The following is a 140,843-nucleotide window of genomic DNA, read 5'->3' on the forward strand; positions in this document are numbered from 1 at the left end:
GGAGCTGGATATCAAGGATTGTTTCTTCTCCATCCCTTTACATGATGGGGAAAAAGAGCGGTTTGCATTCTCGGTTACCTCCCCAAACAGCCAGCGACCAAACTTGCGCTTCCAGTGGTGGGTATTGCCTCAGGGAATGGTCAACTCCCCAGACATTTGCCAGATCACCGTGGACCGAGCGCTAGCACCAGTCCGGCAGAGCGATTCCGCCGCAACTATCATTCAATACATGGATGACATCTTGATCACTGCGCCATCAACAAGCCAGGTAGACTGGCTAGTATCTGCGGTCTCAGAGGTCCTAAAAGTAAATGGGTTTGAAATCGCCAGCACAAAGATAAAAAGGGGACCATGCGTGACTTTTTTAGGAGTGGGAATTTCAAACCTCTACATAACCTCTCCCCAAATAAAAATTCACTGGAATATCAAAACACTTCACGACATGCAGCAGCTAGTGGGATCATTACAGTGGCTTCGCAACATCATTCTGATCCCTCCTGAGATCATGGATGCCTTGAATGACCTCTTAAAAGGGAAGAACCCATGGGAGAGTAAAGCACTGACGCCAAGGGCAGTGAGCTCACTTGACTTCTTCAAGCGTCAGATGTCAGCAACCACGCTCGCCAGGTGGAACTCGAACGTGCCGCTTGATCTGTTGTCCTGGTTTAGGACAAATTAGGGGAAATCTCCAAAAGGGCGTCCCCCCAAAAAAAACAAACCTCCAACCACCCCTCCCCCCAATACCGGGTTCGGGAAGGAATTTCTCGGAGGAGCAAAGTGGAAAACAAAACCTATTTATTGACAAATAACAAAAGAACACTCCCCAACACAAGAAAAGAAAAGAAACCAGTCAGTGTTGTGGAGGGCGCCGAGCTTCTCTCGCAGACTCCGGCGATCACAGACGTCTCAGGTCAGGTCCGGAGCCGGTCCAATATCTTCAGGGGAGGGTAGGAAAGAGAGGACAAAAGAAAAGGAAAAAAAAAAAAATAGCGTGGAAAGCAGAAAGCAGCAAAGGGGAAAAAAGGCAGCTATCAGCTAGGGCTAAGGCAGTAGCAAGCAAGCAAAGCGGCAAGCAAAAGCAAGCAGGCCAGCCAGCCAGCAAGCAAAAGCAGCAAGCCAAGCCAAACAGCCGAAAGTGACAGTGCCCCAGTCCCCCTCACTCCTCCCTCCCCGCCCCACCGTGGTAAGATGGCCAGGGGGGAGGGGGGGGGGGGGGAAGAGAGAGAGAGAGAGAGAGAGAAAAAACACAGCTGCCAGACACAACACACGATACTGGGATAAAGGCTGTCATCCCACGACATCTGTATGTCCATCTCACAAGGAGAGGGGGAGTAGTGGCACTAGCCCAGGGACCCCCTGATAAAGCCCGGCCAATACAATGGCTTGTGCTGGGAAAGCAATCGTGCACCTTCTCCCCAGGAGTTGAATGCCTTGGCAACCTCATCATGAAGGGTAGGAAGCTCACTCTGAGACACCTGGCCGCTGAAACCACCAGAGTATACCTACCCTTCCACAAACAGCTTCCTGCACACTCACCAATGATATCAGAATACCTTGCCATGGCCCTTGCTGGATGTGGGGGAGAGATTCGGTACGCGGCAAAACCCCCATGGACGCAGATGCTGGAGGTCATTGACATCGACCTACCACCCAAGGTAATCGACCGGCCACGTGAGGGACCCACAGTTTTCACCGACACATCTTCATTAACTTCCACTGCAGTGGTAGTGTGGCAGACAGAAGAGCGGTGGCGTTGCATTAAAACAACAGATCCTGCACTGTCAGTCCAACAACTCGAGGCAGCCCCCGTGGCACTGGCATGTGGACTGTTCCCGGAAGAACACCTCAATATTGTAACAGACTCCATATTCGTGGCCCGACTCTGTCTAACCATGACCCGAGCCAGTGTGGCAATGTCCGCAGTGGCAGCAATGCTGGAAGAAGCACTTTACTCGCGTAAGGGCACCGTCAACAGCCACAGTCCGGTCAAAGGATTCTTTCAAGTTGGTAACGACAAAGCAGATGCCGCTGCGAGAGGGCTGTGGACCCTGAGAGAAGCCCGCCGGCTGCATGAATCCCTGCATGTCGGAGCCAGAGCAGTCGCAAGAAAATGCAGGATCGCCGTCACTGATGCAAGGCACGTCGTCACCTCATGCCCCTACTGTCAGAGGTCAATAATATGGTCCAGTGGCGTCAATCCTAGGGGCACCAAGGCCGCTGATATATGGCAGACACATTTTACGTTATGCCAGATGCTGAGACCCTGAGCGTGGCTCACGGTAACAGTAGACACTTATAGTGGGATAATCGTGGCCACGCAACACCAAAGAGCTGATTCCAGAGCAACGGTCCATCACTGGTTAACAGCCATGGCATGGCTAGGCATCCCGAGGCAAATTAAAACAGATAATGGTCCGAGCTTCACCTCAAAATCAGTACAAGCATTTGAAACCATACATTACAATGAACAGTAGTTTTTGAGAAATAAAATTAAAAGACCTGAGAAATAAAAGAATTAGAAGACACTTTATCAAGGGAATCACAGAAGTTAATGAATAACCTAAAATACACTGATAGGGAGAACTTTGATTAGATAAGTTAATAAATAATCTAAAATACACTCACAGAAGGAACTTTGGAATTAGAATATTTGAAGAAGCGAAAGTGGAAGCCAAAAAGTTAAGGTGACCTGCCAAGCCATCAGAATCAAGCCAAGTGCAACAATGACTTCTGCCAAGTCATGGAAAAACGTGCCAAGGATAACAGGAAAATGCCCAAATTAGGAGAAGCTTAAAATTTAACTAAAGAAGACCAAGAGTTCCCGGAAAACTCCGCCTATACTCCTCCCTGCCTATGAATATGCATGTAATAAATGATGTAATCCTTGTTCAAAATTGTATAAAAACCTGCTTTTGCTGTACCTAATTCAGAAATCCATTTAGTGATTTCTCCAACGCGTTGTCAATAAATACCTCCTGCCTATAGACCTCAAATCTAGTCTCTGGGCAGTTTATTATCGCATTTTGGGGCAAAATTCGGCATCACATTCGCATCAAAATGGGATATAATGTTAGTCCACAGTAACCCCTATAACAACACTGGACAGGCCAGAGTCGAATGGGCCATCCAAACCCTAAAAAATAAACTGGAGGTGCTAGCAAAGGCAGAAGGCGTCACCTGTTCCATCCCACCAAGAGATCAAGCACGTATTCTAGCAACCACCCTACTAGCTTTAACTCAGTTCCCAAGGGGAGACGAAATCAAAAGTCCTGCCCAGAGGCACTGGGCCATCCGGGCGTTAGAGGAAAACCCGCAAGTAATAACCAAAAATGAGTTAGGAAAGTGGGAAGCGGGTTGGAGGCTGATACTCACGGGGCGAGGGTATGCAGCCGTAAAGAAAGATAGCGAAATTAAATGGTGCCCGCTCAAATCAATAAAACTAGACCTTCAGGGCAAGAACGAAATCTGAAAAGCTTCTTTTGCAGGACTGGACCCTCAGACACCCCCATGGCCCGCATACCCCACTCCCAGAAGCAGTGCTGAGTCATCAGGCAGCCCGATGTCAGACTACATCAGGGTCATGAAAAAAACCCAGTGAGAGGCTGGCACAAAAAGAGCTGGGGGAAAGAGAAAAAGAGCTCAGCACTTGTCCTGTTGGAAAAGAAATGAAATTTAGCAAAATGTTTAATCATAGTGAGTTGTGTGTGAATTGGTTTGTTAAAAGCAGTTTTGTAGCCGTTGAAAGTGTGTGTTGGGTTTTGTGTGTAACCTAGCAGGTAATCTTAGGGATATAATAAATATTTAAACTAGTGCAAGAAAGTAAGAACGCTAACCTGTCTGGAGGCAGCATACAATGCTCTTAGAATAAGACAAGCAGAAGATTAATGATCTTGTTTGTGAACCAAGGAATGTATCACAAGGGGTCTGTGACTAGGCAAGGGGAACTGTTTCTTGGAGACTTTGTTACGAATCGCATGTATAAGAGGGAAGCACCCATACGTGAAATTGGGGGCTCGGGCTTGGGACATTAGTCCACTGGCTTCCCGGGCCCTTAATAAAGCACCGCATAAAACTTGAAACATATCCGAGTTTTATGTCATTTATCAATCGGGCAACAGTCCTAAGTGGTATCCGTCAGGTGAAGTTGGAACTATGGCCAAGTTCTGACTCTACTTGGATAGAATACCAGTCAACCCAGAACTTTTCCTACGCCAAGGGGTCCAAAGGATGTTTTGGGGAGAACATGAGTCCGGACATGGGCTCTCCAAAATGCCCTGGTTTTAAAGCCAAACAGATCGCAGATTGTGGGAGGACAATTTGGTGCTGTGATGTCAACAGATAAGCTGAGAAAGTCCTGCAAGAATGCCCGAAGTCATGGTTCAGGCAGCCCCACGGCTGATCGCCCTGTATTTTAAATAAGTCCGTGTTGTTTTTTCTTAGAAAACCAGTTAGAGATAGTTAGTTTTTGGTGTGTGTTACATTGTTTAACTTTGTTAAATATCTACAGTCATAAGTTTGTTACAAGTTTGCTACAGTTGTTTGTTTTGCTACAGTTACAAGTTTGTTACTGTCCCACTAGGTAGTTTTAACCTTTACCGTTTCCTATGTTTTTAATAGGTCATGAAGAGGGAGGGGAAATGTGGGCTTAAGATATCGCGTTATCTAGGACATGTCGCAATATTACGCCTAACCCCTCTCCCTTCCCTGTTGCCCTGCCATTACCCCCTGTTATAAATTCCCCCTGTTGGCAGTTAATAAACGCCTTTTCACCATCCACCACATTGGTGTGAGCGTGTGTCTTGGTCCGTGTGGCAGGGGTGCTGCCACCGAGCCGTGCTCGACCCAGGACACCACACCCATAGCCCCCATAGCGGCGGCAACACTCCTCCTCCATAAAAGAATGCAAAACAATAAGGTAGTTACACAAAGTGGGTGAGAAAGTTTGTTACAAGAATGTAAACATCAAAAGGCTTAAAAAAACATAAAAAACCTGGGCCACAGAGCATTGTTTTTTCCTTATCTCCTGTGAATGGGCCCCTCAATCCCTTGCCCCATGACTCAGAGATAACTCCCTCCAGGAGCCATTTCTGTTTGATGGGCAATCAAGGACCAATCATGACTCAGAATGATATCAGCCCATTGGGAGATGCTCCACCCAGGGGGGAGGAGCTCAGCATCCCCACCTGGATATCATCTGGGCTTTGGGACAGAACAGGCAGCCCTTACCCACTGGTTTCCAGAGGACAAACGCTACCAGATCTTTTCTATGGGATCACCACTTCAACAAGACCATTTCGTCTGGACTGCTGCCACCACCATAACTAGCAGGTTGTCAGGTTGTATTCTGACTCTTTCAGTGGTTTTATTTCGTACTATTGCATGTCTTTTGGGGGTTTTTTCCCTTTTCCTAATAAATTGCATTTCTGACTTGAAGTCTCCTGTTCTGCTTTCAAACTAGAACGTTTTTTTGGCACCCAACGTGTGGCAAAAAGATTTTTGCTCAAGGATCTGGTTACACTTGGTGGGTAATGCAGAAGGATGGGGAAACCCCTTGTGCACCACAAAGAGACCTAATTTTAAGTGAGATCTGTAAGGTTTCAATCTGTATTTGATATATATCTATATCTATACATGTATATATCTTTTATATATGTTATTATGTACATTATACATTTATGTATCTTTTTCTTTTGTATTTCATGTATTTTGAGGTTTTTTCCTTTTCCTAATAAACGGTATTTCTGACTTGGAGCCTCTCACTGGTTTTGCTTTCAAACCAGAACAATTGGGCGCTGGCGATGGTTGTTTGGCTTGAGTGGCCAATTGGATCCACGTGTGTGTTGTGACTGTCTGGCAAGGGCCATGGGTTTTTCTTAGTAGTAAAGGATGGTATAACAAAGGGATTGATCAGCCTGCTGCAATCATGGAGTCAATGCTCATTATTCCCTGCTGGGGACCGCTCTACGAGAGAGACTGATGATTTTTCTTTCAGTGCTCGACAGTCCTTTTTCCAATGCTCCCATTTCTTACAGGATGCACTCTGAGCCTTCTCCGGAGGGGAAGCTTTCTTGGGTCACTTTCCCTGAGTTGCCTTCTTGCTAGGTTGGGATTAACTCTTTCAGCTGGGCCCCTGTCTCAAAACACCTTCCAGGCAACCTCCAGCAGTTTATCCATGCCTTGAACTCCCTTTATCTTTTCTTCTTATATCATTTGAAGCCTGACCCACACAAAACAAAACCAGATATGCTTTACCATGAGCTGATTCAGGATCTGCATCTTTATATTTGATGGCAGTTTCTCTTCACCTCTTTAAAATTCAGTGGGTGATTCATCATCATTTTGCCTCACTTGGTAAAGCTTTGACCAATTTATAGCTTTAGAGACCCCATGTTTTAACCCACATTCCACGAGGCTTTGATATCATTTTAATTTTGCCATCTGCTCACGTGTATTTGCATCCCACCCAGGGTTTTCAAAGGGAAATATCTCAGTGACAGCACCTTGAAGCAGCTCCCTGGCTGTGCTCCCCTCAAGGAACGTTGGGATGGATTTATTGAGCACTCATCTCTCAATGGGGTCAGTGATTTGTCTGACACAGAGTTTGACCACCCTAGTCTGATTTATAAAGAGGTCATTAATTAATTAATGAATTTATAGTGGTATGCTGCACACATGAACTGATAGATTATATTGCACCAACCAGCAGCTACAAGGAATCACCAATAATCAATATCACTATCAAACACCATATCAAATTGCTGGTTATCAATAAAATTGTGCAAAAGGCAATTATTAAGTTGTCATTTAAGGCCCAACTGAGCTGCAGGCACAGTGGAAAGCTGGAAGGTCTTGACGAGACTCATTCAGCCATGTCCCCTCTCCCTGAGTGTCTCTGAGTGTCCCCAGACTGTCCCGGCGTGCTGCTGAGATCCCCAGTGACATCACCCCAGGAATTCCCATCAGGATTTGGGACAGTATCATTGAAAATTCCCAGAAAATTCCCCAAATCTGTCTCAAATACATCAAGGGAAGGGCAGAGGTGACAGCAGCGATGTCCCTGATGATGTCACTGTCCCTACGTGAAACTTTCTTGCAGCAGCCTTGGGATGTTCTCGATGGCTTTTTGGCACCGCTCAGCCACCGTACAGCCACCGGCACTACTGGCCTCGACCCCGCTCCGCCGCCGATGGGCACCACCTGGACCACAATGCCCACAATGCCCCGCGGTTCTGCCGGAAGCGGCCGCCCGATGCCGCCGCGGGGGCGACTTCTGCCAGTACTTCTGTCAGGCACAGCTTCTGATTAATCCGCGCTGCACGACAGGGCCGCTGTGCCGCCATCTTTGTTGAGGGCAATTCTGTGGGCTCCTCAGAGCGCTCCGCGTTTTTTCATAAATCCAGCCGGGAACGGCGGAACCGGCCTGAAAATTGCGGGATGGAGCCTAAATCCCCTGGCATTCAACCAAAGGGCCCAAATCCACCCAGAAGTGTCTCCCAGGAGCGCTACCAAGCTCAACTAGCCCAAACTGCCCGTCTCTGGCGTGAGGCATCGCCGCCATTTTGCGTGAGGGCAGTTCCGCCCGGTCCTGGATATGCTCCCACAGGTGGGCAGAGCAACGGGGATTCCAAATTCCACTTAAATTCCCCAAATTCAGCCTAAATCCCCCCATAATTCCGCTTAAATCCCCCCAGACTCGGCCGAAAACCCTGCAGGACCCCTGGGGTCTCTAAAGAGAGCCAGGACAGCTCTTGCCCTTTTCATGAAGCAGCGCCGCCATCTTGTTGAGGGCAGTTCCGGCCGCTCCTCGGAGCGCTCCGCGATCCCTCATAAATCCCTCCGGGAACGGCGGAATCCGCCTGGAAATGCCTGGACGGAGCCTAAATCCACTGGGGATGGATCCTAAATCCCCTGGGATTGAGCCAAAGCGCGCAAATCCTCGAGCTTCCATGGAAAAGGGCGGTACTGGAAAGGGCGGGCGCCCGGCCCCTTTCCCATCCTTCCTGAGGCGGCTCCGCCTTTTCTCGGCGCCGTTCCCGGGACCGGTTCTGGGCCGGGACCAGAGTCCGTCCCGGGGCTCCTTTGCCACCGGAGCGTGCCCAACGTGTCCCCAGTGAGCATGGAGCCCAAAGAGGTGTGACCGGGGGGGCAGAGGAGGGGAAACGTGGGGTGGTGAAAAGGGGCAGTGAGCGAGGGGAGAGGATACGGGGGCTGGCGGGGGGGTGGCAGAGAGGACAGCAGAGGGTGGCAGAGGGGACAGCAGTGGGGGCAGGAGGGTGGCAGAGGCTACGAGGGAAGGGGCAGGGGTGGCAGCGGGAACAAGAGAGGGACAGACGGGTAGCAGAGCTCTCCACGGAGGGGCAAAAAGGTCCCCTCGGGGCAGGGGGCCACCCCAGGAGGCCGTAAGTGCCACCATGTCCCTGACACCTCCCCTGTCCCCTCCCCAGCTGTCCCCGGCCCTGCTGCAGCCACAGGTCACCGTGGTGGCCATCCTGGGTGAGCTGCTGGCCACCCTGCCCAGGGAGAACGACACTCTGCTCGGGTCCGCAGTGAGCTTGTACCGACACGTGGTGAAATTCACCAGGGAACTCCGGGCCACCCTGTACCGCACTGATGACGCCTGGCGGCGCCACAATGTCACCGTGGATGGTGATGACCCTGTCACCTCCCTGAGGCGGGCCCTGGCCGCCTACAAGAGCACCCCACGGACCACCTGGAAGTGTGTGACATGGGCAGCCCTGAAGTGGCAGTGGGCGGTGGCTGGGCCAGTGGACAGCTGGGCCCAGCTGGCCAGGAAAGCCACTGAGCTCCGCAACACGTGCAGAGGGGTGGCCAGTGAGGCAGCCGACATGGCTGTCGCTGCCGCTGCCCGGGCCAGGGAGCTGCAGGAAGCGGCTGCCCGTTATGGAACAGCTCAGGAAAACATGGGGGAGCTGAGTCAGGCCCTGGGAGGGGAGGAGGGGGCCGAGGTGGTGGCCGGGCATGGAGCCCAGTTGAGGAGAGATGCCAGGGTGGCTGCCAGCGAGGCAACAAGGGCCACCATGGTGAGACAGCGGGTGGAGGCGGCCCTGGGGCTGCTGGAGCGCTTGGTGGCTGCGTGTGTCGAAGCAACCGCGTTCCCCCGGGAGATGCAGCGCAGGGTTGGGCACATTGAGGCCGCCCTGAGGGGGACAAATGAGGCGTCCCCCGATGTCCCTGACGACTTGGTGGCCAAGGTGGCCGAGGCCGAGCGGATGTGGGAGGCCAACGCCCGCCTGGCCAAGGATCACCTGCTGGGGACACTTCCAGACATCATCAAGTTCTATTTCACTGGTGGTTCCACCAACCCCAGTGCCTGTGGGGTGGCCGAGCGGTGCCAAAGAGCCATCGATGACATCCCAAGGCTCCTTCGACCCCTGGAGCATCCCCAGAGCATCCCCACGGTGTCCCCAGAGGTGCGATGGGGGGAGGGCAGGGGTGGGAAAGGGTGTCGCAAAGGGGACAGGAGAGAGTGGCAGGAAGGGGGGAGGTGACGGGGGGGGAGGGGGCAATGGGAGATGGGGTGTACACGAGGGGGAGGGACACGGGGGCTGGCGGGGTGGGGTGGGGAGCAGGTGGTGGGAGGGGCTATGAGGGGAGAGGGAGGGGGTGGCCGAGGGAACAAGGGGCTGACAAAGGAATGGAGAGGACAAAGGGGACCTCTTGGGGGCAGGGGACCACCCCAGGAGCCGTAAGTGCCATCAGGTCCCTGACACCTCCTCTGTCCCCTCTCCAGCTGTCCCCGGCCCTGCTGCAGCCACAGGTCACCATGGTGGCCATCCTGGTTGAGCTGCTGGACACCCTGCACAGGCGGGATGAGGAGATGCTGATGGTGCTCGAGTCCCCAAGGTGCCTGTACAGTGAACTGGTGGATTTCACCGAGGAGTTCCACAACACCCTGTACTACACTGATGACACCTGGTACCACCGCAATAACTCCTCTTTTACTGACCCTCTCACCTCCCTGAGCCAGGCCTTGGCCGCCTACAAGAGCACCCCATGGACCACCTGGTTCAATGTGAAAATAGCAGCGAGCGAGTGGCAGGAGGCGGTGTCTCTGCTTGTGGACAGCTGGGCCAGGCTGCCCAGGAAGGCCACCAAGCTCCACAACGCCTGCAGGGAGGTGGCCGCTGAGGTGGCCGACAGGGCAGCCCCTGCCACCGCCCCAGCCAGGGAGCTGCAGGACGAGGCTGCGCATTATGGGACAGCTCAGGAAAACATGGTGGAGCTGGGTCAGGCCCTGGGCAGGGAGGAGGGGGATGAGGTGGTGGCCGGGCATGAAGCCAAGGTGAGGGAAGAGGCCATAGTGGCTGCCAGCAAGGCAAGAAGGGCCACCATGGTGAGACAGCGGGTGGAGGTGGCCCTGGGGCTGCTGGAACGCTTGGTGGCTGCGTGTGACGAAGCCACCGCGTTCACCCAGGAGCTGCAGCACAGGGTTGGGGACATCAAGACCAGCCTGAAGGGGAAAAATGAGGCATCATCCGATGTCCCTGAGGACTTGGTGGCCAGGGTGGCCGTGGCTGAGCGGCTGTGGGAGGCCAACAACCGCCTGGCCAATGATCACCTGGAGGAGACGCTTGACTACATCATCAAGTTCTATGTCGATGGTGAACCCGTCAGCCCCAGTGCCTTTGGGGTGGCGGAGCGGTGCCAAAGAGCCATCGAGGACATCCCAAGGCTCCTTCAACCCCGAGAGCGTCCCCAAGGTGTCCCCAACGTGTCTCCAGTGAGCATGGAGTGCCAAGAGGTGTGATGGGGGCGGAACGGGACAGAGGGAACACTGTGGGGGCGAGGGGAGGGGGTAATGGGGTATAGGGGGGACACGGGGGGTGTTGGGGGTGGCAGAGGGGACAGCAGAGGGGCAGGGGGTGGGAGAGGCTACAAGTGGAGAGGCAGAGTGAGGCAGCGGGAACAAGAGGCTGAAAAAGGGATAGAGGGGATAAAGGGGACCCCTCACGGGCAGGGGGCCACCCCAGAAAGCCACAAATGCCCCCAGGTCCCTGACACTTCCCCTGTCCCCTCCCCAGCTGTCCCCGGCCCTGCTGCAGCCACAGGTCACCGTGGTGGCCATCCTGGGTGAGCTGCTGGCCACCCTGCCCAGGCAGGACGAGGAGATGCTGCCCATGTCCACAGCGAGCCTGTACTGGGACCTGGTGGACTTCACTGAGAGCCTCTGGGTCACCCTGTGCTGCACTGAGGGCACCTGGTGGTGCCGCAATGTCAGCCACGATGATGGTGACCCTCTCACCTCCCTGAGCGGGGTCCTGGCTGCCTATGACAGGACCCCATGGACCACCCGGGATGATCTGACAATGGCAGCCAGGAAGTGGCAGCGGTCGGTGTCTGTGCTTGTGAAAAGCTGGGCCAAGCTGCCCAGGAAGGCCATCAAGCTCCACAACACCTGCAGAAATGTGGTCACTGAGGCGGCCGACAGGGCGGCCACTGCCACCGCCCAGGCCAGGGAGCTGCAGGATGAGGCTGCCCGTGATGGGACAGCTCAGGAAAACATGGTGGAACTGGGTCAGGCCCTGGGCAGGGAGGAGGGGGCCGAGGTGGTGGCTGGGCATGAATCCTGGGTGAGGGAAGAGGCCATAGTGGCTGCCAGCGAGGCAACAAGGGCCACCATGGTGAGACAGCGGCTGGAGGCGGCCCTGGGGCTGCTGGAGCGCTTGGTGGCCGCGTGTGACGAAGCCACCACGTTCCCCCGGGAGCTGCAGCACAGGGTTGGGGACATTGAGGCCGCCCTGATATGGACATATGAGGGATTCTTTGATATCCTCGAGGGCTGGGTGGCCAAGGCAGCCGAGGCCGAGCGGTTGTGGGAGGCCAACGCCCGCCTGGCCAAGGATCACCTGCTGGGGGCAGTTCCAGACACCATCCAGTTGTTCACTGGTGGTCCCACCAGCCTCAGTGCCTGTCGGGTGGCCGAGAGGTGCCAGTGAGCCATCAATGACATCCCAAGTCTTCTTCGACCCCCGGAGTGTCCCCAGTGAGCCTGGAGCTCCAAAAGGTGTGATTGGGGGCGAGAGAGATGGGGACAGAGGGAACACTGCAGGGGGAGGGGGCAATGGGGAATGGAGGGGATATGAGGGGTGGCAGGAGGGGAGAGGAGGTGACAGAGGCATGGAGGGGAAAGAGGGACAATGGGGCAGTGGGGGATGGGGATGACGGGGGGAGGGTGGACACGGGGGCTGGGGAGGCTGTGGCAGAAGGGACAGCGTGGGATGGCAGGGGCTACAGCTGTGGTGGTAGTGGGTGGCTGAGGAGACAGTGGGGAGGGTGGCAGTGGGTGGCAGAGGGGAGGAGTGCATGGCACTGGGACAGGGGACAGCAGAGCCCTCCAGGGAGGGGACAGAGGGGACACCAGGAGGGTACAGGCACCACTGAAAGAGGGTCACAAATGCCTCCAGGTCCCTGACACCTCCCCTGTCCCCTCCCCAGCTGTCCCCTCCCCAGCTGCTGGAGGCTCTGGTGTCTGTGGTGGCCACCCTGGGTGAGGTGGTGGCCACTGTGACTGGGCCACGCCGGGGCGTGAGGCGCTGTGTGCCCCCAAAGTTGCTGCACGGGGCCCTGAGGATCTTCACCTGGAGCCTCCATAAGGGCCTGGAACACCCCGGTGTCACCTCCCTGGGCCAGACCCTGGTGTCCCCTCCCTGGGCCAGGCCCTGGCCACCCCTGGGGCCACCTGGGCCGATGTGAGAGCCGCGGACAGCGCCTGGCAGGATTTGGTGGCTGCACTTGAGAAGAGCTGGGACCAGGTGGCCAGGGAGGCCACTGAGCTCCGTGACACCTGCAAGAACACAGCACCCGCCTGAGCCGGGGATCCGCAGGACAAGGCCACCCGCAGGGGGACAGCTGAGGACAACCTGGCAGCCACAGCCCAGCAGCTCATGGTGGCCCTGGACAGGGATGGGGAGGCCTCAGTGGAGGCCACACGCAATGCCCAGATGGCAGTGGCCCCCAACGAGGCCATGGAAGAGAATGTGGTGGCCACCAGGCGGAGAAGGGTGGCCATCAAGAGGAGACATTGGGCAGAGGTGGCCCTGGAGCCACTGCAGCACTTGGTGGCCACACATGACAGAGCCACGTTGTTCCTCTCGGAACTGCAGTGCGGGCTCGGGGAAGTCGAGGCTGCCCTAGAGGGGACAAATGACGCATCCCTCGATGTCCCCGATGCCTTGGTGGCTGCGGTGGCCAAGTTTGAGCAGCTGTGGCAGGCCAGCGCCCGCCTGTTCAAGCATCACCTGCTGGAGACACTTGGGAACATCCATGACCTCCTCTTGAGTCCCTATGATGGTCATGGTGGCCCCAATGAGCCCAGCAGCCACGTGGTGGCCGAGCAGTGCCAAAAAGCCATTGAGGACATCCCGAGGCTGCTGCAGAGACAGTGATGTCACTGCTGTGATGTCATCATGGCAGTGACGTCATTGGGGACATGGCTGCTGTCACCTGTGCCCTCCCTGTGCAGTATTTGAGATAAATCTGGGGAATTTTCTTTGAAATTACCCCAATCCTGATGGGAATTCCTGGATTGATGTCTCTGGGGACACTCAGGGGACAGTCTGGGGACACTGGGGACACTCAGAGCTACTCAGGGACACTCTGATGACACTCAGGGACAGGGGACAGGGGTGAATGAGTCCCCTCAGCAGCTTCCAGGTTTCCACTGTGCTTGCAGACCAGCCGGGTCATAAATGACAATTTATTTATTGCCTTTTGCATTTTTGATTGCCTTTTGCACATTGTTATTAATCACCAACAATTTGATACGGTATTTGATACTGATATTGATTATCAGTGATTCCTTATAGCTGCTGGTTGTTGCAGTACTATCTATCAGTTCATGTGTGCACCGTACAGCCTGTAAATTAATTAATTAACTAAATAATTAATAATATTCTCTATATAAATCAGACCAGGCTCATCTGAACTCTGTGTCAGACACATCACTGACCCCATTGACAGACGAGTGCTCAATAAATCCATCCCAATGTTCCTTGAGGGGAGCACAGCCAGGGAGCTGTTTCAAGGTGCTGTCACTGAGATATTTCCCCTTGAAAACCCTTGGTGGAATGGAAATACACCCGAGCAGATGGCAAAATTAAAATGCCATCACACCCTTGCGAAAGGGATCCAACAGCTGAGAGAAGTGGCAGTATTGGAGGTACTCTTTGGGAGGGATGGACAGCATGAAAATGACCTCGACAAGGTCAGGTGCACAGGGCAAATGTTGTGGAGTCTGGCAAATCTGGGGCCATCTCAATACACCACCTTCATTGGAATGACTGATGCTGATACCAACCGAGAGGCAGTGGGCTCTGTCACCAACAAGCTTAGAAATTGTGAAAAATGCGTATTTTATGATTGGCTTTTGGCAAATATTAAAATGAATATTATATGTGTTATGTTAGAACGTGATGCTGTATTAATTTTTTTAAGTAGTGTGCTAAATATTGTTTTAGATTATAACATAATGTTAAAATAGAAACTAGGCTACGTAAGATACTTTTTTCAAAAGGGACAAATAAGGTACTTCCACTGAGATAACAGCCTCAGGACACCTAAATCTTTCAGAAAAAAAGAATTTATTGCTCCCTTATCAGAAGAAACCAACTTCTTCCTGCCTCGCTCAGCCATGAAGCCAGGATTCAGAGAAAGTAGTTGGCACTGACCAGGCAGAATCCTTTGTTTGAATGGAATTTATGCATCACATAGGAGGTGTATGATTATACAACAGGCTATTGGTTTTAAGCTTTTAAGGATTAATCTTCTGTTACTGGGTGTCCCTTTTTTGGGCTTATTCTGCCCAGAAAGAGGTACCTGGACTCTTCATAACTCTTTATTTTTATTGTCTTGTATTGTCCTAATCCCAATGTTCCAAATTTTCATTACTCTTTTTTAATCCCAATTTTCAAATTTTTATTACCAATTGTATTACTATTTTTATAATAATTTTATTATTATTAAACTTTTAAAATTCTAAAAACAAGAAGTGATTGGTGTTTTTCACAGATATTATGAGAGTATGATCAATGGCCCCATGCAGGCTCATGTCCCTGCTGTGCTCAAGGAACTCAAAGAGGAGATGAGGGAGATGAGGGAGGAGGTGAGGAAGATCAATGCAGCACCCATGTGAGTCACAGGCCCCAAAGTCAGAGCCCAACATCCCCCAGCTCGACAGAGAGGGTGCACCCCACGGGCTGACCTGTGGTTCTGTCTGTGTGACCATGGGGAAGACATGGGAAGGTGGGATGGGAAACCCACTTCTGTTGGGAAGGATGAAAGTATGAGAAGAAAGTCTCACAAGTGTGTGTGCTGGACAGAAAAATTTTTCAATGTAGAATCTGGAGAAGGAATAGAGATGGAAGCAAGTTTTGATACAGAAGAAAAGAATTGCTGAGCCAGTCTTACTGGATAACCAAGGAGGCATAGGGTGTGTTCGTTAGAAGGGGTTTTTATGGCTTAGAGCAAAGGATAAACCCACCACAAACAAGAAGATGTTTTTACCAAGCAGAAAGATAGCACAGGCAAACAAGCCCACCGATGATGCAAATAGAAAAACAGTCTCAGAATTTTCCACTGCAAGAGAACTGAAAAATACCTTCTATCTTGAACTGTAATGTACTAACTTTTAGTGATTGGAGAATAGTAACATGAATATGATGATTATAGTAGTTATGATAGGCTATAGGTAAAGGTTAAGGTATAAATTGGTTCTGCTGTATTAAGATGCTCAGCAAAGAAAAGTATCTAATGCAATGTAACCAAAACCAAAGGGTCTGCAGGCCTGCCTGCAGCTGGCAGCTGACAGCTGTAGACACCGGATCTGTCACCCATGACCCTGGACTGCTGTAACACCTTGGATGTAATAAACTGCATTTTGAAGAGCTGCCTGGACTCCTGCATCTTTCAGTCTGGCTCTTACGGTGGCACCCAAGTGGGGCACCATTAGTAAGAGGGATTAGAAAGAGCCTGAATGAGAGCTGTGGTCACAGGCTCTGTCACCCATGACCCTGACCTGCTGTAACATCTTGGATGTAATAAACTGCATTTTGAAGAGCCACATGGAGTCCCACATCCCTCATTTAGGCTCCTACAGTGGCGCCCAATGTGGGGTGCCCTTAGTAAGAGCCTGATAAAGGGATGTGTGCCTCCAGGCCTGCCTGCAGCTGGACCTGACAGCTTGTCATGGTTTGACCCGGAAACAGGATTTCTGGGATGCTGTGGATGGGGCCAATGAGTGCTCAGATTTGAATATTGCCATCTGGCCCTAACCACTGGGCATTGGGATCCACCTCCGAGAACACAGGGTAAAAGCAGGGCTCTCCCCCTGGCAGTTCCTCTTTGGACTTCCGGCGGGACGGAGTTGAGTCTCTCCCCCCGGCCCAGTTGCTGGCTGGGCAGGGGGAGGGGAAAAGCCATGCGGCCCGGCCCGGGAGAGGTAGGCCTGCCCCCCCCCCCAAGGGTGGAAGAAAGAAGTAAAGAAATGCCGGGAAGCAATGGGCAGCCTGTCCCCATCCCCTTGGAGACAGACAGAGAGAGAGAGAGTGCAGCCTGTGTTTGTGTGCCGTTACCTTGAAATTCAGTAAACATGTGCCGGCAGCAGGCAGCCCGGCTGAGGAGATGTTGGGGGGGGGTGCAGCCAGGAGTCCAGCCGCTTGGAGGAGTTTTTAACCCTTTTTTTGGACAATGAAAACTTCACAGAACATTAACCCTTCCTAGACGAGTGATGAAGGTCTGGACCAGAGAGAGAGAGAGTGAGAGATGTTGGAAAGATGGAGAACATGGAGTGGCATTTTATGCTGGACTCTTTTGTGTAGCCATGGACAGAGCTATGTTTCCGTGTAATACAGAGACTGAGTCCAGGGGGAGAAATGTCCCAGAGCCAAAGAAGATTCAGTGTGGGTACCCCTTGGCCCCAGGGGGTATATAAAATATGGGGGGGACAGATGTCCCAAAGGTGAGATACTGTGCTTCTCTGGAACTGGATACAGCATCCTTAAAAAAAGACAACCCTGGAAGCAGCCCTGATTTTGGTTCGGTGGTGAGAGCACCGGAACAAGTACGGAAAAGGCCACCACGACACATGGAAGGACTCCCTCTCCTCTTGAGGAACTGAAAGTTGAGCATTCTAAAGGGTGGTGCTGGACCCAGAATTGATTTTGGATTGCATCGTATTGGGAATTTGGGGGGGAGGAGGAGGAGGAGAGTGTTTTTGTGAGGTTTTCATTTTCCTTGTGTTTTTTTCTTTCTTTTGTGTGTAGTTTAGTAATTGTTTGTGTAGTTTAGTTAATAAACTTTTCTTTTTTTTCAAGTGGGAGCCTGCTTTGTTTATTCCTGGTCAAAATCTCACAGCAGACACCAGAGTAGGTGTATTTTCATGGGGGGCATTTGGCATTGTGCCAGTGTCAAACCTTGACACAGCTGTAGGCACAGGCTCTGTCACCCATGACCCTGGACTGCTGTAACACCTTCGATACAATAAACTCCATTTTGAAGAGCCACATGGAGTCCCACATCTCTCATTTAGGCTCTTACAGTGGCGCCCAAAGTGGGGTGCCACCAATAGTAAAAGCCTCAGTGAGGGGTGTGGGTCTCCAGGCCTGCCTGCAGCTGGAGCTGACATGTAGGCACAGGATCTGTCACCCTTGACCCTGGACTGCTGTAATACCTTGGATGTACTAAACTGCATTATGAAGAGCTGCCTGGGGTCCCACATCCCTCATTTAGGCTCTTACACCCCCTCATCCACATCTGAGACAGAATGGATCCCCTGGGAACTCCGAGAGCTACAAAACCCAGAACTCCGTCAAGTCACGTCAAACTTTTTCCACTGCACCTGCAGTGATCCCACGTCTATCATGCCATCATCAAAAAGCGCTTGGCCTCCCATGAGAGACCATGCCTCCCCAGAGAATGCCTCTGCAGGGTTAGAAAAAAACCCATGCTCTCTGGCCCACAGAAATAATCTTTCAAAATCACTCCAGGAAACAGAAATCCATTTCCGCTCCCTGAGACCCTTCCAGAGGTCCAAAACCAGAGAATCCTCCATGAAACCCACAGGATTTGCCATTATCACAAGAGCTGCAGGCAAAGTGCCGAACGGCTCACAGTCACCACGCCAGAGCAAGGAGGGGAGTAAAACGATATGACCTCACCCGTGGCTGTTCGACACACGGCAGCCACCAGATGTCGCTACAGAACAGGAAATAACACAATGTGGACACACCATTGTCCCAAGGTAAAAAAGAGCACACTTAATTTCTGCCACCAACATTTACAGATTTCCAAAAGTGACAGTGGATTGCAGGGTGAAAGTGCTACCTCTCCAATGACACTGAAGAAACCAACAGTCCATCAAATTTCTTCTCCTCCTCCATAAAAGAAAGCAAAACAATAAGGTATTTACATAAACTGTGTGAGAAAGTACCTTACAAGAATGTAAACATCGGAAGGCTTAGACAAACTTAAAAAAACAGGGTGATATGACTTTGTTTTTTTCCTTATCTCCTATTAATGAGCCCATCAGTGCCTTGCTCCATGACTCCGAGATAACTCCCTCCAGGAGCCATTTCTGTTGGATGGGCAATCAAGGACCAATCGTGACTCAGAACAATATCAGCCTGTTGTGGTGTGTTTGTTTTACTCTCCCTTTGCTTGATTTGTTCTCCCTTTGTTTGAAGTTGGAATGCTCTGTTTCTCACCATGTTGAAACGGTTCTGCCCAGGTTCTCCCTCCTCTCTGTGGAGAGTTAGGGACATGCGTGCGGAAGAAATCGGGCTATACGGTCAGTCAGGATATCCCCCCTCCCCTGCAGTCAGACCTTTGCTCTGTGCCTGGCCGCACCCAGCCGGACGTGAGCAGAAGGAAATGACACTGACTGCCCAAGCTATAAAGGACCCCTGTGACCCCTCAATAAACGCCATTTGCTGTCCACCACGTTGGTGTCAGGAGCATATGGACCTAGTGATCCTGGGCATTGGGCCACTGTGCCGGACTAAGAACCAGGTCGCCACGCCTTGAAGGCAACACCTGTCCCAGTTAAATGTCAATCTTTCTGGTCCCCATGGCGCCAGATGTATCCAGTTCTACTCCTCCCTGGTTACCCTGACAACTCAATGTATCCTTTCCCCTACTCCTCCCCAGGGCCCTGCCAGTCACTCCCTGCTCACTCCCTTTTCTCCAGAAGCTTCTCTCCAGGGTTTGAAGTGATTGGGTCAGGGACTGGGGCCCCCCTTCCTAGCTGTACCCATTGGTCTCCTGTGTATGTCAATCCCTTGTACCCCTTTCCCGCCTGGATTCCCATTGGTCTCTGTGCTGGTTCCACCCTACCATCCACTCCCGTTATAACCACATGTATCAACTGTCAAATCCTCTTCGTTTTGTTGGCTCCCCTGGATATCATTAAAGCCGGACTTTGCCCCAAAAGGGAGAGCGCTCTTTATTCCTGTTCATCGCAGCGATTCTGGGTCTCGTCCACACCTGGCAGCGCCTACAGCCATAGCGCTGGGTGTCTGCTTGAGGCGCTCTCCCGAAGCCCAGCTATCGGGACAAGTGCCCCTCCGTGCTGTTAGCGGTTGCTAGCCGGCTAGCCTGGGCGATTGACACTAACACAACTGCCGCACCACTGCAATCAGCCCATGGGAGATGCTCTGCCCAGGGGGGAGGAGCTCAGCATCCCCACCTGGATATCATCTGGGCTTTGGGACTGAACAGGCAGCCCTTACCCACTGGTTTCCAGAGGACAAGAGCTGCCAGATCTTTTCTACGGGATCACCACTTCAACAAGACCATTTCATGTGGACTGCCACCACCATCCTAACTAGTAGGGTGTCAGGTTGCATTCTGACTCTATCAGTGGTTTCATTTTGTACTATTGCATGTATTTTTGGGGTTTTTCCCTTTTCCTAATAAATTTTATTTCTGGCCTGGAGTCTCTCACTGGTTTTGCTTTCTAACCAGAACATAATTTTGGCACTCAAAGTGGGGTAGCAAGGTTTTTTCTCAAGAACCTGGTTTCACTCATTGGGAAATGCAGAAGGATGGGGAAACCCCTTGTGTACCACCAGGAGACCTATATTTAAGTAAGAACTGTGTATAAAGTTTCATTTTGCATTATAGATATGTATAACTGTAACAGAATATTGGTTTGGGTATAGATGGCAATAGGATAAGGGATGGATTATGTCCTAGGTTAAAACATAAAGATTTATTCCATTCCCATCCTCAAGAGCTGTTCAGACCAGCAGAGGCATTGTTTTTTCCTTATCTCCTGTGAATGGGCCCCTCAATCCCTTGCCCCATGACTCAGAGATAACTCCCTCCAGGAGCCATTTCTGTTTGATGGGCAATCAAGGACCAATCATGACTCAGAATGATATCAGCCCATTGGGAGATGCTCCACCCAGGGGGGAGGAGCTCAGCATCCCCAACTGGAAATAATCCAGGCTTTGGGACAGAACAGGCAGCCCTTACCCACTGGTTTCCAGAGGACAAGAGCTGCCAGATCGTTTCTACAGGATCACCACTTCAACAAGACCATTTCATCTGGACTGCTACCAGTGCCCTAAGCAGCAGGGTGTCAGGATATATTCTGACTCTGTCAGTAGTTTTATTTTGTATTATTGCATGTGTTTTGGGGTTTTTTTCCCTTTTCCTAATAAATTGTATTTCTGACTTGGAGTCTCCCACTGGTTTTGCTTTCACACCAGAACATAATTTTGGCACCCAACGTAGGGCACCAACATTTTGCCTCAAGAACCTGGTTACTGTGGGTGGGTAATGCAGAAGGACAGGGAAACCCCTTGTGTACCACAAAGAGACCTAATTTGAAGTGAGAACTGTGTGTAAGTTTTCATTCTGTATTTTATATATATCTATATCCATATATCTATATATCTTTTATATACATTATTATGTGCATTATACATTTATATATATTTTTCTTTTGTGTTTCATGTATTTTGGAGTTTTTTCCCTTTGTGTAAAAACTTGTATTTCTGACTTGGAGTCTCTCACTGCTTTTGCTTTCAAACCAGAACAACTAGCCACTGGTGATTGTTGTTTGGCTTGATTGACTGGTTGCATCCACAAGTGTGTTGTGACTGTCTGGCAAGGGCCATGGGTTTTTCTTAGTAGTAAAGTATGGTATAACAAAGCGATTGATCAGCCTGCTGCAATCATGGAGTCAATGCTCATTATTCCCCACGGGGGACCCCTGCTACAAGAGGGACTGATGATTTTTCTTTCAGCACTGGACAGTCCTTTTTCCAATGCCCCCATTTCTTACAGCATGCTCTCTGGTCCTTCTCCACAGGGGAAGCTTTCTTGGGTGACTTTTCCCGAGTTGCCTTCTTGCTAGGTTGGGATTAACTCTTTCAGCTGGGCCCCTATCTCAAAACACCTTCCAGGCAACCTTCAGCAGTTTATCCATGTCTTCAACTCCCTTTATCTTTTCTTATGTCATTTGAAGCCTGACCCACACAAAACAAAAGCAGGTGTGCTTTACCATCAGCTGATTCATCAGTATACTTGATGGCAGTTTCTCTCCACTTGTTTAAAAAATCAGTGGGTGATTCATCATAATTTTGCCTCATTTGGTAAAGCTTTGACCAATTCACAGCTTTAGAGACCCCATGTTTTAACCCACATACCACAAGGCTTTGATATCATTTTAATTTTGCCATCTGCTTGGGTGTATTTGCCTCCCACCCAGGATTTTCAAGGGGAAATATCTCAGTGACAGCACCTTGAAGCAGCTCCCTGGCTGTGCTCCCCTCAGGGAACATGTAGGTGGATTTATTGAGCACTCATCTCTCGATGGGGTCAAGTGATGTGTCTGACACAGAGCTCAGATCAGCCCGGTCTGAATTATAAAGAGAATATTATTTTTTTATTTATTTATTTATTTATTTATAAGCTGCACAGTGCATACAGGAACTGATAGATTACATTGCACCAACCAGCAGCTACAAGGAATCACCGATAATATCAGTATCAAATACCATATCAAATTGCTGCAGATCAATAACAATGTGTAAAAGGCAATACAAAAGTGCAAAAGGCAATAAAAAAAGCGCAAAAAGGCAATACAAAACTGCAGAAGCCAATGCAGAATTGCAGAAGCCAATCATAAATTTGCAATTTATGACCTGGCTCTGCTGCACAGTGGAAAGCTGGAAGTTCTTGAGGGGACTCATTCAGCCATGTCCCGTCTCCCAGAGTGTCTCTGAGTGTCCCTGAGTGTCCCCAGTGACATCACTCCAGGAATTCCCAGCAGGATTTGGGACAGTATCACTGAAAATTCCCTGTAAAATTCCCCAAATCTGTCTCAAATTCTACACGGGGAGGGCACAGGTGACAGCAGCGATGTGTCCAATGATGTCATTGCCCCTATGTGAAACTTTCCTGCAGCAGCCTTGGGATGTCTTCCCAGGCTTTTTGGCACCGCTCGGCCACTGCGCGTCTGCCAGGGCCATCCAGGACAACATAGGGACTGAAGAAGATGTTGTCAATGACCTCAAGTGTCCCTAGAAGGTGTTCCTTGACCAGGTGCGTGCTGGCCTCCCACAGCTGCTCAAACTTGGCCACTGTGGCCATCAAGGCCTTAAGGACATCAGGGGATGTCTCGTTTGTCCCCTTCAGGATGGCCTCGATGTCCCTGAGCTGCCACTCCATGTTCCAGTTGAACAAGATGGCTCCGTCACACGTGGCCACCAAGCACTGCAGCGGCCCCAGGGCCATCTCTGCCCAACGTCCCCTCCTGGTGGCCACTCCAGCCTCTGCCCTGGCTTTATTGCCGGCTGCTGCCACCCGGGCACTGTGTGTGGCCATTCCCCAGGTCACCTCCTCCTTGTCCAGGGCCACCATCAGCTGCTGCTCCGCGATTACCTTCCTGTGGTTGTCACGGATCTTGGTGGCCTCCCTGGCCAGCCAGTCCCAGCTGTCCACGAGCTTGGCCACCAACTCCCGCCAGGTGCTGGCTGCAGCTCTCACATTGGCACGGGTGGTCCTGGGGGTGGTCCAGAGGGTGCCCAGGGCCTGTCTCAGGGAGGGGACACCAGGGTGGCCCAGGGAGGTGACATCACCTTGGTTCAGGATTGCACGGAGGCTCTGGGTGAATCTCTTCAGGTTCTTATACAGGGAGTCTGGGAACTTGCCCCAGTGTGGCCCCGTCACAGTGGCCACCACCTCGCCCAGGGTGGCCACCACGGCCACCAGCACCTGCAGCTGTGGAGTGGACACCTGGAGAGGTGACAGGGGAGGTGTCAGGGACCTGGTGGCACTTACGGCCTCTTGCAGTGGCCTCGTACCCCTGTGGGGTCCTCTTTGCCCCTTTGTCACCCTCTTGTCCACGCTGCCCCCCCCACCCTCCAGCCCCCGTGCCCCTTCCGTCCCCCATTGCGCCCTACCCACCCCCCCCAATCCCCTCGTCTCTCACCTTTTGGGGCTCCATGCTCATTGGGGACAAATTGGGGATGCTCTGGGGACACCCCGGGGGTCGAAGGAGCCTTGGGATGTCCTCAATGGCTCTTTGACACTGCTCAGCCACCCCACAGGCACCGGAGCTGACAGGATCACCATCGAACAAGAACTTGATGGTCTCAAGCATCCCCTCCAGGTGACCCTTGACCAGGCGGGCGTTGGCCTCACACAGCCGCTCGGCCTCGGCCACCTTGGCCACCAAGTCCTTGCGGACATTGTGGGACGCCTTATCTGTCCTCTCTAGGGCAGCCTTGATGACCTTCATCAGGCGCCGCAGGTCGCGGGGGAGCACGGTGGCTTCGTCACACGCGGCCACCAAGCGCTGCAGCAGCCCCAGGGCCGCCTCCACCCGCTGTCTCTCCATGGTGGCCTCGCTGGCAGCCTCCATGGCATGTTCCCTCCCCTGGGCTTCACGCCCGGCCACCACCTCAGCCTCCTCCTGCCTGCCCAGGGCCTGACCCAGCTCCCCCATGTTTTCCTGAGCTGTCCAATAACGGGCAGCCATGGCCTGCATGTCCCTGGCCCGGGTGTCAGTGCTGGCCACCCTGTCAGCCACTTTGGTGGCCAAATCCCTGCAGGTGTTGCGGAGCTTGGTGGCTGTCCCGGCCAGCTTGGCCCAGCTTTTCACAAGCAGAGACACCGACTCCTGCCACTTGTTGGCTGCCCCCATCACACAGAACTGGGTGGTCCCTGGGGTGCTCTCCCAGGCAGCCAGGGCCTGGCTTGGAGGGATGAGAGAGTCATCATCATCAGAGTTGACATGGCGGTACCACCAGGTGCCCTCAGTGCGGTGCAGGGTGACGTGAAAGTTCTCAATGAAATCCTTCAGGTCCCTGTACACGCAGTTTCCGAAGTCATTCAGCAGCAGAATCCCCTCCCATTTGGGCAGGAGGGCCACCAGCTCACCCACGGTGGCCATCACAGTGACCTGTGGCTGCAGCAGGGCTGGGGACAGCTGGGGAGGGGACAGCAAAGGTGTCAGGGACCTGGTGGCACCTGTGTTGTACTGAGGTGCCCCCTGCCCCTGAGACTTCCCCTTTGTCCCCCTCCCTGGAGGGCTCTGCTGCCCATCTGTCCCTCCCTTGTTCCCTCTGCCACTTCCCTCATAGCCTCTGCCACCGCCCTGCCCCCTCTGCTGTCCCCTCTGCTCTCGAGGGTCCAAGTCACTGTGACCCCCAGATACATGAAAAATCTCTTCCCAGCCCAGGCACTTAAAAGATATCAAGGTTTTTTATTGCATCTTATTTATAAAAATTTTTCTCCTCCCCTGCCGAAGCCCATCCAGCAGGACAGTTCCAGGCACACTGCCTGGCCCCGGGGCAGGGTTATGTCTTTATACTAAAAACTACGTGTACAATATTTACAATTTCTTTCCAATACCTATCACCTATGTTAGACAGTGAGCTCCTACTCTAAACCAATCTAAAAGTGCCCACATCACAGCAGAAGATGGAGGCAGAGAAGAAGGAGAAAGGCTGGACACGCTCAAATCCTTCCACCTTGCCTCCAAAACCCCCATTCTAGAAACCCCAAAAATCTATTTTTTCACCCTGTGATAATTTCACTATTATGCTACTTAAACTGCTGTGGCTTGCTGGTCTTCGTACAAGGCTGGTAATTTTCTCCACGGGTCATAATCAAACCCACAGGTGTTCTGGGCTCTGTGCCAGGGTTTCTGAGCCCCCTGGCCGGGCTCTTGGCCGTTCTGGACACCCAGAGGGATGTCCTGAGTTGCGATACTCTGCCACCCCCCTGCTGTCCCCTCTGCCACCCTCTCATAACCCCTGCCACCCCCGGTCCCCTCTGCTGTCCCCTGTGCCACCCTCCTGTCCCCTCTGCTGTCCCCTCTGCTGTCCCCTCTGCCACACCGAGCCAGTCCCCGGGTCCCCTCCCCCGCCATCTTCCCCTATTTACCCCTCCAATCGCACCTCTTTGGTCTCCATGGTTACTGGTGACACCTTGGGGACACCTTGGGGACGCTCCGGTGGCGAAGGAGCCCCGAGACCAGTGCCAATCCCGGCCCAGAACCGGCCCCGGGAACGGCGCCAAGCAAATAGCGGAGCCGCCTCAGGAAGGGCCGGAAAGGGGCTGGGCGCCCGCCCTTTCCAGTAGCGCCCTTATCCATGGAAGCTCCAGGATTTGGGCGCTTTGGCTCAATCCCAGGGGATTTAGGATCCATCCCCAGTTGATTTAGGCTCCATCCCGCCATTTCCAGACGGATTCCGCCATTCCTGGCGGGATTTATGAGGCAACGCGGAGCGCTCTGGGGGGCACACAGAATTGCCCTCAATAAAGATGGCGGCACAGGGGCCCTGTCGTGCAGCGCGGATCACTCAAAAGCCGCGCCCGGCAGAAGTACTGGCGGAAGTTTCCCCCGGGGCAGTGTCGGCGGCCGCTTCCGGCAGAACCGCGGTGCATTGTGGGCATTGTGGTCCCGGTGGGGCCCAGCGGCGGCGGAGCGGGGCTGAGGCCGCGGGGGAAGGGGGCGGGGCGGGAATTTGGGGGCGCCGAGGGAGCCCCGAGACCCCCCCCGGCAGCGCGAGATGGGCGACCCCCCCGCGGTCAGCACCGGGAGCGGGGGGCGGGAGCGATGAGGAGGGGGCTGGGAGGATTTTGAGGGAATTGCGGGCGTTGGGGGGGGTTGGGGGGTCCTGAGGGAGATTTGGGCTTCCTGAGGGGATTTGAGAGGATCTGATGTGATTTGGGCGGTCTTGAGGGGGTTTGGGGGTGTCGTGAGGGAGAATTGGGGTCCTCAAGGAGAACGGGTGGTCCTGAGGGGATCTGGGGAGTACTGTGGGGGCTTGGAGGGGGTTTGTGAGGGGACTGAGGGGATGTCAGGGGCCTTGGGGGTACTGAGGGGGAACTGAGGGGGTTTGGGGCGTCCTGAGGGGATGTGAGGGGTCATGAGAGGTTTTGGGGAATCCTGAGGGGATTTGGGGGGTCCTGAGTGAGAACTGGGGGTTCTGAGGGGAGCTTGGGCGGTTGTGAGGGGTGAACAGGGGGTCCTGAGGGGACATGTGGAGTCATCAGGGGGTTGGAAGGGTTGTGAGGGGATTTTGGGGGGTTAGAGGGAGAATTGAGGATCCTGAGGGGATTTGGGGGATCCTGAGAGTATCTGGAAGGTCCTGAGGGTCTTTGGGGGGTCCTGAGGGAGAACTGGGCAGGTTGTGAAGGGTTTTACGGTGGATTTTGGCAGGTTCTGAGAGAGAATTGAGGGTCCTGATGGGGTTTGGGGAGATCTGGGGGGGATCTTGAGGGGGTTTAGGGAATTTTGGGGGGTTGTGAAGGGATTGGCAGGTCCTGAGGGGATTTGGGGGCGTCATGAGGGAATCTGCATGGATTCTGAGATTTTTGAGGGTCCTGAGTAGTTTTGAGGGGGACACTGAGGGAGATCTGGGGGTCCTGAGGGGGTCCTGAGGTGGTGAGGGGACTTGGCAGCGTTCTGAGGAAGTTTTTGGTGGGGATTTTGGGGTGTCCTGAGGGATTTTGGTGGTCCTGAGGGGGTTTGAGGTATCTTGGGGGTTCCCGACTGGGTTTGGGGCATCCTGAGGGGATGTTGGGGGGCCCCTGAGTGGATTTTGTGGGTCCCTGACTGGATTTGGGGCAATTTTGCGGGAATTTGGGGTCATTTTGGGGTCCATGAACAGATTTGGGGGATTTTTGGGATCACTGACTAGATTTTGGGGTATTTCAGTGTAATTTTGGGGTTCCTGATGAGCTTTTGGGGTATTTTGGTGTAATTTTGTGGTAATTTGGTGCAATTTCAGGGTCCCTGATGGGATTTCAGCGTATTTCGGTGCAATTTTTAGGGTGATTTGGTGTAATTTTGTGGTGTGTTATGGTGTTTTGGTGGAATTTTGGGGTATTTTGGTGTATCTTGGTTTGAACAGACAGGTGTGTGCTGAGGAAGGCAGGAGACCCCCTAAATGGAAAATGTGAACCCCCTCCCTCTGAATTGTTATAAATTTGAAATTAAAAGGCTCTCAGGCAAAGATACGGGAGCAGGAATAACTGTTCTTAATTTGGGAAGGGAAATAAATAAAATAAAATATTAAAATTAAAAGAAGTAAAGAAACAAAAATAAGAATAAAAATAGCAATAAGAATAAAAATAAAGCCAGAAAAAAATGAGGTAAAAATAAAATAAAATATAAAAATAAAAGTAGTAAATAATAAAAGGATAAAAACAAAAATAAGAGAAAAATAAAACGAAGAATAAAAATAAAATAAAATATACAATAATAAAAGCAAAATGAAATAATAAAAATTAAAAAGATAGAAATAAAAATAAAACAAAGTAATGAATTATAAAGGATAGAAATAAAAATAAAAATTAGATAAAAATAAAATTAAAAAATTAAAATAAATTATCTAATGATAGAAATAAAAATATAAATAAGATAGAAATAAAATGAATGACAAAATAAAAAAGTAATAAAAATTAAAAATAATTTAAAACTATATAAAAACAAAGTAAAAATAAGAATAAAAATAATAAAGTCAAAAATAACAATAATAAAAAAAGACAAAAAAATAAAGTAAAAGTAAGAAGAAAGCTGCTCCTCTGGGAATTGCAGTGGCAAAGGCTGCTGTGGTGTTTCAACCTCAGATTCCATCCAGGTAGGAATGCTTGGCTCCTCTCCTTGGGCGGAGCATCTCCCAACGGGATGATGTAATCCCATCATCCATGCAGTGATACTGTATGGCCCATTAACAGCAGAGAATTTAGAATAATGGCCCATGAACAGCAGGTAATCAATAATTAATTACCCATTAGCAGCAGAGAATTATTAGTTAATGGCCCTGTCCTAGGTTCCAATATAGAATGTATTCTATTCCCATCCCCAAGAGCTTGCTGGCACCGGGAGGGGCATTGGTTTATGGTTTTTCCTGATCTCCTGTAATGAACCTGTTGTCATTATAGTGCAAGATTTCTATTGTCATTACATTGCAAAGGTTTCATATCGCTAGAGTTTCGTACCTCCTTGATGTCTCTTGTAGGCAGCTCCTCCAGGCACTGACTCTTCCTATTCCTCGCAGCAGCCAACTGATTCCAGTTCCCTCAGCCAACCAATACACTCTTTTATAACACTCTTCTTATGGGCTACTGTAGTGAAACCCACAAGTTTAGCCAGGAGAATCTGAATAATAGAAATGCTGACACAGCAGCAAAGAAGCTTCCTGACTCCAGGGACATCCGCCCTGTAACTTATCCCTAAAACCATGTAAGGCAATATCTTGTTAACCCTACTATTGGTCACTTATGATCACTCTAACCTTTGCCATTGGTCAAGACTGGAACTGGGCCAAGGCTATAAAAGTAGCATACCGTACCCCTACTAACTTGGAAGAAGAAGAGCTGAGACCCTTCACGGACCCCTCCAATAAAGCCATACTCGTGGAACAGCCGGCGTCTTCTCCTTCTCCTCTCTCTACCGTCTGCTGGAGCCTCAAGCCAAGGGCAAGCTACCTAGCAAGCAAAGCTGAAATCATAAGAGCTGGCTAATCACTATAAGAGCTGAATATTCCCCTGCTTGCTAGGGGCTGACCCGCAGCCTTGGTCTGAGCGAGCTGGCCTCTGGCACTCAGTCCCCTTGGGGGCTGAGCTCTGGAGCTGTCATAGCTTGCCCTAGGATAAGACCAATTAAGGCTCATTAAGCTATAGCTGTGGCCTGTTAAAATCAGGCCTTCTCCAAATCTCTAATAATTGGCTCAGCTGCAGCTCTTCAGGGGTAAGATTACTTTCTCCATTACCTTTATTTACTTATATTCTATCCCCCTACATGAATCCATCAATTCCATGCACTGAGCAGCAGCTCCCGATCAAAATCTCACTGATTGCTCCCAGCTTCCCCAACCTTCCAATCCGACACCAAAAAAGATGTTACTGTGAAATCTTTCCAGGTCACATAGAAATTGTAATTTCCTGTTTGACAGCTGGGAACAACTTACCTGCCATTGTTACTAGGTAAACACAATATTGCTTTTCAGAGAAAATCAGAGCAGGGAGCAAGTGAAGCAGGCAGGAAAGGAAAAAAATAATTGTCGAAACAGCATCAATATTTTCCAAAATAAAACTAAAATTGTCCAGCTCTTCTACTCACTAATTTTTTCAGAGACAGTTGCAAAGGAAGCTCACTATCTTAGTGAGGCTTAATTAATTGAAATCATGACTCAGAGATAACTCCCTCCAGGAGCCATTTCTGTTTGATGGGCAATCAAGGACCAATCATGACTCAGAAGAATATCAGCCCATTGGGAGATGCTCCACTCAGGGGGAAGGAGCTCAGCATCCCCACCTGGATATAATCTGGGCTTTGGGACAGAACAGGCAGCCCTTACCCACTGGTTTCCAGAGGACAAGCGCTATCAGATCTTTTCTACAGGATCACGACTTCAACAAGACCTTTCATCTGAACTGCTACCAGTGCCCTAAGCAGCAGGGTGTCAGGATATATTCTGACTCTGTCAGTAGTTTTATTTTGTATTATTGCATGTGTTTTGGGGTTTTTTTCCCTTTTCCTAATAAATTGTATTTCTGACTTGGAGTCTCCCACTGGTTTTGCTTTCACACCAGAACATAATTTTGGCGCCCAACGTAGGGCACCAACATTTTGCCTCAAGGACCTGGTTACTGTGGGTGGGTAATGCAGAAGGACGAGGAAACCCCTTGTGTACCACAAAGAGACCTAATTTTAATGAGATCTGTGTGTAAGGTTTCATTCTGTATTTTATATATATCTATATATATATCTATACATCTATATATCTTTTGTGTTCATTATTATGTGCATTATACATTTATATATTTTTTTCTTTTGTGGTTCATGTATTTTGGGGTTTTTTCCCTTTGTGTAAAAACTTGTATTTCTGACTTGGAGTCTCTCACTGGTTTTACTTTCAAACCAGAACAACTGGCCACTGGCAATGGTTGTTTGGCTTGATTGACCAATTGGATCTGCATGTGTGTTGTGACTGTCTGGCAAGGGCCATGGGTTTTTCTTAGTAGTAAAGGATGGTACAAAAAAGGGATTGATCAGCCTGCTGCAATCATGGAGTCAATGCTCATTATTCCCCACTGGGGACCCCTGCTACAACAGGGACTGATGATTTTTCTTTCAGCACTGGACAGTCGTTTTTCCAATGGCCCCATTTTTTACAGGATGCACTCTGAGCCTTCTCCATAGGGGAAGCTTTCTTGGGTGACTTTTCCGGAGTTGCCTTCTTGCTAGGCTGGGATTAACTCTTTCAGTTGGGCCTCTGTCTCAAAACACCTTCCAGGCAACCTCCAGGAGTTTATCCATGTCTTCAACTCCCTTTATCTTTTCTTCTTATATCATTTGAAGCCTGACCCACACAAAACAAAAGCAGGTGTGCTTTACCATCAGCTGATTCACTATATAGATCAGTATATTTGATGGCAGTCACCTGTTTTAAAAATCAGTGGGTGATTCATCATAATTTTGCCTCACTTGATAAAGCTTTTTCCAATTTACAACATTAGAGCCCCCAGTTTTAACCCACATTCCATGAGGCTTTGATATCATTTTAATTTTGCCATCTGCACAGATGTATTTCCATCCCACCCAGGGTTTTCAAGGGGAAATATCTCAGTGACAGCGTCCTGAAGCAGCTCCCTGGCTGTGCTCCCCTCAAGGAACATTGGGATGAATTTATTGACCACTCATCCCTCAATGGGGCCATGTACTTGGACTAAAACAGAGTTCAGATCAGCCCAGGCTGATTTATATAGAGGATATTTATTTGTTTATTTATTAATAGGCTGTACAGTGCACACATGAACTGATAGATAATATTGCACCAACCAGCAGCTACAAGGAATCATCAATAATCAATATCAGTATCAAATACTATATCAAATTTCTGGTGATCAATAACAATGTGTAAAAGGCAATACAAAAGTGCAAAAGGCAATACAAAAGTGCAGAAGCCAATGCAGAATTGCAGAAGCCAATTACTAGATTGTCATTTATACCCTGGCTCTGCTGCAGGCACAGTGGAAAGCTGGAAGCTCTTGAGGGGACACTTTCACCCCTGTCCCTGAGTGTCCCCAGTGATGTCACGCCAGGAATTCCCATCAGGATTTGGGGCAATTTCAATGAAAATTCCCAAAAACTTCCCCAGACTTGTCTCAATTACAGCACGGAGAGGGCACAGGTGACCGCAGCGATGTCCCCAATGACGTTACTGCCGCGATGACGTTGCAGTGATGATGTCACTGTCCTGAAGCAGCCTTGGGATGTCCTCGATGGCTTTTTGGCACCGCTCAGCCACCGCACGGCTGGCAGGGCCATTGGGGCCACCACGGCCACCATAGGGACTCAAGAGGAGGTCGTGGGTGTCCCCAAGTGTCCCCAGCAGGTGATGCTTGAACAGGCGGGTGCTGGCCTCCCACAGCTGCTCAGCCTTGGCCACTTTGGCCACCAAGTCCTCGGGGACATCGGGGGATGCCTCCTTTCTCCCCTCCAGGGCAGCCTCGATGTCCCCGAGCTGGCACTCCATGTAACTGATAAACTCAGTGGCTCTGTCACACACATCCACCAAGCGCTGCAGCGGCTCCAGGGCCACCTCTGCCCAATGTCTCCTCCTGATGGCCACCCTCACCGGCCTGGGGGCCACCACAGCCTCTCCCATGGCCTCATTGGTGGCCGCCACCACCTGGTCACTGCGCGTGGCCCCTGCCGAGGCCTCCTCATCCCTGTCCAGGGCCACCATCAGCTGCTGGGCTGTGGCTGCCAGGTTGTCCCCAGCTGTCCCCCTGCGGGTGGCCTTGTCCTGCTGGTCCCTGGCCCAGGCGAGGGCCGCGTCCTCGCAGGCATCACGGAGCTTGGTGATCTCCTCGACCAGCTGTTTCCATCTCTCCTCACATGCAGACACCAACTCCCGCCAGGCACTGCCCGCGGCTCTCACATCGGCCCAGGTGGCCCCAGGGGTGGCCCCGAGGGTGGCCAGGGCCTGGCCCAGGGAGGGGACACCAGGGTCATCCAGGGAGCTTACACCGGGGTGTTCCAGGGCCTTACGGAGGCTCCAGGTGAAGATCCTCAGGGCCCCATGCAGCAACTTTGGGGGCACACAGCGCCGTACGCCCCTGCGTGGCCCGGTCACAGTGGCTGTCACCTCACCCAGAGTGGCCACCACGGACACCAGAGCCTCCAGCAGCTGGGGAGGGGATGGCTAAGGAGGAGACAGGGGAAATGTCAGGGAGCTGGTGGCATTTGTCGCCTCCTGCAGTGGCCCCTGTGCCCTCCTGGGGTCCCCTTTGTCCCACCCTTGGAGAGTTCTGCAGTCCCCTCTGTCATCCCCTGTCCCCTCTGCCACCCCCAGCCCCAACTGCTGTCCCCTATGCCATCCCCTGCCACCACACTCACAGTCCCTGCCACCCCCTGCTGTTCCTTCTGCCATCCCTCCTGTCCTCATCCCCCGGTGTCCCCCCCATCCTCCACGCCCCATTAGCCCTCCCCCTCCCTGTCACCTCCTCCCCAGTGTCCCCTCTGTTCCCCTCTCCACCCCCTCCCCCCCACCGCACCTCATGGAGCTCCACGCTCACTGGGGACACACTGGGGACGCTGTGGGGATGCTGTGGGGGTCGAAGGAGCCTTGGGATGTCCTCGATGGCTCTTTGGCACCGCTCGGCCACCCCACAGGCACTGGGGCTGGCGGGACGACCAGTGAAATAGAACTTGCTGGTGCCTGGAACTGCCTCCAGCAGGTGATCCTTGGCCAGATGCCTCTTGGCCTCCCACAGCTGCTCGGCCATGGCCACCTTGGCCACCAAGTCCTCGGGGACATTGGGGGATGCTTCACTTGTCCCCTTCAGGGCGGCCTTGGTGTCCCAGAGCAGGTGCTGCAGCTCCCGGGGGAACGCGGTGGCTTCGTCACAAGCGGCCACCAAGCGCTCCAGCAGACCCAGGGCCGCCTCTGCCTGCTGTCTCTCCATGGTGGCCCTTGTTGCCTCTCTGGCAGCCACCCTGGCATCTCTCCTCACCTGGGTTTCATACCTGTCCTCCATCTCGGCCCCCTCCTCCCTGACCAGGGCCTGACTCAGCTCCACCATGTTTTCCTGAGCTGTCCCATCACGGGCAGCCAGGGCCTGCAAGTCCCTTGCCCAGGCAGTGGCAGAGGCCTCCCTGTCGGCCGCCTCAGTGACCACGTCCCTGCAGGCGTTGCGAAGCTTGGTGGCCTTCATGGCCAGCTCGGCCCAGCTGTTCACATGCACAGAAACCAACCACTGCCACTCGCTGGCCGCCTTTGTCACATTGTCCCAGGTGGTCCCTCGGGTGCTCTCACAGGCAGCCAGGGCCCGGCTGAGGGAGGTGACAGGGTCATCATCACCAGAGGTGACACTGTGGCGCCACCAGGTGTTATCAGTGCAGAACAGGGTGAAGCGAAGGTTGCTGGTGAAATTCTCCAGGTCCCAGTACAGGCACTTTGGGACGTGCAGATTCATCTCCTCAACCCGCCTAGGCAGACTGGCCAGCAGCTCACCCAGGATGGCCACGGCAGTGACCTCTGGCTGCAGCAGGGCCGGAGACAGCTTGGGAGGGGACAAGGAGGTGTCAGGGACCTGGTGGCACTAATGGCCTCCTGCGGTGGCCCCGGTTCTCTCCCAGGATCCCCCTTGTCCACTCCCTTAAGGGCTCTGCTGTCCCCACTGTCTATTTGTCACCCCCTTGTACCCTCTGCCACCCCCGATCACCACACTCATAGCACCTGCCTCCCTCTGTGGTTCCTTCTGCCACCCCCTGCCAGCTCCCATGTCTCCCCACCCCGTGTCCCCCTCATCCACAACTGCCCCCTCCCCACGCTTTGTCCTCTATCCCTCTGTCCCGTCCCCCTTTCCTGCCACTCCCCCCACCACCTTTGCGACCCCCTGTGCCCTCTTGCCACCCCCATGTCCCCTCCATTGCCCATTGCTCCCACCGCTCCGTGTCCCCGTCCCCTCCCCCTACAGTGTCCCCTCTGTCCCACCTCTTGAAGCTCCATGCTCACTGGGGACACCTTGGAGACACTCTGGGGATGCTCTGGGGGTCGAAGGAGCCTTGCGATGTACTCCATGGCTCTTTGGCATTGCTCAGCCACCCCACAGGCACTGGGGCTGGTGGGACCATCACCATTGAAATAGAAATCAATACTGCCTTGAAGTGTCCCCTCCAGGTGATCCTTGGCCAGGCGGGCGTTGGCCTCCCACAGCTGCTCGGCCACGGCCACCTTGGCCACCAAGTCCTCAGAGACTTTGGAGGACGCCTCATTTGTCCCCTTCAGGGCAGCCTTGATGGCCTTCAGCAGGCGCTGCACCTCCCGGGGGAACGCGGTGGCTTCGTCACATGCGGCCACCAAGCTCTCCAGCAGCCCCAGGGCCACCTCCAGCCGCTGTCTCACCATGGTGGCCCTTCTTGCCTCGCTGGCAGCCACCATGGCCTCTCTCCTCACCCAGGATTCGTGCCCGGCCACCACCTCAGCCCCCTCCTCCCCGCCCAGGGCCTGACTGAGCTCCACCATATTTTCCTGAGCTGTCCCATAATGAGCAGCCTCGTCCTGCAGCTCCCTGGCCCGGGCGGTGGCGGTGGCTGCTCTGTCGGCTGCCTTGGTGGCCAAATCCCTGCAGGCATTGGGGAGCTTGGTGGCTATCCTGGCCAGCTGGGCCCAGCTGTTCACAAGCGCATTTACCAACCCCTGCCAATTCCTGGCTGCCACTGTCGCACGCTTCTGGGACATCCCTGGGGTGCTCTCCCAGGCAGCCAGGGCCTGGCTAAGGGAGGTGACAGGGTCATCATCATCCCAGGTGACAGTGCAGTGCCTCCAGTCTTCAATGCAGTGCCGGGTGTCCCGGAGCTTCCAGGTGAGGACCTCCAGGTCCCTGTAAAAGTCACTTGGACACGTGAACAGCAGATTAATCTCATCCTCACTGGGCAGGGTGGCCAGCAGCTCACCCAGGATGGCCACGACAGTGACCTGTGGCTGCAGAAGGGCCGGGGACAGCTGGGCAGAGAACAGGGGAGGTGTCAGGGACCTCGTGGAATTTGCGGCCTCCTGGGGTGGCCCCATGCTCCTGAGTAGTCTCCTTTGTTCCCTCCATCCCTTTGTCAGCCTCTTGCTTCCTCTACCACCCACTGTCCCTCCCCTTGTAGTCCCTCCCGCCCCCCGCCCCTCTGCTGTCCCCTCTGCTGTCCCCTCTGCAACCCCCTGCCCCCACTGCCGTCCCCTCTGCAACCCCCTACCACCACACTCATAGCCCCTGCCACCCCCCACTGTCCCCTCTGCCACTGCCCGCCAGCCCCTGTGTCCCCACCACCCCATGTCCCCCCCATTTCCCACAGCCCCTTCTCTGCCAGTGTCCCCTCTCCTGTCACTGCCCACCTTCCTGCCACTCCCTCCTATACCCTCTGGGATCCCCTGTCCCCTCCCGCCACCCCTGTGACCTCCCCATCCCCAACTGCCCCCTCCCCCCCCAGTGTCCCCACTGTCCCCCCTCTCCAGCCCCCCCCCACCCCCCTGTTGCACCTCTTGGAGCTCCATGGTCACTGGGGACACCTTGGGGACACCTTGGGGACACTCCAGGGGTCGAAGGAGCCTTGGGATATCATCGATGGCTCTTTGGCACCGCTCAGCCACCTCACGGGCACTGAGGCTGGCGGGACCACCAGGGAACAAGAACTTGATGATGTCTCGAACTGTCTCTGCCAGGTGATCATTGGCCAGGCGGGCATTCGCCTCCCACAGCCGCTCGGCGTCGGCCACCTTGGCCACCAAGTCCTTGGGGACATCAGGAGACGCCTCATTTGTCTCCTTCAGGGTGCCCTCGATGTCCCTGAGCAGGCGCTGCAGCTCCCGGGGGAACGCGGTGGCTTCGTCACACGCGGCCGCCAAGCGCTCCAGCAGCCCCAGGGCCACCCCTGCCTGCTGCCTCTCCATGGTGGCCCTTGTTGCCTCGCTGGCAGACACCTTGACCTCCCTCCTCACCCAAGCTTCATGCCTGGCCACCACCTCAGCCCCCTCCTCCCTGCCCAGGGCCTGACCCAGCTCTACAATATTTTCCTGAGCTGTCCCATAACGGGCAGCCTCGTCCTGCAGGGCCCTGGCCCGGGCGGTGTAGAAGGCCACCCTGTCAGCCGCATCAGTGGCCACCTCCTTCCAGGTGTTGCACAGCTCGGTGGCCTTCATGGCCAGCTCGGTCCAGCTGTACATGAGCATAGACACCGACCGCTGCCACTTGCTGGCCACCATTGTCACATCATCCCAGGTAGTCCATGGTGTGCTCTTGTAGGCAGCCAGGGCCTGGCTCAGGGAGGTGAGACGGTCATCATCATTGGAGGTGACATTGCGGCAACACCAGGTGGCATCAGTGCGGTACAGGGTGACCCAGAGATCCGAGGTGAATTCCTCCAGTTGCCAGTACAGGCACCCTGGGGACACCAGCAGCATCTCCTCATTCAGATTGGGCAGGGTGGCCAGCAACTCGCCCATGATGGCCACCATGGTGACCTGTGGCTGCAGCAGGGCCGGGGACAGCTGGGGATGGGGCAGAGGAGGTGTCAGGGACCTCGTGGCACTTACGGCCTCCTGGAGTGGCCCCAGTGCCCTCCCAGGGTCCCCTTTGTCCCCTCCATCCCTTTGTCAGCCTCCTGTTCCCTCTGCCATCCTCTGCCCCTCCCCTCATAGTCCCTCCCACCCCCTGCCCCTACTGCTGTCCCCTCTGCCACCACCCTGCCCCCACTAGTGTCCCCTCTGTCACTCCCTGCCCCTATGCTGTCCCGTCTGCCACTCCCTACCACCACATTGTAGCCCCTGCCACCCCCCACTTTCCCCTCTGGCACCCCCTCTGTCCCTACCACGCCGCATCCCTCCCATCCCCCACTGTCCCCTCCACCCCCGTGCTCCCTCCACCTGTCCCCTCCCCACTTCCTGCCACTCTCTCCTGTCCCCTTTGTGACCCCCTGTCCCCTCCTGACACCCCCGTGACCCCCCCATCCTCCACTGCCCCCTCTGCTCCCCCCAGTGTTCCCTCTGTCCGACTCTCTATCCCCCCCATCCCCCCCTCGCACCTCTTGGGGCTCCATGCCCACTCGGGACACCCTGGGGACGCTCTGGGGACACTCTGGGGGTCGAAGGAGCCTTGGGATGTCCTTGATGACTCTTTGGCACCGCTCGGCCACCCCGCGGTAATGGGGGCTGTTGGGACCATAACCGTAATAGAACGCATTGATGTCATTAAGTGCCCCCTCCAGCTGATCCTTGACCAGGCGGGCGTTGGCCTCCCGCAGCCACTCGGCCACAGCCACCTTGGCCACCAAGTCCTCGGGGACATCGGGGGACGCCACATTTGTCCCCTTCAGGGCGGCCTCAATGGCCCCAACCCTGCGCTGCAGCTCCCGGGGGAACGCAGTGGCTTCGTCACACGCGGCCACCAAGCGCTCCAGCAGCCCCAGGGCCACCTCCAGCCACTGTCTCACCATGGTGGCCCTTGTTGCCTCTCTGGCAGCCACCCTGGCCTTTCTCCTCACCTGGGCTTCCTGCCCGGCCACCACCTCAGCCCCCTCCTCCCTGCCCAGGGCCTGACCCAGTTCCACCATGTTTTCCTGAGCTGTCCCATAACGAGCAGCCTCGTCCTGCAGCTCCCTGGCCTGGGCAGTGGCGGTGGCCACCCTGTCCGCCGCCTCGGTGGCCACCTCCCTCCAGGTGTTGTGGAGCTGGGTGGCTTTCCTGGCCAGCTGGGCCCAGCTGTCCACAAGCACAGCCACCGACTGCTGCCACTTGCTGGCTGCCATTGTCACACGGTTCTGAGGGGGCCATGGGGTGCTCCTGAAGGCGGCCAGGGCCTGGCTAAGGGAGGTGATAGGTCCATCATCATCAGAGGTGACAATGTTGTGCCACCAGGTGTCTTCAGTGCAGTGCAGGGTGGCCCGGAGATCCCTGGAGTATTCCTCCAGGTCCCAGTGCAGACACTGAAGGGACACGGGCACCTCCCAGTCCCACCTGGGCAGGTTGGCCAGCAGCTCACCCAGGATGGCCACGACAGTGACCTGTGGCTGCATCAGGGCCGGGAAAAGCTGAGGAGGAGACAGGGGAAGTGTCAGGGACCTCGTGGCACTTACGGCCTCCTGGGGTCCCCTTTGTTCCCCCCATCCTTTTGTCAGCCTCTTGTTCCCTCTGCCACCCCCTGCCCCTTCCCTCATAGCCCTTCCCGCCCTCTGCCCCTCTGCAGTCCCCTCTGCCACGCCCTACTACCACAGTCGCAGCCCCTGCCACCCCCCACTGTCCACTCTGCCACCCCCTGCCAGCACTCGTGTCCCCTCCCCCCTGTGACTCCCATCCCTCATTGGCCTCTACCCCTCCAGTGTCCACTCTGATTCCCTCTCCCTCCAACATCGCACCTCTTGGAGCTCCATAGTCATTGGGGACACCTTGGGGACACCTTGGGGATGATCCCGGTATCGAAGGAGCCTTGGGATGTCCTTGATGGCTCTTTGGCACCGCTCGGCCACCTGCTCAGCCACCTCATCGGCAAAGCTGAGAACACGAAAATGGCAATTGAAGGTGATGATGTCGTCAAGTGCCCCCACCAGGTGATCCTTGGCCAGGCGGGCGTTGGCCTCCCACAGCCGCTCAGCCACGGCCACCTTGGCCACCAAGTCTTTGGGGACATTGGAGGATGCTTCATTTATCCCCTTCAGGGCAGCCCTGATGTCCCCAACCCTGCGCTGCAGCTCTCTGAGGGACGTGGTGGCTTCGTCACACGCGGCCACCAAGCGCTCCAGCAGCCCCAGGGCCGCCTCCAGCCGCTCTCTCTCCATGGTGGCCCTTCTTGCCTTGCTGGCAGCCACCCTGGCCTCTCTCCTCACCCAGGATTCATGCCCGGCCACCACCTCCGTCCCCTCCTCCCTGCCCAGGGCCTGACCCAGCTCCACCATGTTTTCCTGAGCTGTCCCATAACGGGCAGCCATGGCCTGCAGCTCCGTGGCCCGGCTGGTGGCGGTGGCTGCCCTGTCGGCTGCCTTGGTGGCCATCTTCCTGCAGGCTTTGCGGAGCTTGGAGGCCTTCCTGGCCAGCTCGGCCCAGCTGTTCACAAGCACAGACACTGAGAATTGCCATTTACTGGCCTCCATTGTCACACGATTGCAGCGCGTCCATGGGGTGCTCTCATAGGCAGCCAGGGCCTGGCTGAGGGAGGTAGGGGGGTCATCACCATCATAGGTGTAAGAGTCATCATCATCATCATCATCATCATCATCATCATCGGAAGCGGGAGGGTCATCATAATCCCAGGTGACATCGCGGCGCCACCAGGTGTCATCAATATAGTACAACCTCTCCCGCAGCTCTCTGGTGAAATTTTTTAGGTCTGAGTACAGGCCCTCTGGGGACATGGGCAGCAGCATCTCCTCGTCCTGCCTGGGCAGGGTGGCCAGCAGCTCACACAGGGTGGCCACCACGGTGATCTGTGGCTGCAGCAAGGCAAGGGAGAGCTGGGGAGGGGACAGGGGAGGTGTCAGGGACCTCGTGGCACTTACGGCCTCCTGGGGTGGCCCCAGTGCCCTCCCAGGGTCCCCTTTGTCCCCTCCATCCCTTTGTCAGCATTTTGTTCCCTCTGCCACCCCCTGCCCCCACTGCTGTCCCCTCTGCCACCCATTGGCAGCCCCTGCGTCCTCTCTCCCCACACCATGTCCTCCCCATCCCCCACTGCCCCCTCCTCCCCTGTTTCCCCTCCCCCTCTCTGTCACCTCCCCCCTTCCTGCCACTCCCTCCTGTCTCCTTTGTTACCCTGTCCCCTCCTGCCATCCCCCCCTGATCCCTCCATTCCCCATTGCCCCCTCCACCCCAGGGTCCCCTCTCTCTCATTTCTTCTCTCCCCCCTCCCCCGGTCGCACCTCTTCAATCTCCATAGTCTCTGGGGACACCCTGGGGATGCTCTGGGGACGCTCCAGGGGTTGAAGGAGCCTTGGGATGTCCTCGATGGCTCTTTGGCACCGCTCGGCCACCTCACGGGCACTGCGGCTGGTGGGACCATCATGGAAATAAAACTTGATGATGTCTTGAAGTGTCCCCACCAGGTGATCCTTGGCCAGGCGGGTGTTGGCCTCCCACAGCCGCTCGGCCACGGCCACCTTGGCCACCAAGTCCTCAGACACTTTTGGGGGCGCCTCATATGTCCCCTCCAGGGCGGCCTTGACGTCCCTGAGCCGCCACTGCAGCTCCCGGGGGAACGCGGTGGCTTCGTCACATGCGGCCACCAAGCGCTCCAGCAGACCCAGGGCCACCTCCAGCCGCTGTCTCACCATGGTGGCCCTTCTTGCCTCGCTGGCAGCCACCATGGCCTCTCTCCTCACCTGGGCTTCATGCCTGACCACCACCTCAGCCCCCTCCTCCCCGCCCAGGGCCTGACGAAACTTCACCATGTTTTCCTGAGCTGTCCAATAACGGGCAGCCTCATCCTGCAGGGCCCTGGCCCGGGCGGTGGCGGCGGCGGTGGCCGCCCTGTCGGCCGCCTTGGTGGCCAAATCCCTGCAGGTGTTGCAGAGCTCGGTGGCCTCCCTGGCCAGCTGGACCCAGCTGTTCATGAGCATAGACAGTGACCGCTGCCACTTGCTGGTCGCCCGTCTTACATGGAAACAGGTGGTCCATCTGGTGCTCTTGTAGGCAGCCAGGGTCCGGCTCAGGGAGGTGGGAGGGTCATCGTCATTGAACCTGACACTGCGGCACCACCAGGCGGCATCAAAGCGATACAAGGTGGTCTGGAGCTCCCTGGTGAAGTCAATCAGGTCCCAGTACAGGCAGCTTGGAGACAGGAGCAGCATCATCATCGTGTCCAGACTGGGCAGGGTGGCCAGCAGCTCGCCCAGGATGGCCACCACAGTGACCTGTGGCTGCAGCAGGGCTGGGGACAGCTGGGGAGGGGACAGGAGAGGTGTCAGGGACAGGTGGCACATAGGCCTCCTGAGGCGGACCCCTGCCCCCGAGGGATCCCCTTTCTCCCTTCTGTCCGTCAACCTCTTGTTCCCTCTGCTACCCCCTGCCCCTCCCCTCTTAGCCTCTCCTGCCCCCTGCCCCTCTGCCACCCCCCTGCCCGCACTGTCACCACTCTGCCACCCTCTACCACCACACCAATAGCCCATGCCACCTCGCATGTCCCCATCCTCCCGTGTCCTCCCCATCCTCTACTGTCCCATTCCTCCGCGTGTCCTCTCCCCTTCTCTGTCACCTCCCCACTTCTTGCCACTCCCTCCTGTCCCCTTTGCAACCCCTGTCCCCTCCATCCTCCACTGTCCCCTCCACCCCCCCGTGCCTCCTCTCCCTGCCATGTGTCCCCTCTGTCCCTCTCTCCCCCGCCGTCGCACCTCTTGGGGCTCCATGCTCACTCGGTACACCTTGGAGACACCTTGGGGACCCTCTGGGGGTCGAAGGAGCCTTGGGATGTCCTCGATGGCTCTTTGGCACCACTCCGCCACCCCGCGGCAACGGGGGCTGTCAGGAGCACAACCATAATAGAAGTTGATCATGTCTTGAAGTGTCCCTCCCAGGTGATCCTTGGCCAGGCGGGTGTTGGCCTCCCACAGCCACTCGGCCACAGCCACCTTGGCAATCAAGGCATTGGGGACATCACAGGACACCTCATTTGTCCCCTTCAAGGCGGCCTCGATGTCCCCAACCCTGCGCTGCAGCTCCCGGGGGAACGCGGTGGCTTCGTCACATGCGGCCACCAAGCGCTCCAGCAGCCCCAGGGCCGCCTCCAGCCGCTGTCTCACCATGGTGGCCCTTGTTGCCTCGCCGGCAGCCACCATGGCCTCTCTCCTCACCCAGGATTCATGCCCGGCCACCACCTCCGTCCCCTCCTCCCTGCCCAGGGCCTGACCCAGCCCCACCATGTTTTCTTGAGCTGTCCAATAACAGGCAACCTCATCCTGCAGGGCCCTGGCCCGGGCGGCGGCCGCCTCAGTGACCACCTCCCTCCAGGTGTTGCGGAGCTCGGTGGCTTTCTGGGCCAGCTCGGCCCAGCTGTTCACAAGTGCAGCCACCAACCCCTGCCACTTCCTGGTTGCCATTGTCACACGGTTCTGGGAGATCCATGGCGTGCTCTTGTAGGCAGCCAGGGCCTGGCTCAGGGAGGTGACAGGGTCATCACCATTCACGGTGACATTCTGGTGCCTCCAGGTGTCATCAATACAGTGCAGGGTGGTCCAGAACTCATTGGTGAATTCCTCCAGGTGCCAGTACAGGTGCAATGGGGACACAGGCAGCATCTCCTCATCCTGTCTGGGCAGGGTGGCCAGAAGCTCGCCCAGGATGGCCACCACAGTGACCTGTGGCTGCAGCAGGGCTGGGGACAGCTGGGGAGGAGATAGGGAAGGTGTCAGGGACCTGGTGGCACTTAGGGCCTCCTGTGGTGTCCCCCTGCCCCCGAGGGGTCTCCTCTGTCACCTCCGTTCCTTTGTCAGCCTCTTGTCCCCTCTGCCACACCCCTGCTCCTCTCCGTGTAGCCCCTCTCGCCCCCTGTTCCTCTGCCCTCCCTTCTGCCACCCTCTACCCCCACAGCTGTCCCCTCTGCCACCTGCTGGCCCTCTGCTGTCCCCTCTTCTACCCCCCTCGCTCCCACTGCTGTCCCCTCTTCCACCCCCCACTAGCCCTCGTGTCCCCTCTCCCTCAAGTCCCTCCATGCCCCTATCCCCCCCCGTTTCCCATCCACCCCTCTATAACCTCCCCCCTTCCTGCCATTCCTTCCGGTCCCCTTTGTGACCCCCTGTATCCTCCTGCCAACCCCTGTGTCCCCTCCATCCCTCATTTCCCCCTCCCTCTCCAGTGTCCCATCCGTCCACCTCGCCTCCCACCCCCCTTTTGCACCTCTTGGAGCTCCATGCTCAATGGGGACACCTTGGGGACACCCTGGGGACACTCCGGGGGTCGAAGGAGCCTTGGGATGTCCTCAGTGGCCCTTTGGCACCGCTCAGCCATCCCACAGGCACTGGGGCTGTCAAGACCACCATTGAACAAGAATTCAATGACGTCTGGAAGTGTCTTCCCCAGGTGATCCTTGGTCAGGCGGGTGTTGGTCTTCCACAGCAGCCCGGCCACGGCCACCTTGGCCGCCAAGGCATTGGGGACATTGATGGACTGCTTCTTTGTCCTCTTCAGGGTGGCCTTGGTGTCCCTGAGCAGGCGCTGCAGCTCCCGGGGGAACGCGGTGGCTTCGTCACATGCGGCCACCAAGCGCTCCAGCAGCCCCAGGGCCGCCTCCAGCCGCTGTCTCACCATGGTGGCCCTTGTTGCCTTGCTGGCAGCCACCCTGGCCTCTCTCCTCACCCAGGCTCCATGCCCGGCCACCACCTCGGACCCCTCCTCCCTGCCCAGGGCCTGACCCAGCCCCACCATGTTTTCCTGAGCTGTCCCATCACGGGCAGCCGTGGCCTGCAGCTCCCTGGCCCGGGCGGTGGCAGTGGCAGCTCTGTAGCCTGCCTCAGTGACCGTCACCCTGCAGGTGTTGTGGAGCTTGGTGGCCTTCCTGGCCAGCTCGGCCCTCCTGCCCACAAGTACATCCACTGACCGAAGCCACTTCCTGACCTCCATTTCCACACGGAACGAGGTGGTCCATTGGGTGCTCTTGTAGGCGGCCAGGGCCTGGCTGAGGGAGACGGGAGGGTCATCATCATCCACAGGGACATCCTGGCGCCACCAGGTGCCATCAATGGGATACAGAGTGGCCCGGAGCTCCCTAGTGAAGTCCTCCAGGTCCCGGTACAGGCTCACTGTGGACATGAGCAGCAGCGTCATCTCATCCCGCCTGTGCAGGGTGGCCAGCAGCTCGCCCAGGATAGCCACCACGGTGACCTGTGGCTGCAGCAGAGCCAGGGACAGCTAGGGAGGGGACAGGAGAGGTGTCAGGGACCTGGTGGCACTTACGGCCTCCTGGGGTAGCCCCCTGCTCCCGAGGGTTCCCTTTGTCCCCTCCGTCCCTTTGTCAGCCTCTTGTTCCTTCTGCCACCCCCCCGTGCCCTACCCCGCTGTGCCCTCCATATCCCTCTGCCCCCTCCACCTTAAGTCCCCTTCCCTCTCTGTCACCTTCCCCTTTCCTGCCATCCTGCCACTGCCTCCTGTGCCCTTTGCGACCCCCTGTCCCATTCACCACCGTCTGTGTCACCTTCATCCCCAACTGCCCCCTGCCCCCTCCAGTGTCCCCTCCGTCCCTGTCTCTTCTCCCACCCCCTCACCCCTGTCGCACCTCTTGGGGCTCCATGCTCACTGGGGACACTTTGGGGACACTCTGGGGACACTCCGGGGATTGAAGGAGCCTTGGGATGTCCTCGATGGCTCTTTGGCACCGCTCGGCCACCTCACGGGCACTGCGGCTGGTGGGACCATCATGGAAATAAAACTTGATGATGTCTTGAAGTGTCCCCACCAGGTGATCCTTGGCCAGGCGGGTGTTGGCCTCCCACAGCCGCTCGGCCACGGCCACCTTGGCCACCAAGTCCTCAGACACTTTTGGGGGCGCCTCATATGTCCCCTCCAGGGCGGCCTTGATGTCCCTGAGCCGCCACTGCAGCTCCCGGGGGAACGCGGTGGCTTCGTCACATGCGGCCACCAAGCGCTCCAGCAGCCCCAGGGCCACCTCCAGCCGCTGTCTCACCATGGTGGCCCTTCTTGCCTCGCTGGCAGCCACCATGGCCTCTCTCCTCACCTGGGCTTCATGCCTGACCACCACCTCAGCCCCCTCCTCCCCGCCCAGGGCCTGACGAAACTTCACCATGTTTTCCTGAGCTGTCCAATAACGGGCAGCCACAGCCTGCAGCTCCCTGGCCCGGGCAGTGGCGGTGGCCGTCCTGTCGGCTGCCTTGGTGGCCAAATCCCTGCAGGCATTGGGGAGCTTGGTGGCCTTCCTGGCAAGCTCGGCCCACCTGTCCTTGAGTGCAGCCACTGACCGCGGCCACTTCCAGGCCTTCATTTGCACACAGATCCAGTGCGTGCATGGGCTGCTCTTGTGGGTGGCCAGGGCCTGGCTCAGGGAGGCGGGGGGGTCATCATCATCGGAGATGAAATTACGGTGCCTCCAGGTGTCATCAATGCGGTACAGGCTGTCGCGGAGCTCATTGGTGAAGTCCATCAGGTCCCAGTACAGGTGCAGTGGGGACACGAGCAGAGTCATCTCGTCCAGGCTGGGCAGGGTGTCCAGCAGCTCGCCCAGGATGGCCACCACGGTGACCTGTGGTTGCAGCAGGGCCGGGGACAGCTGGGGAGGGGACAGGGGAGGTGTCAGGGACGTGGTGGCACTTACGGCCTCCTGCGATGACCCCTGTGCCCTCCCGGGCTCCCCTTTGTGCCCTTCCTGGAGGGCTCTGCTGTCCGCTCTGTCCCTTTGTCACCCCCCCAAACCCATCTGCCACCCCGCACTTTCGCCCCGTGTGCCCCCGACCCCCCACTGCCCTCCCCTTCCTGTCGCACCTCTTGGGGCTCCATGCTCACTGGGGTCACCTTGGGATCACCCTGGGGACGCACCGGTGGCGAAGGAGCTCCGGGACCAGCTCCGGTCCGGCCCAGAACAGGCCCCGGGGTCGGTGCCGGGAAAAGTCGGAGCCGCCTCAGGAGTGACCGGAAAGGGGCGGGGCGATGTGGCGTCACCGTCCGCCCTTTCCAGTACCGCCCCTATCCATGGAAAGCTCCAGGATTTGGGCGCTTTGGTTAAATCCCAGACGATTTAGGCTCAGCAGAAGGGGATTTAGACTCCATCCCCAGGGGATTAAGTCTCCATCCCGCCATTTCCAGGCGGACTAATTCCGCTGTTCCCGGCTGGATTTATGAGGGAATGCGGAGCGCTCTGAGGGGCCCACAGAATTGCCCTCAACCAAGATGGCCGCGCTGCTTCTCTCACGACACCTCTGGCGAGAAGCGACAAATGCGGTGCAGACCAATCAGAAGCCGCATTTGCAGAAGTACTGGCGGAAGTTCCCCCTGCGGCGGCATTGATGGTCGCTTCCGGTAGAGACGCGGTGCATTGTGGGCATTGTGGTCCCGGTGGGGCCCAGCGGCGGCGGAGCGGGCCTGAGGCCGCGTGGGGGCGGGGCGGAAATTTGGGAGCGCCGAGAGAGCCCCGGGACCCCCCCCGGCAGCGCGGGATGGGCGACAGCGACCTCGGTTAGCACCGGGAGCGGGGGGGGGCGGTTAGGAGGGGGTTGGGGGATTATGAAGGGATTGGGAGGGGTCCTGAGGGGGTCTGGGGAGTCTTGAGGGAGAATTGGGGGTCCTGAGGGGACTGAGGGGATCTGATGGACAACTGGGAGGTCGTGAGGGAGAACTGGGGGTCCTGAGAGAATTTAGTGGGTCCTGAGGGACAATGGGGGGTCCTGAAGGGGTTTGGGAGGTTGTGAGAGGATGTGAGGGGGTTTGGGGGCTCTTGAGGTTGAACTGGGGGATCATGAAGGGGTTTGGGGTGAATTTTTTGGGGAGTCCTGAGGGAAAATTGGGAGTCCTGAGGGGATTTGGAGCGTTGTGAGGGGATGTGAGGCAGCTGAGGGGATGTGAGGGGCTTTGGAGGGTGCTGAGGGAGAACTGGGCGCTCGTGAAGGTTTTTGGGGAGCTTTTGGGGGGTCTCTATGGGGAATTGGGGTTGTGAGAGGATTTGAGGGGGGGTTTGGGGATTCCTGAGGGGATTTTATGGGGTCCTGAGGAGATCTGGGGGGGTCCTGCAGTAATTTGGGGGGAGATTCTGAGGGGTTCTCAGGGGATTTTACGAGGTCCTGAGGGGATTTGCGGGATCCTGACTGGATTTGGGGCAATTTTGGGGGGATTCGGTGTCATTTTGGGTTTCCTGACCAGATTTTGTGGGGATTTGGGGGATTTTGGTAACTCTGACTGGCTTCTGGGATATTTTTGGATAATTGTGTTGTCCCTGACTGGAGTTTTGTGGTATTTTGGGGCTTTTTTTAGGGTGTTTTGGGGTAATTTCATGGTCTCTGACTGGAGTTTGGGGGATTTGGGGTAATTTCAAGGTCCCTGACTGGAGATTTGGGGTATTTTTGGGGTATTTTGGGGTAATTTCATGGTCCCTGACCGGAGTTTGGGGATTTGGGGTGATTTTGGGGTCCCTGACCTGTTTTGGGGGGATTTGGGGTGATTTTGGGGTCCCTGCTGTTGCGGGGTGTTGCAGCTGGGCTCATCGTGCCCAGGGAGGGCGCAGCTGCCGGCGCCGGGCAGGGGAACAAACGAGAAGGGGCAGGATGGGGATGAAGGACCAGGCAAAGGCAGGGCAGGGGGTTTTTGTAGGGGATCCTGGGGGGAGTTGGGGTTCGGGGCGAGGGAGGAGTTCTCAGCAACACAAGGAGGGTGAGACCAAATTCCTGTCCCTTAGGAACAGGGGCACTCCACAACTCCCCAGTTTTTAAACTGATCAATGCATGCTGAATAACTTAAAATAAGGGGATTCTCGGGACTATGACTGAATAGTTTTACAAAACCAAAATGAATATTATTCAGCTAAATTAACAAGGAATAGAAAAGCATTTGAGACTTAATCACAAAGGATAAAGTAACAGAAATGATGATACTTGATTAAATGAATACATTTTTACCTTATGAGTTCACAGCTCAATCTCCTCAGGCTTTTGATCTCCTCACAGGAGGGGTGCAGTTCTTTGGTCTCCTCTTCACAAGGGGCACAGTCTTTAATGTTTGGTCTCAGCTTTGCCACTGGTGTCATGGGTGTTGTTATTGTGAAAAATGAGTATTATAAAATTGGCTTTTCGCAAACATTAAAATGAATATTATATGTGTTATGTTAGAAAGTTATGCTGTGTTAATCCTCTGAATTAGTGTGGTAAATATAGTTTTAGGCTATAGCATAATATTAAAATAGAAACTCTGCGATGTAAGATACTTTCCTAACTAGCTCAAGAAAGGGATGAGATGGTCAAGAAATTCTTTGCACAGAGCAAACAGCAACAAGACACTAAAACCCCAAAGAGAAGAATTATTCTTATAATAATAAGAATTATTATCCCTCCTTATCAGGAACAACCAGGCTCCTTCCACCTCCTTCTTTCAGACTCCATGGAGCCAAACCATGATTTACAGATGAAGGGGGTAAGGTGACAATAACCAGAAAAATCCCTAGTTTGAAGGGAATGTTTGCATCATGTATGAGATTTTTGAATATGCAGCAGGGTATTGCTTTTAAGGGTTAACCCTTTGTTAGCTGACATGCTTTTTTGAGAAAAGCATCCAAATGTCCATAATTCTTTGCTTTTTTATTGTCCTTTATTGTCCTAACTCTGATTGTCCAAACTCTTAGTGCTCTACTTTTTTATTAATATTTTAATAACTATTTTATTACTATTAAACATTTAAAATTTTAAAACAAGTGATTGGTTTTTCACAGGGTGGTGGTGAGGCCGGCTGACTCCTGCACAGGGCGAGCAGCCCCGTCACGCGGGCCCTGGGCAGGGCCAGCTGCAGCAGCGCGGCAGAAATGGGGGGGAGATGGCTAGGGGGGAAGGGGAGGTTTGGGTTCAGAGGAGAAGGAATTGGTAGGAAAAAGGGGAATCTCAAACAGCCTGGTCAGCGCTGTTTTTAGAAGGAGGGCCCAGGACGGCGCAGCCTGTCACAATCCACTTGTACAGGTGAGGTTTGATGGTTCATTAACTGATCTCTGAGTGCAAAACAACACAGAGGGCATTTCACTATTCATCAAAACAAATGCACCTTTATTGAGTGCCCACAGCAAATGTGATAGAAGGATTAGGAAGGAGATAAAGGATAGAGAGAAAAAGAGGGGAGGGAATAGCTACCAATGGAGAGATGAAATCCTCGTAGTCTGGCCAATAGATCTGTCTTGTCACGTTGGGAAAATCTCAAAATCTTTGGTTAACTCAGGGGTCCTCTATAGTCCTCTGCTGAGGGGGGAACAGTAAAAGACAATGGAGGATAAATGTATTGAAAACAGGTATGGACAGTCCATGTTCCAAAACAGGACAAGGCAATCTCAGCAGTGAGTGGGGCCCATTGCTTCAGGATTGGTGTCTATGAGAAACCAGTCTTGGTCCAGCGAACACACCTGCAGACAGCACTTGGCAAACATGCCACTTCAGTCAGGCCAGTGCCCCTGTGTTAGAATTTTAAGGGTCTCAGCCTCAGGCCTTGGGTAGGGGCTTCAGTCTCTGTCTTTGACAGTGGTCGTGAGGCAGATGAGGGATCTTCCGTGGGGGGATCACCAGAGTTAGCTCAGAAAGTTCATTTGGCCAAGAGTGGGGAAATTCATGGGCTGTTGTGGGGTGGTGAAGCGGGCGTGAGACCGTGGGGGCACAGCAAGCACAGCTGCACACGATCACTTGGTGAGCATCCACCTCAACCACGCAAGAACTGCAGCAAGGCTCCTCAGGGTCTGTCCTTGTGAGGCAAATGAGGGAAACTTCGGAGCATCTCTGATGCCACTGGCCATCACCATTCTGGGTAGGGAACAGGGGATGTGGAAAGACAGGAGGTGAAGGGGGACACAGGACGGTGAGAGGATGGCAGCGCTCACAAACTCCCTCCCAGTCACACCCAGCACCCCCAAACGCCCTCCCAGTGCCCACCAGCACCCCCTAAATCCCTTCCCAGCCCTCCCCAGCATCCCCCAAACCCCTTCCCAGACCTTGCCCAGCCCCCAGCCCCTCTCCCACTTCCAGCCCGGCTCTCTCCAGCTCCCTCCCAGTGGCTCCCAGCACAGCCCAGTGGCTCTGCCAGCGCCCCCAGGGGCTCCCCCGTACCCCAGTGCCGCCTCAGGGGCTGCTCCAGGCTGACGTGCTCCACCTGGCAGCTGTAGCTCAGCCCGCGCTGGGGCGGCGTTTCCAGCAGCACCAGCAGCTGGTAGGTCCAGTCCCCGTTGGGGACCACGTCGGTGGCCACCACGTGCTCCGAGAGCTCCTGCTGGCCCTGGAACCACCTCACCTGGATGGCAGCAGGGTAGAAATCCATCACGGAGCAGAGCAGGCGGCCGGGACCGGGCTGGGAGCTCGAGGGGGGAACCAGCGAGATGGACACGCTGGGGGACACTGGGAGAGAGAGAGAGAGAGAGCGGGGACACACTGGGATCAGCTGGGGGGCACTGGGAGAGAGAGGGGAGGGCTGGGCTGGGCTGGAGAGGGACTGGGAATGGACTGGCAGGGTCTGGGGACGGACTGGGATGGCAATGAGAGAGATGGGAGGGAATGAGTGGCACTGAGAGAAAGGCTAGAGGTCTGAGAGTGAACTGGAATGAAGTGAGAACAGACTGGGAATGGGCTGCGAGGGACTGGGAGGGACTGTGCTGGCACTGGAAGGAGCTGGGAATGGAGTGCGCAGCACTGCGAGGCCGAGTCCAGCGCGGGGCACTCGGCGCTGCGGGTCTGCCTGGCAACAGATGAGTCATCAAAGGGTCGCGTTCTGACTGGATGAGAAGCGTCAGCTTTACGCGTCGCTGAAATGGACGCTGAAATGGGCAATGAGAGGGACTGGGATGGACTGGGCGAGCCATGGTGGTCAGTGGCAGGGACAGGAGGCCCCGGGAATGGGCACAAGGAGGGCTGAGGGCTCTGGGCTGATTCCCAGGGAGATTTTGAGGGTCTCCAGGGTCATTGTCAGGGCCCGAGGGGACACGCTCTGCCCCGCGCTCACCTCGGCGCTCGGTGCTCAATGGGCCAACCCCCTTGTAGTTGTACGGGCAGACCATGTCCACCACAGACCGTTGCGTACTCCAGTGTGGCCGGGTTGCTGTTCCAGTCACTGGCCCACCCCTGCCCATAGGGGGTGAAGCCCACGTAGTGTAAAACATCACGAACTGCTCCCGATTGTAAATGTACCTCTGCGCGAACCTCATCTTCTCCGTGCCGTTTATGAAATAACACTCGGACATTGCCAAAAACTGGAACACTCCTGTGACAGCAGGACACAGCACAGGGAGTGCCCCCCAGCACCGCCCCCAGCAGCACCCCCAGAGCTCCGGGCCCACCCCGGATCCCCACTCCGCATCCCCTGTGCCCCACGGCCGCCATGGGACCCTCCTGCCCGCGCTGCCGCTTCCTCTTTGCCGCCCTTCCCCCATTTCCCCTTCCACATCCTCTCCCCTCCCCCCTCCGGCCGCTCCCCAAATCACTTTTGGGATCCTATTTCCCCATTTTCCCACAAATTATCCAATCCCCAGGCCCCTCCCGCTCAGATATGGTGTCCCACCTCCACTTTTGCCCCTTCCACACCCTCTCCCACCCCTCCCTCCCCCCACCCCTCAGCCCCTCCCGCTCTCCCTTTGGGGGGTCCCCTCCTCCTCCCCCTCCATTCCGGGCTCCCCCCTTCGCCCCCTTTTCCCCCTTCTCCCCCCCTGTCCCAGCGCCTCCCGCCCCCCGCTCACCCAAGAGCTCCGCACCCGCAGCCGGGGGGGCTCCCAGCACCACCAGTGCCACCAGCAGGGCCCCAGCTGCCGCCCCTCGCCCCATGGCCGGGGCCGGGCAGGGAGCAGCAGCCCCAAAGCAGCCGCGCTGCGCTGGGAGCGCCAGTCCGGAGCACGGCGGGCTCGGCAGCGCCGCGTGCTCTCATTGGCTGCCGCCGCTTCTGGGCAGCGAACGGCCACGGGCTCTGTCCGGCAACCGATGAGGCAATCCAACGCCCCGACCTCTCATTGGCTAAGCCTCCTCCTGCCTGCGCTGCCATTGGCTGAGGCCTTTCCGGGACGCTGCAGCCCCAGGCTCGGCGTTTTTTGGGCAGGGGGAACCTTGGGGCGCTGGGCAGGTGGGAGCTCAGGTGAGCCCAGCAATGCGTGCCCAGGTGCGCGGCATCTCAGGGCTGCCCGTGGCGAGCGGTGACGCTGGCCCGATGCCAGGCACCCCCAGAGCCGCTCTGTCCCTGCCCCCCGCAGCCACACAGGGACAGAAAATGGAACCGAGGGTTCCTGCGTGGGGACAAGGACCGGGAGAGATCCCTCAGCAAATCCCGCACGGGCACAACAGACTCGGCCTGGGCACAGGGAGGGAATTTATTACCAACCAAATCACAGCAGCACAAGGAGAAGGGAAAGAAATCTCTCCAACACCTTCCTCCTGCCCAACACGGATCACCCAGAACAGGGGTCACCAGGGCTCTGCCCAACGGGGGTCACTGGGGATCATCCAGGGCAGATTCTCCCATGGGGGATGGAGCTGGAGCAGCGCATGAAGCTCTTCCCACACTCGGGACACTCACAGGACCTCTAACTGGTGTGGAAGTGCTGGTGAGTGACGATCTCTCAATCCCACCTGAAGCTCTTCTGACATTCCCCACACTCCCAGGTCCTCTCCCCAGTGTGGATGTTCAGGTGTTCCTTCAGGGTGGAGCTGGAGCTGAAACCCTTCCCACATTCCAAGCACTTGTGGGGCTTCTCCCTGCCATGAGGCTCCACCAGCTCTGAGCTGTGGCTGCATCTCTGGCCGCCTTCCTGGCTCAGGGGGGCTCTTTCCTCCTCACCCCTCCCTGGGCTGGGTTTGCAGCCCCTCCTTGTGAGGGATCTCTGGGGCTTTTCCTCCTCCTCCATCCAGCCACAGCTTGGGAATGACAAACCCTGGTTTGGGGGAAACCAAGCTGGGAGTGCCTTGGAGTAGAGGCTCCTCCTGGCCAGGTCCATCTCTGGAACTCAGCAGGAGTCTTGTGTCCATGAAAATCTCCACATATCAAGATTCAGCCTGAAAAAGCTCTCCCAGGAGTTCCCTATTGCTCATCTCTCTACTTTTGGGGTTCCAGAAATTTCCTTTCCTCAGGATCATGGGGGTCCAATGGTTCCAGGGGTTCTCCATTCTCCAGCGTCCTGCTTAGGGATGATCCAGGGGCTTTTCGGGGTCCATGGGGGCCCTTCTCCCCTGATGCTCTGCTTTGAGATCCCAGGGATTCCAGGGGTCCCTCCTCTCCAGGCTCCCCTCCTTTCCAGTCTGCCGGGGTCCCGCTGCTCTGGGATCGCCCCTCTCTGCTCTCCCCACTCTGGGGGTCCCAGGGGTTCCCCTCCTCTGCTCTCCCGGGGGTCCCCAGGACCAATGTCCTCCCCTGCCCATACTGGGCAATGGCCACATGGGCCCCCAAAGATCCCTCAAGGGGCTCAGCTTTGGGCTCCTGCAAGATCCAAACCTACTCACACAGAGAAAAAAACCTCCCAGGGACACCAGACGATATTTGGGGTCAATTTCACAATCTGTGAGCTCCAAACACACCCCAATAAAAAACCCTCTCAGGGACGAGCTCCTCCTCCCCGCTCACCTGCAGGACGAGCTGGGGGCAATGGTCCCGTGGCTGCGGCCACAGGGGGCACTGGAACCTCCTGTTCCTGCTCCTGCTCCTCCTCTTCCTGCTCCTCCTTTTCCTCTCTCCCTCCTCCTCCTCCTCCTCTTTCCTAATCCCACCTCCTCCCCAGTTCCTGCCTTCTGTGTATTTAGACTGGAGAACCTTGCTTGTTTTTAGAACTAGAACAAAGATCCCAGAGGGAACAAGGCTTGCTGCTTTTAGTCAGAACTATCAGTGACTAAAGGTCACGTTTCCTTTGGTTCGGTGCCGTCCTTGTTCCTCCTCAGTGTTCAGGCTGGGCTGTGGGGTGTCCTTGTTTGATGCATTTTCCGAGTTCCTCTTGCACCCCTTGGGCCATAGGCTGTGCCCTGGGAGGGTTCTTTGTGCTCCTTTGTGACACAGGAGAACCTTCCAGGCGGTTTCTGCGTGAGCTGCTGCTGGGATGTCACAGGAACAGCGCCACGTCCCCATGGTGTTCCCGTTGCTGTGGGACACGGAGGCCTCAGTGCCCAGAGTGGCTCTGGGCTCGTTGCCAGAGGATCCTCCTGCCCGAGGCATTCTCAGCAGCCAGCCCAGCCCTGACAGGTGTCCTGTGCTTGCAGGGCTACAGGCTGCAGACTTGTGCAGCGCAGCCAAAGTGCTCCAGCAGGTGGCTGCTGCAGTTTGCACTCTGTACTCTGTGGCTTATTCGGGGTATTTTTTAACCCACTTGGCACGTAAGTCGAGGTTTTCCCTTGGTGCAGCATCTGTGGCTTTGGGCTTGCTGTGTGCTTTCTGTTCTTCCTCTGGAGCTGAGCTGACTTTGGAACCAAATTGCCATGAAGAACACCATTGCTCTGGGAGAGCTCTTGCCAGCAGCTGCAGCTGAAAAAGGGGGTGTCTGCAGCCAGCGGGGTGTGCACAGCATCTGCAATGAGCCCGGGGGGGGTTCTGTTCCCTCAAGCAGGGAGTCTGTGCCAGCAGAGCCTGGAACTCCCTCCCTTTGCTGCTCCAGCCAAGAACTGACCCAGCCCAGTATTTTGTGCTGTTCTCTTGCTCGCTGTGGGAAGGGACTGTGGCTCTTGGAGGGATGCTGTGAAAGCAAAATGCTCTCTTGGGGTTGCCTTGCTCCGTGGCATTTCCCACCACTGGCAGTTTTTCTCCTAACAGCATCTGGTTCATGTTCCCTCTCCCGTTTCAGGGCACCTCATGTCTGGATTCCAAGCAGCTCCTCCTTCGGTGAGTGGGAAAGGAACCTTTGGTGTTTGGAATTGTGCAGCAAGGTGTGAGCTCGGCATGTGGCAGCCGAGTGCCAGCCTGGGAGGCTGAAGGAAAGTTCCTGTCAGTGCCTGCAGCAGCAGCAGCAAAGGGATCCCCAGCAGTTTTTTCCTTTTCTGCTGAAGAGCTTTTGAAGGGGTGCAGGTCTGGTTTTGCAGGCAGAGGATTGCTTGCTGGCTTTAGCCATGGTGGAATATCGAATTCCCAACAATAAGTGGCAATGTCGACTTTAGCCCATTGTTAGTTGGAACAGCTCTGAACCCCATTTCTGCTTAGTGCAGCTGGATGTGCAGCTGAGGATAAATAAGGTGATAACTGAGATAGAACTTCCTGTCCCTCACGCTGCCATCACAGGTCACAAAAGCAGCACCAGCACCTCCTGGGGCTCCCTCTGCTTCCAAAGAGGAGGCCAAAGAGGAGGAAGACAGCAGTGAGCTTCCCGCTGCTCTGGGGGCCGATGCTGAACTTCCCTCAGTGCCGGGAGATGACAGTGAACTTCTCGCTGCTCTGGGAGACGAGGGCGAACATCCCGCGGTGTGGGAATGCAACGGCGAGGCTCCCATGGGGTGGGACAAGGACAGGGGACATCTCCCAGCGTGGGACGAGGACGGTGGATGTGCCCTGGTGTGGGACCAGAATGGCCAAGCTCCCACGGAGTGGGATGAGGATGGAGGACATCTCACAGTGTGGGATGAGGAAAACAGACATCTCCCGGTGCGGGAGGAGGATGGAGGACATCCTCTGTCTTGGGAAGAGGAGAGTGAACATCTCCCAGCATGGGAAGTGGACAGCGAACATCCCCTGACTTGGAAACATGATGGCGAACCTGCAGCATTTTGGGAAGAGGATGGAGAAGCTGCAGCATTTTGGGAAGAGGATGGAGAAGCTCTTTCTGCTTGGGAAGAGGACAATGAAGCTCCCTCCGCTGTGGGATCCTGGGCTGAACATTTGATTTGCTCTTCTCAGCTTTGCCTTGAACCGTTTGCCTGGAGCTTGTGTGCACTGCACTCCTGGCCTGTCACAGCAAAGCTGCTGCTGGCAGAATTCTGAACTGTCCTTTCTTGTGTGATATATTCCGACCATTGGTTTTTGCCCTCGTGTTTCTTGTTATGTTTGCCCAATTATCCCATCATAAAAAAACCAAAAAATAGTTGAGATAGCAGCAATTTTAATTGAATAGTTTAGAAAATATATATCGACAATATAATTTGATTAAAAATAAAGGATCATTTCGTTCAAATAATAGCGCATAAGGAAAAGATAACCACGGGGTACAGAGTGCAGGGCTCTTGGACCCTTGCCACCTCACGTACGAGCTTGCCAAGTGAAGATTCCCCCCTTATATGTCATGTGTCAATGTCATCTCCTCCCATTTTCAATTCATCACATTTTTACCTCCGCCCTCATCACCACCTTTACTGCTCATGCTCCACCACTCGGTTTGGTGGTCACACAAGTCTTTGGGGGTCATTTTGGATGAAGACCTCTCCTCTTCCTCTTTGTCCTTTAATTCAACTTTGGGTTACACATGCACACCAAGCCAGTATAATGTCAACCAAAACTAACATATTACTACATTTTAGCATCAAAGCAATAAATCTCTTATAGCGGGCATTTTCCTGGGACCCAACCAGATTTTCCCTTCTCTCTGTTAATTTGTAGTAACTGTTCTCTCTTGCTTTTTCCTCTTATCCTTGAACATCTGCCAGGAGCGGGGGTGGAGCTCCTCCTCTCCCTTTCTTCTTTGGCATTACAACTTTTAACTGTTTTATTATATCCAAATATTAATTACTGTATCAATATTGATGACTGTTTCAATTTTATCAGCATGAATCACACCTATTTACCACATTGTTCTCTCTCAGTGTCTGCAGGGCCTGGATTTCCTCCATTCCAAGCGGGTGATCCACAGGGATCTGAAGAGCTCCAACATCCTCCTGGGCACGGACGGCTCTGTCAGGGAATCAGTAAAACCCACTGCATGAAAGCTGAGGGTTTCTTGAAGGGTCCAGTTCCATCTTTCCTTGGCTACAGCCCTGAGGGCTTTTCCAGCTGACTTCACTACTGCACTCTCAGACTGAGACTGGGGAATCTTGGTGCTTGGTTTCCTCATTCCAGCTGCCTTTGACAGGGTTTGTTTCTGTCCTCAGCTGATTTTGGCCTCTGCGCTCAGCTCAGCCCTGAGCAGGACCAGCGCAGCTCCATGGTGGGCACTGCTCACTGGATGGCCCCAGAAGTTGTGACCAGATCTCCTTATGGCCCCAAGGTGGACATCTGGGCCTTTGGCACTGTGACCATCGAGATGGTGGAAGGAGAACCTCCTTACTTCAGGGAAACAGCGGCCATGGTAAGAGGCAAATTCTGCAGTGGCTGCAGAGGCCTGTGAGCACAGGGGGACCCTGCACTGGGAGCAGCAGCTGGAGGTTTCTGTACATGGGAAGGGAATTCCCAGAGGACTCCAGCCTCCACACAGGAGAATATTCTTCAGTCTCCAGCAACAATTTGCTTTCAGATTTATGTTGTTGCCGCTCATCTGGCTGTGGGGATGACCTGGAAATATGAAGCAAGTGCATCAGTTCTAGTATTACCTTGCAAGAAAACCACAAACCACTCCCAAATCCCACCCCCAAACACAACAATATTTCTGCAGGAGCTTCTAAAAGACATTTTGCAAGATGATCCCCCCCTGATTCTTCTCACTGGGAAACTTGTCTAAAACCTGAAGATGATTGTTTAACATCCTCATAGTGTAACATAATTTCTTTCCTAGTCCAAGCTACTTTCTCTGTGTCACCAAGCCTGAGCTTTCAGCAACACAAACCTCCTGTTTCTTGCCTGGCAGTTTCTGGGATGGGGCATCAGGAATGCATTTACTTGAGTGTCAGTGGCACTGCAGAGATGCACTTGATGTAAGAATCCTCTGAAATAACACAAGCAAACCACACTGACTCTGAAAAATGGCCTGTAAAGCTGGTGTCCCCATTTGGAGAAGCAAAATGTGCTATTTCTGATGGAGGTTCCTACTAACAAAGCCAGCCAGTGAAACTGGCTCTCGAGGCGAGATCATTTGGATGTTGCAGTGGCTGTGACAGCCCCAGGGTTTGGGTTTTTTGGCTGACATAGCAAAATGAGCTCTGAGCAGCATCTGTGGCAGGGAGGAAGGTGCCCCTGGAGCTGGGGCTGAGGCCCCGGGGTGGATGTGAGCCCGTGTGGGTGTGAAGGGAGCTGGCAGAGCGCTGAGTTTGCTTTCCCTGCAGGCTCGCGCTCTGATCCGGCAGAACGGGACCCCGCAGCTGCAGGAGCCCCGGCGCCTGTCGGCTCTGCTGCGGGACTGCCTCGAGTGCAGCCTGGAGCCGGACGAGGAGCGGCGCTGGGCTGCCCAGGAGCTGCTGCAGCTGAGGGCCAGGGGCTGCAGGGGAAGCAGCAGCGCCAGGGAGGGGTTTTCTTGTGGGGCCCCCTCCGACAGTCTCCAGTCTGGCTGCGTTCCACACGCAGAGCAAGCAGAATCCTCACGTGCTGTGGCTTGGCAGCTCCTTTAGAGCTCATCTGGGCCTGGTGCCCCACAGCGAGCAGGGACATCTTCAAGCAGCTCAGGGGGCTCAGAGCCCTGCCTGACCTGAGCTTGGATGTTTCCAGGGAGGAGGCACCTCCCACATCTCTGGGCACCTTCTGTCAGTGTTTCCCCACTCTGCTGGTTAAAAAATTCTTCCTTAGATCTAATCTGAGCCTGCTTCCCTCGAGTATCAAACCATTTCCCTTTGTCCTGTTGCAACAGAGCCTGTGAGGAACTTGACTCTGGAAAGTAACAGTTCATTTCTTTCCTTTTTGTCCTTTGGGCAGCACCCATTTTTATCATCAGCCAAGCCTCTCTCCAGCCTGACCCCTCTGATCACTGCAGCGAAGCAACTGAGGGAGCAGCGGAGGAGATGAAGCCCTTGAGGACAGCTTTCAGTTACAGTAGTCAGGACAACTAGTTAGTTATGGTAGTTAGCACTGGTAGTTAGTTATGACAGCCTGTTTGTTATGGCAGTTTTTTGAATAAAAACTCTCTTACACCTCAACTGCCTTGCCGTGTCCCTTCTTTCTCCCGCTGTGCCTCAGCTGCCCGGAGCAATGTGAGGGGAGAGCGGGCCCAGCCTGGCCCAGAGCTGAGCCCCGGCAGAGCCCTGGCAGAGCCCAGAGCAGCCTCGGCACCTGCAGAGTCAGCCTGGAAGGAGGCGCTTGGAGCCTTCTGGGCTGCACCCGGCTCTTGGTTACAAACTGGGTGTGCTGGAAAATGCCACCGGCTCTGCACGAGGGCAGAAGGGGCCCGGGGAAGGCCCAAGTGCTCCGTGCAAGGGAAAAACCTGCCCTGGGTTTGTTATAAATAACTGGGTAGTGTTGGCTTTTGCTATTATGTATTGACTTCTGCAAACTATTCTTAATCACACTGATTTTGATAGAGTACAGTTTCTAATCACTTTTAACTGTTTTTCGTATAGTGTAATTTGTCAGCTTTTTGTGGCCAATGTCCTGGCCCCTGTGTAGCTCATATCCTCAGCACATCATTTATAGATGATATTTTAGTCTGTGGACAGTGTGAAAAACATACATTATAGTTTTGGCTTTTGCAAAATATTAAAGTGGATGCCATGTGTTGTGCATTAGAATGTTAACTTCTGCAGAAGTAGCTGTAGTTGTGAAATAATAACTAATGTTTTTATTTTTGTAAATAACTGATAATAACACTTCAGAGATAGCTGTGAAATAGCTAATGTTCATTTCAAGTACTTGTGGAAATAGCTAAAACCCTGTGCATGGTCAGACAACATTAAAAAAGGGATGTGATGAGGAGCCCTGCCACTGACCCTTCCACTGTCAATAACTGTCACCTGCTGAAACCACAGAACAGGGGCCCTTGTGAGGGAGTGACACACAACCCTCAAAACAGCAATCCACGATTCCTGCACGTGCTCTAAAATGGCGAGTTGGCGGTCAAACCAACCTAAAGAATTTCTGGAACATGTAAACGAGTTCAAAGTAATGTTTGAATGTGTATAACCATTATGAATATGTATTTGAACAACACAATGGAGAAACTAGACAAGAAGAGTTGCTGTGGTTAACCGGTGTGCCTCTGGCCATCGCCAGGCACCCAGCGCTGTTACTGATTTGTCCCTTATTATTCCTTATTAAACTTTCAAAAATTCTAAAGAGTGAGGCTCCTTTCTCACAAAACCCAAGTTACTCGCCCCTTGTTCTTCCCCCACAGCCAGGATTTGTTAATCCCAAACTTTGTCTGGACGGAGGAGAAGGAGGCTGCGAGGAAAAGGAAGATGCACTGGTGTGGAGGCCCATGGGAGTCTCAATCTCCCACCCATGGAGGACTGGTCCCCAAGAAGAAGAATAGGTTATGGTGAGAAGCTTGCTTCTCCTATAGATCTTAGCTGGCACATGCTGATTTATGGAAAGTTATGTTACCCCATTGGCCCGTTGGCCTAATTACCCTAGTTAAACCCCTGTTACCCATCTCTGGTTAGTCTCTAGAATGTTCTCCCTCTCTGTCCCTCCATTGGCCCTAATTTACTGCATTCCTCTGCCCCTGTTTCCCTATTAGCTGACCCGACCCTTAACCCCTCCTTTGCACCATTTTCCCCCATATCCATGGGACCCTGACCCTCAGCTCCACCCTCACTACCCCATATAAAACCCCCTGTGCCCTCAGCTTGCGCCCTGTCTTTGTCCCTGGGCCCTGTTCAGCTCTGTGCCCTGTTCCTGTACCAATAAACCCAGTTTGCTGCAGATCATACCCAGACCCATCCTGCCGACTTTGGCAGCTTCATAAAGCAGCCGTGAGCTTCGGGCTCCAGAGTGCCGGACGCTCCAAGGGCCTTGGCAGGGCCAGGACGCTCCAGGCTGGGACAGCCAGGCAGGGCAGGAGGAATCACTGCCCCTTTCCCCTCTCTGCTGCTCCATCTCCCAGCCCAGCATCGCTGCAGGACAGCCTCACTGCCAACGCCATCCTGCCAGGGATGGACTGGGGGCATCTCCTTCCCCTTCCCTCTGGCATGAAGGCAAATCCCATCTTCTCCTTGTCTGCCCTCCTTCTTCTCCTCATTCGGTCCTTCATCCATCCATGTTCCTTTCCCATCTCCTTCCTCCCTTGCTCCTTCTTGTTCCTTCCTCTCCTCCTGCCTTTTCCTTTTCCCTTCTCCCTGTCACTTCCTCTCCTTGTCCTTCCTCCCCCAGGCACTGAGCTTGGGACAGAGACCAGGGAGAGCAAATCCCTGTGACAGAACCTCGTGGAAGAGGCCATTTGGAACGGCTCCACGGTGCAGGAATCCAACGGGGAGGAAAGGCCCCAGAGATCCCACACGAGGAGGGGCTGCAAACACATCCCGGGGAGCTGAGAGGAGGTGAAAGCCTCCCTGTGCTGGGAAGGGTTTGGGCAAAGTGAGAAGAGCTTCAGGCAGAGCTCAGCCTATTCCCGGTGCCTCCAAATATGCCAGTGCCAGATGCAGAGATTCATGGTGATAGAGAGATCCCCCTGCAGATCCATGGTGATGCAGAGATCCCCCTGCAGCCCCCGGAGCAGCCACGCTGGAGCACGGCGATGCCTGAGAGGAGGCTGTGACCCCGCGGCCAGAGGGCCCCGCTGGAGCAGCCTGTCCTGGCAGGACTGACCCCGGGGCACAGTGACCCACGCTGCAGCACTTGGAGGGGGCTGTGCGCCGTGGGATGGACTCAGCTCGGAGAAGTTCCTGGAGAAGTCTCCGGTGGGAGAGAGCCCAGGGTGCAGCAGGGGAACGACTCCTGTCCCTGAGCAGAGGGAGAAGCCCCGGGGCATGAACTGAGCCCGGCCCCATTCCCTGTCTGCGGCACTGCCGGGGTAGGAGGTGCAGCTGGAAGGAGGGAGGCGTGGGGGAAAGCTGCATTTAAGGCTTTTCACTTACTTCTCATTATCCTGCTCTGAGTTTTGGGAGTTTTTGCCAGAAATCTCTCCCCTCCCCCACTCATCCACAGGGGTTTGGGGCGGTTTTCCCTTTTAGGGGGAAATCAAAGCGATGCACTGATGTTCCTAATTAGAGGTAGGAGAAGTCAGGCTCCAGGGCTTCCCGCTGAGCTGGTGACACCGAAGCGACAGTGCTGGGAAAGCCGTGGCGGGAGGTGCGGAGAAGTTTGTTTGTGTTTTCAGCTCAATCCCGCTCGGGCCCGGGCCCGTTCCAGGGCTGTTCCTCAGCTCCGGCTCTGCCCTCACGCAGCCCGGGGGGCCCTGAGAGCGTGGGGCGGGGCTGTGCCGTGTGCAGAGCCCGGCCCTGGCTGGGATTGGGCGATGGTGCCGTCAGTCGTGGTCGTGGCGCGCTGATTGGTGGGAGCGGGGCGGAGCAGGGCCCCGGTGGCGGGCTGAGGGCGGCCGTGGCTGGGCAGCTGCGCCATTGTCCGAGCGTGTGTGCGGTCCCGTGCGCTGCGGCAGCGGCCGGAGCGCGGTGAGGCGGCGGCGGAGCTCGGAGGCGGTCGCAGCGCAGGTGGGAGCCGCGCTGGGTTGTGCGGGGGCTCGGGGCTGGCTGCGGGCCTCGGGGGCGGCAGGGGGCTCGGGCGGGTTCGTTGTGCCATGTCCGGCCCGTGTTGCCGCTGGCGTGAGGGCGCTGCGGGAGCGGCTGCCCGCGGTCTCCTTGCGGCCGCTGCCTCGGCAGGAGCCGCTGGCGGAGCAGCGCTGGCTCGGCCCGGTTGCTGTGGCTGGGACAGAGGGGGCTGCCCCGTGCCCGGGGCTGTGCGGGGAAATTGCCGTGGCCGGAGGTTTCTGTGCGCAGAGGAGACAGAGGAGTCCTGTAAAAGTCACTTTATTGCTGAGCAGAGGGAGAGGCCGTGGGGCATTTGTCGTGCGCTCTCTGCCATTGTTGTAGTTCGCAGCCTTCTTTTTGTTCTCATTTTCCCGGCTTCATCTCCCTCTCCCTTTGCCAACTGGCTGAAGTGCTTGGAAGGTTCAGATATCCCCATCTGCCAACTGCTTGTCCTCGTTAATGTGCACCCCCACTTTTGTATAACAGCCGATATTCATGGCTCTGTTAAGTTTTTATTCTTGTCGAAGTTCAGGAATTTAGCGGGTCTTTCTGTGCGCAGCAGTCCATATTCATTAGTAACATTTATTGAAGGTGGTGGTTTTGCCCGTTACTTCCTTATCTACGAGTCCCTGGCCCCTCGCTCACCTGCTGAATGAGCTGCACTCTCAAGGTGTGGAGCATGGTGAAAAGATGAGAGTTGCTGTAGCACATCAGAGGAGAAACAGCATTCGTTTAACCCATGGTCTGCCAGGGAGCCACAAAACCGTGTCCCATTCCCATCCTTTCCACGTTTGGAGCAATACATGAGCTGCTTTTTTGTTTCTGGTGGTGGTTTTTTTTTCACCACTTTTCCTTTGTCATCTATTTGCCAGCAGCAGTTTGAGTAATTTAATTTTCCACAAACTCCTCCTTTTTCTGCTAACAGATGATCTGATCCCATCCCATGGTTAAGTGTTGTGTTCGTCATTTCAGTGGATTGGTCGGCAGGAAGGTCAGGAGCTGGAGCTGTCTGGTTGGTTATTATTGCGAGGACCGCTTGTAATCTAATGATGCCATTGAAATGAGAAATGGGTTCTGTGGCTCCTGATATGAATTGGTTCGGGTTCCCAGGGGCTGGTCCATGGTGTTGTAGAATTTGTGCTGGTAGCCTTTCAGCTTTTTCCCACTTTTGGCCACTCTCTCCAGCCAGGGCTGCATCAATTGACTGCATTTGTCTAACTAAATCATCAAATCCTTGGATTCCCAACTGATTTCCTTGAATTTTTGGTAGCAAAAAATCCCCAGTGCTCTTATATACCCTATATAACACAGACAGTGACAGCACATGTTGGAGTGGGGAGAGGGATGATTCCCCCCATTTATTTAAAGTGAAGTTTTCCCAACGTTCTCCATTTGCTGTTTCCCTTTGCAGCTTCACCTGTTTCTGTTGCAGGGTCAGATATCCTCCCCCTGGGCTCTGTCTTGAGCTGTGCAAATTCCATCAGTGCAAGCAGGCAGAGCTTAGGGTGAGGGGCCCAGGGAATCAGCCCAATTCCTGCCCCGGGCAAGAGACCCAGGTGCATTGTCCACACTTTGCCCAGCAGTGTTCATTTGCATTTCTAAAGCTTCTCTGAAGGCTGCCTGGAATGAAGCTTCTCTTCCTGCTGCTGGCCAACGTTGACCTTTTGTTGCTGGCGTTATCTCTGTGGATATCTTTTGGGCTATTCCCAGTGTGTTCAGATGTTAAACTCATCTCCATTGAGCGGTGTAAAAGCCCTTTAAAAAAACCTTTAAAATTCCTTTCCCCAAGGCAAAGACAAACCAAGCCTGAGCAGAGAAATAAGATTTAAAAGGAAAAAATCGGTACATTTTGCAGCAGTGCAATGGCAGGCAGCCCAGAGTGTGGGTGTCAGTGAGCCCCAGAGTGGAATTGTGCCGTGGTGTTCCTCAGCAGCTGTGGCAGTGCAGGCCCAGCCAGCGCTGAAGCTGCAGCAGTGGCAGCAAGGCTTGGCCCCAGTGGCTGGAAATGGCAGAGGAGGGTGGCCAGGATTGCAGAGGATTCCAGGCGAGGATCTGTGGGCAGGCGCAGGGGCTTGGCCCGCTGTGGAGCCCTGGCTGCTGCTGCCTTGCCTTCAGGGCAGGCTCAGGGGCGGCCTCCCATCCTCCTGCTGCAGGCGGGAAGTGCAAATCTGCGGGGCTTCAGAGCCCTCGAGGCGGGCTGAGGGGTCCCCCCGTGTTGAGCTGTGCTGGCAGCTGTTTCTGGCCTCAGGGACACTTGGCATGGGCCCCTTGGCCACCAGTGGTGCTGCTTGGCACTCCTTAGGCAGGAGCCGATGTCCTGGCTGGGTGTTGGCAGCAGCAAAGTGCCAGGGCAGGCTCTGTGCAAGCCCAGCTTCCTGTGGGAGAATGTGCCTTGATATCTGCTCCAGTGGTTGCTGAAGCAGTGAGAATTGCTTTTGCCCCCCTGTTAGGTGCCGTGGTGTCAGCAGAAGATATTGAAGCCTTCCTGCTCAGGGCATTTCAGTGCCAGGCTGTCACAAGCACCCACAGCTGCGCGGGTTGAGCTGAGCATGAGGCGGTGACCTGCGCTGTGTCTGATTCCCCTTCCTTCCCTCCCCTGGAACAGGGTGTTGCTTTTAGACACCACTTGTCCTGGTTGCTTCAGAGAGACTCCATATCTAAATTTCCCTCTTTCCCTGGGGCTGCCAGAACTTCAGGGTACACTTCAGCATAGGCCTTGCCAGACATTTGCACAGAGGTACAACAGAACTGGCCTCGTTACCACCTTTTATAGTATTGTGTTCTGAGTTTAGTGATCAAATCCCTTCCCAGTAAATCATTATAGCAATTAGGAGTAAAGAAAAATTCATGCATTTCAAATCCATCTCTCGGATCTACTAATAGTGATTGAGTGAAACCATACATCTTTCCCACTTATCCCTTCAGCAATCAAACATATTTTTCGCATTTTTCCCCCTTCGGTCTAAGATTCAGAGTGGATTGAGAGGCCCCTGTGTCCATCAGGAAATGCCTCCTCTCCATGCAGACCCACCCTGAATGTTCTCAAGGGCTGCAGTGTGGAGGGTCCCTGGTGTGATGGGAGCTGTGACAGCCCTGGCAATCCATGTCCATCAAGGGGTGGACTTGCTGGTCCTGAGGGTGCTGCTGTCTGTGCTTGCAGTGTCCTTGTGCCCTGCAGCTGGAGCCCTGGTTCCTTGCCAGGGGCTGTTTGGGTGGGCTCTCCCCTGCCGAGGAGGGCAATGCCTCTGCCAGGTGCTTGTGGCCGAGCCCGTGCCCTGGGTGCTGGGACCCCCTTGGGCCCTGGGGTTGATCCCTCAGGGGCTGTAGGAACTGTGCCCTGGCCTTTGCCTTCAGCTTGGCCTTTTGCTGCTCCCTTCTTGCATTCACCTGCTGTGCCTTTGTGCCCAAGTGCTGCAGGGCCTTCTTGTGCCCCTCCTGCAGCCCCCCTCAGTGCCTGTGGGTGCTTGTCTTGCTTTACAAGAGAGGTGTCTGCTCGGGAAGGCAGAAAAAGCCTCTCTTGGAATGTAGAATGCAAACCCCCTCCGTCTTAATTTTCAGACTAGTGAAATCGAGGGGCTCTCAGGCAAAGATATGGGAATAGGAATACCAGTTCTTTACTAGTGTGTATAATAAAGCAAACAAACACCAACAGCTGAGGCACTGACAGCAAACAGAGCCCGGACCCAGTCCCGGCCTTTGGGCTGCGGCGCTTTGCCCTTGGGTGCAGTTCCGGGCACAGCCGGCAGGGGCGCTGGTGGCTCCCGCGGGGCGGGGCAGCGCATCCCTGCCATGGAAACCTCTCTGAACGGAAATAGAGCAATCCCTTCATCTAACTCTTTCACTTTTTTACCTTCTCTAGCCTTTCTCCCGTGTTTTGGGAAAGAATTTGGAGAGGGCTGCCTTTTAACTGAGCTCCTAGTTTTTCAATAAGGTGCTTCCTGCAGAGAGAGAAAGAGTTTCCCTGAAAAGCCGGAGCTGTGGTTACCAAGGGGCCGTAACTCAGAGCAGGACGGGGTCAGGGGAGGATATCCCGCCGAGGCTCGGTGGGAGTGTGGGCAGGGTCTGCTGCCGGAATCACCAGAGGGGGATCTTCCCGTGGAGCCCAAGGCGGAGCGTGGGTAGCCCCCACATGGCTGATGGCGGCTGATCCAGCAGCTGCCGGCAGAGCAAAGGCAGGTGGGAGAGCCCGGCAGCAGCGGCGGTGCCCAGCGCAGGTGGCACGGGCAGGGCAGCCGGGGATGGGATGGCTGGGACCCCCCCTGGGTGCGGTGGGCGCGGTGACCTCGGCGCAGGCGGCAGGACAGAGCAACCCCCATCTTGCCCAGCATGGCCGGCAGAGCGGCCGTGGGCCAGGCAGTGGGAGCAGGGCACACAAATTGAGCGACAGCGCCGGGGCAGGTGGAGCTGCCCTGGGCAGTGAGGCCGCACCTGGGATGGAAACCGGGGCAGGCGGAGCTGAGGCGGGCAGCAAGCCGGGACCCGGGACAGGCGCCTGGGCCGCGAACGGAGGGGGCAAGATCTGCAGAGGATCCCACTCTCTTTCTGATTTTTCCTCTTGTTCTCTTCCCTTTCATTTCCCTCTTTCTTTTCTTTTTTTTTCTCAGAGGTTTCTAATATTTTAAAGATTTTTTTCTTCTAAAATCTCCTGTCTAACATATGGCATATTCTCTTCTAGATTAAATGGGTTTTTTAACAAATAAATCCAGAGCCTAGCAAAGCTAAACTTCTGCTTGGATACTTTGAAATAGTCAATGAGCTAACTCACGACCTCCTAATGTTGTTTTTCCTATTACCTTTTTATTTATCCTTTGGCAAATTAAGCATCTTTCAGTTACTTGTTTGCAAATCCAAAAATCCCAATGCACCCATAGTTCCATAAAGCATGATCACACAAAGCTTGAGTGCCCCAGTGGGTTTTCTGATACCTGTCTTCTAATATTTTCTTAGAAGCACATTTTATTAAGTAATTTTCTTCCATCAAGAAGTTTCCATTTCCCTGATTTATCTTGTTCACTTCCTGTCTTCTTTAATTCTTTTTTCTCGGCTTCCCCAAACTTTGGATTTTCCAGTTTTTCCTGGTTTGGAGTTAATATTAACATAACTCTTTCAGCTCCATTTTCTGCTGCATCCTTAGCTTTGTGATCTGCCAAATTATTTCCTCTTCTTTCTGGGGTCTTTCCCTTTTGGAGTTCCATTATATGTACTATAGCTCTTTTAGTTGATTGTAATGCCTCTAAAATAAGTTCCTCATGTACTAATCCTTTTCTTCTTGAATTAAGTAATCTTTTTCCTTTCCAAATTTTTAAAGGTATGTACTACTCTAAAGGCATACCTTGAATCAGTATGTATAGTTCCTTTATTTTGTGTTAAATATTCTAGTGCTCTTTTCAAAGTATATAATTCACAAGTTTGAGCTTACTAGTTTAAGTTTCCATAGTTTGCACATTTTTCTCATCAACTTCTACATACCGTGTATTTTCTCCTTTTGCAAGGAGTTGTATCTCTGTTAGCTGACATAACTCCCAAACAACTATTTTTTTTTCTTTTTTTCCCCTGTATCCAACTTACTGGTTTTCTGTCTCATTTTTTCAAGATCTTATCTATTCATCTTCTGCCTCTGTTTTTCCCTTTCACTAACAACCTAAATACCACTTTTCTTTCAACTACACACACAAAAATAAAAAACTTTTTTCTCACGCTTTCAGTACAATACACCTTCCTCCAAGGAGATATATTGAAGCTTAAAATACACAATCCACATTACCTATACTTTCATTCATCTACATTCACTCACTTTTATTTCCCATTCTCTTCCACACCTTCTTTCCCGCCCTCAGGACACAGAGTGGATCCCTGTTGACAGAGAATCGCGGGTCCCTGTGGCCCCCCCTCACCTTGGGTTGGCCTCTGGGTCTCAGTATCTCTGGGCCTCCTGGGAGGGCCCTGACTCTGCTGCCTCCGGTGCCCGTTCACCTGTGAGGCTGATTTGTGTGTCACTCACACTCTTTAGCCACGGCCCCCTCACACGCCCTGGGGACAATGGCCAGTTTACAGGTCACCTGTACCTTATGCCACAGCCCCCACAAGCCCAGGAGAACAATGGCTTATTTGTGGGTCACACACTCCTCTTTCCACAGCCCCCTCTTCCCACCCGCCCGGGAAGGGCTGATTTTGTGTGTGACTCACTCTCACACACACAAGACAACAATAAGGTACCTTTTGTTATAAATCATCAAATCAAGAGCCAAACCTATTAGAAAATTTAGCAAAGATTTAATAATTTGTCTGTGAGACTGAAGTTCGGTTGTCAAAACCACCACAGCCAAGGGTCAGCGTCGAGCCCGGGTTTGGTGCTGGGTGAACACGGATCTGAGCTCCAAATGTCAGAGTCTCCCCATGTTCACAAATGCTGCCTGATGCAGCGAGTTCTTTTACAGTTTATTCTGCTCGAGGCAGAGATGACCGAATGTTCTTTGTGTCTCTTCCCATGCATAACCGTGTCTTTACCTGTGCAGAGGTGGACAAAGACTCAGTCTCGGTGTCTGATGTTGTCAGTAGACTCCGGGGAAGTCAGCATTCACATGCATCAGGGTGGGGCTGTGGATCATCTTGGTAGCTGTAGTCGACGAGGCGATAATCACTCTTGAGTGGACCTGGTGACCCAGGGAAGCCAGCGATTATCGCCCTGGAAGCTTCTATTCTTTCATTAAAAACCCCGATGTTTATCTCAACCAAGTCCAGGAACTAGATGTATATGAATAAGACACTGCTCCTGATAGGATGGTCAAAAGACATAATGTGGATTTTACAATATTTTATACATTAATAGCATGAATTATCTCTACCATATACTACACTGTCACATCGGCTATTACAAGTTTAGGTGTTTCTGGCCAGTCCTGGTGCTCTTGGATATCCCTCAACCCAGCTGTGCTGTCCAACCCCAGATGCTCTTGAGCATATCCTCAATCTGGCAGAATTTTGCTCAACCGTGGATGGTCTTGGAATGTTAATTTCTCAACCCAGCAGGTGTTAATTCTGGATGCTCTTGGGCTCTCTTATCCCTCAAACCAACAGCATTTTTAGGAGCCCCTTTTGTCCCATTTCCTAGTGGATTGGGCTTGGAAACTCCTCTGCTCCTTCCTCCGAGGGGTCCAGCCCCTCTCTGAGACCCAGTCCCAGTTACCCCGGGGGATTCTCTCACTCCTCTTATCACTCACTGTGTCTCTTTACTGGCTGCTTCCCTCGAGGAAAGTTGGAAACGCAGCGTGGGAGACTCCAGCACTCACTTGGCAGGTCTGGGACAACCAGCCCTTGTCTCATTCACAGCCCAAAGCAGAGAATGAGGGGAGAAGAGAGCTCGGGAGCCCAAAAAGCCCTGGTGAAATAAACAGGGCCAGAAGACTTCTTCTCCTTTTTAATGCCTTTATTAAAAGTGATCAGCTCAGGATTGGGCGGCTCGACAGGTCTGCAGCGTCCTGTCGTCTCCCACGGCGACTCAGAGGAGGAGGATATGCACAGCTCTGTCCACCAGGGGCAGAGCTGGGGGAATCTGGTCCTCGTGGGAGCCGTTTGGGCGTGGTGATCCCCGCCAGATGTTTCTCCTCCCACTCACTTGGCCCTCTCTCACCTCCGGGATCGAGTCCTACGGTCAGGGCGAGAGGCTCCGAAGGTGTTCCGCATCTCTGAAGGCTCAGCACTCGGCTCCTCACATCCAGACACCACTCCAGTCTCTCAACTCTTATTTGGCTCGTTGTTTTTGGGGTTTCTCTGTACAGCGGGGGACCAATGCTGCATTGTGGTCTTGGAGTCACTTTGCATAACCCCCCTCACCTTCTCAGGTCTCTTCACCCTTCTGGGAAAAGTACACCGTAGCCTCGGGCAAGGCTCTGCTAATACAAAAGGAGCGATTAGCCACAACGACCCGTGATTACAATAACAAAACACTCAGAACTCGGGCAGGGCCAGTGATCTGGCTGCCTTTTTGTAACTTTTTCTCACAAAAAAAATATTAACCGAATTTTTCTTCATAACACCTGGCATCCCGAAATGGGGAGAGCAAAGCAGGGGGAGCTTTTGGCATTGCTGGGACTGCCAGCAGCCTGGGCAGGGCGGCCAACGAGGAGAAGAGGGACCCCCAATCCAAGCGTGACCCCAGCAGCTGGGACAGGGGGGAACCCCCTGAACGCCAGAGGGGAGGGACCAGGGACGGGAAGTCCTGGGAGGCTTTTTCAGGGCTGAATCTTGGGTGTTTGGGAGGTTTTTCTGGAGCCGAGATGGCCAGTGACTTGTAGAGATGGACTTGGGCAGAGCGACCTTCAAACTCAATGTGTGTTGGGGAAGATGAAACAGGAAAACCTTATAAATACAATTGTCTGGCAAAAGATTTTGTGAACATAAAAAGTGTAAGGAAGATTAAAATGAAAGCAAGCTTTGAGATACCTCATTTAGTGAACAACTGGAAAACAATGGTGTGGCCAGCTGAAGCTAATCCCCTTTTGATGAAACAATTCCCTCTGCTTGCAGACAGATCCAAGGGTCAGAGCAGACCCCACTAGCTCAATAGAAGGGGTCCAAAGAGGAGTTTTTAGGGTTCAAAATGTAACACAGTATGGTGCTGTAATGATTTTTACAGGCTGTATGTAAATGCTATAGGATTTTTATCTTGTACTAGATTGGTTAGTGAGAAATAGGATATTCAACACAGAAGAAGATTGATTGTATTGTAACGGGAATGTTACTCTCTTATGCTCTTCCCCTCTTACTCTCTTACCCTCTCACCCTCTCTACCCCTCTCTTCTCTCGGGCCTGCTCCGAGCTGTGGCTGGCAGCTCCAAGCAGGGCCCTGCACCCAGGCCCTTTGCATAAACCGCAAGTTCCACGCCCTGGCTGCAGAGATCTCTCGTCTCCATCCGTCCCGACCGTCCTACCCCCCGACAGTCCTACAAACGCACTCATCCCTTGTTTTCCCCAAACCAGGATTTCCCATTGAAAGGCCTGGGAGGCTGCGAAGAAGAGGAAGATGCCCCGGGACACTGAGGCAGGTGAGGAGGAAGTCAGTGCCCCTTTCCCCTCTGTGCTGCTCCATCTCCCAGCCCAGCACGGCCCTGGCTGCAGCTCAGCCCTGGGGGGATCTCCTTGCCCTTGCCTGTGGCATGGAGGCAAATCCCATCCTGTCCTTGTCCTTCCTCCCCCAGAGCAGGAGCTGAGCATGGAGAGCAGGGAGGACAAATGCCCGCGGCAGAACCTGGTGGAAGAGGCCGTTTTGAGCGGCTCCACGGCGCAGGAAGCCAACGGGGAGGAAAAGGCCCGGAGATGCCGCACGAGGAGGGGCTGCAAACGCAGCCGGTGGGGATCTGAGGGGGAAAGAGCCAGCCTGGGCCGGGAAGGCGGCCGGAGATGGAGCCAGAGCTCGGAGCTGGAGCTCCATGAGCAGCTCCATGATGGGGAGAAGCCCCACACGTGCGTGGAGTGTGGGAAGAGCTTCAGGCAGAGCTCTCACCTGGTCAGGCACCAGAGGATCCACACTGGGGAGAAGCCCTATGAGTGTGGGGAGTGTGGGAAGAGCTTCAGGCAGCGCTCCCACCTCATCAGGCACCAGAGGAGCCACACTGGGGAGAGGCCCTATGAATGTTCCAAGTGTGGTAAGAGGTTTACGACCAGCTCCATTCTCCTCCAGCACTATCAGATTCACAGAGAGGAGAGGCCTTTCCAATGCTCCGACTGCGGGAAGGGATTCAGGGACAACTCCACTCTTGTCACCCACCGGCGCATCCACACTGGGGAGAGGCCCTACGAGTGTGATAAATGCTGGAATAGGTTTCAGACCAGCTCCTGTCTCCTCCGGCACTATCGGATTCACACAGAGGAGAGGCCCTTCCGCTGTCCCGACTGTGGGAAGGGATTCAAGCGCAACTTCACCCTCATCAGGCACCGGCGCATCCACACAGGGGAGAGGCCCTACGAGTGTCCCCAGTGTGGGAAGAGCTTCTCACAGAGCTCTCACTTGACCCAACACCAACGGAGGCACCACTAAGGGAAGCCCTGTGAGTGCCCCGAGTGCGGGCAGAGCTTCGTGCGCTGCTCCAGCTCCGTCCCCCACTGGAGGAGGCACTTTGGGCACAGCCCTGGTCACTCACATTCCCTGTGATCCATGTTGGCAACACACCTGGCTGCTTCGCCTTTTGGTTTGGCCTTAATTTTCCTCTGCTTCACCTTCATCCTTTAAAAACACCCAAAACTGGGTTAAATGAAGGAAATTGTTCGAATATATCTGAAGTTCCACAATTTCTCACTTGTTTTAGACGGAATTTAGGATTTCGGGATGCGTTCTGTGTGGAGTGCTGCTGTTGCTAAGAGGAAGGATTTTGATCTCACCCTTCTTGTGTTGCTTTGAACTCCTCCCCTGACCCAAACCCCAACTCCACCTTTGGGATGCCCTGTAAATATTCCATGGCCCTGCCTTTCACCTGCCTTTCGGGGTTAAGAAATGGATTCCCAAAGGATCAGCCCTATTCCCACTGTATTCCAAGAGGATTAACCTGTTTCACTGGATTCCCAGAGGATACTGACTCTATCACTTGGTTGTTTTTGGTTTGTAGTACTGCATTTGTATTTTTATTTCTTCCTAATAAAGAACTGTTATTTCTACTCCCATATCTTTGCCTGAGGGCTCCTTAATTTCAAAAGTATTTAATATTTTTAAATAATAATAATAATAATAATAATAATAATAATAATAGTAGAAATAATAGTAATCAAAGGGAGGGGGTTTACATTTTCTGTTTCAGTGGAGACTCCTGAAATAGGGAGACACCCCCAAGGCTGGGCCATGTAAAATAGTTCCTGAAAGATGTAAATTAAATTAGTTTATGGATATGGATAAGGGTCTATGAATATGCAACAGGCTGATGTAATTAAAACCAGATTAATTAAGAAGTGTCCCCGAAAATAACTGGAGGGTTCTTGGTGGCAATAACAACCTTTGCTCGAAGGTCCTTGTCTCCCATTACATCAGTCTGTTGCATATTCATCGCCTTGTTGTATATCCATAAACTACTTTACATATTCTGGCATCAAAAGTGGATTCATCCTGTTTCGGGGTCCAACCCCCTCCCAGCTCAATTTGGCGGGTCCATATCCTCCTCCCAGCTCAGTTTTTGGATCCCATACCCATCCCAGCTTAATTTGGGGGTCCCATTCCTCCCCCACCTCAATTTTGGGGTCCCATCCCCCTCCCACCTCAATTTTGGGGTCCCACACCCCTCTTTTTCCCACTCTCCCTCCCCTTTTCAATCATTCCCCCAATCCCCTCCCCCGTGTTTGGTTTTAGGGGCTTCAGGGTCCTCCTGGGGTCTCCAGGCCCCTTCTGGTCCGTTTTGGGGTCCCGACCCTGTTGTGGATTAATTTGGGGTCTCCAATCCATCCCCAGGGTCACCTTCCCCCCCCCCCCAAATTCCACTTCTGGCAACCGATGAGTCATCAGCGAGACACGCTCTGATTGGCTGGAAATTACCCCGCACGGTCTCTGAGTATTTACCACAGTGAGAGGTCTTGGTCTGTGGCTGGCAAGCGATGAGTCAGAGTCGGGTCGGGCACTGATTGGCTGAAAATCGCTGAGCCGGGCCAGTGCTCTGAGTTTGTGCCCAGCAAGTGGATCGTCCTCAGTGCCGTGCGTTCTGATTGGTCGGGATCTGTTTTGGGGTGGGGACGGGAGGAACTGGGGTTACTTGGGGTTTACTTGGGTTTCTATAGGGTTTGTTTGGGGTTTATTTGGGGTTATTGATGGACTATGTTGGGTTTATCTTGGGTTTTACTTGGTTTATTTCTGTTTATTTGGTGTTATTTGGAAGTATTTGGGTTTGTTTGGGCTTGTTTGGGTTTATTTGGGCTTATTTGGTATTATTTGGGGTTCTTGGGGTTAATGTTGGTGTGTATGGGGTTTTTTAGATGTAGTTGAAATCAATTGGGTTTTTTTGGGTTTAATTTTGGGGTTTATTTTGTTATTTTGGGGTTGTTTGGATTTGTTTTGGGTTATTTGGGGGACTTTTAGGTATTGTTTGGGTTTTTTTCGAGGTATTTGGGGTTTATTTTGAGTGTTTTGGGGTTATTTGGGTTATTTGTGGTCATGTGGGGTCAATAAATCCGGCAATGTTTCTCCTGCAAAATACGGGAATTTTTCCTTAAAAATCTGAGAGTTTTTCCCGAAAAAAACTGGAATGTCCCTTAAAAATCCCAGACTTTTCCCAACCAATAGCAGCGTTCCCTGCCCCAAACCATCCAATCACCGCGCTTCATCTCCCAAATTAACGAATCACGGCACGTACTGCCCCAAACCAACCAATCACTGCGTGTCTCCCATCAGGAACACCGGCCTCCCTGTACCCGATCCAACCAATCACCGCTCGCCTCCCCCGCCCATCTCCTGTCAATCACCATGCCCTCTACGAAACCAACCAATCACCAGGCATCTCCCCATAGCAACTCCCACCCTCCCCCCCCCCGCCGCTCTAGCCAATCAGAGCCGAGCTGGAAGCAGCGCCCCCTGACCCCGGGGCTGGGCAAGGAGCGGGCGGCCCCTCTTCCCCCCCCCCCCACCTCCGGGACCCCCTCAGGGACCCCCGGGAGCTGCCCCGGGCTCGGGCGGGTCCTGCAGGAGGCGCTGGAGAGAGCGGGGGAGGCGCTGGGAGAGGACGGGGGGCTCCGGGAGCTGCTGAGGAGGCGCAGGGACAGGTGAGGGGTCCTGGAGGGGTCATGAGGGGAATTTGGGGAGGGGTCTTGAGGAGGTTTGGGGGGGATTTGGGGAGGGTCTGTGGGGAACTTGAGGGGATTTTAGCAGGGCCTGGGGGTGCTGGGAGGGCTTTGGGGGGGAATTTGGGGAGGGGTCCTCGGGGGGTGTTACGATCCGTCGTCACGGACGGGTTTCGTGATGGTTCATGGATTTGATCTCAGGGTGCAAAAAGAACCGACCCTGTACAAGGGGGTTTGCAATGATAATCGAAACAAATGCACCTTTATTGAATGACCACAGCAAAACGTGATAGAGGGATTAAGGGAGAGAAAAAGATAGAGGAAGAGAGAGAGAAAAGAGAGAGAGAGAGAGAGAAAGAGGGGGATAGAGCTACCAAATGTAGAGACAAAGTCCTTTGGTCCAGTCCAGTCGAGGATCTGCCTGTTCCATCAGGGAGATCTCGAAGTCTCTCACTAACTCAGAGGTTTTTATTATAACTCTATTGGAAATTGCAAGGGAGGGGAAACAGATACAATAAGGAATAGATGTAACAGGTAGTCCATGCTCTCAGCAGTAAACGAGAGCCATTGTCTTCTTGGTCCAGCGGTCACAACCTGCAGGCAAACATCTCGCTTCGGTCAGTTTGCCTCCCCCACACACCTGCCCCGGGCTGGGGGTTTCAGTCCCAGTCCTTGGAAGGAGCAGAGGGGCCTTTTCACATGGGGCTTCCATGTCTCAGTCCTTGATGGAGAGGCTCCTTACATCTCAGTCTGTCTGTCACGGTGGTTGTAAAACAGGTGAGGGTCTTCTGTGGGAGAATCACCTGAAACTCAGGAGAAGTCCAGCCAGGCCGAGAGGTGGGACAGCTTCCAAGGCTGTTGTTGCAAAAAGGGCACGGTGCCCCTTCTTCTTCTCCTTGGGCTCAGTGCAGCATACAGAAAACAACACCTGTGAGAACAATGGCTTAGCAACGCTCTCAGTTCTCAGGCACATGACTTTCTCCCTTGGAGCCAGAGATTTCAGACAGGGGGGTCTTCTCTTCAGTGGTCCCCCAATGACGATTGTGAGGCAGATGAGGGAAAATTCGGACAGACTCTCACACGACCCCATGACTCGCGATTGTCTTGAGGGATCTTCATCAGCAGAACTCTGGAGCATCATTGATGAGTCTGCAGAACTTGCCGTACGTTGGTAGTATAACCCGGAAAAATAGGGACGATAGAAAGAGAGGAAAAAGAGAGTGATAGAAAGAAAAGAAAGGATAGGAGAAGGAGGGGGAAAGGGAAACAATAAACAAACATAATATTGATTATCATAACAATTTTCACAAATGGTTGATTAATTAAAACAATATTACTTTTAAAACAATATTTAAATGGTTAAAACCAGTCACAAATAATCAAAAGCAAAAGCAATCAACACATATTAATAGAAGCATTAACTTTAAAAAATTATTTTCTAAAACAATTCACTAAAAATCGAACGTAATTTCCACAAAATCATAAATGGAAATCAAGGATTATTCCAAAACACATAGGCTTCATTCATAATTGCCTTGTGTCAAATGTCATGGGGATGTCCACAGTGTAGAGGACATCAGCCAAGTTGTGTGCATTAACTATAAACATCAATCTTGTCAGCTATTCCATGCTCCAATTAATAATGAATAGGACTACTGATAAAACCAAACAGAATTAGTATCAAAAGGATAACAATGGGATGAGACTGTTCAGGACACCCGTGTGTGGGTGACGTTACGATGCTTGTATCCCCATTCATATGTTCTGTGCCTTTAAGACTGTCTCTGTAATGTGAAAGTTTTGTTTGGGTTTTTCTTATCAAGGACACGGAGACGGGGCAGTGCATAGTTCTGCTTTCGCCTTTTTGCTTTGCTCTCTCTATCTCTCTCTGGCTCTTACTTCTGCTTCACTTCTGCTTGCTTTTGCTCCTGCTCATTAACTAGTTTAGCTAAACAGTCCGAATTCCTTCCTGGCTTCCTGGACTGTTTCTCCTTTCCTTTTTTCAACCTTCTCAAACCTGCTCCAGACTGGGACCTGGGAACACCGAGAGTTTGCACCTTGTGGCTGCAGCAGCTGCCCCAGCGCCGGAGGGACTGAGAACAGAGCGACCACCCCCGAGAGAGACTTTCTGAATTTGTCACCTTTTTCAGAGCAGTGTCATGAGGTATTGTTCATTCTGTGTGCTGGGGGTCCTGTGCCTGTTAAATAAACAGGTTCTTTCCACTTCTCTCTGAGGAATTCTTCTCAAACCGGTTGGGGGGAGGGGCTGTGTGGGTTTGCTTTCTGGAGGGGCCCCCTTTGGAGATTCTCTACCAAATTTACCCTAAACCAGGACAAAATTTGGCACCCAACACGTGGGGCTCGAGAGAGAGTGGAAAAACCCTGTTTTGAGTGCATTTTGGTTGCCATTACTGTGTGTTTGTATAAAGCAGTTAATAGCCATGCTTTTTGAATTCATAATGTGTGTTGGGCTGAAGGCTTGCATGCATTTCTGGTCCCTAAGGTTTTTTGAGATTTTAATACCTCTATGGTCCCTAGGTTTATTTTCTTACGCAGAAATAGCTTTAATATTGTCCCTAATATGTAGTTTTTAGAGCAGAGGGGCAGTGACCAGAAGAGCTATCCTGCTGGGCTTGGTGGTAATGATGTGTAAAAAAGTTTATAAACATGCTGGGGTCTGCTCCAGGTATGAATGGTTCATGGCTATGGTTATGCAATCAGTTTGTTAGAGGAGGAGCAGCAGGGGATCAGGCATTTCAGCCTTTGCTTTCCTTCTTCTCCTAGGAATCCGTTGCATCAATATTGAAGGATGTTGAGTTTCCCCTGAACGTTAAAGAGACCATCTTTCTGGTATTCAATTTGGTAACCTTCCTCTATACAGCCTGCTGCTTCTCTAGGATGAGGGCTGAGATTTCTAGATGGGCTGATGAGACCCCTGACTCAGGAGTAGACCCCGGTGTGGAAAATCCTAAGTGGTGTGGGAAATGGGAGGATATGGGCCAAATCCTGAAGGAATTCTCTGACCCTATAGTCTGGGATTTTCCCCATGAGCAGATTCACAACCCAGCTGAGGTGGGGAAATATCTGAAAGAGAAGTACCAGGATGAGCCTAAGGAGAGGAAGGTCATTGCAGTCAGCTGGGCCCTGGCTTGTGCTCATCGCACGCTGCTAGATACTGTCGGGCAGCAGACAGAGGCAGGGGGGCAGGGAGATAAATCAGCAGCTATCCCGGTGACTCAGGCTGCAGCCAACAGCCCAGGCTCGAAGCCAGCAGCTAAACCAGATAGTGAGCCTAAGCCAGCAGCTAAACCAGAAAATAAGCCTCAACCAATGGCTGTTGCTGCCAGTACTAGAAGTGGGAAATGCATGGAAAAGACCAATCGCCCAGTGGATGATGAGGATGATGATGATGAAGGAGAAGGAACCTCAATGCCTCCTGACATAAAATCAGGAGTCAAAGCAGCAGGTGCAAGATCAGATGCAAATACTGACTCTTTTTCCCTGAAGGAGCTTTGTGGCTTACGGAAGGATTACATGTGGGGACGGCGTCTGTTTCTATTGCTGATGTGACAGGGGGATCACAGGATTTTACTTTGGTGGAATCTGAGGTGAGCCTGACTGGAAATGAGTGGAAGAAACACCCTATTGTGACTGGCCCAGAGGCCCCATGCATTTTAGGTATATACTTCCTCCGAAGTGGGTATTTCAAAGACCCAAAGGGACTCAGATGGACATTTGGGATAGCTGCTGTAGAGACAGAGGGTGTCAAGCAGTTGAACAGCTTACCTGGACTGACAGAAAACCCATCTGAAGTAGGACTTCTGAAGGGAGAAGAGCAACAGGTGCCAATTGCCACTTCCATAGTGCATCGACGACAGTATAGAACCACTCGAGATGCTGTGATCCCCATCCAAAAGATGATCCAAGAGCTGGAGAGCCAAGGTGTGGTCAGCAAGACCCACTCACCCTTCAACAAACCCATTTGGCCTATGCGAAAATCTGAAGGAGAATGGAGATTGACTGTGGACTACCGTGCATTGAATGAAGTGACTCCACCACTGAGCGCTGCCGTGCCAGACATATTAGAGCTCCAGTACGAGCTGGAGTCCAAGGCAGCAAAGTGCTTTGCCACTATAGACATTGCCAATGCATTTTTCTCCATTCCTCTGGCAGCAGAAGGCTGGCCTCAGTTTGCTTTCGCATGGAGGGGAGTGCAGTACACCTGGAACCGACTGCCCCAGGGGTGGAAGCACAGTCCCACCATCTTCCATGGACTGATCCAGGCTGCACTAGAAAGGGGTGAGGCTCCAGAACATCTGCAGTATATTGATGACATCATTGTGTGGGAGAACACAGCTGTGGAAGTGTTTGAGAAAGGGAAGGAAATCATCCAAATCCTCCTGGGAGCTGGTTTTGCCATTAAAAAGTCAAGGTAAAGGGACCAGCTCGTGAGATTCAGTTCCTGGCAGTGAAGTGGCAAGATGGACTGTAGTAAACCCCATACATTTAGCAAAAGCACCATGGAGAATCTAACAAAAGGAATGCTGACACAGCAGCAAGGAAGCTTCCTGACTCCATGGACATCTGCCCTATAAACTGTCTCTATAACCATGTGAGGCAATGCCATGGTAGCCTTTACCTATCGGTCATTTTATGGTCCCCCTAATCCCTTGCCATTGGTCAAGTTTGGATACTTGCCAAGCCTATAAGGTAGCATGCTGTACCCTACTAGCTCAGAAGAAGAAGAGCTGAGACCCTTCGCGGACCCCCAAATAAAGCCTTCTCTGTGGAACAGCTTCTGCCTTCTCCTTCTCCTCTCTCCGTCTGCTGCTGCCTCAAGCCCGGGGCTCCACTACCTAGCAAACAAAAAGCTGAGGTCCTAAGAGCTGCTAATCACTATAAAGCTGAATATCACCAGGCTTGCTAGAAAGGTAGCCCCGCGGCATTGGCCTGAGCTGGCTTCGGGCACCCGGTCCCTCCTCAGGGATTGAGATCCTGAGCACCAAGGCTCTGCTTCATGAAAAGGTTGATCGGAGGCCTTATTAATGGACAGCATCAGATTCCTACAGACATAATCAACAAGATCACAGCAATGTCTCCACCCACCAATAGGAAAGAAACACAAGCTTTCCTAGGTGCCATAGGCTTTTGGAGAATGCACATTCCTGAGTCTAGTCAGATCGTGAGCCCTCTTTACCTGGTCACCTGCAAGAAGAACGAGTTCCACTGGGGCCCTGAGCAGCAACAAGCCTTTGCACAGATCAAGCAGGAGATTGCTCATGCAGTTGCCCTTGGCCCAGTCAGGACAGGACCAGAGGTGAAGAACGTGCTCTACTCTGCAGCCGGGAACCATGGCTTGACCTGGAGCCTTTGGCAGAAGGTGCCTGGGGAGACTCGAGGCCGACCACTGGGATTTTGGAGTCGAAGCTACAGAGGGTGAGAAGCCAACTACACTCCCACAGAGAAGGAAACCTTGGCTGCCTATGAAGGAGTCCAGGCTGCCTCAGAGGTGATTGGCATGGAAGCACAACTCCTCCTGGCACCCCGACTACCGCTGCTGGGGTGGATGTTCAAAGGAAAGGTTCCCTCCCCCGACCACACCACTGACGCTACATGGAGTAAACGGATTGCTCTTATCACACAGTGCGCCCGTACTGGAAACCTGAATTGCCCTGGGATTTTGGAGATAATTACAAATTGGCCAGAAGGTGAGAACTTTGGTCTTACTGATGAAGAGGAACAAGAACCAGTGACACGGGCTGAAGAGGCTCCTCCCTATAACCAACTGCCCCCAGAGGAAACGCGCTACGCTCTTTTCACTGACGGTTCCTGTCGCCTCGCAGGGATGGACCAGAAGTGGAAAGCAGCCGTATGGAGCCCCACACGACAGGTTGCAGTGGCCGCTAAAGGAGAAGGTGGATCAAGTCAACTTACAGAATTCAAAGCCATTTAGCTGGCCCTGGACAATGCTAAGGGAGAGAAATGGCCAAAGCTCTACCTCTACACTGATTCATGGATGGTAGCCAATGCTCTGTGGGGATGGCTGGAGAGGTGGAAAAAGGCCAACTGGCAGTGTAGGTGTCATGGTTTGATGCTGGCACAATGCCAGCGTCCCCATGAAAATATATGCTCCCTGGTGTCTGCTGTGAGATGTGACCAGGAATAAGCAAAGCAGGCCCCCACCTTTAATAACTAAACTACAACTCTAAGTAACAAGAAACACACAGGGAAAATGAAAACTTTCCAAAAACATTTCCTCCCCCTCCCACCAGATTTCCAATACATCTATCCCCCAAATCACCAACTCTCGGTCCATCATCACCCTTTAGGTAATCAATTCTCAGTTCATCAAGGGGAGAGGAATCCTTCTTGTGCCATAGGCTTCCTCAGGAAACACCGCTGAAACCTCGTGTGTTTCCACGTCACTTGTGGCACTGCCTGGAGAACATCTGCCATCGTGACCTCTTCCTTCCATGTCCAGTGCTCTCACCACTGCACATGGACCAGAGCTGCTTCTAGGGTTGTCCTTTTAAGGATGCTTTGTCCCGTTCTAAAAAGGGCACAGTCTCACCTTTGGGACACTTGTGACCCCCAAATTTCACCCCCTGAGGCCGAGGGGTACCAACACTGAACCCTCTTGGCTCTGAGCCATTGCCTCCCCCTGGATGCAGTCTCTGTGTCACAGGAAACATGGTTCTGTCCATGGCCATAGAGGAAAAGTCCAGCTAAGGCCACTCCGTCATCTCTTCCCACCTAAGATTCTTCTCTACTCTCCCGACATCTTTCACTTGCCCAGACCTTCACACTTGCACATTTGCTTTTTCCATTTCATCTCTTATCTCTCTTCTAGGAAAGGTTAATGTTCTGCAAAGTTTTCCTTGTCTGAAAAAGGGTTAAAAGCTCGGGCTCTGCCCATCCAAAGCTCCCACAGCTGCCGGACCCCTTCTCGCTGCATCCCCCCGCCCTTCTCCGCCAGCCGGGCTGTGCTGCCAGCACAGGATATCAAATTTCACGGTGGCACAGGCGCTCTGTCTCTCTCTCTCTGTGTCCTGGGGCGGAGGTGTGGCTGCCCAATGCCTCTCGATGCTCTTCCACCCTTCCATCCTCGGGCCAGGCCTACCTCACCCAGCCCCAAACCAGCCAGGAGCTGGGCAGGGGAGGTCCGACCTGCTTCCCTCACTGGAACCCTAGAGAGCTTCCCCCAGGAGTGGTCTGCTTTTTAACCCCTGTGTTCTCAGAGGCGTATCCAATGTCCCCAGCAGCAAACCAGGTGCCAATATTCAAATATTGGCCTGACCACTTCATATCCCAGAAAACTAACTTCCTCTCAAGCCACGACATCTATATAATCTCAGTCCAGTTTATCCCAGTCTGTAGGAACCCAGTCCATTTGATCCCAATCCATATTTGATCCCAGTCCATATTTGATCCCTGTCCATAGCTTATCCTAGTCCATATTTGATCTCAGTCCATAAAATCTGTCATATTTAATCCCAGTCCAAAGTTGATCCCAGTCCTGATTTGATCCCAGTCCAGTTTATCCCAGTCCATAGTTGATTTTAGTCCATATTTGATCCCAGTCCATTTTTTATCCCAATTCATATTTGATCCCAGCCTGTATTTGATCTCAGTCTATATAAGCTCAGTCCAGTTTATCTCACACTGTAGGATTCCAATCAATAGTTGATCCCAGTCCATATTTGATCCCAGTGAATAGCTGATCCCAGTCTGTATTTGATCCCAGTCCATACTTGATCCCAGTCCATACTTGATCCAAGTCCATATTTGATCCCAGTCCATATTTGATCCCAGTCCCTGTTTGATCCTAGTCCATATTTGATCCCAACCCCTATTTGATCCTAGTCCATGTTTGATCCCAGTCTGTATTGCCCTGCACACATTCCAAAAGTCTGCAATTCCAGCTCCCATCCAGGAAATGATGTTCATGCCCTTGAAGGGAAAGGGAGCAAAATCCTATGGAGACATTTCCCTGCCAGCCTTCAGGACTTCAGCTCCTGGGACTGGGAATTAAAATAATAATTGGGAAATAAAATAATAAATAATCAGGGGAGGGTCTGTGGGGACAGAGGGGTCATCTAAATCAGGGCAGGGGTCAATTAAATCAGGGCAGGGTCAATTAAATCAGGGAAGGAGACAGCTAAATCAGGGCAGGGGACAATTAAATCAGGGCAGGGGTCAAATAAATCAAAGCAGGGTCAATTAAATCAGGGAAGGGAACAGATAAATCGGGCAGGGGTCAATTAAATCAGGGGAAGGGGAATTAAAGCAGGGAAAGGGTAAATCAAATCAGGGGAGGGGTCAGTTCAGGGGAGGGGTCAATTAAATCAGGGAAAGGTCAATTAAATCAGGGGAGGGTATTGGGTGGTCCCTGAGACAATTAAATATAGGGAGAGTCTCTGGTGGTGCCTGGGTCAATTAAATCAGGGCAGGGTCTCTGGTGGTCCGTGGGTCCAGGGAGGCACCGAGAGAGAAACAGAGCAGGCAAAGAGAGGCAGGAGAGAAAAGGGGACACCAAGACAATGAGCTGAGAAGGTGGCACTCTGCAAACAGAACTGCATCAGACTGAACATGAACAGGAGAGAAATCAGGAAGTCTCAGAGTTTTATTTGTTGTCAAATACATCCCACACACCCAGCCCCACACAATCACTATCCCACCACTCTAATTGAGATCCCATGACTCTAAATCATTACCCAACCTCATGTCAGCCTGATGGCTGCGGAATCGAGCAAGTTTGGCATGGGACTGAGTTTTTTGAGGTGGGTTTGAGCTCTTTTTGGGGTAAGATTGAGCTGTTTTCACTGGGATTTGAGTGGTTTGGAGGTGACAGATCTATTCCTCTTGGCTTTTGCAGTGCAAAGAGATGGAGAATAGAAAAAAATTAAGGTGAAATTAAAAGTAGAAGAAGCCAGGTGTGTTCTCAACATGGATCACAGGGAATGTGGCTCACCTGAGCTGTGCCCAAAGTGCCTCCTCCAGTGGGGGATGGAGCTGGAGCAGCGCATGAAGCTCTGCCCGCACTCGGGGCACTCGCAGGACTTCCCTTACTGGTGCCTCCGTTGGTGTTTGGTCAAGCTAGAGCTGTTGGAGAAGCTCTTCCCACACTGGGGACACTCGTAGGGCCTCTCCCCTGTGTGGATGCGCCGGTGAGTGATGAGGGTGGAGTTGTACTTGAATCTCTTCCCGCAGTCGGGGCATTGGAAGGGCCTCTCCTCTCTGTGAATCCGATAGTGCTGGAAGAGAATGGAGCTGTTCTGAAACCCCTTCCCACACTTGGAACACTCATGGGGCCTCTCCGTAGTGTGGGTCCTCTGGTGCGTGATCAGGCCAGAGCTCTGGCTGAAGCACATCCCACACTCGGAACACTTGTATGGCCTTTCTCCAGTGTGGGTCCTCTGGTGGTTGATCAGGTGGGAGCTCTGGCTGAAGCACTTCCCACACTCCCCACATTCATAGGGCTTCTCTCCAGTGTGGCTCCTCTGGTGCTGTTTTAGGTTGGACCTCTGGCTGAAGCTCTTCCCACACTCCCCACACTCGTAGGGCTGTTCCCCAGTGTGGGTCCTCTGGTGCTGGTTCAAGTGAGAGCTCCGGCTGAAGCTCTTCCCACACTTGGAACACTCATAGGACTTCTCTCCAGTGTGGGTTCTCTGGTGCCTGATCAGGTGGGAACTCCAGCTGAAGCTCTTCCCACACTCCCCACACTTGTAGGGCTTCTCCCCAGTGTGGCTCCTCTGGTGGCTTCATCAGGTTGGAGCTCAGGCTGAAGCTCTTCCCACACTCCCCACACTCGTAGGGCCGTTCCCCAGTGTGGATCCTCTGGTGCACAATCAGGTCGCAGCTCAACCTGAAGGTCTTCCCACACTCCACACATGTGTGGGGCTTCTCCCCATCATGGAGCTGCTCATGGAGCACCAGCTCCGAGCACTGGCTCCATCTCCGGCCGCCTTCCCAGCCCAGGCTGGCTCTTTCCCCCTCAGATCCCCGCCAGCTGCCTTTGCAGCCCCTCCTCGTGCAGCATCTCTGGGGCTTTTTCTCCCTGTTGGCTTCCTGTGCCGTGGAACCACTCAAAACGGCCTCTTCCACCAGGTTCTGCCGCGGGCATTTGTCCTCCCTGCTCTCCATGCTCAGCTCCTGCTCTGGGGGAGGAAGGACAAGGACAGGATGGGATTTGCCTCCATGCCACAGGCAAGGGCAAGGAGATCCCCCTTCAGCAAGGGCTGAGCGGCAGCCGGGGCCGTGCTGGGCTGGGAGATGGAGCAGCAGAGAGGGGAAAGGGGCACTGACTTCCTCCTCACCTGCCTCAGTGTCCCGGGGCATCTTCCTCTTCTTCGCAGCCTCCCTGGGGCTGGCAATGGGAAATCCTGGTTTGGGGAAAACAAGGGATGAGTGCGTTTGTAGGAGCATCGGGGAGTAGGACAGTCGGGACGGACGGAGACGAGAGATCTCTGCAGCCAGGTCGTGGAAGTTGTGGTTTATTGCAAAGGGCCTGGGTGCAGGGCCCTGCTTGGAGCTGCCAGCCACAGCTCAGAGCAGGCCCGAGAGAAGAGAGGGGTAGAGAGGGTGAGAGGGTAAGAGAGTAAGAGGAGAAGAGCGTAAGAGAGTAAGGGTCCCGTTACAATACAATCAATTTTCTTCTGTGTTGAATATTCTATTTCTCACTTACCAATCTACTACAAGAGACAAATCCTATAGCATTTACATACAGCCTGTAAAAATCATTACATCACCATACTGTGTTACATTTTAAACCCTAAAAACTCCTCCTTGGATCCCTTCTATTGAGCTAGTGGGGTCTGCTCTGACCCTTGGATCTGTCTGCAAGCAGAGGGAATTGTTTCATCAAAAGGGGATTACCTTCAGTTGGGCCACACCATTGTTTTCCAGTTGTTCACTAAATGAGGTATCTCAAAGCTTGCTTTCATTTCAATCTTCCTTATACTTTTTATGTTCACAAAATCTTTTGCCAGACAATCGTATTTATAAGGCTTACCTGTTTCATCTTCCCCAGAACACATTGAGTTTGAAGGTCCCTCTGCCCAAGTCCATCTCTGCAAGTCACCGGCCATCTGGGCTCCAGATAAACCTCCCAAACACCCAGATTCAGCCCTGAAAAAGCCTTCCAGGAGTTCCCCGTCACTGTTCCCTCTCCTCTGGTGATCGGAGGTTCTCCCCACGGAGACCCCGTGGCTTGGGGTCACACTTGGATTGGGGGTCCCCCTTCTCCTCGGTGCCCGCCCTGCCCAGGCTGCTGGCAGTCCCAGAAATGCCAAAAGCTCCCCCTGCTTTGCTCTCCCCATTTTGGGATGCCGGGGCTTTTTGGGCTCCTGGGCTCCCTTCTCCCCTCATTCCCTGCTTTGGGCTGTGAATGAGATGAGGGCTGGTTGTCCCAGACCTGCCAAGTGAGTGCTGGAATCTCCCACGCTGCGTTTCCAACTTTCCTCGAGGGAAGCAGCCAGTAAAGAGACACAGCGAGTGATAAGAGGAGTGAGAGAATCCCCCGGGGTAACTGGGACTGGGTCTCAGAGAGGGGCTGGACCCCTCGGAGGAAGGGAGCAGAGGAGTTTCCGAGCCCAATCCACTAGGAAATGGGACAAAAGGGGCTCCTAAAAATGCTGTTGGTTTGAGGGATAAGAGAGCCCAAGAGCATCCAGAATTAAAACCTGCTGGATTGAGGAATTAACATTCCAAGAGCATCCACGGTTGAGCAAAATTCTGCCGGATTGAGGATATGCTCAAGAGCATCTGGGGTTGGACAGCACAGCAGGGTTGAGGGATATCCAAGAGCACGGGGACTGGCAAGAAACACCTAAACTTGTAATAGGTGATGTGAAAGTGTAGTATATGGTACAGATAATTCATGCTATTAATGTATAAAATATTGTAAAATCCACATTATGTCTTTTGACCATCCTAGCAGGAGCAGTGTCTTATTCATATACATCTAGTTCCTGGACTTGGCTGAGATAAACATCGGGGTGTTTAATGTAAGAATAGAAGCTTCCAGGGCAATAATCGCTGACTTCCCCGGGTCACCAGGTCCAGCCAAGAGTGATTAACGCCTTGACGATTACAGCTACCACAATGATCCACAGCCCCACCCTGATGCATGTGAATGCTGACTTCCCCAGAGTCTACTGACAACATCAGACACCTGGACTGAGTCTTTGTCCACCTCTGCACATGTAAAGACACGGTTATGCATGGGAAGAGACACAAAGAACATTCGGTCATCTCTGCCTCGAGCAGAGTGAACTGTAAAAGAACTCACTGGGTCAGGCAGCATTTGTGAACAGGGGGAGACTCTGACATTTGGAGCTCAGATCCGTGTTCACCCAGCACCGAACCCGGGCTCAACGCTGACCCTTGGCTGTGGTAGTGTGGATGACCGAACTTCTGTCTTGCAGGAAAATTAATAAATCTTTGCTAAATTTTCTTATAAGTTTGGCTCTCGATTTGATCATTTATAACAAAAGGTACCTTATTGTTGTCTTGTTGTGTGTGAGAGTGGGTCACACACAAAATCTGCCCTTCCCTGGTGGGTGGGAAGGGGGGGCTGTGGCATAAGGTATAGGTGACCTGCAAACAGGCCATTGTCCCATGCGTGGGTGGGGGCTGAGGCTAAAGAGTGTGAGTGACACACAAATTAGCCTCATAGGTGAAGGAGGCAGCAGAGTCAGGGCCCTCCCAGGAGGCCAGGAGATACTGAGACCCAGAGGCCAACCCCAAGGTGAGGGGGGGGCCACAGGGACCCACGATTATCTGTCAACAGAGATCCACTCTGTGTCCTGAGGGTGTGAAAGAATGTGTGGAAATGAATGAGAAATAAAAGTGAGTGAATGTAGATGAATGAAAGTATAGGTAATGTAGATTGTGTATTTTAAGCTTCACTATATTTCCTTGAAGGGAGGTGTATTGTACTGAAAGTAGTATGAGAAAAAAGTTTTTTATTTTTGTGTGTATAGTTGAAAGAAAAGTGGTATTTAGGTTGTTAGTGAAAGTGAAATACAGAGGAAGAAGATTAATAGATAAGATCTTGAAAATGTTTGGTAGATAGGGACAGGCGATCGGAAGATCACGCACTATGACGGAAAGCGGCAGGATTCCTTTTCCCCTTATCCCCTGAGATAAGAGATCACCCTAGGAATGTACCTAGGAATGTAGCCCCCCTAACGATAGTAATGCCGGCAACTTTCCACTCCTTACTAACCATAGATGGTACTGCAGACCCCCTCTGACACAGAGAAGCCCCTTAGACTATAAAACCCCACAAGATGAGACAATAAAGGCCTTTGACCATCTACCACATTGGTGTCTGCATGCTCTTTGGCCCGAGCGACCCTGATGAGTTTGGGTCGCCGTGCTGCTCCTCAAAACCAGGTTGCTTTGCCTTATATCAGAAGGCAACAACTGGTGCTGACACCCGGGAGGGAGCTCGGGTAACGGGGATCGCCTGGACGAGAGACAGCGGCTGCAGCGGTGGGACCGTCTGCAGGGGGGTACGCCTCTGGACCAGCGTGGACCATGGAAGCCATAGCGAAGGTCGTACGTCAGCTACATGCACAATGGGGTATTGAGTGTAAGCTTAAAGACCTATGTCTTGCATTACCGAGACTGATTAAGCTTGGGGCCATAGAAAGCCCAATAGATATCCTCCATCCGGAGGCTTGGGATAATTGTACAAAGGCTCTGGCCGAGGAAGCCATGTCCTCAGGCTCAGGGAAAGCCCTAAAATCGTGGGGCAGAGTTATCCAGGCTCTACAAAAAGCTCGACAAGAGCAAGAAACGTGGAAAGCCACGCGAACTTGTTTATTAGCCACGCTGCAGCTGGGGGTGGGCGCGGCAACGCAGGCCACGGAGGATTTTGATCAGATTGGTGGCACGGAACCGCGAACGCCGGATTCCCCCGAGCAGACCGACTTACCATCGTGGCAGGGAACACGCATGGACGTTTTGGCAGGGGCTCATGGAGGAGGTGCAGAACGCGGCCGGATTGTCAGACTCCGTAGAGATTGGTAAAAATGCCCCCCAACCCTATGAGCTTGAAAATGGCGCCGAACCGCGTGTTCAGGGCGGAAAGGAGGACGCGGAGGGCAGAAATGCAGTCAGCCTGCTTAACAACGCATGCGCGGGCGAGCGGGGAGATGCGGCGGCCCCCGCGGAGGAGCGTAAGACCAATCAGAGTGCTCAGTTCACATTAGGTCCTTATAGGGCAAGGACCTCCCCCAGCAGGAGGCGGGGGGACCCCAGGGGGAGGGAACAGCCCAACCCCCGCAAGAAGGGGCGGGGTCGGAGCCTGAGAAAACGGCAGAGCAGCCCGGAAACGTCCAGCCAGTCGACTTCCGGCTTGGACTCTGACTCGAGCTCCGAGCTCGAGAGGGGATCGGGGAGTTCCAACTTGGATTCTGGTTTTAACAGAAAGAAAGCAGCGGCATGTAAGGTCACTAGTCACAGCGCTCTTGTGTGGGTTAAGGGGATATCAGAGAAAGATCGAACCCCGCTTACAGACTGGCGGAAAATAAAAATAGCGTGCGTGGAATGGGCTCCATCTGCCACACTGGTGTTCCTGGTCTGTGTAGGGGGAGCAGGCGGCAACCAAAGGAATTATTCCCTGGTAAACCCAAAAGACGTACAGGCAATTATTAAAGCGATTGCAGACGAGGGAATTAATTCTGCCATGGTTTCCACACTCATTGACAGCGTTTTTGGAGGGGACAATATGCTACCTTTTGATATTAAGCAGACTTGAAGGATGATTTTCGATGGGGCAGGGATGATCATTTTTAAACAGGAGTGGGAGGACAACTGTATAAAGCAGCTAGCTTTGGTAACCGGAGCTGACCATCCACTGCATGGCTCCAGCATACAGAGGCTAATGGGCACAGACCCCACTATGATCACCCCCCAGGTGCAGGCTGAGGGCCTGCGGGCCCATGAGGTTATGACAACAACCCGTGCTGCCCGAGAAGCCATCCGTGTTGCTTCCAAAGTAATAGCCAAACCCTCGCCATGGTCATGTATAAAACAGAGTGAGAATGAGAGCTTCACTCAGTTCGTGGACCGCCTTCAGGCAGCATTAGATTCCTCTGCATTACCCTCAGAGGCTAAGGGTCCTGTGCTGGCAGAGTGCCTACGCCAGCAATGCAACTTGGCCACCAAAGACATTTTAAGATCACTGCCGCAGGGGTCTAATATAGCTTCCATGATCAGACACGTTGCAAAGGAAGAATATCTAGCTCCCATCCAAGCCGCAGTTCACACTGCAATAACCAGTGTGATGGCATGCCTTAAGTGTGGCCAGGCAGGCCACTTGGCAGTAAACTGCCCCCAGCCAGGACGCCTACCAGCAGCTGCTCCACCACGCCAGGGGAGACTTAAGGGACCATGCTGGGCATGTGGAAGGAAGGGGCATTTAGCTAAGGAATGCAGATCCAGACCTCAGGGAAACGGGAGAGGGAGGGGGCAGCAGGGCCGTATCCAGCCTCCTCCCACCTGGAACATGCAGAGGCCCACCTACAGCAACCCCCAGTGGGGCAGGGGACCCTCATACCCCATGCCCCACAGGGAGCAGTCAGCTTTGCATCCCCGCCAGCAGCGCAATGGCAGAGTTGCGCAGCACTGCCAGCAGTACTTTCGCATTCTCCACCGCCACAAGCCATGCCGGTGCCACAGGGCCAGCAGGGGACGCCCCAGAGCGGGACCCCTCGGTGGCCCTGGCCATGACAATAGGGAAGGAACCCCTGATGGTGTGGGGGACGTGCCGCCTTTATGGCAGTCAGGATCCCTACGTCATAGGGTTTCAGTTTTGGGCGGACACGGGATCAGACTGCACGATTTTTTCCCAAGCGCATTGGCCCGGACATTGGCAATTCAAAGAAGTCCCTCCAGTGAACGGAGTGGGAGGGCAGTCCCGGGCGTGGAAAAGCACCCAGCTGGTGGCTATAACACTTCACACGAAAAAGAGACCAGAACAGACAGTAGCAATCTACCCCTACATTTTGCAAAATTCTCCACCCCTGATAGGAAGGGACGTCCTTGCTATGCTAGGAGTCAGGATCAAAAATTTATCATGAGGGCCACTGCCATACACCCTCTGCTGCCAATCAAATTGACTTGGAAATCATCAGACCCCGTATGGGTTGAGCAGTGGCCCCCGACAGAGCCTCGAGCGGCAGCCTTGCTGGAACTGGTCGACCGCGAACTGCAAAAGAGTCACATAGAGCCCTCCATCAGCCCATGGAACACCCCTGTATTTGTGATCCCCAAAAGGTCTGGAGAAGGTTATCGCCTCATCCACGACCTGAGAGAAGTGAACAAGACAATCCGACCCATGGGTCCAGTTCAGACACTGCTACCCACGAACTCAGCCATCACCGAAGGGCAGCCATGCGCAGTGCTGGACATCAAAGACTGCTACTTTTCGATACCCCTGCACACTGAGGACAGAGAACGATTTGCCTTTTCTGTTGTGTTCCCAAACAGCAAGCGGCCCAACCTCCGCTTCCAATGGAGAGTATAACCACAAGGTCTAGTAGACAGCCCGACCATATGCCAAATCACCGTGGACAGAGCACTGACGCCAGTATGACACTCCTACCGCACTGCAACCATCATTCAATACATGGATGACATCCTAGTCGCTGCACCATCGGCAAACCAAGTAGATCACCTGGTGTCCACAATCACGGAAACCCTCCAGGCCAACGGCTTCGAGATCGCGAGCGCGAAGATCAAGAGAGGACCCTGTGTGACCTTCCTGGGAGTAGGGATCACAAGCTCCTACGTGACCCCCCCAAGGTGAAGGTCCGTCGAGACATCAAGACGCTCCACAACATGCAACGGCTGGTAGGATCGCTGCAGTGGCTTCGCAACATCGTCCAGATTCCTCCCGAGGTCATGAACCCTGTATATGACCTCCTGAAAGGAAAGCATCCCTGGGAACCCAAGGAGCTGACACCGCAAGCAACGAGCTCCCTCAACTTCATCGAAAGCCAGATGTCCACTGGCACACTTGCCAGGTGGAACCCAGTCATGCCACTGGACCTAATACATCCACTTTACACCGAAGGGGGGACCGGGAGCACTGGCCCAAGGACCTTCCGAAAAGTCCCGACCAATCCAATGGGTGGTCCTCGGAAGACCTGCACGTGCATTTTCCCCGGGAATCGAATGCATCGCTAACCTCATCATGAAAGGCAGGAAACTCACCTTGAAACACCTAGGAACCGAGCCGACAAGAATCCACCTTCCTTTCCGCAAGCAGCCGACCACGGACGAGTCAACCACAATATCGGAGCACCTAGCCCTTGGTCTCACCGGCTTCGGAGGAGAAATTTCCTACTCCGCCAGATCACCCTGGACTCAGCTGCTGACCATTGTCGACATAGACATGCTGCCAAAGGTCGTGGACCGACCGCAGCCAGGACCAACGGTCTTCACAGACGCTTCCTCCACGACTTCAACTGCAACAGCAGTGTGGCAGGCAGGAGAACAATGGCATTGTGTCAAAGCATGTGACCCCACACTGTCAGCACAACAGCTGGAGGCAGCAGCAGTGGTCTTGGCGTGCGGACTCTTCCAAGATGAACACCTCAACATCATAACGGACTCCATATTCGTGGCAAGGCTCTGCCTAGCCATGGCAGGACCAGGTGTGTCAACATCTGCAGCAGCCCTAAAGCTGGAAGAAGCATTCTCCTCATGGCAGGGCACAGTGTCAGTCATTCACATCAACAGCCACAACCCAGTCAAAGGTTACTTCCAGACCGGCAATGACAAAGCGGATACCGCAGCAAAAGGCGTATGGACTTTGCAGGAAGCTCATCAACTGCACGAGTCACTCCACATCGGAGCCAAAGCACTGGCGAAGAGATGCGGAATCTCAACAGCGGATGCAAAACATGTGGTAGCCACCTGCCCTCATTGCCAGAAGTCACCCCTATGGACCTGTGGGGTCAACCCGAGAGGTCTCAAGCCTTCAGAGATCTGGAAGTCGGACTTCACCTTGTGTCAACTGCTGAAGCCCCAAGCATGGCTTGCAGTGACAGTGGACACTTATAGCGGAACAATCATAGCCACATAGCACCACAAAACTAACTTCAAGGCCACAATTCACCAGTGGCTGGCAGCCATGGCTTGGCTTGGTATCCCCAAGCAGATCAAAACTGACAATGGTTCCAATTTCACCTCCAAACCAGTGCAAGAATTCGCCTCAAAATGCGGCATCACATTGGTGCAAGGTATCCCGTATAACAGTACCGGGCAGGCCATAGTTGAGCGAGCAAATCAGACCCTGAAAACCAGGCTAGAAGTGTTGGCGAAAGCAGAGGGCTTTGACAATTCCATTCCCCCAGGAGATCAGGTGCGTATACTGGCAACCGCTTTGCTAGCACTGAATCAATTCCCTAGGGGAGATGAAACAAACAGTCCCGTTCAAAAACACTGGGCCACCCGAACGCTAGAGGAGGGCCCGCAGGTTGTAATTAGAAATGAGCTAGGCGAATGGGAACGGGGCTGGAGGCTGATGCTCACGGGGCGAGGGTATGCAGCTGTCAAAAAGGACGGCAAAATCAGGTTGTGTCCACTTAGGTCAATCAAGCCCTACCTTCACAATGAGCAGAATGAGACTGATGAGAGTTACAAGTTTCTGTTTACAGGACATGCTTGTGGGGCGTCCTCGTGACGCGTACATCCCCCTTCCAGAGGAAAGTGACAGACCACCAAGCCGCCAGGCAGCGCCCGAGAGACCCGCACGGGTGAGACCCAAGCATCAAAGGTGTTTCTGTGTGATTTTGCTGTTGGGGCTTGTCGCCAGAGGGCAAGCCAGCCCAGACCACTACCTCCATCGGCCATTCAGGTGGGTCATGTGACACCTTAGTAGTGACAAGGCGCTCAAAGAAATCACCACACCGAACACCCCATCCTTCATGCTCCGCATGACCGACCTGTTTCCAGGACAACCAAAGGTAGACCCCTATTCCCCACACGCCACACACATGTACCTATCCTACTGGTGCCCAGCTTCAAACCCAGGAAAAAGCTACTGCAATCACCCAGGGTGGGGATATTGTGGGCACTGGGGCTGTGAAACCATTGTTACAGATGCCAGACTGTCAGGGCCTGGGTGGGAGCCACAAGAACCTGACAAATTCTTACAGTTCACCTGGGCACCCACCGGCTGCAAAACACCCATCTTCCTCCAGGGAAGTTTCTATTGAAACTGCCATAAAATCCCTAAAATTCGGAAATGCACTGGCTATAACATGACGGTTTTGAGGCCAGATCACCCTAGTTGGGCCATAGGCAGAACGTGGACAGTAGTCCTTCAAGGGTCAAAAGAGAGGGGGAATGTGCGAATTATCAGGCTCCAACCATCGGCACCCTGAGCGGTTGGACCCAACAAAGTGATTAAAAGCACGCAGAAAGGGAGAAACGCGACCTACCCCAAAGCCTTGCCCACAAAGGTCACCAATATCCCGACCGGCCAGGCGGAAGCCTTTCAGATAGGCCGCTCAACCGGGTCAGACTCAGACCCAATCCTTCGCATGCTAGAAGCTACCTTTCAATCCCTGAACGAATCCAACCCTAACCTAACCGACTCCTGATGGAGTTACGATGTTAAACCCCCCTTTTATGAAGGAGTCGATTTAAACACTCCCTTCAGTTACTCCACAGCCGACGCCCCTCACCAGTGCAGATGGGATACCCCCCGCAAAGGAATCACCCTGAGTCAAGTCACAGGCCAGGGCAGATGCTTTGGCAATGCAACCCTAGCTAGGCGGAAAGGCAACGTCTGCACCAAAGTTGTCAAGCCCGACAGGAAAAACAATAAGTGGGTAGTCCCATCTGCATCTGGGATGTGGGTTTGCCAGCGATCTGGAGTGAGCCCCTGTGTGTTCCTTGCCAAATTCAATGACTCTAATGACTTTTGTGTCCAAGTTCTGATTGTTCCTAGGGTCCTGTACCACTCAGATGAAGAAGTGTACCACCTTTTTGAGGAACCTAGCCGGCTCCACAAAAGAGAAATAATAACAGGTATAACCATCGCAATGCTGCTCGGCCTAGGAGCAGCGAGAGCGGCAACGGGTGTCTCAGCCCTAGCGACCCAACACCAAGGACTGTCCCAACTGCAAATGACCATCGATGAGGACCTGCAAAGGATGGAGAAATCCATTTCCTTTCTAGAGAAGTCAGTCTCCTCACTCTCAGAAGTGGTCTTGCAGAACAGGCAAGGCCTGGACCTCCTGTTCATGCAGCAAGGAGGCCCATGCGCTGCCTTGAAAGAGGAGTGGTGCTTCTATGCGGACCACATGGGGGTCATCAGAGACTCCATGGCGGAACTCCGAAACAGACCGGCTCAGAGACAGAAAGACAGGGAAGCCCAACAGGGTTGATTCGAGTCGTGGTTCAACCAGTCTCCATGGCTCACCACCCTGATTTCTACCCTAATAGGCCCACTCACTATAATCTTACTAACCCTAATCTTTGGGCCTTGTATATTAAACAAACTGGTGCTATTCGTTAAAAGGCATTTAGAAACGGCTAACATTTTGTTTCTCGAGCGCCGACAATTACTTTAAGGCGTGCCTGTTACTAACACACTTGCAATTTTATACTAATTCTACTAACCCATGGAAATTTTGTAGCCTCTACATTTTTTAGCTTTGTAAGATTTTTACTAATCATGAAGGAGGGGGGAAATGTGGTAGATAGGGACAGGCGTTCGGAAGATCTCGCGATGTGACAGAAAGAGCAGGATTCCTTTTCCCCTAACCCCCTGAGATAAGAGATCACCCTAGGAATGTAACTAGGAATGTAGCCCCCCTAACAATAGTAATGCCAGTAACTTTCCACTCCTCACTAACCAGAGGTAGTACTCCAGACCCCCTCTGACGTAGAGAGACCCCTTAGACTATAAAACCCCACAAGATGAGACAATAAAGGCCTTTGACCATCCACCACATTGGTGTCTGCGTGCTCTGGCCCGAGCGACCCTGGTGGGTTTGGGTCGCCGTGCTGCACCTCGGAACCAGGTCGCTTTGCCTTCAGAAGGCAACATATAGCAAGCCTGACCAACTTCATAGCCTCCCAGCATTTCTCTTGCCCCAGCAAAGCTTGTGCCTCAGTACGAAGAAAAGGTCCCAGGCCCATAAACTCATTACAGTTATACCATGGAGAGGGTCTCCCAGCTGCCTCTGTACTGCCACACATTCGTTCACAAGCCCTTGCCAATGAGCATTAAATAACAACTGCTGATGTTGAGTAAAAATCAATTTAGCTATCCCACGACAATCATTCACTAAAAGAAGACTGGTATCAAAAATATAATCTAACATCTGTTTGGCTGGCTCACTTTTCACTCCAAATTGACTAACAGTAGACCTCAGCTGAGACAGCAATTTCCAATCAAGGGCTGTAATAGTAGCCTGCATGCCCCCTCCCTCCTGCAGATTGAATACAACAGGACAAGGCAGCTCGGTAGCAGCGCTGATAACTTCCTCATCCCCCTTTTCCATGGCTTCTCTTGCAAGCGCAGCCCACACCAACCTGCGCTCCCTTGCAATAGCCCCCGCTAGGTCGTTTTCCGCCCCAGGGATCAGCTCATTACTTTGCGGGAGCCTATCGGGTGGTCTTGGCCATGGCTCCTGTTGTTCAGGGAGTGCGGAAGCCTCAAAAGTGCACTGTATAGCCCGGCTTGCTGAAGCAGAGGAGGGTGGCGAAGCAGGTAAGAAAACCGTCCTCATTGCAGGAGCTAATGGTGTCCCTCTCTCCTGATCGCAATCTTTATTATGCCCATGAGCAGCTGTTGCCTGATCAGCAGCTTTCTTCTTGGCCTGAAACTGCGGTAATTCATTGTGAACGACCCTCCATAATTTCCCTAACTTCTTGGCAGTTTTATCATCCTCTAAAGTAGCCTCCCATAATAAATCACCGAATTTACGCCACTCCGTTAACTCGTGAACCGTATGGGGGTTAATAAAAATTCCCTTATCATAGCCATAAGTCAATAGCCCTGGTAAATCCTTTTTTAAATCTATTCCACTAACCTGCCGTTTTTGTAAAAAGGCAGTTAACAAATCATATGCTGCTTGCCTTTCCATACCTAAATCGTCAGCGCTGTTGCAGCCTCTTCAAGGTCCGGCAGCAGTATCGGTCGGGCTCGCCTTTACGATCACCCGAGGCACAGCGCATCTCAGCTTCTTTTTTCTCCTCTTTTTTTTTTTCTCCGCGCTTTTCTGCCGTCCCAGCTGCTTCTCAGGACCCGACCCGTGTCTTCACTCCTCCGTGGTGCGTCGGAGTATCACGATCGGGGTTCACCATTTGAGGAAAGTGAAGGGAGACTTGCACATCTTGATTGATGAGCATCGGTCTCAGATTTATTGATCCAGCTTACACACTTTTATAGTAGTGTTAATTAAGCTCATACATATTGCAAAACCTGAGCTCATCATTGGTTACAGATTACATGCCAACCCCTCCTTTGTTGCTAATACCTGTGGTTTCTTGTTGAGGCTAATACTTGTTTTTCTCATCCTGCTGTTGACTTGTTATTGAGCCCCTCAAGGACTCCATGTTTTCCACCATGTTTTTCTCATCACTTACCCAAGGACACGGTATTTACTGTTTAAGGAAAAAGCCTGAGAACTTGCTGCTTACAGCTGCCTTTTACTTTTTAACCAGCTATATATGATCATGGCCTTTTCTCCTTCAAGCCATGTCTGAATAGAATTCTCCAACAATGGGATAACTGGGCAAACATAACAACAAGAAACACAAGGGCAAAACCAATGGCCAGAATATATCACACAAGAAAGGACAGTTTAGAATTCTGCCAGCAGCAGCTTTGCTGTGACAGGCCACAAGTGCAGTGCTCACAAGCTCCAGGCAAATGGTTCAAGGCAAAGCTGAGAACAGCAAATCAAATCCTAATCAGACAGAGAGTACCACAACAGCTGGAGAGAGAACAAGAACAGAGTAGAAGTGCAGTGATGCTGGCAGGCCGTTCACTGCAGAGGCTCTTTCTTCTCCAGCTCATAAAAACAACACACAAACAAAGCCCTGAGCATGGAGCCACTCCTGTTCTCATGCCCTGTTTGGAAGGGCCATCGTGTCCCAGCCATGGGAGTGACAAGCACGATCCCTCACCTCCCGACTGACAGCAGCCATCTCTTCTTCAGCCATGCGTGTCTGTCTGACAACGTCCTGCGAAGTTCCTCCATCCATGTATTCCATCACCAGCCAGAGATCTCCATCAACAAGGAAGCTGGAAGAGGAAAGCAATGGCATGGAGATGAAAGTGCAGAGCTCAATTCCCCCATGGAAAAGCCTGGAGTGGAGTTTTGTTTCCAAGTCACTTGTCAGTGAGGACAGAACCAGATGGAAAGACATTCCTGCCAGGCTGCACAGCCCTTGGAATCTGCACAGTCTAAAGGAGAAGGAGACACCTGTGAGAAAGGAGAGGCCTTAGATGGCAAGCAGGTGAAAAATGCAGTTTAGCAACCGCCCAGATCAATGTGGAGCCACAACCCTTGGCCCCAGCTGGTTCAGCTTCTGAACTCGTCAGTTCCACCATTCCCTGCAGAACAAGGCAACACAACTGCCAGGGTTATCCAGGGGAGAAGGCCGTGCAGCACTTGGGACAAAAGCAGTCAGAAAACCTTTCAGAAAGTCCCTTCAGCAACAGGCAAGGCCAGTGAAAACTGGGCAAATGAGGCATTTCTGGACACAATAACATGATCTTCCTGGCATCTGTAGCAATGGAAAAGGGCTGGGAAGAAGAAGCCAAGGGAAATAATTTCTGCTGTGGTTCATCAGCACTTGTTGGAAGCTGGGGAGGAACTTGAAGGAAAAACCAAAGCAAAGCAACAAAGCACATGGAGGGAGTGAACTGCCAGGCTGTTGTTTTGGGAAGATGTGGCGGGGTCAGGCATTTTCCAAACAGGCTACAGACTCCGGATGCCAGGAAAGGTTAACGCAGGGCCTGGGCATGGGATAAGAGCTGAAGCACTCACCTGTCCAAAGAGTTGACAGTGTTGGAGTTCTTCTTGTCCTTCAAGAGCAGGATCTCATTCACAGCTCGTTCCCTGTTTTGCCCTCTGAGACTCATTTTCTTGATGGCCACCTGAAGGGACATTGCAGCCTTTAACTGCAGGAGTCTGTGGCAGGAGGCCACAGCAAACACGGAGCGAGTCTTTTTGGAGTGATGGAGCCGGGCTGTGCCCAACTGCCTTGGGATGGGACACCAGAGCTCAGCAAGGGCCATTCCCACAGCCCATTGCTCTGCCAGCTGGGGGCTGCTTACAGGACACATGGCCAGAGACATTTGGCCTTGCAAGCTCTGCAGAAATAATCCCTCAGCTGTCAGCCTCAAAGCTCTAACAACATTCTCTGCACCTACAGTCGTCTCTAATGGCCTCAACACTACAACTATTATTATTATTATTATTATTATTATTATTATTATTACTACTACTACTACTACTACTACTACTACTACTACTACTACTATTATCCTTCAAACACATTTTGCAAGCAGGAGGTAATTCTGGTTCTGTGAAAACAGAGCAAAACAGCCAGGAACCCTTTAGCAATTCTATGGGATTTGGTCATGATTTCAGATCCAGCTTCTCTGTTTGAGATTGCACAGCAAAGCAGACACACACACCCATTGCTCAGGTGGTCCCTGTCACAGGCTGTCACTGACACCAGACCCAAACACAACTGCAGGGTTTAGAAGAGAGCTTTGCTCTGGACATCCATCTTCTCATTTCTCTCACTCTCCCTCTGTGAACAGCTGAAGTAGGACTAAAACCCCAAGCTGAGCCCAAGCAGGATCTCTCCCTAATTAGGGCTTGAGGTTCCCTCTGAAGAGGAAAGGCAGGATGGAAATAATAGTGTTATAGTCTAGCTAATAAGAGCTAAATAATGTTCCTGTCTGAGGCTGGGATGAAGATTAATTTGGCCTCAGTCTCCAGCAGCTGATGCATTCACACTTTTAGATATGAAGACCAAGCCAGGGTGTCCTGCTCTCACAGAAACCGCTGCCCTCCTTGCATTCCTTTGGCACTTGAGAAGGACCAAGTCTGTCCCAGCTGTGCTCTGCAGGCTGACACTGCTCTGCCTTCAGAGGAGCAGCCTGGGCAGGAAAGCTCTGCTGGCCCCCAGAGTTGCAGCCACAGCTCCCAGCAGAGGGGAAAGCCCTGCAGAGCTGCCAGCCGTGCTGGGCGTGTTGGCACTGACCTCTCCTCCAGTGGCCCTGTCGAGTCCTTTAGAAACGGCTCCGAAAGCCCTGGAGACAAAAGAGCAGAGAAGAAAGAAGCAGCGCTTTAGGCCCTGGCAGTGAAAGCCAGGCCAGACAGGAGATCTCTGCTGCCTGCAGTGTTCACAAACACCTGGGTGCATCGACCCTTCCAACACCAGCACAGCAGCCACCAGCCCTCTGCTATGTGAGGTGTGCAAGAGAAAACTGAGACACAACACGAAGGAACTGGACTGGAACAATTCCCAAATGTCCACCCTGAATTGCTTTAGTTCAAAACCTGAGGTGAGAAAATGGTGTCTAAAGAACTGGAAAAGAATGCATTTTATCCTTTTCCATTTCCTGCCTAAGAACTGCAGGTTCCACAAGGGCCCTGCCATCAGGCAGGTGATGCTTTTTCCCCCAGAGTGCATCAGCTCTGTGTCTGTTACTGAATGTATGGGGTCTACTACCTGTGCTAGAGTAGAGCACTTATTAGTTCATCTCTGGTTTCTGTTTCTAAACCATTAGGTTGATAATCATGGCTGGTGGATATATTTTGAAGGAAAATATTTGAAAGAAATCTTCTTGAGAACTGTTTTCTGACAGTCACCACATGGTGAGTTGCTCTTTTAGTCAATCCAGTTCCAGGGACAGAAGATCTTCCAGGTCCTGCTCCTTGCTGCAGGCAGGACACTGCCAGCCTCAGGGGCCTTTGACGGCACCTTCTGACCACAGTTATCAATTCTGATCAGGACTGAGAGACAGCAGGATGGTAGCCCAGTGCCTGAAGGTGTTTGGAGCTCTCCTGACTCTCACTTGATCCTGCACCAGCACAACCCCCAGCCCTGCTTGTGCAGAAGCAGCTGCCGTGCACTTACCCTTGGCCAATCTGCTCCACCTCCAGGTATTTCTTGGCAGGCTCCGCCTTGCTCACGGTGTTCCCTGAAAGAAAAAATGTGGAAGACGCTCCCTGCCAGAGTGAGAGCGCGCCTTGCAGCAGAGCCAGAACCAGCCCCACTCCCTGGGGCTGTGAGCCCCTTGGTGTCAGCTGGGGAAGGACAATAAATGGCTCTGTGACATTCAGCTGCAGAGCAACCCTGGGTGCAGCTGATGCCCAGACACACACACAGCACCTGCTCGGGCACCCAGGAACAGAGCAGATGTACTCAGCTGCATCAGGCACCACTCCCCTCTCCCCTCTGGCTGCAGGGCTGTGCTGCTGTCAGAATGTTCAGCCCAGTATCCCACAGCAGAGGGATTTTCATTGTCCTCTTCCCAAGAAGACTGAGCTTCTCCATCCTCTTCCCAAAATGCTGTAGCTTCACCATCCTCTTCCCAAAATGCTGCAGCTTCTCCATCCTCTTCCCAAAATGCTGCAGGTTCGCCATCATCTTTCCAAGGCAGGGGATGTTCACTGTCAACTTCCCATGCTGCGAGATGTTCATCCTCCTCTTCGCAAGCCACAGGATATCCTCCATCCTCATCCCACACTGGGAGACATCCTCCATCCTCATCCCACACCAGGAAATGTCCTCCATCCTCATCCCACACTGGGAGACGTCCGCTGTCCTCATCCCACTCCGTGGGAGCTTGGCCATTCTGGTCCCACACCAGGGCACATCCACCGTCCTCGTCCCACACTGGGAGATGTCCCCTGTCCTTGTCCCACCCCGTGGGAGTCTCGCCATTGCATTCCCACACTGCGGCATGTTTGCCCTCGTCTCCCAGAGCAGCGGGAAGTTCACTGTCATCTCCCGGCACTGAGGGAAGTTCAGCATCGGCCCCCAGAGCAGCGGGAAGCTCACTGCTGTCTTCCTCCTCTTTGGCCTCCTCTTTGGAAGCAGAAGGAGCCCCAGGAGGTGCTGGTGCTGCTTTTGTGCCCTTGTGAGGACAGACGGCAGCATGAGGGACGGGAAGTTCTATCTCAGTTATCGCCTTATTTATCCTCAGCTGCACATCCAGCTTCACTAAGCAGAAATTGGGTTTGGAGTTGTTCCAACTAACAATGGGCTAAAGTCAAGATTGCCACTTATTGTTGGGAATTTGATATTCCACCATGGCTAAAGCCAGCAAGCAATCCTCTGCCTGCAAAACCAGACCTGCAGCTCTTCAAAAGCTCTTCAGCAGAAAAGGAGAAAACTGCAGGGGATCCCTTTGCTGCTGCTGCTGCTGCTGCAGGCACTGACAGGAACTTTCCTTCAGCCTCCCAGGCTGGCACTCGGCTGCCACATGCCGAGCTCACAACTTGCTGCACAATTCCAAACACCAAAGGTTCCTTTCCCACTCACCGAAGGAGGAGCTGCTCGGAATCCAGACATGAGATGCCCTGAAATGGGAGAGGGAACATGAACCAGATGCTGTTAGGAGAAAAACTGCCAGTGGTGGGAAATGCCACGGAGCAAGGCAACCCCGAGAGAGCATTTTGCTTTCACAGCATCCCTCCAGGAGCCACGGTCCCTTCCCACAGCAAGCAAGAGAACAGCACAAAATACTGGGCTGGGTCAGTTCTTGGCTGGAGCAGCAAAGGGAGGGAGTTCCAGGCTCTGCTGGCACAGACTCCCTGCTTGAGGGAACAGAACCCCCCAGAGCTCATTGCAGATGCTGTGCACGCCCCGCTGGCTGCAGACACCCCCTTTTTCAGCTGCAGCTGCTGGCAGGAGCTCTCCCAAAGCAATGGTGTCTTCATGGCAATTTGGTTCCAAAGCCACCTCAGCTCCAGAGGAAGAACAGAAAGCACACAGCAAGCCCAAAGCCACAGATGCAGCACCGAGGGAAAACCTCGACTTACGTGCCAAGTGGGTTAAAAAATACCCCGAATAAGCCACAGAGTACAGAGTGCAAACTGCAGCAGCCACGTGCTGCATCATTTTGGCTGCGCTGCACACGTCTGCAGCCTGTAGCCCTGCAAGCACAGAAGGACACTCGTCAGGGCTGGGCTGGCTGCTGAGAATGCCTTGGGCAGGAGGATCCTCCGGCAATGAGCCCAGAGCCACTCTGGGCACTGAGGCCTCCGTGTCCCACAGCAACGGGAACACCACGGGGACGTGGCGCTGTTCCTGTGACATCCCAGCAGCAGCTCACGCAGAAACCACCTGGAAGGTTCTCCTGTGTCACAAAGGAGCACAAAGAACCCTCCCAGGGCACAGCCTATGGCCCAAAGGCTGCAAGAGGAACTCGGAAAATGCAGCAAACAAGGACACCCCACAGCCCAGTCTGAACACTGAGGAGGAATAAGGACAGAACCAAACCAAAGGAAACGTGACCTTTAGTCACTGATAGTTCTGACTGAAAGCAGCAAGCCTTGTTCCATCTGGGATCTTTGTTCTAGTTCTAAAAATAAGCAAGGTTCTCCACTCTAAATACATAGAAGGCAGAACTGGGGAGGAGGCGGAATTAGGAAGGAGGAGGAGGAGGAAAGAGAGAGGAAAAGGAGGAGCAGGAAGAGGAGGAGCAGGAGCAGGAGGAACAGGAGGTTCCAGTGCCCCCTGTGACCGCAGCCGCGGGACCATCGCCCCCAGCTCGTCCTGCAGGTGAGCGGGGAGGGGGAGCTCGTCCCAAATCCATCGGAGGGTCCCTGAGAGGGTTTTTTATTGGGGTGTGTTTGGAGCTCGCAGATTGTGAAATTGACCCCAAATATCATCTGGTGTCTCTGGGAGGTTTTTTTCTCTGTGTGTGTATGTTTGGATCTCGCAGGACCCCAGAGCTGAGCCCCTTAGGGGATCTTTGGGGGCCCACGTGGCCATTGCCCAGTATGGGCAGGGGAGGACATTGGTCCTGGGGACCCCCGGGAGAGCAGAGCGTGGGGAGAGCAGAGAGGGGCAATCCCAGAGCTGGGGGACCCCAGCAGACTGGAAAGGGGGGGAGTCTGGAGAGGAGGGACCCCTGGGATCCCTGGGACCTCAAAGTAGAGCATCAGGGGAGAAGGGACCCCATGGACCCCCAAAAGCCCCTGGATCACCCTAAGCAGGACGCTGGAGAATGGAGAACCCCCTGGAACCATTGGACCCCCATGATCTCAAGGACAGGAAACCTCTGGAACCCCAGAAGTGGAGAGATCAGCAATAGGGAACTCGTGGGAGAGCTTTTTTGGGCTGAATCTTGACATTGTGGAGATTTTCATGGACACAAGACTCCTGCTGAGTTCCAGAGATGGACCTGGCCAGGAGGAGCCTCTACTCCAAGGCGCTCCCACCTTGGTTTCCCCCAAACCTGGGTTTGTCATTCCCAAACTGTGGCCAGATGGAGGAGGAGGAAAAGCCCCAGAGATCCCTTATGAGGAGGGGCTGCAAACCCAGCCCAGGGAGGTGTGAGGAGGAAAGAGCCCCTCTGAGGCAGGAAGGTGGCTGGAGATGCAGCCAGAGCTCAGAGCTGGTGGAGAAGCCTCATGGCAGGGAGAAGCCCCACAAGTGCTTGGAATGTGGGAAGGGTTTCAGCTCCAGCTCCACCCTGAAGGAACACCTGAACATCCACACTGGGGAGAGGCTCTGTGAGTGTGAGGAATGTGGGAAGCGCTTCAGTGGGATCTCCGACCTCAGGAAGCGCCACAAGATCCACAGTGGAAAATGGCCCTAGGAGTGCTTGGGATGTCAGGAGAGCTTCAGGTGGGATTGAGAGATCGTCACTCACCAGCACTTCCACACCAGGGAGAGGCCCTGCGAGTGTCCTGAGTGTGGGAAGAGCTTCATGCGCTGCTCCAGCTCCATCCCCCATGGGAGGATCTGCCCTGGATGATCCCCAGTGACCCCCGTTGGGCAGAGCCCTGGTGACCCCTGTTCTGGGTGATCCGTGTTGGGCAGGGGGAAGGTGTTGGAGAGATTTCTTTCCCTTCTCCTTGTGCTGCTGTGATTTGGTTGGTAATAAATTCCCTCCCTGTGCCCAGGCCGGGTCTGTTGTGCCCGTGCGGGATTTGCTGAGGGATCTCTCCCGGTCCTTGTCCCCACGCAGGAACCCTCGGTTCCATTTTCTGTCCCTGTGCGGCTGCGGGGGCAGGGACAGAGCAGCTCTGGGGGTGCCCGGCATCCGGCCAGCGTCACCGCTCGCCACGGGCAGCCCTGAGATGCCGCGCACCTGGGCACGCATTGCTGGGCTCACCTGCGCTCCCACCTGCCCAGCGCCCCAAGGTTCCCCCTTCCCAAAAAACCCCCAGCCCGGGGCTGCAGCGTCCCGGAAAGGTCTCAGCCAATGGCAGCGCAGGCAGGAGGAGGCTTAGCCAATGAGAGCTCGGGGCGTTGGATTGCCTCATCAGTTGCCGGGCAGAGCCCGTGGCCGATCGCTGTCCAGAAGCGGCGGCAGCCAATGAGAGCGCGCGGCGCTGCCGAGCCCGCCCTGCTCCGGACTGGCGCTCCCAGCGCAGCGCGGCTGCTTTGGGGCTGCTGCTCCCTGCCCGGGCCCGGCCATGGGGCGAAGGGCGGCAGCTGGGGCCCTACTGGTGGCACTGGTGGTGCTGGGAGCCCCCCCGGCTGCGGGCGCGGAGCTCTCGGGTGAGCGGGGGTGCGGGAGGCGCTGGGACAGGGGGGGAGAAGGGGGAAAAGGGGGCGAAAGGGGGAGCCCTGAATGGAGGGGGAGGAGGAGGGGACCCCCAAAGGAGAGCGGGAGGGACTGAGGTGTGGGGGGAGGAGAGGGAGTGGTGGGAGAGGGTGGGGAAGGGGGCAAAATCGGAGGTGGGACACCATATCTGAGCGGGAGGGGCCTGGGGATTGGGGAATTTGTGGGAAAATGGGGAAATGGGACCCCAAAAGTGATTTGGGAAGCGGCCGGAGGTGGGAGCGGAGAGGATGTGGAAGGAGAAATGGGGGAAGGGCGGCAAAGAGGAAGCGGCAGCGCGGGCAGGAGGGTCCCATGGCGGCCGTGGGGCACAGGGAGTGCGGAGTGGGGATCTGGGGTGGGCCCGGAGCTCTGGGGATGCTGGGAGGGGGTGCTGGGTTGGCACCCCCTGACCTGTGTCCTGCACACACAGGGGTGTTCCAGAGGATGACAAAGTCCGAGTGTTTCTTCATTAACGGCACGGAGAAGGTGAAGTACGTCCAGAGATCCATCTACAACCGGGATCAGTTCATAATGTTCGACAGCGACGTGGGGCACTTTGTGGGGTTCACCCCCTATGGGGAGAAGTTGGCCAAGCGCTGGAACAGCAACGCGGTATTCATGGAGGATAGACGGACTGCGGTGGACTGGTTCTGCCGGTGCTGGTACAAGAATTTTACCCCGTTCATCACGGAGCGCCGAGGTGAGCGCGAGGGAGAGCGTGTACCCTCGGAGCCTGCCCTGCCAGTGACCCTGGAGCCCCTCAAAATCTCCATGGGCATCGGCCCAGAGCCTTCAGCCCTCCTTGTGCCGACCCCCGGGGTCTCCAGATCCTCCCAGTCCCTCCCAGTGCCCCCCCGCGCGTCCATTTCAGCGACCCGTAAAGTTGCGCTTCGCAACCAATGAGATCGCATCCTGTTCATGACTCATCTGTTGCCAGGCAGACCCGCATCGCCGAGTGCCTCGCGCCGGACTCGACCTCCCAGTGGCGTGCACTTCATTCCCAGTTCCTCCCAGTTCATCCAAGATCCCTCCCAGTGCCATTCCAGTCCCTCCAAGACCATGCCCAGTTCCTCCCCAGTCTCTCCCAGTCCATTCCCAGTCTCTTCCCAGTTCATTCACCGTTCACTCTTAGACCTCCACCCTCTCTCCCAGTTCCCCCATTCCTTCCCATCTCTCTGTGTCACCCAACTCCCTCCCAGTCTCTCCCACTCCCTCCCAGCACATTCCCAATCCATCCGAGCCCATCCCCAGTCCCTCCCACCACATTCCCCAATCCATTCCCTGTCACTCCGAGTCCATTCCAGTCCATTCCCAGTCCCTCCCAATCCCTCAGCAGTCCTTCCCAGTCCATTCCCAGTCCCTCCCCAGCCCACCCCAGCCCTCCCCTCTCTCTCCCAGTGCCCCCCAGCTGATCCCACTGTGTCCCCGCTCTCTCTCCTCTCCCAGTGCCCCCCAGCGTGTCCATCTCGCTGGTGCACCTCTCGAGCTCCCAGCCCGGCCCCGGCCGCCTGCTCTGTTCCGTGATGGATTTCTACCCTGCTGCCATCCAGGTGAGGTGGTTCCAGGGCCAGCAGGAGCTCTCGGAGCACGTGGTGGCCACCGACGTGGTCCCCAACGGGGACTGGACCTACCAGCTGCTGGTGCTGCTGGAAACCCCCTCCTCGGCGCGGGCTGAGCTACAGCTGCCAGGTGGATCACGTCAGCCTGGAGCAGCCCCTGAGGCGGCACTGGGGTACGGGGGAGCCCCTGGGGGCGCTGGCAGAGCCACTGGGCTGTGCTGGGAGGCACTGGGAGGGAGCTGGAGAGAGCCGGGCTGGAAGTGGGAGAGGGGCTGGGGGCTGGGCAAGGGCTGGGAAGGGGTTTGGGGGATGCTGCGGAGGGTGAGATGGAGTTGAAGGGGTCCTGGTGGGCACTGGGAGGGAGTTTGGGGGCACTGGGTGTGACTGGGAGGGAGTTTGGGGGTGCTGGCTGTGACTGGGAGGGATCGCAGTGAGCCCGGAGGGGCTGGAAGGAGATCGGCGATGGCAAAGCGGGGCTCGCCATGAGCTCGGTTGTGCTGGGCACAGCCTGGGAGGGCTCTGGCTGAGTCCTGCTGGGGCTGCTAAGGGACTGCGAGAGATTTTGGGGGTCCTGGGGCCCTGGGGGCAACTGGGAGGGGGCTGTGGGATGCTGAGAGGGACGGGAGGGGCTTTGGTGGCTCCTGGCCAGGACAAAAAGGGATCGGGGGGAGGTTTCAGGGGGTCCTGGCTGCGCTGGAGGCCACAGGGAGGGCGCTGGGAGGGGCTGAGGGTATTGCTGAGAGATTTTGGGGGTGCTGAGCCCTGCGGATCCCCCAGAGATGCCGCCGGACGCCGCTCGCAGCAAGATGCTGACGGGCATCGGGGGCTTCGTCTTGGGCTTGGTCTTCCTGGCGCTGGGGCTCGGCTTCTCCCTGCGCAAGAAGGTCAGGGCGGGTGCCGGGGGTGGCTTCCCCCCCGTGGCGGAGCGTGTGCGCTCCCGCCGGGGCCCCCAGCCCAGTGTCACCCCCTTTTCTCTGCCCACAGAGCTCCTGAGCCGGCGGCGGCCGCAGCCCCTCCCCGTGGGCTCGGGCCCGGCCGGGACCCCCCGCTCCGTCCCCGCTCCGCTGATTCTGGGGGGGGTCCCGTGTCCCCCCCAGCCCCGCTGGCGCTCTGCCCCCGCCCAGTGCCTGCTCCCAGTGCTCCCAATAAAGCTTCCCAGTTGGGCCGGGGGCCATTTATTGGGGGGGCGGTGGGGAGGGGTTTGGGGGGGGCGATGGGACGGATTTGGGCAAAGGGAGGGGGACAAAGGGTGGGGGCTGGGCCCGAGGGGAGCGGGAGGAGGAGGAGGAGGAGGAGGAGGAAGGGGCGGGGGACGTGAGAGAGAAAAGGGGAAGGAGGCGGATGAGGAACCAGGAGCGGGAGGAGCGATTGAACCGGGGAAGGAGAGGCGGGAGGAAGAGGAGGGGGGCACATAAGGAGAGGACCAGAAACAAGAAAAGTAGCGGGGATGCTCCGGCCTTCATCATGGTGTCTACAGGGGGGGCGAGGAAGATGCGGAGCCCCCAGCCAGTTGTGTTCTCAAGCCGGGGGGCTTTCACCCTGGGGGCCGCCCGGGGTTATCCAGCGCGGATCCTCCCACGGGAGGTGGAGCTGGATCGGTGCACGGAGCTCCACCGGACAACCGCGTGTCCTTGTTCTGGAAGGAATGGTGGAAGGGGATGATTCTGATTCTGTCCTCACTGACAAGTGACTTGGAAACAAAACTCCACTCCAGGCTTTTCCATGGGGGAATTGAGCTCTGCACTTTCATCTCCATGCCATTGCTTTCCTCTTCCAGCTTCTTTGTTGATGGAGATCTCTGGCTGGTGATGGAATACATGGATGGAGGAACTTTGCGGGACGTTGTCAGACAGACACGCATGGCTGAAGGAGAGATGGCAGCTGTCAGTCGGGAGGTGAGGGATCCTGCTTGTCACTTCATGGCTGGGACACGATGGCCCTTCCAAACAGGGCATGAGAACAGGAGTGGCTCCATGCTCAGGGCTTTGTTTCAGTGTTGTTTTTGTGAGCTGGGGAAGAAAGAGCCTCTGCAATGAACGGCCTGCCAGCATCACTGCACTTCTGCTCTGTTCTTGTCCTCTCTCCTGCTGTTGTGGTACTCTCTGTCTGCTTTGGATTTGATTTGCTGTTCTCAGCTTTGCCTTGAACCGTTTGCCTGGAGCTTGTGAGCACTGCACTCCTGGCCTGTCACGGCAAAGCTGCTGCTGGCAGAATTCTGAACTGTCCTTTCTTGTGTGATATATTCCGGCCATTGGTTATTGCCCTGGTGTTTCTTGTTCTCTCTCAGTGTCTGCAGGGCCTGGATTTCCTCCATTCCAAGCAGGTGATCCACAGGGATCTGAAGAACTCCAACATCCTCCTGGGCATGGACGGCTCTGTCAGGGAATCAGTAAAAGCCACTGCATGAAAGCTGAGGGTTTCTTGAAGGGTCCAGTTCCATCTTTCCTTGGCTACAGCCCTGAGGACTTTTCCAGCTGACTTCACTACTGCACTCTCAGACTGAGACTGGGGAATCTTGGTGCTTGGTTTCCTCATTCCAGCTGCCTTTGACAGGATTTATTTCTGTCCTCAGCTGATTTTGGCCTCTGCGCTCAGCTCAGCCCTGAGCAGGACCAGCGCAGCTCCATGGTGGGCACTGCTCACTGGATGGCCCCAGAAGTTGTGACCAGATCTCCTTATGGCCCCAAGGTGGACATCTGGGCCTTTGGCATTGTGACCATCGAGATGGTGGAAGGAGAACCTCCTTACTTCAGGGAATCCAACGGCAGCCATGGTAAGAGGCAAATTCTGCAGGGGCGGCAGAGGCCTGTGAGCACAGGGGGACCCTGCACTGGGAGAGGCAGCTGGAGGTTTCTGCACATGGGAAGGGAATTCCCAGAGGACTCCAGCCTCACCACAGAAGAATATTCTTCAGTCTCCAGCAACAATTTGCTTTGCAATTTATGTTGTTGGAGCTCATCTGGCTGTCAGGATGACCTGGAAATGTGAAGCAAGTGCATCAGCTCTAATGTTATCTTGCAAGAAAACCCCAAACCACCCCCAAATCCCAGCCCCAAACACAACAAGGTTTCTGCAGGAGCTTCTAAAAGACATTTTGCAAGATGATCTGCCCCCTGATTCTTCTCACTGGGAAACTTGTTGAAAACATAAAGATGATTGTTTAACATCCTCATAGTCTAACATATTTCTTTCCTAGTCCAAGCTACTTTCTCTGTGTCACCAAGCCTGAGCTTTCAGCAACACAAACCTCCTGTTTCTTGCCTGGCAGTTTCTGGGATGGGGCATCAGGAATGCATTTACTTGAGTGTCAGTGGCACTGCAGAGATGCACTTGATGTAAGAATCCTCTGAAATAACACAGGCAGACCACACTGACTCTGGAAAATGGCCTGTAAAGCTGGTGTCCCCATTTGGAGAAGCAAAATGTGCTATTTCTGATGGAGGTTCCTACTGACAGAGTCAGTCAATGAAACTGGCTCTCAAGGCGAGATCATTTGGATGTTGCAGTGGCTGTGGCAGCCCCAGGGTTTGGGTTTTTTGGCTGGCATAGCAAAATGAGCTCTGAGCAGCATCTGTGGCAGGGAGGAAAGTGTCCCTGGAGCTGGGGCTGAGGCCCCGGGGTGGATGTGAGCCCGTGTGGGTGTGAAGGGAGCTGGCAGAGCGCTGAGTTTGCTTTCCCTGCAGGCTCGCGCTCTGATCCGGCAGAACGGGACCCCACAGCTGCAGGAGCCCCGGCGCCTGTCGGCTCTGCTGCGGGACTGCCTCGAGTGCAGCCTGGAGCCGGACGAGGAGCGGCGCTGGGCTGCCCAGGAGCTGCTGCAGCTGAGGGCCAGGGGCTGCAGGGGAAGCAGCAGCGCCAGGGAGGGGTTTTCTTGTGGGGCCCCCTCCGACAGTCACCAGTCTGGCTGCGTTCTACACGCAGAGCAAGCAGAATCCTCACGTGCTGTGGCTTGGCAGGCCCCTTTGGAGCTCATCTGGGCCTGGTGCCCCACAGCGAGCGAGGATATCTTCAAGCAGCTCAGGGGGCCCAGAGCCCTGCCTGACCTGAGCTTGGATGTTTCCAGGGAGGAGGCACCTCCCACATCTCTGGGCACCTTCTGTCACTGTTTCCCCACACTCCTGTTTAAAAAATTCTTCCTTAGATCTAATCTGAGCCTGCTTCCCTCTCCTGAGTTTCAAACCATTTCCCTTTGTCCTGTTGCAACAGAGCCTGTGAGGAACTTGACTCTGGAAAGTAACAGTTCATTTCTTTCCTTTTTGTCCTTTGGGCAGCACCCATTTTTATCATCAGCCAAGCCTCTCTCCAGCCTGACCCCTCTGATCACTGCAGCAAAGCAACTGAGGGAGAAGTGGAGGAGATGAAGCCCTTGAGGACAGCTTTCAGTTACAGTAGTTAGGACAACTAGTTAGTTATGGTAGTTAGCAGTGGTAGTTGGTTAGGGTAGTTAGGATTGCCTGTGTGTTATGGTTTTTATGACAGCCTGTTTGTTATGGCAGTTTTTTGAATAAAAACTCTCTTAAACCTCAACTGTCTTGCCGTGTCCCTTCCTTCTCCCGCTGTGCCTCAGCTGCCCGGAGCAATGTGAGGGGAGAGCGGGCGCAGCCTGGCCCAGAGCTGAGCCCCAGCAGAGCCCTGGCAGAGCCCAGAGCAGCCTCGGCACCTGCAGAGTCAGCCTGGAAGGAGGCGCTTGGAGCCTTCTGGGCTGCACCTGGCTCTTGGTTACAAACTGGGTGTGCTGGAAAATGCCACCGGCTCTGCACGAGGGCAGTGTTTTGCGGAGAAAAGAAGAAACCTCACAACTTTATGAAAGTTGTAAAGCCCGGTATGCTTTTATTACGACGCACGCCGGACGCAAGTCCCCCAACAAGGCGCGCCGGATGCAAGTCCCCCAAAAAGGCATGCGTGCCTCTGAAGACCTCGGGTCTTCTTTTATCCCCCTTCCAAATGCATATGCATACAGTTTCACAATAAGTTCATACATATTCATTCCGCGTGACATTTAGCACCAGTTCTTCTTCATCAAAGGAATTTCTAAGTCGGGGGCAAATCGACCTTGTGGTCTTTTCTGTTTTTCTTTCTCTGTCTCCTTGCTGTCTCGGCATGCGAGTTTTTCCTTCAGCTTTGGCCTCACAGACTTTTCACCTTTCTTAGACACTTCACCTAATTCAGAATGGATCTTTACTCTGTCGCATTCCCCCCTTTCCTAGGAAATAAGTAAATTCTTTTACTTAATGAAAACCTTGACGACAGTAAGTGTCTTTTAGTGCTTCACCATGTACGTTTGACAAAGATGTTAGTACAGCTGTTCGTTGTAGCATTCTCCAGTTCCAAATTAACAATATAATAGATAATCCTAAGCTTATCGCAACTAATATTAATAAAACTACAATGGGGTGGCACAACTTATTAAAGATTCCATTTGCAGTTGGTGACCACCCAAAGATCACATCCCACCAGTGATGATCCATATTTTGTTTTATTCTTTGTAGAACTCTGGTTATCTCCTTTGTATCATGTTGGACAGTAATTAAGGTTTTTTTTCCTCTTTTTTGGATTTCTCTCAAGCCTTCCAATAGGTCTTGGTGCTTAATTAATTGGTTCGCTAATGTAAGGTTCATCTCAATAAGGGTAGGTGGTAGTCTGTGATACATTGTGTAATTGGCTTTAATCAGCTGGTGGGATGTTACTGGTACCAAATACGAAAAATCACACCCAATAATCTTAACAAAATTACAAATACAGAAATTAGAATGGTTTCTACTAGACAGAATAACATCATTGCTATCAATTTGTACAGCAGCATAAGCAGTTCTCAAGCATACACCCTTTTCCAGTATATACGAGCACAGTTTTCTGGTCAGTGACTGGATGAATTTCAAAGTGGCAAATACTCTGTTCAGTGTCCAAACACACATCTTGGGCATCTTAGGTATGGTAAGCACAAAGGCAGTGGCCATATTAGAAACAGGATCATAGGTGAAATTCACCATAGTCCACCAGGATTGAAACTTCCTTTCAATATCAATTGCATTATCCCACACAATTTCTTGAATTTCAGCTGGAAAATTACCTTCACCCCTTTCCCATATGATCAGAGCTGCTGTTGCTTGTATCCATAACTGTGCTTGTATACAACTGAAAGCTAAAGACACATTATCTTGACCTATACTAAGTGCTTCTACTATGAACTTGTGGTCTTGGTCCCCGGCTTTTTCATACTTCCTTACTTTGGCAGTACTTTTGAAATCTGTCACTGGCTAGTTTCTAATGCCAATAGAGATTACTATAAAGGCTGCTTCAATTTTGTTAGGCTACCTGCTGCAGTGGCCAGTTTATTCACCAGTATTTCTGAATCAATTCCATTTAAAACTCCTAATCTTGTCCCTAATATGCCAGTTAGATGTTTGTTATGGGGAACAGGAACTGCTTTCTGTCCATGACCATCCCTCCCTGCCAGAGGGATGTGCTGGGCTCACACTGCAAATTCAGACACACTTCACAAGTGTATCTGACAGAGGTTTAGGTCACATTTGAGGCAGATGTTTGTTCTGAAATGTAGAGACCTCAGGGAATCTCCTTCCCCCTCCAAAGCACCTGATTTCCCAGATGTGTGGCAAGCAGGAATGTCTCTCCTGGTCTACAAAACTTCACCCACCTTGCCCCTAGCTAAGATCAAGCTGTGGACTGTGTTCAGGGCAGGTCCAAGCCTCAAGTAAATGATGAAGGGGAAATCTGAGAGAAGAGCCTAAATTCATTGCAGTGCCTCAGAAGAAACTGGGATCAGGTTTCTGCTACTTGAAACACTCAGCACGAAAGTGATGCTCAAAATCCTACAGCCTGCTGCTGAGGTCTGAGGGGGGGGCCTCTCTCTCTACCTCTTTTAAGCAGAATCCAACCGCCTCAGACTGGGACAATCACTGATCCAGATCTCAGTAGGAAAAGGGATAGCTATAAATAAAGAAAATCACCTTCCTTGCTTGGGTTAATTCACCACCTGCAGTTCAGCACCCTTTACCAGCCATTGCCTGAGTGTTCAGCCAACCAGCTTGGAAAAGACCTAAGGAAACTGATTTTTTGGTGTTCCTGGTTTTAGGCACCAGGAGAGCTGGCTCCTTCCTTTCTTTTCTGCTCCTGAGATATGCCTGTTTTTGTAACCATGTTGTCCAGTCCTCAAAGGAAGTTTTTAGGAAGGAGGAGCAGGCTGGTTGGATTTTTGAGATGTTAATTTGCATTATCAACTCCACACATTTGAGAGACCATTCTGGATTGAATAATAGCTGTTGTTCAGTCACATTCTTTACTACGTTAGGTTCAAGTTTGGAGTTTGGGTAGAGTCTGAACTAGTATGGGGTGTATAAGGCCCTGCTGTGGTAAAAAGTGCAGTGTAATTCGAGCTCAAAGGCAGGTCACTTCTACAGGCTGTATCAAGGTGAAATTACACCAACAGTCTGACTCACTTAGGTTATCACAGACTTCCTGGTGTTCATATACACCAGGGGAGGTTCAGACACTAATTACATCTGGTCTCTCATAAGCCCTCCTATTGATGACCTGGCACCCTACTTTGATTTCTTCTCCTCTGATTCCTTGAAGTGTCTACAGTTCCTGTTCCTGCCATTCTTGCTCCTCATATACCTGATTCTCGTGGATTACTACAGTAGATACGTTTAAATCTTTTATCTCAGAAGGTTTTCCTATGGATCCAGTATACTGATTAAATGCCAGGGACCAAGGCCATTCAGCATTACTTTGAATAGAGGTACTCTCAAGTTCTAAAACTTCAGTTATGATTACACACAAAACAATTCTACAAACTAAAATATGAGCTACTCCCGACCGCAATGTACTCATTTTGCCCGAGTAAGTTTTAATCTCAGTTCATTGTCTCCTGGTGTCACTCCTTAAGGGGTTTCTGGGCCTTCTTCACCCGAGAGTGATGAATCCAGGCGTCCTGCTCCTTGATTTTGATTGCAGTGAAGGTGGTGAGAAGTACTTGCAGTGGTCTCTCCCACTATGGTTCCGAAGTCTTCTCTGTAAGAGACTTAACGTATACATCATCCTCAGGCTATCCAACTCCCTGCTCTGAGTTCCAGCCACATGTACTCTGAGCTGTTTGCTTAATGCCACCATGTAGGTGGACATTCTGGACATTCCCTTTGTATTCTATATGGTCTTCTATAAGGCATTCCAACAGGACTCAGCATTCCTTTAGCTCAAGGTTTAGTTTGAATTTGCAATAGTGCTAGTGGAAGAGCTTGGGCTAGGGTAGATTAACTTCTTGCCCCAGTCTTATTCATTCTCCCCTGCCTGGCTCGCCATAATGTTTTGCGGAGAAAAGAAGAAACCTCACAACTTTATGAAAGTTGTAAAGCCCGGTATGCTTTTATTACGAAGCGTGCCGGACGCAAGTCCCCCAAAAAGGCATGCGTGCCTCTGAAGACCTCGGGTCTTCTTTTATCCCCCTTCCAAATGCATATGCATACAGTTTCACAATAAGTTCATACATATTCATTCCGCGTGACATTTAGCACCAGTTCTTCTTCATCAAAGGAATTTCTAAGTCGGGGGCAAATCGACCTTGTGGTCTTTTCTGTTTTTCTTTCTCTGTCTCCTTGCTGTCTCGGCATGCGAGTTTTTCCTTCAGCTTTGGCCTCACAGACTTTTCACCTTTCTTAGACACTTCACCTAATTCAGAATGGATCTTTACTCTGTCTCAGCAGAAGGGGCCCAGGGAAGGCCCAAGTGCTCCATGCAAGGGGAAAACTTGCCCTGGGTTTGGTATAAATAACTGGGTAGTGTTGGCTTTTGCTATTATGTATTGACTTCTGCAAACTATTCTTAATCACACTGATTTTGATAGAGTACAGTTTGTAATCACTTTTAACTGCTTTTGCTGTAGTGTAATTTGTCAGCTTTTTGTGGCCAATGCCCTGGCCCCTGTTTAGCTCATATCCTCAGCACATCATTTAGAAATGATATTTGAGTTTGTGGACAGTGTGAAAAACACCAATTATAGTTTTGGCTTTTGAAAAATATTAAAGTGTTTGCCATGTGTTGTGCATTAGAATGTTAACATCAGCAGAAGTAGCTGTAGTTGTGAAATAATAACTAATGCTTTTATTTTTGTAAATAACTGACAATAACACTTCAGAAATATTTGTGAAATATCTAATGTTCATTTAAAGTACTTCTGGAAATAGCTAAAACCGTCTGCATGGTCAGATAACATTTAAGGAAGGGATGTGATGAGGAGCCCTGCCACTGACCTTTCCACTGTCAATAACTGTCACCTGCTGAAACCACAGAACAGGGGCCCTTGTGAGGGAGTGACACACAACCCTCAAAACAGCAATCCACGATTCCTGCACGTGCTCTAAAACGGTGAGTTGGGGGTTAAACCAACTTAAAGAATTCCTGGAGCATGTAAACAAGTTGAAAGAAATGTTTGAATGTGTATAACCATTATGAATATGTATTTGAACAATACAATGGGAAAACTGGACAAGAAGAGTTGCTGTGGTTAACCAGTGTGCCTCTGGCCATCGCCGAACACCCAGCCCTGTTACTGATTTGCCCCTTATTATTCCTTATTAAACTTTCAAAAATTCTAAAGAGTGAGGCTCATTTTTCACAAAACCCAAGGTGCTCACCCCTTGTTCTTCCCCCAAAGCCAGGATTTGTCAATCCTAAACTTTGTCTGGACGGAGGAGAAGGAGGCTGCGAGGAAAAGGAAGATGCATTGGTGTGGAGGCCCATGGGAGTCTCAATCTCCCACCTGTGGGGGACTGGTCCCCAATAAGAAGAATAGATTTCAAAGTTATGGTGACAAGCTTGCTTCTCCCATAGATCTCTGCAGGCACATGCTGATTTATGGAAAGTTATGTTACCCCATTGGCCCGTTGGCCTAATTACCCTAGTTCACCCCCTATTACCCATCCCTAGTTAGTCCCGAGAATGTTCTCCCTCTCTGTCCCTCCATTGGCCCAAATTTACTGCATTCCTCTGCCCGTTTCCCCATTAGCTGACCCAACCCTTAATCCCTCCTTTGCCCCATTTTCCCCCATATCCATTGGACCCTGACCCTCAGCTCCACCCTCACTACCCCATATAAAAACCCCCTGTGCCCTCAGCTTGCGCCCTGTCTTTGTCCCTGGGCCCTGTTCAGCTCTGTGCCCTGTTCGTGTACCAATAAACCCAGTTTGCTGCAGATCATACCCAGACCCATCCTGCCGATTTTGTCAGCTTTATAAAGCAGCCGTGAGCTTTGGGCTCCGGAGTGCCGGACGCTCCAAGGGCCTCGGCAGGGCCAGGACGCTCCAGGCTGGGACAGTCAGGCAGGGCAGGAGGAATCACTGCCCCTTTCCCCTCTCTGCTGCTCCATCTCCCAGCCCAGCATCGCTGCAGGATAGCCTCACTGCCAACGCCATCCTGCCAGGGATGGACTGGGGGATCTCCTTCCCCTTCCCACGGCCATGGAGGCAAATCCCATCTTCTCCTAGTCCACCCTCCTTCCTCTCCTCATTCTGTCCTTCATCCATCCATGTTCCTTTCCCATCTCCTTCCTCCCTTGTTCCTTCTTGTTCCTTCCTCTCCTCCTGCCTTTTCCTTTTCCCTTCTCCCTGTCTCTTCCTCTCCTTGTACTTCCTCCCTCAGGCACTGAGCTGCGGACAGAGACCGGGGAGAACAAATCCCTGTCACAGAACCTCGTGGAAGAGGCCATTTGGAACAGCTCCATGGCACAGGAATCCAACGGGGAGGAAAAGCCCCAGAGATCCCACACGAGGAAGGGCTGCAAACCCAGCCTGGGGAGCTGAGAGGAGGTAAAAGGGTAAAAGCTTCCCTGTGCTGGGAAAGGCGTGGGCAATGTGAGAACAGCTTCAGGAAGAGCTCAGCCTATTCCTGGTGCCTCCAAAACCGGCGGTGCCAGATGCAGAGATCCATGGGGATGCAGAGATCCCCCTGCAGATCCATGGGGCTGCGAAGATCCCCCTGCAGATCCATGAGGATGCAGAGATCCCCCTGCAGCCCCCGGAGCAGCCACGCTGCAGCACGGCGATGCCTGAGAGGAGGCTGTGACCCCGTGGCCAGAGGGCCCCGCTGGAGCAGCCTGTCCTGGCAGGACTGACCCCGGGGCACAGTGACCCACGCTGCAGCACTTGGAGGGGGCTGTGCGCCGTGGGATGGACTCAGCTCGGAGAAGTTCCTGGAGAAGTCTCTGGTGGGAGAGAGCCCAGGGTGCAGCAGGGGAACGACTCCTGTCCCTGAGCAGAGGGAGAAGCCCCGGGGCATGAACTGAGCGCGGCCCCATTCCCTGTCTGCGGCACTGCCGGGGTAGGAGGCGCAGCTGGGAGGAGGGAGGCGTGGGGGAAAGCTCGATTTAAGGCTCTGCCCTTACTCCTCATTATCCTGCTCTGTTGGGATTTTAGCTGACTAGAGACTGGAAAAGTACTGGATCAGCCTAATTTGAGCTATTGCACCTGCAGGATAGCGTGTCCTTGGGCCTAGCTGGGTATGAGAACAAGTAAGCAGAGAGACGTGGGAAAAGGAAATGTAGGCCCAAAAGAACGAGGAAGAGTTGATGGTATAGTTTAACCAATAGATCGCTTGGCTTGCAGAATATTCATGAGCTTATTACTTGTGTGTATAAACGTTTGAATCTCTTGCTAAATAAACGGAACTTGCTGAAGATTCATATCAAGCCCCGAGTTTTCCCTGCACCAGACAAATAGCTAAAAAACCGCAACACTGCTCTGCGATTTTGGAGTTTTTCATCTAAAATCTCTACCCCCCCTCACGTCATCCACAGGGATTTGGGGCGTTTTTCACTTTTTGTGGGAAATCAAAGCGATGCCCTGATGCTCCTAATTAGGGGGTAGGAGAAGCGAGGCTCCAAGAATCCCGGCTGAGCTGGAGCCACCGGAGGCGCAGTGCCGGGAAAGCCGTGGCGGGAGGTGCGGAGAAGTTTGTTCGTGTTTTCAGCTCAATCCCCTTCAGGCCCGGGCCCGTTCCAGGGCTGCTCCTCAGCTCCGGCTCTGCCCTCACGCAGCCCGGGGCGCACTGAGAGCGCGGCTGTGCCGTGTGAAGAGCCCGCCCCTGGCTGGGATTGGGCGATGGTGCCGTCAGTCGTGGTTGTGGCGCGCTGATTGGTGGGAGCGGGGCGGTGCAGGGTCTCGGTGGCGGGCTGAGGGCGGCCGTGGCTGGGTAGCGGCGCCATTGTCGGAGTGTGTGTGCGGTCCCGTGAGTGGCGGCAGCGGCCGGAGCGCGGTGAGGCGGCGGCGGAGCTCGGAGGCGGCCGCAGCGCAGGTGGGAGCCGCGCTGGGTTGTGCGGGGTCTCGGGGCTGGCTGCGGGCCTCGGGGGCGGCAGGGGGCTCGGGCGGGTTCGTTGTGCCGTGTCCGGCCCGTGTTGCCGCTGGCGTGAGGGCGCTGCGGGAGCGGCTGCCCGCGGTCTCCTTGCGGCCGCTGCCTCGGCAGGAGCCGCTGGCGGAGCAGCGCTGGCTCGGCCCGGTTGCTGTGGCTGGGACAGAGGGGGCTGCCCCGTGCCCGGGGCTGTGCGGGGAAATTTCCGTGGCCGGAGGTTTCTGTGCGCAGAGGAGACAGAGGAGTCCTGTAAAAGTGACTTTATTGCTGAGCAGAGGGAGAGGCCGTGGGGCATTTGCCGTGCGCTCTCTGCCATTGTTGTAGTTCGCAGCCTCCTTTTTGTTCTCATTTTCCCGGCCTCACCTCCCTCTCCCTTTGCCCCCTGGTTGAGGTACTTGGAAGGTTCAGACCTCGCGGTCCGCCAACTGCATGTCCGTGTTAATGTGCATCCCCACTTTTGTATAACAGCCGGTATTCACGGCTCTGTTAAGTCTTTGTTCTTCTGGAAGTTCAGGAATTTAGTGGGACTTTCTGTGAGCAGCAATCCATGTTAATTAGTAACATTTATTGAAGGTGGTGGTTTCGCCCTTTGCTTCCTTATCTACAAGTCCCTGGCCCCTCCCTCAGCTGCTGAATGAGCTGCACTCTCAAGGTGTGGAGCATGGTAAAAAGATGAGAGTTGCTGCAGCACATCAGAGGAGAAACAGCATTCGTTTAACCCATGGTCTGCCAGGGAGCCACAAAACCGTGTCCCATTTCCATCCTTTCCACGTTTGGGCTGGAACATGAGGTGCTTTCTTACTTCCTTTGTTATCTGTTTCACCACTTTTTCTTTGTCATCTCTTTGCCAACAGCAGTTTGTGTCATTTAATTTTCCACAAACTCCCCTTTTTTCTGCTAAAACGTAATATGATCCCATCCCATGGTTAAATGGTGTGTTCCTCATTTCAGTGGATTGGTCAGCAGGAAGGTCAGGAGCTGGAGCTGTCTGGTTGGTTATTATTGCGAGAACAGCTTGTAATCTAATGATGCCATAGAAATGAGAAATGGGTTCTGTGGCTCCTGATATGAATTGGTTCGGGTTCCCAGGGGCTGGTCCATGGTGTTGTAGAATTTGTTCTACTGGTGGTTCATCTTTTCCCTCTTTTTGGGCGCTCTCTCCAGCCAGGGCTGCATCAATTGACTGCTTTTCTCTAATTAAATCATCAAATCCTTGGATTCCCAGCTTATTTCCCTGAATATTTGGTAGCAAAAAAACCCCAGTGCTCTAATATACCCTATATAACACAGAGAGTGACAGCACATGTTGGAGTGGGTAGAGGGATGATTCCCCCCCATTTATTTATAATGAAGTTTTCCCAACATTCTCCATTTGCTGTTTCCTTTTGCAGCTTCACCCGTTTCTGTTGCAGGGTCAGATATCCTCCCCCTGGGCTCTGCCTTGAGCTGTGCAAATTCCATCAGTGCAAGCAGGCAGAGCTTGGGGTGAGGGGCAGAGGGAATCAGCCCAATTCCTGCCCCAGGCAAGAGACCCAGGTACATTGTCCACACTTTGCCCAGCAGTGTTCATTTGCATTTCTAAAGCTCCTCTGCAGGCTGCCTGGAATGAAGCTTCTCTTCCGGGGCAGCCATCTGGTGAGTCACATGTGGCCCCCCCAAAAATCTGCTGTGTTTTAAAAAAAAGTATTAACTATTTACAAGTTCAAAGTATTACGGTTAAAGCTCTTCAGTTCTACAAATGCCCCATAAAGGAGAACTTGGAAAAACCCGGACCAAAAATTGATTCTCACACTTCTGTCCCAAACCCACCTGACAATATAAAGTGGGAGTTATTATAAAAAATTATTATCATGTTGTTATCTTATCACTGGAACTGCAGGGAAAACAAAAACTGCAAGAATCTCTTTAGTGTTAGAGAGTCAAGGCATTCCTTGGTTCTGGCCTGGATGTGCAACAGAAATAATTTCTTTCACAAATAGCCCGGCTGTGCAGAGAAAATCATTCCATGCCATGTGAGTTTTACTAGATTTTCCTAAACTTTATGCAGTCTGAACCAATCTAAATCCACTGCTTTAATGTTCATTGCTTTCAAGTTGTGCAAGTTTTTAGTATTTGGTTTCCTGTTGGACCCGGATTTCTTCCCCTCTGATGTGAATTCCGTCCACCCTCCTGGATTTCCTTCTCAACCTTTTCCAGCCCAGGTGTCTCCAGCTCTGCCGGGGGCAGTGTCTGGGGTAGCTGTTGGTTGCTGTTTGCTGCTGGGCAATGTTGATGTTTTGTTGCTGGTCGTTATCTCTGTGGGTGTCTTTTGGGCTATTCCCCGTCTGTTGGGATGTTAAACTCATCTCTATTGAGTGGTGTAACACCCCTTAAATAAAAGCTTTAAAATTCATTTCCCCAAGGCAAAGAAAACCAAGCCTGAGTAGAGAAAAAAGGTTTAAAAGAACCGAAATCGAAATCGGTACATTTTGCAGCACTGCGGTGACCTGCGCTGTGTCTGATTGCCCTTCCTTAATAACAGCCTGTCTTGTAGCTCTTTTCCCTTCTGCTGCCCTTGCAGAGCCATCCACAAACACATTTTGTCCCTCAGGCCAGGGAATGTCCCATCATCAATCTCTCCCAGCCTGGGTGTGGAGCTCTGTCCCTTGAGTGCAGTCCTGGGTTCCTTGCCAGCCCCTCTCCAGGCTGTTCAAACAGGAGGCTGGGTTAAACCCTTGCCCTGTCCTCAGTTCTAAATCCTCCTGTGCCATTGAACAAGTTTCATACTGTAATAACGGAGCCCTGCTCATCCATGCAGAGGCTCTTTTGGTTGTCAGACCTTTAACTTGATGCCAGACTTGAACTGTCGGAGATCCTATACAGGGTTAAATATTTTAGCGCAAGAATTCCTTAGTCAAGACCCTGTTTGTTATCCACCTATAATTCAAATTCTTTTACCCTGTCTGGAAGGGCCAGGCAAGCAGCCTCAGTTAATCTTCATTTTAACATTTGCAAATTCTGTGTTTCCTCCTGCTGTCCATCCATCCAGTTTGTTGACTGGCAGGATAGGAGTGTTGTAGGGAGACATCCCGGGCTCCAAAAGCCCTGCCTTTAACAGGGACTCAATACCAGGCTGTGAGCCCTTCCTTCCCTCTCTTGGAACAGGGTATTGCTTGTTCTGGTTGCTTTAAAGTAATTTTTAGAGGCTCCATTACTAATTTTCCCTCTTTCCCTGGGGCTGCCCACACTTCTGGGTTCACTTCAGCATGGGCCTTGTCAGATTTTGGCACAAAGGTAGAGCAGAACTGGCCTCTGTATCCCCTTTTAAAGTATTAAAATAGAGCTCTCAAATTCCTTCCTAGTTAATTACAATCACAGGAGGAAGAAAATGCAATTCATTTATTTCAAACCTATCCCCCACAGCTTCTAATAGTGGTTGAACAAATCATACCTGGTCATCTTTCCCACTCATTCCCTTAAAAATTAAAACATTCCTTTACTATTTTCCCCCTTCGGTCTAATATTCAGAGTGGATTGAGAGGCCCCTGTGTCCATCAGGAAATGCCTCCTCTCAATGCAGACCCACCCTGAATGTTCTCAAGGGCTCCAGTGTGGAGGGTCCCTGGTGTGATGGGAGCTGTGACAGCCCTGGCAATCCATGTCCATCAAGGGGTGGACTTGCTGGTCCTGAGGGTGCTGCTGTCTGTGCTTGCAGTGTCCTTGTGCCCTGCAGCTGGAGCCCTGGTTCCTTGCCAGGGCCTGTTTGGGTGGGCTCTCCCCTGCCGAGGAGGGCAATGCCTCTGCCAGGTGCTTGTGGCCGAGCCCGTGCCCTGGGTGCTGGGGCCCCCTTGGGCCCTGGGGTTGATCCCTCAGGGGCTGTAGGAACTGTGCCCTGGCCTTTGCCTTCAGCTTGGCCTTTTGCTGCTCCCTTCTTGCATTCACCTGCTGTGCCTTTGTGCCCAAGTGCTACAGGGCCTTCTTGTGCCCCTCCTGCAGCCCCCTCAGTGCCTGTGGGTGCTTGTCTTGCTTTACAAGAGAGGTGTCTGCTCGGGAAGGCAGAAAAAGCCTCTGTTGGAATGGAGAATGCAAACCCCCTCTCTCTTAATTTTTAGACTAGTGAAATGAAGGGGCTCTCAGGCAAAGATATGGGAATAGGAATACCAGTTCTTTACTATTGTGTATAGTAAAGCAAACAAACACCAACAGCTGCGGCACTGACAGCAAACAGAGCCCGGACCCAGTCCCGGCCTTTGGGCTGCGGTGCTTTCCCCTTGGGTGCAGTTCCGGGTACAGTCGGCAGGGGTGCTGGTGGCTCCCGCGGGGCGGGGCAGCGCATCCCTCCCATGGGAACCTCTCTGAACAGAAATAGAGCAATCCCTTCATCTAACTCTTTCACTTTTTTACCTTCTCTAGCCTTTCTCCCGTGGTTTGGGAAAGAATTTGGAGAGGGCTGTCTTTTAACTGAGCTCCTAGTGTTTCGGTGAAGTGCTTCCTGTAGAGGAGAGAGTTTCCCTGAACAGCCGGAGCTGTGGTTACCAAGGGGATGTAGCTCAGAGCAGGACGGGGTCAGGGGAGGATATCCCGCCGAGGCTCGGTGGGGGTGTGGGCAGGGTCTGCTGCCGGAATGGCCAAAGGTTGATCTTCCCATGGAGCCCGAGGCGGAGCGTGGGTAGCCCCCACATGGCTGGTGGCGGCTGATCCAGCAGCTGCCGGCAGAGCAAAGGCAGGTGGGAGAGCCCGGCAGCAGCGGCGGTGCCCAGCGCAGGTGGCACGGGCAGGGCAGCCGGGGACGGGATGGCTGGGATCCCCCCTGGGTGCGGTGGGCGCGGTGACCTCGGAGCATGCAGCAGGACTGAGCAACCCCCATCTTCCCCAGCATGGCCGGCAGAGCGGCCGCCGGCCAGGCAGTGGGAGCAGGGCACACAAATTGAGCGACAGCGCCGGGGCAGGTGGAGCTGCCCTGGGCAGTGAGGCTGCACCTGGGATGGAAACCGGGGCAGGCGGAGCTGAGGCGGGCAGCGAGCCGGGACCCGGGACAGGCGCCTCGGCCACGAACGGAGGGGGCAAGACCTGCAGAGGATCCCACTCTCTTTCTGATTTTTTCTCTTGTTCTCTTCCCTTTCATTTCCCCATTTTCTTTTCTTGTTTTTTTCTCGGGGCTTTCTGATACTTTAAAGTTTTTTATTCTCCTAAAATCTCCTGTCTCACATATGGCATATTCTCTTTCTTCTAGATTAAATGGGGTTTTTTTACAAATAAACCCAGAACCTAACAAATCCAAACTTCTGCTTCGATACTTGGAAATTGCCAACGAGCTAACTCAGGACCTCCTAATGTTGTTTTTCTCATCACCTTTTTATTTATCCTTTGGCAAATTAAGCATCTTTCAGTTACTTGCTTGGCTATTCCGAGAATCCCAGTGCACCTATAGTTCCTTAAAAAATGATCACACAAAGCTTGAGTACCCCAGCGGGTTTTCTGATGCAAGTCTTCTAATATTTTCCTAGAAGCACATTTTATTTAGAAATTGTCTTCTATCAAGAAGTTTCCATTTCCCTGATTTATCTTGGTCACTTCCTGTCTTGTTTAATTCTTTTTTCTCAGCTTCCCTAAGCTTTGGAATTTCCAGTTTTTCCTCGTTTGGAGTTAATGTTAACATCACTCTTTCAGCTCCATTTTCTGCTGCATCCTTAGCTTCATGATCCGCCAAATTATTTCCTCTTCTTTCTGGGGTCTTTCCCTTCTGGGGTTCCATAACATGTACTATAGCCATCTCTTTTAGGTAATTTTAATGCCTCTAAAACCTCTAAAATAATTTCCTCATGTACTAGTCCTTCTCTTCTTGAATTAAGTAATCTTTTTCCTTTCCAAATTTTTTAAAGGTATGTACTACTCTAAAGGCATACCTTGAATCAGTATATATAGTTCCTTTATTTTATGATAAATATTCTAGTACTCTTTTCAAAGTATATAATTCACAAGTTTGAGCTTACTAGTTTGAGGTTAATTTCCCTTTTTCCATAGTTTCCATGTTTTTCCCATCAACTTCGACATACCCTGTATTTTTTTCTTTTGCAAGGAGGTGTACCTCTGTTAGCTAAGATAACTCCCAAAGGACTATTTTTTTTCTTTTTTTTCCCTGTATCCAACTTACTGGTTTTCTGTCTCATTTTTCAAGATCTTATCTATTCATCTTCTGCCTCTTTTTCACATTCACTAACAACCTAAATACCACTTTTTATTCAACTACACACAGAAAAGTAAAAAACTGTTTTCTTACACTACTTTCAGTACAATACTCCTCCCTCCAAGGAGATATAGTGAAGCTTAAAATAGAGAATCTACATTACCTATACTTTCATTTGTCTACAGTCACTCACTTTTATTTCCCATTCACTTCCACACATTCTTTCACACCCTCAGGACACAGAGTGGATCCCTGTTGACAGAGAATCGCGGGTCCCTGTGGCCCCCCCTCACCTTGGGGTTGGCCTCTGGGTCTCAGTATCTCCGGGCCTCCTGGGAGGGTCCTGACTCTGCTGCCTCCGGTGCCGTTCACTTGTGAGGCTGATTTGTGTGTCACTCACACTCTTTAGCCACGGCCCCCTCACACGCCCTGGGGACAATGGCCCCTTTGCAGGTCACCTGTATCTTATGCCACAGCCCCCACAGACCTAGGAGAACAATGGCTTATTTGTGGGTCACACACTCCTCTTTCCACAGCCCCCCTTCCCACCCGCCCGGGAAGCTGAGGCTGATTTTGTGTGTGACTCACTCTCACACACAACAAGACAACAATAAGGTACCTTCTGTTATCAATGATCAAATCGAGAGCCAAACTTATAGGAAAATATAGTAGACAAATTTATTAATTTTTCTGCAAGACTGAAGTTCGGTCATCTACACTACCACAGCCAAGGGTCAGCGTTGAGCCCGGGTTCGGTGCTGGGTGAACACGGATCTGAGCTCCAAATGTCAGAGTCTCCCCCTGTTCACAAATGCTGCCTGACGCAGCGAGTTCTTTTACAGTTCACTCTGCTCAAGGCAGAGATGACCGAATGTTCTTTGTGTCTCTTCCCATGCATAACCTTGACTTTACATGTGCAGAGGTGGACAAAGATTCAATACAGGTGTTTGATGTTGCCAGTAGACTCCGAGGAAGTCAGCATTCACATGCATCAGGGTGGCGCTATGGATCATTGTGGTAGGTGTAATCGTCGAGGCGATAATCACTCTTGGCTGGACCTGGTGACCCGGGGAAGCCAGCGATTACCGCCCTGGAAGCTTCTATGCTTTCATTAAAAACCACGATGTTTATCTCAACCAAGTCCAGGAACTAGATGTATATGAATAAGACTGCTCCTGGCCAGGATGCTCAAAAGACATAGTGTGGATTTTACAATATTTTAGACATTAATCGCATGAATTATCTGTCCCATATACTACACTTTAAAATCACCTATTACAAATTTAGGTGTTTCTGGCCAGTCCTGGTGCTCTTGGATATCCCTCAACCCTTCTGTGTTGTCCAACCCCAGATGCTCTTGAGCATATCCTCAATCCGGCAGAATTTTGCTCAACCGTGGATGCTCTTGGAATGTTAATTCCTCAACCCAACAGGTTTTCCTTCTGGATGCTCTTGGGCTCTCTTACCCCTCAAACCAACAGCATTTTTAGGAGCCCCTTTTGTCCCATTTCCTAGTGGATTGGGCTCGGAAACTCCTCTGCTCCCTTCCTCCGAGGGATCCAGCCCCTCACTGGGACCCAGTCCCAGTTACCCCGGGGGATTCTCTCCTCTTATCACTCGCTGTGTCTCTTTACTGGCTGCTTCCCTCGAGGAAAGTTGGAAACGCAGCGTGGGAGACTCCAGCACTCACTTGGCAAGTCTGCGACAACCAGCCCTTGTCTCATTCACAGCCCAAAGCAGAGAATGAGGGGAGAAGAGAGCTCCGGAGCCCAAAAAGCCCCGGCATCCCGAAATGGGGAGAGCGAAGCAGGGGGAGCTTTTGGCATTGCTGGGATTGCCAGCAGCCTGGGCAGGGCAGGCACCGAGGAGAAGGGGGACCCCCAATCCAAGCGTTACTCCCAGCAGCTGGGACAGGGGGTAACCTCCAAACACCAGTGGGGAGGGACCAGGGACGCGGAACTCCTGGGAGGCTTTTTCAGGGCTGAATCTGGGTGTTTGGGAGGTTTTTCTGGAGCCCAGATGGCCAGTGACTTGTAGAGATGGACTCGGGCAGAGCAACCTTCAAACTCAATGTGTTTTGGGGAAGATGAAACAGGAAAGCCTAATAAATACGATTGTCTGGCAAAAGATTTTGTGAACATAACAAGTGTAAGGAAGATTGAAATGAAAGCAAGCTCTGAGATCCCTCAGTTAGTGAACAAATGGAAAACAATGGTGTGGCCCAACTGAAGGTAATCCCCTTTTGATGAAACAATTCCCTCTGCTTGCAGACAGATCCAAGGGTCAGAGCAGACCCCACTAGCTCAACAGAAGGCATCCAAAGAGGAGTTGTTAGGGTTTAAAATGTAACACAGTTCGGTGATGTAATGATTTTTATAGGCTGTTTGTAAAGGCTATAGGATTTATATCTTGTACTAGATTGGTTAGTGAGAAATAGAATATTCAACACAGAAGAAGATTGATTGTATTGTAACGGGACCCTTACTCTCTTACGCTCTTCCCCTCTTACTCTCTTACCCTCTCATCCTCTCTACCCCTCTCTTCTCTCGGGCCTGCTCCGACCTGTGCCTGGCAGCTCCAAGCAGGGCCCTACACCCAGGCCCTTTGCAATAAACCGCAAGTTCCATGCCCTGGCTGCAGAGGTCTCTCGTCTCCGTCCGTCCCGACCCTCCTACCCCCCAATGCTCCTACATGCGGGCTCATCCCTTGTTTTCCCCAAACCAGGATTTCCCATTGCCAAGGCCTGGGAGGCTGCGAGGAAGAGGAAGATGCCCCGGGACACTGAGGCAGGTGAGGAGGAAGTCAGTGCCCCTGTCCCCTCTGTGCTGCTCCATCTCCCAGCCCAGCACGGCCCCGGCTGCAGCTCAGCCTGGGGGGGGATCTCCTTGCCCTTGCCTTTGGCACGGAGGCAAATCCCATCCTGTCCTTGTCCTTCCTCCCCCAGAGCAGGAGCTGAGCATGGAGAGCAGGGAGGACAAATGCCCGCGGCAGAACCTGGTGGAAGAGGCTGTTTTGAGTGGCTCCACGGTGCAGGAATCCAACGGGGAGGAAAAGCCCCGGAGATGCCGCACGAGGAGGGGCTGCAAACGCAGCTGGCGGGGATCTGAGGGGGAAAGAGCCAGCCTGAGCCGGGAAGGCGGCCAGAGACGGAGCCAGAGCTCGGAGCTGGTGCTCCATGAGCAGCTCCATGATGGGGAGAAGCCGCACACATGCGTGGAGTGTGGGAAGAGCTTCAGGTGGAACTGCAACCTGATTGTGCACCAGAGGACCCACACTGAGGAACGGCCCTACGAGTGTGGGGAGTGTGGGAAGAGCTTCAGGTGGAACTCCAACCTGATCAGCCACCAGAGGATCCACACTGGAGAGAAGTCCTATGAGTGTTCCAAGTGTGAGAAGTGTTTCAGCCGGAGCTCTCACCTGAACCAGCACCAGAGGACCCACACTGGAGAGAAGCCCTATGAATGTGGAGAGTGTGGGAAGAGCTTCAGCGTGAGCTCCAACCTGATCAGCCACCAGAGGACCCACACTGGAGAAAGGCCGTACAAGTGTTCCGAGTGTGGGATGTGCTTCAGCCAGAGCTCCACCCTGGTCACGCACCAGAGGACCCACACTGGGGAGAGGCCCTACGAGTGTTCCAAGTGTGGGAAGAAGTTTAAGACCAGCTCCATTCTCCTCCAGCACTATCGGATTCACAGAGAGGAGAGGCCCTTCCAATGCCCCGACTGTGGGAAGGGATTCAGGTACAACTCCCACCTCATCACCCACCGGCGCATCCACACAGGGGAGAGGCCCTACGAGTGTGATAAATGCAAGAAGAGGTTTCCGACCAGCTCCAATCTCCTCCGGCACTATCGGATTCACACAGAGGAGAGGCCCTTCCGCTGCCCCGACTGCGGGAAGGGATTCAAGCGCAACTTCACCCTCATCACCCACCGGCGCATCCACACAGGGGAGAGGCCCTACGAGTGTCCCCAGTGTGGGAAGAGCTTCTCCACCAGTTCTGAGTTGACCAAACACCAACGGAGGCACTGGTAAGGGAAGCCTTGCGAGTGCCCCGAGTGCGGGCAGAGCTTCGTGCGCTGCTCCAGCTCCATTCCCCACTGGAGGAGGCACTTTGGGCACAGCCCTGGTCACTCACATTCCCTGTGATCCATGTTGAGAACACACCTGGCTTCTTCTACTTTTAATTTCACCTTAATTTTTTTCTATTCTCCATCTCTTTGCACTGCAAAAGCCAAGAGGAATAGATCTGTCACCTCCAAACCACTCAAATCCCAGTGAAAACAGCTCAATCTTACCCCAAAAAGAGCTCAAACCCACCTCAAAAAATTCAATCCCATGCCAAACTCACTCGATTCCGCAGCCATCAGGCTGAGATGAGGTTGGGAAGTGATTTAGAGTCGTGGGATCTCAATTAGAGTGGTGGGATGGAGATTGTGTGGTGCTGGGTGTGTGGGATGTATTTGACAGCAAATAAAACTCTGAGACTTACTGATTTCTCTCCTGTTCATGTTCAGTCTGTTGCAGTTCTGTTTGCAGAGTGCCGCCTTCTCAGCTCATTGTCTTGGTGTCCCCTTTTCTCTCCTGCCTCTCTTTGCCTTCTCTGTTTCTCTCTCAGTGTCTCCCTGGAGCCACGGACCACCAGAGACCCTGCCCTGATTTAATTGACCCAGGCACCACCAGAGACCCTCCCTATATTTAATTGCCCCAGTGACCACCAAAGACCCTCTCCTGATTTAATTCACCACCCCCATCAAAGACCCTCCCCTGATTTAACTGACCTTTCCCTGATTTAATTGAGCCCTGCCCTGATTTAGCTGTCCCCTTGCCTGATTTAATTGACCCCTGCCCTGATTTAGATGTCCCCACAGACCCTTGCCTGATTATTTATTATTTTATTCCTGATTATTTATTATTTTATTTCCCAATTGTTATTTTAATTCCCAGTCCCAGGAGCTGAAGTCCTGAAGGCTGGCAGGGAAATGTCTCTGTAGGATTTTGCTCCATTTCCCTTCAAGGGCAGGAACATCTTTTCCTGGCTGGGAGCTGGAATTGCAGACTTTTGGAATGTGTGCAGGGCAATACGGACTGGGATCAAATAGGGGTTGGGATCAAATAGGGACTGGGATCAAACAGGGACTGAGATCAAATAGGGACTGGGATCAAATATGGACTTGGATCAAATATGGACTAGGATCAAATAGGGACTGGGATCAACTATTGATTGGAATCCTACAGTGTCAGATAAACTGGACTGAGCTTATATAGACTGAGATCAAATACAGGATAGGATCAAGTATGAATTGGGATAAAAAATGAACTGGTATCAAATATAGACTAAAATCAACTATGGACTGGGATAAACTTCACGGGGATCAAATCAGGGCTGCGATCAACATTGGACTGGGAACAACTTTGGACTGGGATCAAATATGGCCTGCATCAAATATGACAGATTTTATGGACTGGGATCAAATGTGGTCTAGGATAAGCTATGGACAGGGATCAAATATGGACTGGGATCAAATGGACTGGGTTCCTACAGACTGGGATAAACTGGACTGAGATTATATAGATGTCGTGGTTTTAGAAGAAGTTAGTTTTCTGGGATATGAAGTGGTCAGGCCAATAGGTGCTCACATTTGAATACTGGCAGCTGATTTGGCCACTGGGGACATTGGATACGTCTCTGAGAACACAGGGGTTAAAAAGCAGAGCACTCCCGGGGGAAGCTCTCTTGGGTTCCAGCGAGGGAAGCAGGTCAGGCCTCCCCTGCCCAGCTCCTGGCTGGTTTGGGGCTGGGTGAGGTAGGCCTGGCCCGAGGATGGAAGGGTGGAAGAGCCCCGAGAGGCATCGGCAGCCACACCTCCCCCCCAGGAGAGAGAGAGAGACAGAGCGCCTGTGCCACCGTGAAATTTGATATCCTGTGCTGGCAGCACAGCCCGGCTGGCAGAGAAGGCGGGGGGGGGGGGGGGGGGGGGGGGGAAATGCAGCGAGAAGGGGTCCGGCCGTAGAGCCCGAGCTTTTAACCCTTTTTCGGACAAGGAAAACTTTGCAGAACATTAACCCTTCCTAGAAGAGAGATAAGAGATGAAATGGAAGAAGGAAATGTGCAAGTGTGAAGGTCTGGGCAAGTGAAAGATGTCGGGAGAGTAGAGAAGAATCTTAGGTGGGAAGAGATGATGAAGTGGCCTTAGCTGGACTTTTCCTGTATAGCCATGGACAGAACCATGTTTCCTGTGACACAGAGACTGCATCCAGGGGGAGGCAATGGCTCAGAGCCAAGAGGGTTCAGTGTTGGTACCCCTCAGCCCCAAGGGATGAAATATGGGGGGGGATAAGTGTCCCCAAGGTGAGACTGTGCCCTTTTTGGAACGGGACAAAGCATCCTTAAAAGGACAACCCTAGAAGCAGCTCTGGTCCATGTGCAGTGGTGAGAGCACTGGACATGGAAGGAAGATGTCACAACGGCAGATGTTCTCCGGGCAGTGCCACAAGTGACGTGGAAACACACGAGGTTTCAGCGGTGTTTCCTGGGGAAGCCTATGACACAAGAAGGATTCCTCTCCCCTTGATGAACTGAGAATTGATTACCTAAAGGGTGATGATGGACCGAGAGTTGGTGATTTGGGGGATAGATGTATTGGAAATCTGGTGGGAGGGGGAGGAAATGTTTTTGGAAAGTTTTCATTTTCCCTGTGTGCTTCTTGTTACTTAGAGTTGTAGTTTAGTTAATAAAGGTTTCTTTTCTTTATTTCCAAGTGGGGACCTGCTTTGCTTATTCCTGGTCACATCTCACAGCAGACACCAGGGAGCATATATTTTCATGGGGACACTGGCATTGTGCCAGCGTCAAACCATGACACCTACGCTGCCAGTTGGCTTTTTTCCATCTCTCCAGCCATCCCCACAGAGCATTGGCTACCATCCATGAATCAGTGTAGAGGTAGAGCTTTGGCCATTTCTCTCCCTTAGCATTGTCCAGGGCCAGCTGAACGGCTTTGAGTTCTGTAAGTTGACTTGATCCACCTTCTCCTTCAGCAGTCTCTGCCACCTGTCGTCTGGGGCTCCATACGGCTGCTTTCCACTTCTGGTCCATCCCTGCGATGCGACAGGAACCGTCAGTGAAAAGAGCGTAGCGCGTTTCCTCTGGGGGCAGTTGGTTATGGGGAGGAGCCTTTTCAGCCCATGTCACTGCTTCTTGTTGCTCTTCATCAGTAAGACCAAAGTTCTCACCTTCCAGCCAGTTTGTAATTATCTCCAAAATCCCAGGGCGATTCAGGTTTCCAGTACGGGCGCACTATGGGATAAGAGCAATCCGTTTACTCCATGTAGCGTCAGTGGTATGGTCAGGGGAGGGAAACTTTCCTTTGAACATCCACCCCAGCACCGGTAGTTGGGGTGCCAGGAGGAGTTGTGCTTCCGTGCCAATCACCTCTGAGGCAGCCTGGACTCCTTCATAGGCAGCCAAGATTTCCTTCTCTGTGGGAGTGTAGTTGGCTTCTCACCCTCTGTAGCTTCGACTCCAAAATCCCAGTGGTCGGCCTCGAGTCTCCCCAGGCACCTTCTGCCAAAGGCTCCAGGACAAGCCATGGTTCCCGGCTGCAGAGTAGAGCACGTTCTTCACCTCTGGTCCTGTCCTGACTGGGCCAAGGGCAACTGCATGAGCAATCTCCTGCTTGATCTGGGCAAAGGCTTGTTGCTGCTCAGGGCCCCAGTGGAACTCGTTCTTCTTGCAGGTGACCAGGTAAAGAGGGCTCACGATCTGACTGTACTCAGGAATGTGCATTCTCTAAAAGCCTATGGCACCTAGGAAAGCTTGTGTTTCTTTCCTATTGGTGGGTGGAGACATTGCTGTGATCTTGTTGATTACGTCTGTAGGAATCTGATGCCGTCCATTAATAAGGCCTCCGATCAGCCTTATCATGAAGCAGAGCCTTGGTGCTCAGGATCTCAGTCCCTGAGGAGGGACCGGGTGCCCGAAGCCAGCTCAGGGCAATGCCGCGGGGCTACCTTTCTAGCAAGCCTGGTGATTTTCAGCTCTATAGTGATTAGCAGCTCTTAGGACTTCAGCTCTTTGCTCGCTAGGTAGTGGAGCTCCGAGCAGCAGCAGACGGAGAGAGGAGAAGGAGAAGGCAAAAGCTGTTCCACAGAGAAGGCTTTATCTGGGGGTCTGCGAAGGGTCTCGGCTCTTCTTCTTCTGAGCTAGTAGGGTACAGCATGCTACTTTTATAGGCTTGGCAAGTATCCAAACTTGACCAATGGCAAGGCATTAGGGGGACCATAAAATGACCAATAGGTAAAGGCTACCATGGCATTTTCTCACATGGTTTTAGAGACAGTTTATAGGGCAGATGTCCATGGAGTCAGGAAGCTTCCTTGCTGCTGTGTCAGCATTCCTTTTGTTAGATTCTCCATGGTGCTTTTGCTAAATGTATGGGATTTACTACAGTCCATCTTGCCACTTCACTGCCAGGAACTGAATCTCACGAGCTGGTCCCTTTACCTTGACTTTTTCATGGCAAAACCAGCTCCCAGGAGGATTTGGATGATTTCCTTCCCTTTCTCAAACACTTCCACAGCTGTGTTTCCCCACACAATGATGTCATCAATATACTGCAGATGTTCTGGAGCCTCACCCCTTTCTAGTGCAGCCTGGATCAGTCCATGGCAGATGGTGGGGCTGTGCTTCCACCCCTGGGGCAGTCGGTTCCAGGTGTACTGCACTCCCCTCCATGTGAAAGCAAACTGAGGCCTGCATTCTGCTGCCAGAGGAATGGAAAAAAATGCATTGGCAATGTCTATAGTGGCAAAGCACTTTGCTGCCTTGGACTCCAGCTCGTACTGGAGCTCTGATTTGTCTGGCACAGCAGCACTCAGTGGTGGAGTCACTTCATTCAATGCATGGTAGTCCACAGTCAATCTCCATTCTCCTTCAGATTTTCGCACAGGCCAAATGGGGCTGTTGAAGGGTGAATAGGTCTTGCTGACCACCCCTTGGCTCTCCAGCTCTTGGATCATCTTTTGGATGGGGATCACAGCATCTCGTGTGGTTCTATACTGTCATCGATGCACTATGGAAGTGGCAATTGGCACTCGTTGCTCTTCTCCCGTCAGGCATCCTACGGCAGATGAATTCTCAGACAACCCAGGCAAGGTGTTCAATTGCTGGATGCCCTCTGTCTCTACAGCAGCTATTCCAAATGCCCATTTGAGTCCTTTTGAGTCTTTGAAGTACCCACTTCGAAGGTAGTCTATGCCCAAAATACATGGGGCCTCTGGGCCAGTCACAATAGGATGCTGCTTCCACTCATTTCCCGTTAGGCTCACATCAGCTTCCACCAAAGTGAAATCCTGGGATCCCCCTGTCACACCAGCAATAGAAACAGACTCTGTCCCCACATGTCTTGATGGGATTAATGTGCATTGCGCACCAGTATCGACCAAAGCTTTGTACTCTTGTGGTTCCGATGTGCCAGGCCAACGAATCCACACAGACCAAAAAACACGATTTTCCCAGGCCTCTATCTGGCTAGAGGCAGGGCCCCTCTAAGCCTGGTTATCCTTCTTTCCCTGGGCGTATATTTTGGATGTTCCTTCTTGGCGATCAGACATGTCATCATCATCATACCTGGCCGTTCGGCTACGGGCAACTGGAGCTGCTTTCCTCCTGGTGGCTTCCTTCAGTTCACGCACCCGTCGTGCCAGAACAGCAGTAGGTTTCCTATCCCACCTTCTCATGTTTTCCCCACAATCACGCAGGTAAAACCACAGCTCAGCTCGTGGGGTGTACCTTCTCTCACCATCTGGGAAACGTCTGCCTTGGATACCAGAACCTCAGATCTGTACTGCTGAAATTTGGAGAAGGTCTTCTTTAATCTCCTCTCTAAGCTTCTTATGGTTCTCCTCTATCTTATCCTCTAAGTTCTGCAGAAGTGTTTCTACCACTGCGATTCTGGCATGTGTCAGGCCATGTACAGCATCTGCATATGCTTGGAGCTTCCTTGCCATGTCAAGCACAGTCTCATCCCTCTCATCCCTCTTCATGATCACTAAGGCAGAAGCATATTCGTGTGGCCCAAGTCGTACGAGGTTTCGCAACAGCACAGACGTGCATGGTACTAAGTCTGGGTTCCTAGTTGTTACATCATCTGAGAAGATAATCTCTGCCACTGCCATTTCTCTCAGGCATTGGATCCCTTGCTCTATTGTCTTCCACTGAGTTTGGTGCATATAGAGATTGTCTTCACACAGGTATCTTTCTGCTATGCTTCTTAGGACTCGTTCCCAGAGGCTGTGAGGGTTAGCCCCCCTCATCATTCCTTGGTCTATGACAGGATCCTGTGACAGGGATTATTGAAGTGAAGGGGAGAAGCGACCATCCTGGTGATGCATCGAACTCCAATTTATTGATCAATCAGTCACTTTATATAACAGTGTTAATTAACTTCATGCATATTGCAAAATCCAAGCTCACGATAGGCTAACAGAGAAAACTCTAACCACTCCTTTTGTTTTACAATAACTACAATTGTTTATTAAAAACAGAACCAACGTTCCCACTGTGATATGAGAGTTTCCCAAAACTTCCATATCTGTTCCCAGGGAGCCAGCTTTTCCCAGACAGAGTGCTTTGCTTGTTATGGGAAGACTGTCTGAGAACCCTATTATTTATAAAATCAAGCCTGGGAACTGCTTTAGGAACTGCTTTACTTCTACCTTTTACTTTTCTATCAATTGTATGTCTTCATGGCCTTTTTCTTTAAGCCATGCTTGAACTAAACTCTCCAACAAGGGATCCCAAATGCCTGGCTTCAGTGCCATCCAGAATTGTAGCCTCGCCTGCAGCATCCCAGAGATGGACAAGCCAACTAATTATGGATTCATCAGACCTTCGAGTGTAGTCCTTCCGTAGGCCACGAAGGTCCTTCAGGGAAAAGGACTCAATATTTGCATCTGATCTTGCACCTGCTGCTTTGACTCCTGATTTTATGTCAGGAGGCACTGAGGTTCCTTCTCCTTCATCATCATCATCATCATCATCCCCTGGTCGATCGGTCTTGTCCGTGCATTTCCCACTTCTAGTACTGGTAGCAACAGCCATGGGTTTAGATGCTGGCTTTGAGCCTGGAGTGTTAGCTGCAGCCTGAGTCACTGGGATAGTTGCTGATTTATCTCCCTGCCCCCCTGCCTCTGTCTGCTGCCCGACAGTATCTAGCAGTGTGCGATGAGCACAAGCCAGGGCCCAGCTGACTGCAATGACCTTCCTCTCCTTAGGCTCATCCTGGGACTTCTCTTTCAGATATTTCCCCACCTCATCTGGGTTCTGAATTTGTTCATGGGGAAAATCCCAGACTATAGGGTCAGAGAATTCCTTCAGGATTTGGCCCATATCCTCCCATTTCCCACACCACTTAGGATTTTCCACACCGGGGTTTACTCCTGAGTCAGGGGTCTCATCAGCCCGTCTAGAAATCTCAGCCCTCATCCTAGAGAAGCAGCAGGCTGTAAAGAGGAAGGTTACCAGATTGAATACCAGGAAGATGGTTTCTTTAATATTGAGGGGAAACTAACATCCTTCACTAGTGATGCAACTGATTCATAGGAGAAGGAGGAAAGCAGAGGCTGAAAAACCTCATTCCCTCCTGCTAAAAACTGGATGCATAACCATAGCCATGAACCATTCCTACCTGGAGCAGACCCTAGCATGTTTATAAACTTCTTGCACATTATTGCCACCAAGCCCAGCAGGATAGCTACTCTGGTCACTGCCCCTCTGATGTAAAAACTGCGTATTAGGGGCAATACTAGAGCTCTTTCTGGATAAGAAAATAAACCTAGGGACCAGAGAGGTATTAAAATCTCAAAAAACCCTAGGGACCAGAAATGCATGCAAACCTTCACCCCAATAGACATTATGAATTCAAAAAGCATGGCTATTAACTGATTTAAATGAACACAGAGTAATAGCAACCAAAATGCACTCAAAACAGGGTTTTTCCACTCTCTCTCGAGCCCCACGTTGGGCGCCAAGATTTTGTCCTGGTTTAGGGCAAATTTGTTAAAGAATCTGCAAAGGAGGGCCCCTCCAGAAAGCAAAACCCACACGGCCCCTCCCCCCAACTGGTTCGGGAAAAAATTCCTTGGAGAGAGGTGAAAGAACCTGTTTATTTCAGGCACAGCACCCCCCAGCACACAAAATGAACAATACCCAATGACACTGCTCTGAGAAAGATGACAAAATCAGAAAGTCTCTTTCGGGGGTGGTTGCTCTGTTCTCAGTCCCTCTGGCGCTGGGCCAGCTGCTGCAGCCAAACGGTGTGAATCCTCGCTGTTCCCAGTCCCAGTCCAGAGCAGGTTCAGATGGTCACAGAAACAGGAGAGGAGCAACAGTCCGGGAAGGAATTTGGACTGTTTAGCTAGAACTAGCTAATAAGCAGAAGCAAAAGCAAGAGCAGAAGCAAGAGCAGAAAAGCAAGCAAGCAAAGCAGCAAGCTGAAAGAAAGAAGTGAAAAACAGCCCTATGTACTGCCTGTCTGTGTGTCCCTGATAAGAGAAACCCAAACAAAACTTCCACTCTTCAGAGTCGGTCTTAAAGGCGCAGAACAGATGAATGGGGATACAAGCATCATAACGTCACCCCAGGACACCCAGGGAGGAGAAAAAGCATACATATAAGGGAAAAAGGGGAGGAGGAATTACATAATCTAGAAGATTGACAATATAACTGGCAGGACTGTGGCGGGAAAACTGAGGAGGGCAGAACCATTTTACACAAAATGGGGGGGAGCAGATACATAAAATGGGGGAGGAATTAAATGAACTTAATGAACACACTACAACATTACTGATGAAGAGCAACAAGAACCAGTGACACGGGCTGAAGAGGCTCCTCCCTATAAACAACTGCCCCCAGAGGAAACACGCTACGCTCTTTTCACTGACGGTTCCTGTCACATCTCAGGGATGGACCAGAAGTGGAAAGCAGCTGTATGGAGCCCCACACGACAGGTGGCTGAGGCCACTGAAGGAGAAGGTGGATCAAGTCAACTTGCTGAACTCAAAGCTGTTCAGCTGGCCCTGGACATTGCTAAGGGAGAGAAATGGCCAAAGCTCTACCTCTACACTGATTCATGGATGGTAGCCAATGCTCTGTGGGGATGGCTGGAGAGATGGAAAAAAGCCAACTGGCAGCGTAGGTGTCATGGTTTGACGCTGGCACAATGCCAGTGTCCCCATGAAAATATATGCTCCCTGGTGTCTGCTGTGAGATGTGACCAGGAATAAGCAAAGCAGGCCCTCACTTAGAAATAAAGAAAAGAAACCTTTATTAACTAAACTACAACTGTAAATAGCAAGAAGCACACAGGGAAAATGAAAACTTTCCAAAAACATTTCCTCCCTCTCCCACCAAATTTCCAATACATCTATCCCCCAAATCACCAACTCTCGGTCCATCATCACCCTTTAGGTAATCAATTCTCAGTTCATCAAGGGGAGAGGAATCCTTCTTGTGTCATAGGCTTCCCCAGGAATGTTGGAGAATTTTGCTCAGACATGGCTTGAAGGAAAAAAAAAAGGCCATGAAAATATACAGCTGATGGAAAAGTAAAAGGCAGCTGTAAGCAGCAAATTCTCAAGCCTGATCCTGTAAACAACAAAATTCTCAGGCACGTTTCTGTAAACAGCAAGAGTTCTCAGGCTTGTCTTCAATAACAAGTAAATATCTTGTCCTTGGATGGTTATGGGAAAGCAGAGTGACAAACATGGAGGCCTTGAGAACCGTTCATAACAGGATGAGAAAAACAAGTCTTGGTCTCAATAACAAACCACAGGTATTGAAAACAAAAGGAGGGGTTGGTGTGTAATCTGTAACCAATGATGAGCTCGGGTTTTGCAATATGTATGAGCTTAATTACCACGGTTATAAAATGTGCATGTTGGATCAATAAATCGGAGTTCGATGCTGATCAAAGGATGGGTCGTCTCCCTTTTCTTTCTACAAATGGTGATACCCCGACGTGATACGGCAACGCACCACGGAGGAGTGAAGAAACAGGTCAGGTCCGAGCAGCCGGGACGGCAGTAAACGCAACAAAAAGAAAAGGGATAAAAAAGAAGCTGAGATGCGTCGTGCCTTGGGTGTCATACAGGCGAGCCCGACTGATACGTGCTGCACAGACCTTGAAGAGGCTGCAATCAGCGCTGACGATTTTAGGTATGGAAAGGCAAGCAGCATATGAACTATTTACTGCCTTTTTACAAAAAAGGCAGGTTAAGGGGATAGATTTGCAGAAGGATTTACCAGGGCTTTTGGCTGACAGCTATGCTAGGAGAGTTTTTATTAACCCCCATACGGTTCACGAGTTAACAGAGTGGCGTAAATTTGGTGCTTTATTATGGGAGGCTACTTTAGATGGTGATAAAACTGCCAAGATGTTAGGTAAATTATGGCGGGTCATTCGCAATGAATTACTGCAGTTTCAGGCCGAGAAACAGGCTGCCCAGCAGGCTAACGCCACTCATGTGTGTAATAAAGGATACGATCCAGACAGGGGATTACCATTAGCCCCTGCAATGAGGACGGTTTTTTTACCTGCTTCGCCGCCCTCTTCAGCAAGCCAGGCTACACAGAGCGCTTCTGAGGCTTCCACACCCCCTGAACAACAGCAGCCA

At 52.9% G+C, this 140,843-nt stretch overlaps 4 protein-coding genes and 1 pseudogene across 4 annotated transcripts; 2 read left to right on the plus strand and 3 right to left on the minus strand.

Moving 5' to 3' along the window:
* The first annotated feature begins 8,056 nt into the window (after positions 1–8,056).
* LOC128945546 (uncharacterized) lies at positions 8,057–10,768 on the plus strand. The gene is made up of 4 exons (XM_054289294.1): positions 8,057–8,131; positions 8,445–8,716; positions 9,752–10,354; positions 10,553–10,768. Exons 3-4 carry the CDS (start codon positions 9,785–9,787, stop codon positions 10,766–10,768), a joined length of 786 nt encoding a protein of 261 aa, XP_054145269.1. The 5' UTR covers positions 8,057–8,131; positions 8,445–8,716; positions 9,752–9,784.
* Positions 10,769–22,407: 11,639 nt separating this feature from the next.
* On the minus strand, positions 22,408–24,439 carry LOC128945547 (uncharacterized). Its single transcript, XM_054289295.1, has 2 exons — positions 23,456–24,439; positions 22,408–23,259 (listed from the first exon to the last, which is right to left on the minus strand). The coding sequence occupies exons 1-2, from the start codon at positions 24,416–24,418 to the stop codon at positions 22,408–22,410; spliced, it is 1,815 nt and encodes a 604-aa protein (XP_054145270.1). The 5' UTR covers positions 24,419–24,439.
* A 1,389-nt stretch (positions 24,440–25,828) lies between these two features.
* On the minus strand, positions 25,829–45,651 carry LOC128945549 (uncharacterized). The gene is made up of 16 exons (XM_054289296.1): positions 45,404–45,651; positions 43,980–44,289; positions 43,453–43,676; positions 42,377–42,767; positions 41,852–42,175; positions 40,844–41,401; positions 40,385–40,573; positions 39,455–39,982; positions 38,891–39,088; positions 37,562–38,566; positions 36,021–37,028; positions 35,059–35,498; positions 33,505–33,979; positions 32,540–32,693; positions 31,935–32,197; positions 25,829–26,101 (listed from the first exon to the last, which is right to left on the minus strand). The coding sequence occupies exons 1-16, from the start codon at positions 45,649–45,651 to the stop codon at positions 25,829–25,831; spliced, it is 6,588 nt and encodes a 2,195-aa protein (XP_054145271.1).
* Positions 45,652–49,175: 3,524 nt separating this feature from the next.
* Positions 49,176–51,388, minus strand: LOC128945525 (class II histocompatibility antigen, B-L beta chain-like). The gene is made up of 3 exons (XM_054289285.1): positions 51,132–51,388; positions 50,246–50,530; positions 49,176–49,942 (listed from the first exon to the last, which is right to left on the minus strand). The coding sequence occupies exons 1-3, from the start codon at positions 51,367–51,369 to the stop codon at positions 49,935–49,937; spliced, it is 531 nt and encodes a 176-aa protein (XP_054145260.1). The 5' UTR covers positions 51,370–51,388; the 3' UTR covers positions 49,176–49,934.
* Positions 51,389–105,954: 54,566 nt separating this feature from the next.
* Positions 105,955–108,522, plus strand: LOC128945518 (class II histocompatibility antigen, B-L beta chain-like; annotated as a pseudogene).
* Positions 108,523–140,843: the final 32,321 nt, after the last annotated feature.

The sequence above is a fragment of the Melozone crissalis genome, unplaced genomic scaffold, assembly GCF_028551555.1.
Source record: "Melozone crissalis strain CALT ecotype California unplaced genomic scaffold, PUWL_Pcris_2 ptg000066l_1, whole genome shotgun sequence".
Lineage (NCBI taxonomy): Eukaryota > Metazoa > Chordata > Aves > Passeriformes > Passerellidae > Melozone > Melozone crissalis.

What these genes read in the sequence shown, in the direction of transcription:
- LOC128945546 (XM_054289294.1), top strand. Translation starts at nt 9,785, where the DNA reads ATGGTGGCCATCCTGGTTGAGCTGCTGGACACCCTGCACAGGCGGGAT. An exon ending in AGGCAAGAAGGGCCACCATG is followed by an intron (nt 10,355 to 10,552) that starts GTGAGACAGCGG and finishes CGGCTGTGGGAG; the next exon opens with GCCAACAACCGCCTGGCCAA.
- LOC128945547 (XM_054289295.1), bottom strand. Translation starts at nt 24,418, where the DNA reads ATGGCCACCGTGGGTGAGCTGGTGGCCCTCCTGCCCAAATGGGAGGGG. An exon ending in TGAGCATGGAGCCCCAAAAG is followed by an intron (nt 23,260 to 23,455) that starts GTGAGAGACGAG and finishes TCACCTCTCCAG; the next exon opens with GTGTCCACTCCACAGCTGCA.
- LOC128945525 (XM_054289285.1), bottom strand. Translation starts at nt 51,369, where the DNA reads ATGTCCGAGTGTTATTTCATAAACGGCACGGAGAAGATGAGGTTCGCG. An exon ending in ATTGAGCACCGAGCGCCGAG is followed by an intron (nt 50,531 to 51,131) that starts GTGAGCGCGGGG and finishes TCTCTCTCCCAG; the next exon opens with TGTCCCCCAGCGTGTCCATC.
- LOC128945549 (XM_054289296.1), bottom strand. Translation starts at nt 45,651, where the DNA reads ATGACTCTGCTCGTGTCCCCACTGCACCTGTACTGGGACCTGATGGAC. An exon ending in AGACTATGGAGATTGAAGAG is followed by an intron (nt 39,983 to 40,384) that starts GTGCGACCGGGG and finishes TCCCCTCCCCAG; the next exon opens with CTCTCCCTTGCCTTGCTGCA. An exon ending in AGGACAGGTATGAAACCCAG is followed by an intron (nt 32,694 to 33,504) that starts GTGAGGAGAGAT and finishes TCTCCTCCTTAG; the next exon opens with CCATCCCCTCCCCAGCTGCT.